The 144,179-nt window shown below is 37.2% G+C and overlaps 2 protein-coding genes across 4 annotated transcripts; both read left to right on the top strand.

Annotated features, from left to right (window-relative positions):
- The first annotated feature begins 28,992 nt into the window (after positions 1-28,992).
- Sbf (SET domain binding factor) lies at positions 28,993-111,070 on the top strand. 3 transcript variants are annotated; one of them, XM_071597022.1, is made up of 38 exons: positions 28,993-29,258; positions 29,684-29,769; positions 29,859-30,014; positions 34,791-34,940; positions 36,276-36,495; positions 38,080-38,321; positions 41,331-41,705; positions 45,421-45,621; positions 49,029-49,210; positions 51,677-51,697; positions 51,958-52,066; positions 52,282-52,488; positions 54,204-54,317; positions 55,095-55,325; positions 56,358-56,469; positions 56,581-56,749; positions 58,290-58,533; positions 59,501-59,690; positions 63,781-63,914; positions 64,349-64,524; positions 64,801-64,991; positions 69,854-70,130; positions 73,305-73,501; positions 80,823-80,888; positions 82,774-83,077; positions 85,864-86,173; positions 88,824-88,972; positions 91,470-91,605; positions 92,737-92,925; positions 95,926-96,142; positions 96,678-96,805; positions 102,780-102,961; positions 104,556-104,703; positions 106,305-106,535; positions 108,352-108,514; positions 109,118-109,324; positions 110,278-110,360; positions 110,499-111,070. In XM_071597022.1, exons 1-38 carry the CDS (start codon positions 29,204-29,206, stop codon positions 110,589-110,591), a joined length of 6,645 nt encoding a protein of 2,214 aa, XP_071453123.1. In that variant the 5' UTR covers positions 28,993-29,203; the 3' UTR covers positions 110,592-111,070. The 3 variants fall into 3 exon arrangements, with proteins under 3 accessions (XP_071453123.1, XP_071453124.1, XP_071453125.1); XM_071597023.1 differs by lacking the exon at positions 51,677-51,697; XM_071597024.1 differs by lacking the exon at positions 80,823-80,888.
- Positions 111,071-117,934: 6,864 nt separating this feature from the next.
- LOC139697754 (adenylate cyclase CyaB) lies at positions 117,935-121,816 on the top strand. Its single transcript, XM_071596581.1, has 3 exons — positions 117,935-118,116; positions 118,303-118,536; positions 120,745-121,816. The coding sequence occupies exons 1-3, from the start codon at positions 117,961-117,963 to the stop codon at positions 120,871-120,873; spliced, it is 519 nt and encodes a 172-aa protein (XP_071452682.1). The 5' UTR covers positions 117,935-117,960; the 3' UTR covers positions 120,874-121,816.
- The last annotated feature ends 22,363 nt before the right edge of the window (positions 121,817-144,179 follow it).

The raw sequence follows: 144,179 nt of genomic DNA, 5'->3' as shown, positions 1-144,179 counted from the left end.
CGACTACAACGGCGGCGAAACTGTCGTCCTAGAATATGGATGTATTCCATTCGGAAGGAATCCCAGAAGATTCGGATCTTCAATCGCTACACTCCTCGGAAGCCTTCACAGTGGACAAGGACAGGTAATACAACGCCGATATTTTTTAATGTCACCCCGCCACTAAACAAGACATTCCTGGACCTCCATCAAATTAAAAAACACATTAACTATCAGAATATCACCCCAAGCGTTTTCTCTCTCTTCTCCTGCCCGAGTGAATCGTCATTGAGTGACCCTAGACTGCGCTCCAAAAGCACTCGGAAGAAAACCCGAGTAAACGGTCAAACAAAAGCGGAGGGTGAAACTCATTAAGGACACCTTTTTAACAATAGCCCAGCGGCCTCTTAAGACTGAAATTCTAGAACAAAAGGCAGAAAACTTGATGGCATGTCTAGTGAGGAGACCGTGGGCGCGTCGCGATGGTAACGAAAGACAAGGGCCGAACAAGGTGAGATGGTGCACGTGTGAGGTGGCGCGTAAAGTTCCGCGTTGGGTGGCATAAACCCCGCCATCTACCCCCTCCCGCCAGCTCCCTACCCGTTCCTTCTCCCTCCCTCTCTCTCCAAACATAACCCCCCCCTCTTTCCAATCGCCGTCAACAAACCCTGCCTACAATTACCGCGCAATGGTGCTCGTCTTATCGCGCGCACTTCACACCAGCACAAACGGAGGTGTGCGCCCGCCCATGCCGGCGACTGCTTTGGTTTGACCGATGTGTGCAATTACTTAAAGCGTCGCGTGGACGAAGGGAAGAAACAGATAAGCGACAGGAGGGAAGGGTTTTTTCTTGTTATCCTTACAAATGCACACAAGCCCATTCGCTGGGCTGCCATGGATACGAGCCCATAAATGGACTGGGATCAAAAAATAAAGACGATTTCTTTTTCCAAGCGAATGCTGAGGACTTGGGATCGGATTGGGAAAAAAAATCAGTAAAAAACAGATCGGTTGCTATAGCTACCAAACTTGCTGCGGACGTGAGTTTGATGCAACATTACACGTTTTTAATCACATAAAGAGAGAACAATCATGCGTGAATAAATTCTTTTTCGACATAGATTTCTCAAGACTTAGAGCTTCCTAGGAATGTTTTACATTAATATTTAAGGAATCAAAGATTTTAATGATGATTATACGCAATCGTCATATTCAGGGCTATTTATTTATGGCGCGCGATAGAGAAAGGAGAATACATTAAAGTATATCGGTAAAGTATAACGCACTTGCACTATATCATAAATCTATCAAGTAAAGTCAACGTGCGAACAGATTTAAGTGGAAACAAGCTTAGGAAACGGGACTATGCAGTCTCTTAAGTGAAACGACTTAATGCAAGATTGCACACCAATATTCATGGGTTTAAAACAGATTGAAGGGAGATTGAATCGCGACATATATATTGAAGGGAGATTTGAATGCTTCACGTCGCAAAAACAGCATTTTCCATTTTTCATAAATGCCGCGAAGCTATTTGGACCTTAGCATTACAATTTCACCTACACATACCTACATGTATGTGTGTGTGTGTATATATGTATATATATATATATATATATATATATATATATATATATATATGCTTTCGTAGACGTAACACGGAAGTGCCGAATAGTACACTACACAGTAACACAAAATATAGAAACACAAAAAAAGAAGAACACTCACACGTATTTTCTTGATATTTCGACGGAAACAATCCGTCTTCACCTGAAGATATCTGTGTATTGTACTATATATATATATATATATATATATATATATATATATATATATATATATATATATATATATATATAAATGTTTCCTGCAAAATCGACTTCGATGACAAAGCCGGATGGACCAAAACTTGTTCAAGGTATTTAGTATCACATCATCATATGGTATCAAATATCATATCATCATATCGTAAATGTGTTTAGTCCGTCTATTTCAAACCATGGCTACCCAGCATTTGAAAAATATATCACAAAGATTCACTTCAAATGCCTAGCAGATAAGAGCAGAGATTCATTCCGCTCGTGGCGGCAAATGTTTCCATTCCGGATATTGGATATGACACCTGGGATAAGTGGAAATAGAAATAATGAAGAAATGCGGACAGGATGAAACAAAAGTGTGAAAAAAGTTAGCAGCGGGCGGGAAAAGAAGACGGAAGGGTTTAGCGCGAGGAAAAAAACAGAGCTGTGGAGGACGCGCGAATAAATTCAATCCTAGCGGCAATAAAAATCACCCCCGGTGGCGTGACACATTCCACAAATTATGGCGGCCAACAATTTAGAACTTCAGCAATCCATTTGGGGTCGCCATGGAAACGGCGACTCGGGGAGCAGCTTTCCGCCGGGGACAGAGAGATAGGATGCAAGGGAACGAGAGTGCGGTCATAAAAAATACGGACGAAGCCAAACGTACTATACGCTACAGGAGTGGTGGCAAAAAAAAAAGGCAACGAGCCCTCGAAAAAAATTATGAGGAAAAAGTTTCCAGAGCTCGAAAATTTATACCAGGTTTACCTCGGTTAGAGAAAATTCGGAAGCATATGTCCCGTTATTACCGAAGTACACATCTTTGTAACGAAACCGAATAAATAATTAGGCTTCTCAATACTTTTGAGAAAAAACATTGTGAAAATCCCATCGTCAATATACAAATAAAAGTAAATAAAACCGTACCTATGTTCCTAGAAATACATACAGCGGATCCCAGGCATTTTAAAAATAGCTCATGAATACAATACACATGTTTTGGATAAAAAGTTTCTTTTGCTATTGAATTTTTTCAAAATTATCGATACTAATAATGGCTAAAACGCTTCCTATTTCTATTTTTAGGGTTATTAGGTCATCGGAAAGATCCGGGGGAAGAAAGGCAGACATTGTGTTGGATGGAACCAGAGTATTTTCAGAGTGATACCACTGATGTCGAGTAATCCCCGAGCGAAATGAAACAGCAATTCTTCACCTCCTTTTATATATAATCACCAGATAAGTCTCTTTTTTTCTAATCTCGTTACAGGTAAGAGTATAAGTGATATAAAGTGCGGGGTGTGGGAAGGGGGTGGTTCCATTTGGTGGGGTGGGATCCAATACACAATATACTATATATGCGCCTTCCTAAAACGGGAATCCGACACCTTATGGATTCCAATGACAAAACAGATCGCAGTAAATCCGATAAAAGTGTAAAATTGATAAGATTGGATGCTGAGAAACCATAGGTGAAGGAAAGAAAGGGAAGGTGGAGGAGGTAGACTGCCGAAAGCACGGAAGGACGGGCAGGTAAACGAAGGCAGAAGAGCGCGCCAATAACAAATTATGCACAGCACGTGAACGAAAGACACCGATTCAAAATGAATATTTAAAAATTCACGACGACCAGACTCAGCGGAGCTAGAACATCAATATAAACCGTAATACGTTCCCCTCGAAACGAAATTACAACGGAGAAACTCGAAAACAAATAACGGCGCGAAGGCATACGGGAGGAAAAGAAAAAAACTGCTATTGACGAAATATGGGCGAAATGTCCCCTTCTTGTTCTTTCAATTTATGCGACATCCCCTCTCGGAGAGGAGGAGACAACCAACGGGGGGGAAGGGGGTAGCGGACCCCCGCCCGATACCCTCCCCTCCCCCCCAATACCCATTCTCCATCCCCCGACACACTTACCGCTCCATCCGCCACGGAGACTGCCACTACCACGAGGACGACGTCTTAAGGGCTTTGCCGTGATAAGCCAGAGAGATTGCAGGGGGATGCCCGGAAGGGATTGGGGGAACGGAGGGGGGGCGGTGGGAAGAAGTGGAGTGAGAGTGCGGGTCGGAAAAAAAAGACTTGCTCAACCCGCCATGAGTTCGCTGGGTCGAGAGGAGGAGAGGGAGGGAAGGAGAGAACCGCGAGGAGGAATAAGGAAAAACATTTTAAAAATGGGAATAAATAAACCCCGGGGTGGTGGGGGGGAGAGTGGTGAAAGGGCTACGCTTCCGAAGCACATCTTTCGACTCCGCTCCCCTTTCCCCAGCTTCCAACTCTCTTCCCTCCAACTCTCCCCGACAACGAATCAGCACCCCCGCCCCGCTCCAACGCAATAATAAAAAAAAATAATACTCGCCCAAGCCTCCCCTTCCACTCCATCGTGACACGCTTCCGACAAACTCTCTATCCTCACCCTCCGTAACCATCCCTCCTCCTCGCGCACACACACACATAACCACCCCTCCCCCACCCCAATCCTCACTTCTTCAACATCCTTGCCCCCCTCTCTTCCCACAGCCTTCAACAGGTTGACTACGGGGGTGACGGCTCTTGTGCCAGGGGAGAGGGGCGGACGGGGGAGATGATGGGGAGGGGAGAAGAGCGAAGTCTCCGGGACCCGCTGTCGCGCGGGAAACGTTCGTCGAGTTTTTCTCCTTTTAGTACACTCGCGCAAGTGGTGTTTGTGTGTGTGTGTGTGTGCATGCGTGTGTGTGCGTATATACCACCATCAGTATTTCAATCCTAGGATTGGTTTACTGCAGCTACTACATTCTATTCTAGTTGAATGCAAGGCTGCATATTATAGGAAGAATATTATTGTGGTGGTTCCCATTGCATCCCACATCGCAGTACTGCTTTCGATACCGTGAACTTCAATTCTATTTTTTAAACATTATTTATTACATTATTGTTCATATAATTTTTTTACCGTGACTATACATATTTTTTAAACACAGAAACACAAATAAAGGACACTCGCATATGTGGTTTTGACGTTTCGATGGCACGACCGTCATTATTAGAATCATAGAGGTCGTGCCGTCGAAACGTCAAAACCACAAATGCGCGTGTCCTTTCTTTGTGTTTCTATGTTTAAAAATCTCAATCAATGCTTTTATAAAATGTACGTCGCCGAAGAGCGTTCAGTTTTCAAGATATATATATATATATATATATATATATATATATATATATATATATATACATTCAAACACGAAATCCCGCCAAACGGCGAATAAGTGTATATATGAGTATATATATATATATATATATATATATATATATATACATATACATATATAGATGCATAGAAATACATACATACGTATACATATATATATATATATATATATATACATACGTATACATAGTAGTAGTTTTAAGGGGAGGCGACCGACAGCTAAGGTCATTTGCGCCATAGGGGATGGACAGGAAAGGATGAAGGGTGGAGAGAAACCCGGCGTCGGCATTAGCCTGCTCTTTACGAAAGGCGCCAAAGGGTCCGCAGTTTAACGTCCCATCCGACGGACGGCGTACTCACTCAAAGTGCCCTCCACAAAGCACCTCAAGTAGGGATCGAGATACCTCTGAAAAATATTCAACACCGCCGGGATTTGAACCCGCGCCCTCAGGGTGGGAAGCCAGTACGTTAGCCCCCGCACCATCTCGATCCCACGTATACATATATATATACGTATACATATATATATATATATATATTTATTTATTTATTTATTTATGCATAACAAACTTGGACAGCAACAAACAATATAAGAACACATAAAAAGAACACACACGTTATTTATTTCTTGATCATTTCACGGAATTCAGCTCCGTCCTCATCGGAGGAAATAGAAGTAATCTCATTAAACCTATTTCTTCCGATGAAGACGGAGCTGAATTCCATCGAAATATATATTGTGAACGTGGCCAACCACCCCTTTCCTCACGCGCACCACTGCCCTCATCATTTTCCCCGCCCCCTTTTTTCCCTGGACAAGCTCCTTTCCCTGAAACTCGTCGGAAACTAAAAATTACCGTTCGAGACGACGGCGGAGACATTTGGCGGGGGATGAGGGATGAAAACGTGATGCGGGGGAAGGGGTTAAACTAGATGGCGATGCGAAAATCATTTCTCGGTGAAGAAAGGAGAGAAAGGAGAAAGGGCCGGAATAAGATTGGAACACATCTTGAAACCCGACACGTTCGGCAAAAAATTTAAAAAAAACACGAAAGACTCAAATGATGCCCTTGACACTGTCTCTCGAGTGCGACGTTCTCTCTCGCTCGCATTTAGATGCGCTAAACAGTGAATTAGAAATTAAATTATACATATATATATATATATATATATATATATATATATATATATATATATATATACATACATAACCATATCACAGCCTGAACCGAACATTTAAACATGAACGCAATGAACTATGCCACCATATATTAGACATCACTTCGCGTAGGTCACGCATTGACGAGATAAAATTACTTCTACAACTTTATTGCTTTCGAGGAGCTAGCCGCTCTTTTACACGAAATAAAATGAGCTCGCCAATATTCAAGGGATAAGATGATGCGTAATTTTCGTCGATAATAATAGCCACCGAGGCAAAATTCTGCACCTGTGCCATTCACATCATTTATTATTCCCCTTAAAGCAGTATTTAGTATGAATACGATGGTGTTGAAAAGGAGAAAGACGTACGAAAAGGAACACATTTGATACTACGTGGGGAGGCGAATGCGACCATCAAATTTTCTCCCGGCTGATAAGTTATTTCCGGGTAGATTTTCTTTGAGATATTCCTCCCATCAGGAAATATTACTGCCATCATTAAGATATTCGTGTGGACCTAAAGGAGTTTTTCATTTGCGGCCTCAGACCGACACTGAAATTTCGGTTTCATTACGTAAAAACAAGCGCTTTGAGTCACCCGAATGCCATTCAAACGACTCTTTCCCCTCAAACGAACCTGCTGCGTCAGACGTGTGTTAGTGTATTAGTTAGTCCTTTGATCGTCAACATTTTCCGGCGAGTTAATGGAGAAACATGAGCCAAGTCGTCAGTCGTGTCCACATTCCCACGAGATTAAACTGCAAAAAATACTATGCGTATGAAGGCGATGGAAGAATAAGGACGTCGCGGAAGTTAATTAAATTCGACGCTTGACTTCCTTGAAGAATGCAAAAGAAAAATAATTTATAAATAAACCTTCGCTTTGACTGAATTGAATGGGGAATACCCGAGTAACTGGGCGCAGTGTGATTATCGTATTAAAGTTTCCTTTTGCGATGGATAAAGCTGCAAGATCCTTCAAGTAATACGACATATGTAATAAATAAAAGGAATTAGCTATGGATTAGGTGACATAAAAATTAGAGACACAGATAAAAAATAAACAAAATAACGTCGAAAGCGCACAAAGCACAACACATATGACGACTTTAAGGCTAAAATAACGCTGATTTTTTGCAAAAATAAATTTCAGGAAGCTACAAATTATCATCGGAAATATAAAGAAAACTGCCCAAGAACATATAATATTAAAGCATCAATTACTCTGTCTGGTGTTAAGATCACAAAATTAGTACGCTAATGAATGTAACGAGTAGGTAGGTACTGATATAAAACAAAAACTACCTACAATGGTACGCTAAAGCAATAACTTGTGATGGATTAATTACTCTATAACATATTACATTATCTTCACAAACATAAAACATATACCACTCACTTTCACATTCGCAAATATAACTAAAAAGCCGCCATTGGCATCATAATCGATTCTTTGTTACGAGGACGCGACACCCATTGATAAATCTAGAAAGGGAGACGACCAATAGAACAGTAGCATGTGGAATAATTTCATTGCCTTTAAGAAATGAATTATCAGTTGAATGGGAGGGGTATTAAGAGCATGTTGAATGGAAATCCTATTAAGATACCACTTTGACACACCCGACTCCACCCGAGCGAGTTACTGAACCGTTTTCCACAATAATGAATTTTCGAACAGTCACGATTGGTCGGTTACTCTTGACGCCCATTTAGAATAACGCTCGTCAATGACGCCACTTGTTAAGGTGCATTGGGCACGGATGAGAAAGTTGGCCTGTCTCACTGAACCAAGTCACAAGCAGACAGAGAGAGATGAATCAAAGCGGACAACGTACCCGACCATTTCCCTAATGATTAATGGCTCAGCCGGTGGAGATGAGATCTCCGAGCATAAACGGATATGAGAGGGCGGAATACTTTTTATGCGTGTTTAAGACATACTTCGGCGCAATTAGCCTGGGCGCAATTAAGAGTGAAAGAAAGCGGGAATGAGACAAAGATTTAGATATGTGGTGCAGTGAGCGAGGATGGAGAAGGGGGAAGCAAACGTGACGGTCAAATCACGTGGAATAGAGTTCACCTTCATCCCAAAGGAAGAGCGTCGAGGTTGATTAAAAGTGTCCCGTCGGTTGTGCGTAATCAAAGGTAAATTACGAGAGAGGATTTAAAAAAAAAACTCCCAGGTCAATGAGCGGAGGAATGATTAACGCTCAAAAAGGGTGGGGATTATTTATATATTTGATGTATATAAAACATCCCATGACTATATTTTAGTTTAAATTATAGTTCACCATAATAAATAACAGCGTGCGGTGTGTGACCCAATAATGGATCGAAGAAGCTATTTCTGATACGTCGTCGAGGTGAATTGGAGGTCTAATAATAACCATTTCATTAAATCTTTAATCAAAGAAACATTAATTCATTGATACCAAACCACAGTAATCAAACCGAAGTCTGGTTTGATAATTGAAGGTAGAACTCCTCTCGAACTGTTTCGTGGATTGAGAAATCCATTTATTCATCCACGCGAAGGGGCAAGTAATCTTCATTTGTATCAGCCGCGTTCCCCATTGTATGATCTGTTACTCATACTATCACTCACCTTAGGTTTAAAACTAGGATTTTAAATAAATGAAAGGACTAACTTTGTAGTTCCACACGAAAACGATTTATTCACACTCAACTAGGATTTTAAATAAATTTCAATTCATTTGGGATAACAATTAAATCTCTGAGAATACGACGCGAAGCATTTTATACCCGAAAGCTTACTGATTACATGTTGAATTGTACGGGGATCACCAAGGAATACTTAGATTTAGCAAACAAGGGACTCCCGTACAAACAAAGAATTCTTTCGAGGACAAAACAGCGTTACCTTCGTGGGGACAATTGTAGGAAATATCATTCGGGTAAAATTCAAACTTGCCGAGAGGAGAAAACTGCATGCAAACCGATCACATCCCCAGCCAGACGCCCTGCAGGAAGCCTGCAGGGTCAGATGCAAACGCAGATGATCGCATGGGATGCACAGGCCTATACAATTGCCATTCCTTAGTTTGCAAGTAGCTAACGGTAGAGACAGCACGTAATAAATAGGCATGGTGGCCAGTGTGCCGGACTCGTGTCCAAGAGGGTTGGCGACAGTTATCCTATTGCATCCGTCAGCACCAGTCCATGCGACGCTGCAGGTGTGTGAGCACACCACGCACCATTGAAAATTATCAGAAATACTCCAGAGCCAAGGGAAGATAGTGTTAAGTACCAGCTCTGCTAGGAAGCACACTTGTTCAACCGAACAGGAATGGTGCGCTAAACGACGTGCGCACAGAGCCTAAATGTTTTGACAAGACAGGAAATTAAGTAATGGATGGCCGGGAAACATACAGCTAGATAAATTGTAAATCCTAGAAGATTTATAGAGCACATACCTCACAGCTGCGGGATATTATATTCATGCTGGTGGGAAGCCCTAAAAGGACTCCGTGGCATTAAGCCGATGCAACTGAATGAATGAAATAACGTCGTAAGTTTCACTAAGAAAAAATATTTTTCTGATCATTGCTTGCGTCTTAAATGTATAATAAATCTCTCCACACGAAGCTTCACGGGTTTCATCCTGAATCATCGTATAACGTACTCTAGTGGTAAATGGATCATCAAAATGTCTTCAAAGCGGTGCATTCCACATTCAAAGCAGACAAGGTGATCGACTAGGTGCTGTGAAAAATCACAATGATGACAATTTCTCCGGAACTGAATTCGATTCAAAGGAATTACCCTCAAGTCATTATTTGACAGCTTTGCTTACGGTGAGTTGGAACTCAAGTGTAAACGTGGTGAACCTTGGTGAAATATATGCCGCAAATAATAACTGGCGAGGGGGATAGGGCCATCGATCAAATTAATGTTTCTGAAGGGAGTATACGTGTATATCGGTCGGCTGGATATTAAAGGCGGGTTAATTGGGGCAAAGTTCCAAATTAAAACTGGAAGTAAGCCATGCTTTTATTTATGAATATCGTTTCGCTAATAAGTGAAATCGCCTTCACATGAAATTAAGCGAAAGGAGCGAACGAATGAATGAGCGAGTTATTTATCCATTAATTCAATAATATCGGCTATCCCCGGGTTTTCAGTTTAAAAAAATCTCTGTTGACATGGTTCCATGAGTTATCATCAGATGTTATAAGTTTTCATTTGTGGAATAGGAAATATTGGGAAATTTTATATAAAAGGTTTGTATAGGCTTTAAATGTTTACGGCCTAAACAATCGTTTTCCAAAAAGACATTTTGGATTGAACCGTGTGTCAATAAAACCTCTAGGTAATTACATTTTAAATGGATAAATAAAATATTAGATTTATATAGCGGACATGTGAGATTAATTTAGAATTACTGATGCATTACGACCTCTCAATGCTCAGGTTTTAAGTCTAACACACACGTTCTCGGATCGAAAGGAATATTGACGATTGTTTCACGGTTTACCAGGAGAAATGACAGTTTTTGCGGTTGAGAGGTAAGCCTGAGTAATTCATCGAGGAGAGGGATTCAAATTCTCATGAGAGTGCATATCTTATTCACCTGGAGGAAATTGTAAGGAGAGCATCAACTCAATAAATCATAAACGGCAGTTCCACATCAAGGCATGAACTGATGGCCGTGGGAGCTTAGGAACCGTGTGGCACCAGTGGAAGTGGAAGAGACGTGAGAGGGGGAAATAATTTAAATTCGATGAATTTATTGGGCTCACCCTTGGTCAATGCGGAAAAATGCTCCATTGAGAAGGAAGTTTGGCCCGCGAAAAAAGGGTTCGCGAAGGGGCAGAGGGGATTCTTAGCGACTCAATAAAAGAAACATTCACCAAAGGTGCGAAGGCGAAATGAATTCGTGCACCAAGATGAACACCATGCCAACGGGACCACAATGCGAAACTGAACGAGCTGATTAAATTGCAAGGAGGCAAAATAAAAGCAAAAGAATCCTGATGAGAGAACAAAAAGCCAAAAACGCCAAGCCATTACCCCCCCGCCGCGGGTCTCACTGGATTGGGTAAGCACAGAAGCTTAAAGATCATTAAAAAATATTAAAAAATGCTGAAACTGAGGTAAAAAATGAGGACAAGTGATTGATTAGCTTATATTACATCATTTCAGAAGCTCAACTCCGGATTTACCCCCAAACGGGACACCACCCCGTCCCACATTTTTTTAAAACCGATCTTCGATTCCCTCCACGTCGATGCCATTGCATAAATTATGGCGGGGGGGAGTTATTGCGTGTCTTTCGGTGAAAATTGGAAATTGGTTCCGTCCGGATAGAGAGGAATGACATCGCCGATGACAGAACGTAGCAGGAGGGGGTGGTGGTGCGATTGGGGGAGGGGGGGCAAGAGGAGAAGAACGGGCTGAGGGCGAGGGGATGGCGGCCCCCGTCAGCTGGCTGATCTGTACCGGTGACGCCACACGCGGCGCCTCCGAAACAGGTAAGTGGGACGCCACCCGCCCTCAACAAAGGCAGGGGAGAGACGCTGGACCCGCAATTGGTTGGACACGACCGGCGAGGACAAGAAAGCCTCCGTGTGTCGCGGGCCTTTGTTTCCCACGCCGGAGCGGAATTCGCAACGTGCCCGTGCGGTCGACTGCCATGATGGAAAGGTCCACTGCGGTGTGTGTGGCAGCGGGAAGGAGACTCGTGGTTCGGATGGGTTGGCGACCGGAACTCTATTGATGACCCAACGTCGTCCAGTCCACAAGCGCATTATTCATACAGAAATTGAACCGGATTTCCTTCTTAGTTCGAGTCGAGACCGGCTCTTTTGGCACTTACCTACCAGTTTTATCGAATTTTTGCCTTCACCTCATCGTCCGAGGTGTAATGATTGCCCTTGAGGTCTATCTTGAGTTGAGGAAAAAAAATAAAAATCGCAAGGCGCTAGATAGGGTGAATAAGGAGGGTTTTGTTTGTTCTCGTCCGCGAGACGGCTTGGTACCCATCGTGCACAGATTCCACGGTATCACAATTGTTCAATAATGAAGCCGACACGTTCCTTGGATATTCCAATATGGTTTGCAATACACTTCTGAGTGATTCGCCGGTTATTTTGAATCGAATCTTCGACGGGTTTGCGATGTTTATCGTCTATGGCAGTGATCGGATGTCCGCTGTGTGTTTCATCAACAATTATGGCTTTTCCAGGCTCGCAACCACGAAATTTTACTACCCATCGATTTACAGTAGGCCTATCAACAGCATCGTCACCATAAACAGTCTTTAAACGACGATGAATCTCAGTAGGAGTTACTTTTAACAGCACGCCGTTTAACTCGCGTTTACATGGCACTAGAACACGTCTCAATACTTCCGCTTCTCGAAATACACTGGATGAATGTAACGACCTTAAACCTGCGCATTCGTGTTGAGGTGGAATTTTACTTCCACATGCCATCAGGAGTGCTTATGGAGGTCATTTTGTTTGTGGTCTACTAGCATGTGTGCATTAGTTTTCAGCCTACCCTCCGAGCATGGTTAAATTCTAAACCTGAGACGTGTCTCGACATTCCAAAGTATTTTGTGGAAGTTTTCAGATACTCTCTTTCACACTAATTGGGGCTAATGTAAGTGATTCGCCAATTCCAAACTAACTTTTCTAAGTTAATAATTTTCGCCAAGGTAAAAAATAATAACATACAAATACAATAATAGCAAGCAATGTTATATTAACGCATATATCTCTACACTACCATGGAATGGATGTTGAAACTCTTTAGTTTCAACATCCATTCCACAGCAAATCAAATATTCAAATATACGATTTGAATAAAAGAATAACATTCAATGTTTAATGACTGCATTAATCAATAAACTTCAACCCCTAATTTTCCAAGGCCCATTCAACAGTTGACAACTTTTCTTATAGCGTATTACCTATGCAAACATACAGTCAAAAGTGTGGGAGCGTATTTCCAATTTGACTTTCGATCAAACGAAAATGGTTAACATTGGATTCTGAACAATCATGACACTATCATTTCAATTAATGTCAAATGAAATGATTAGAAACAAACGCGCGATCTTCATGTCTCCGTAAACATCACCAACACACACAGAAAAGCATCTACTCTAAAAAAGTCAAAGGTAGCGGTAAAAAAAATAAACAGGAACCAGTTTTACCGCAGAAGACCATTTTATTGAGCAAAAAATGCCGGAGACAATGCCAAATGACTAATGTTCCTTCTAATCAAAACCCAATCTTCCAATCAACACCCAAAGGATAATGCTTAACTGAATTTCAATAAGGTAGAGATGACATACGCGTAATTGAGTTCGACATGACTTCATGCCCTCTTCCCGCATGCATAACCAATTAAAAGCTGCCTTGTTTTTCACCAATTCTTACAGTCTTCACACCCTTTGCAGTAAACACATTCTTCTTCCACGCCTTCAGTCTTGGGGAAGCATCCGACCCCGAAACCGCGAAGTATTCCCTTCCTCCGACGAGGACTTTACGACGAAGCGGGAAAGCTGAGACCCAGTCTCGTAAAACGATACGACAATCAACGAACCACCAGAATGATGTGGGCCATATTGGCGAAGAGTTAACCTTAAGCCTGACGGTATGGTCCTTCATAAAAGTTTATTCACTGACGGAAAGGGACCGCATTATTTTCTTCCCTAACCAGTCATTCGCAATACACTGATTGACGAATGTTGTCATCAAAACCCTCAATGACTACGACAACTGATCCTTAAGACGCAAACTAAACCAAATAAATTCATACTCTAAGAAATGGATGGGGTTAATGGAACATAGTAATTCATAATGATGTAATAGAACAACATAATATTTTTTTCGTTGACAAATGTCTGGACAAATACATTCCAAAAAAAGAGTACATATCATAAACATTAGTTCACCTAATAATTATTACCCTGTACATTAACAAATAAAACACTGCTGCATCGATACTCCATGTGACAATCTATAAAATATTTCATTTAAGCAGAAAAACTCAAGGTAAACACAGTGCCTTAAGTTAACCTCGTATAATTCGCCAGTGAATAAAGGTAAGCTGCGCAATGCACTAATTGTATCATTAGCGTCACGAAACATCCTTGCTAAAAAAAGAAGGGAATCTAAATGCGCTAAGAGAGCAAAAAATAATCATATTGAAAGAGCCTGCGTTATTCACGGTCGAATATTCATTTTCAATATTCCAATTCACGGTTGAAAATAATTAAAAAAGGAAGGTTGCAGAGAATAAGAGCTTGATACGCTCTCCGAGTTGTCAAGGGTGAGGCAACGAATGACGACAGCTCGTAATCATTGCAAAGACGGGTGGGTTCCATACATTCAAAACTACTTCAAAAGTACAATTTTGTAGCTGAACTTCTTGGACACAAGTGACCAGTTAGTTCATTACAAAGCCAGCCGTACAATAAAAAGAGCACTTTATTTTCTATCTGTTAAATCACTTCAATTACAATCTACCTGAGTAAGCTGGTAGTTTAGAATAGATTTGCGGCTTTCGAAAGCCAGGAGCAGGACTAATCAATAGGACGGAACGATTGCCACCGAATTTATTTTAAAACTAAGGCCTAAAAATGCACACTGCAGGCATTTTTGCAAAATGTGAGCCTTTAAAAAATTCGTCACTGGTCTAGGAATAGAAAAAGCGCCATTCCTGGCGCTCAATAAGATCCCAAGAGGAGCATCTGGCGAAGAAAGAAAAGCAACCACTCAGCAGGTGTAGATGCTAATGTCATTCCGGTCTCCAATCGGTCAAATATTTGCCCAATCCTCTCTTTTGTGGCGAAGAGAGCGGCTTCCGACACCTGCGAGGCAACATTGAACGGCGCAAGACGAAACACTTGACGATGGCCTTCCAACGGAGAAACCCGCGTTATGCGAGCGACATTATACATCTCGTGAAAGCTCGCGATTTTTCCGCGTTTCTATGGTTTTGAAAATGGAACTACTATACGAAGTTGGGGCAACATTTGCTCTCATTGTCGGAACATAATATAATTAAACAGACTGGCACGATGGACTTATCTTAAGCTACAGTGAACGCCCGTGTAAATTATTTGTGCACTAACCACGAGACAATATCATTTCCTCATCAGGCGAACTAAACGAACGGTCTAAGAATAAATAAATAAATAAATAAATAAATATATATATATATATATATATATATATATATCGCGGTAGTCCAGGGGTAGAGCTTTTGACTACTGATCGGAGGGTCCGGGTTCGATTCCCGGGCTAGTCACTCTGGGCACCTGCAGCTCCGCCCAAGCTATGTGATTTTTCGGGCACCAGAACTTTCTGGGAAACCACAACCGGCACAGGGAAAGGAACTGGCCCCCCTACCCTGATGTGTGAATTTCACACACCCTCGGGCTTAGTACTGGGTGAACTCTACCATCACCTACTAAACCGACCTTCGGGTTAATCACTGTTTTATGTATAAATATATAGATATGTATATATATATATATATATATATATATATATATATATATATATATATAAGCGTGGGATGGAGGACCCCCTACAACACCCTCAGATCGTCCGTAGCTTCCCAGTGCGTCACCGCACCCACCATTCAAATTTGGGAAAGCAAGTCCTTGGAGGAGACTGGAAAGAGGACTAAGGGGAAGTAAACGGGGGAGTGGGAGGGAGATGGTGTGGGAAGAAGGGGGAGTGATGGAGTGGGGCCCCGCAAAAGAGAAATGGAAAATAATTATGGGCAGGGATGGTATCGAAACTCACCCCTCGATCCCAACCCCGCAGAAGGGAAGACGGGATCTAAATTAGGATTAGGGGCGAGGGGATGGGGAGAGAACCCTCGGAGACGGGAGGAGGAGGAGGAGGAGGGAATAGGGGAAGGGGGTGGTGGTGGTGGAGAGCGGGATGCTGCGTGAAGATGAGGATTCAAAGCCTCCTCCGGGAGTATTACCCACCCGCCGCCGCGTGCGGCCCAAAATAAACCGGGGGCCCGCTCGGTCCCCCCCTGCTAAAGATAGAGGCGAGACACCGCCTCCGATTCCCCCAGCGGAGAGGGAGGACGACGACGCACCGCCTCAGCCGGTAACCGCTTAAACTCTCTCTCGCGGTGCCGTTTAACCTCGGGGAAATGAAACGCGAGGTCGTAAAAAAAAAGGCGGTCACGTGACGGCACGGGGCGAGTTGCTGTTTTTTTTTTTGGTTGGCGATCAAGAGAACCTCCAAACCATCCCCAACCCACGATTGAGAAGCAAAAATCCACGAAGAGGAAAACTTTGGCCGAAAGTAAACAGCGCTGCCGAGGCGATGGGGTGATTGGTGGCAACTCGGAGAGGGATGTCGATTGACTGTGAATTTGAAATGGGCGAGGAAAGTATTGAGATGAGAATGAGGTATATTACACACCCACGTGCATAGAAAAGGCAGTCTGAACACTCCACGGCCCAAAACTTTGATGCTGATTCTCTTCTCAGTTAAACGTAACTTGAAATTTCACATCATGATTATCTTCTCCCGATCTTTAACAGTAAAATACTTAATTTTACTGTCCCTTTTCATTGTGCACGCATCTATCAACGCAACGAAATATTTAAACACTCTAACGAATCTTTATATTTAGTACAATTTCCCTAATACTCGCAGATATAAGTATCTGTTGTGCGGCCAGTAGGTAGGGTAGTTTTTCGCATCAATTTGGCAGGGACATGATTGAAAAAACACTCTGAATGAGGCAAACTGTAAATGAGATGAGTCACTACACAATATGCCTAAACTTGAAGAACGATTTATCACACAACTTAAAAATTTTCAGTTTATATATAAACATATACTCAAACACTAAAACCCACCAAATGGCGAATACATAAATATTTACATGAATATAGATATAAAGAAAAGGAATACTCATTGGAGACGAACTAAGGAGTGGTGGGCAAGGTTGAATCGTGGGCAACCACAAGCGTAAAAAAAGTTTCCTTGACCGGGATTCGAACCTTCGACTTACCGGGTATAACCCATTGGGCTATCAGAGAGTCGGAAAAAGATGTAATGAATTGTTTTAACTTATCATATGTCAATTTATCATTGGGAAAGGAAAATCCATGCCAAAACTAATAACAGAAACAAAATAAATTACATACCGACTTAATCTGCTACTTAATATTATTATTTTTCAAAAGGGTAGGGTAGCAACATTAAAATTTGTATTCAATAAATACTTGATTTTATTATTAAGTGCGTTATATTATCCGATATACACTTATAGAATTTACCTGATTTGAACATAATTAGGTTATCTGTTTCCCTTTCCGTCTCATCTACCTGGGGACACCCTGATCGTGAAGAAACTTAAAAATTTACTAAGAAAACACACAAAAGCCGATTAGTGTGCCATCATACGCCATCATAACGATTTTAGACTCTAATTTTAACTATCACGTGAGATATTCATGGAAGCTTGCGGTTGCCAGGCTAATAAACAATCATTCCAAGCTAAGTTACTAACCTGATAGCAGTCATTTTCCGAGTAACTTCCGAGGCGGGACACATAACGGAATTCTAGAGCATAAACCATACGGAGTCATAGATGAAAACTAGAGCAAAAATATCGTCGCTAACCCCGAAGCAAATTATGGCAAGAACAATCATAAATGCCGGCATCTCGGAAGAATGGCGAACTTCTTAGCCGCGGACACGGTAATTGAAGAAATAATTCTGTATCGGAGTGCCGCCGAAGACAATAGTGACTCCCTAAAGGGGCTATTTGGACATATTTGTAACAATAATTGATTAACGGTCTTACACGGCCGACAGAACAGCAGCCCGAACGAAATAATGACCACTATCACTCAATGACCTTTCTTTCAAAGTGCGGCATACGTAGAAATAACGACGAACAATTGATCCTACCACCTCTGAAATGCATTCCGGAACAGAAATACCCCAGTTAATCAACTTGAAATGAAACCGCTCGACCGTAAATCGCTTAAGTGATGCAGCCCCAGGGCACCTTTCATATTTTCTCGACCACCATGCAAAACTTGAAGTTATTATGACAAAACAAAAGACGCAAACCAAGTTGCGCTTGAGATGAAACGTGTTTTCGAATCGTATGTGCATTAAAATCATCGAACTCAATGTGATGCCTGCCACGACAATTATCCGCTCCAAAAAACCTTTTCGCGCATTCGTCTTTAACCTCACAAGAATAAGAAATTGCCACGGCCAGATCACAGTGACGGACACAGTGGGGTGGGAGAGCGGAGGCAAAGGTGCCGAGCTCGACGGCATCTTAAGGGTGCAGGTGGACAAGAGACGGAAGAGAGAGAGGAATGCGAGGTAGGTGATATGTTACCTTCGGCATCGAAATAACTCCGCCTTTTAACACACACAGAGTAGCAAATAAATTCTTAATCCGAGCATGGCGACTTCACCATGCGGCCAACTTCAAATTTGAACGCCTGGACCAACAAAACGCTGTGGACACGCAAATCATCATCACCCGCAGCTCTACAGCCTGGCAGGTGGGCCTTGGCTTCCTCTATGATACGCCTCCATTCAGTTCTTGCTTTTTCCTTCCATCTTGTAACTCCCATTGCCTTCAAATCATTCTCCACATCCTGTAGCCATCTCTTCCTTGGTCTACCTCTTCATTTGACCCCTTCCATCTTGCTATTAAGTATCAGTTTGGGCATTCTGTCATTTTCCATCCTTTCTACAAGGCCCAACCATGCCAGCTGCAGTGACTTGGAAAATTTAACTATGTCCTTCCATTCTAGTAGTTCATTTACACCTCTACAAACTAGAAGGAAAGTAAGCAGACTTTGTGGAATGTGCCGCACTCTGAAGGGGGAGAAAGCTTGGGCAGATCTTAGGAAGGAGGCGGGGAACCCAAATTTTATAGGCAGAAATGACCACAAATTTAAGGTAAAATGCTGGGCAAAAAGAAAAGTAACGAATAAAAACATTTTTTTTCTAAATAAAACAATTGTAGATTGGAACACCTTCCATGCAAATATATTCTAGCCCTTTCCTAACAGAGTGCATACTTTTAAGAAAAGATGTTTAGAATATATGTAATAATTTAATTTTTTTGGGTTTCTTCATCCTGACTTGTTAATGCCCATGTCTCAGCTCCATTAGTTACAACGGGTGTAATAAGCCTTTTATAGATCTTCAGTTTTGTATTCCTTGATAGTAACATTGATTTGAGGAGTGTTACATTTGCAAAATATGCCTTTTTACCTTCCATTACCCTTTGGTTGATCTCCTGGGATATCGTATTTTCATTGTCAAGTCTGACTCCTTGATAGGTAAACTCCATGACACCCTCAAACTCATAATTCCCAATTATTATATTTGCAGGTGCCGCTTGTTCTAAGGATATGACATTGTGACAGCGCCTGGACCAATGGACGCTGTGGACACGCAAACAATTACTTCACAAACTCCATAATGTTGTATTGAGTCTAAGCAACTTATCAAGGAAGAAAAGGGAAATGGAACAATTTTCCAAGACGAATTCCAGAAAAGAAAAAACGAATCCGAATGACCCTCACAAATACGACAGGGCGATTTGTATTTCCTTATGAATTAATTAGTGGGCGTAATAAAATTACAGACATAGCATCTCCAAGCCATATTCTTTTCGGGATTGGTCAGCTACTGAAAAAGGAATGGATGCAAATACCACCGATTCCCAAGGTTGACTCCACTCTGAGGAAATTTATTGCTACAAAGGGATGGAGTTGAAGGACAACATTTATAATGACCATTTCTTTCGTATGATGTGCTTTGGAGTTCCCGGATTAACTTCTTGCGAACAAATGCGTGGGACTGCGCCCTAAAATCAAGAGAGACCATCATGTCATGCCCACATTTTAATTGAGAGTGAGCATTACTGCTTTATTCCACAAATAACTTTGAGCTTCCAAGAGTTAGAAACTCTCAAGAAAATTCTCAAAGCTATCTTCATCTTATTTAACGGCGGCCCATTAATAATTTGGCCCTTGTTTAGGCCGGTAAAAACTTATAAAAAAAAGAACAGCCCTTCGTCCTTATAATTCACGACAAAGTTACTCCAACACGCACTTTACATTTTGAAAAGAATTCCCTTTTCACAATGAGGTCACCCACAGAATGGAATTCGAGATAGTTATAAATATTATTATGAGAAATTTTGCTCTTAGTAGCAAATTAAAAATTATACTAATACAGAAAGCACCATTGGAACTAAACGAGATGCTCATTTCTTTAGATTAAGGATAACATCGGGACGCTGCTGAAGATATTTGAACAAGAAAGCGCGCTTACGTATATCTACTTAATTTTTAAGTGCATCCATCACAATTTTTCCTTCAAAGGAGTAAAACTGATGTAATAATCAAGGCGTCGCTTCTCGAAGCTAAGGTATTATGTAACACCAGGAGCCCAAGAGTAAATGCAGGTAATTAAGGCAAACAATCGGTATCAGCGCAACAAACACAAGGATAAAAAAACATATGCGTGACATTAAAGCAGGCCGAAGAGTGAGATGAATGACACCCTTGGATTTTATGGAAGAAAAACGTAATCATGATACTTGAAACTAAGTCTGACATCCGATCAACGTGGTGGAAAACGGTGCTGCGAAAAACATTCGGCGAATACTCCTATAAATGCAACAATTTCAGAGTGTAAAAATCATTCGCCTTGACCGGGATTCGAACCCGGATCCGTTAAAAGTTACTGGTGCGGCATCTCCCGCATTTTCTTGGATTTACTCCAATAATTCAGTGCACATTTTGCGTTGCCATGATACTTTAAGGGTGAGGCTTAATTGAAAACATGAACATAAATAAATATTTTTTATGACAAGAGGAGTCGTCGGAGTCGACGCGTGTAGACCACTGGGCCACAGACGGGAGGGCCCGGGTTCGGTTCCGGGCGACGTCTTCGGACACAAGTCTTCCAAGAAGTGTAATTTTTCGAGTATCAGATCTCTCTGAACCACCACATTCGTACGATATCGGGAAAATGGATTTCGTGGCCAGAATTGCACGCACGAAATCGGAGTCGATCATTTTTATGCTTCACACATTCATCTACATGGCGCTCTGCAGGTCACAGCAGGGGAGTATGGTAGGGGGTGCTTCACGACACCAGCCCAACCGTGTAATATTTCCTACCTCCCACCGTGCCGCCCAAAGTGCCAATTCTCTCTCATCTTTCCTCTACCCCTTTCACCTCTCCATTTCTCCCCTCCAACACGGCCTTCAACATCCCACCCTGGCTCTCAACATCTCCTCCACCTACCCCCTTCTTCTGCCTTCCAATTTCGCCCAACGTTACGCAGGGCAGGAACCATTAATCACTAATTCCCAGGGCAAGGCTCCACAACCCATCAACCTTTTGAATTAGCAATACAGCACGTTACCCAACAGACTTACACGCCCGGATTCCGCATAATAATTAATTAGGGAATCCAAAACACAAATTAACAAAACACTCATTATTTAAAGCCTAAGTTAATGGGTAGCAGGAATGACCTCAATGATTTTTTCAATGTTAATTTCAGCACCTATAAATGCTAAGAATCAGGCAATAAGGAATATGCCTCTCACGTTTCCGTTAAGGTTTAGGAAAATATGGGAGGAAGAGGCTATACGGACTAATTCGTAGCATTTATGACAGATGAATCTGGCCGGAAGACTTTGCCACATCAGAGTTAATTCCTATTCCAAAAAGGTAAAGGCTACTTCATGTGAGGACTACAGAACACTAAGTTTGATATCCCAAGCAGCTAAAGTTGCTCTCAGGATCATAAACAAAAGGATAGAGAGCAGGGCAAATGATTACTTAGGGGATGTCAGTTTGGGTTTAGGAAGGGGACAGGTACACGTGATGCCACTGCAGTAATGAGATCACTAATCGAGAGGAATATAGAATACAATCAGGAAGTATTTGCCTGTTTCGTATACTTCGAAAAAGGGTTTGATAGAAAGAATTGGGAAAAACTAATGAGTATATTGCAGAAAATAAGAATAGATTGGAGGGATATGAGGCTAATCCTCAACCTGTGAATTTCTCAGACTGCTCAGGTGCGAGTTGGGAACGGAGAGCCCGGTTGGGCAGTGTTAGGAAGAGGTGTGAGGCAGGGTTGTCATTTCTCACCTGGGCTGTTCAACGTATATGTGGAGTAAATGATTAAAGAGGCATAGGAAGACCTGGAGGTAGGAATGAAGGTGGGCGGGGAATCCATAAAACCAGTCAGGGCACCTGATGACAAAACTTCAGTTGGTCAGTCAGGCGAGGAGTTGCAAGCATTTCTGAGTGAATTGTAAATTCATTGCGATAGATATGTGATGACAATAAATATAAACAAAATAAAGGTTATACAGTTATCCAATAACAGAAAGGCTAAGTAAAACGTTAAAATGTGAGGGAAAAAACTAGAGCAGGTAGAACAGTTTACATATCTCGCAAGTGTTTTGGACCAATACGGTCAAAGTAGTAGGGACGTGAGGAGAAGAATTGCGCTAGGCAAAGAGGCTTTCACAAAGAAGAGGGAGTTGATGAGAGGGACGTTGAGTGAGGATGTCAAGAAAAGACTCGTAAAAACTTTGATATGGAGCGTAGCTATGTACGGCGCGGAAACATGGTCATTGAAGCAGAATGATAGGCATAGATTGGAGGTTTTTGAAATGTGGGTGTGGAGAAGAATGGAGAAGGTGAAATGGACCGAGAAGAAAACAAATGAGGAATTGCTGGGTATAGTGGGTGAGCAAAGGGTTTTTTTGGGAAACTCAAAGGAGGTAGGAAAAATAGATGAAGGGCGTATTGGTAGGCAGTGGGATGTTGGAGACTGTGATAGAGGGTAGAATGTTGGGCAAAAGAGGAAAGGGAAGGAACAGGATAGGGATGTTGGACGGGATGAAGAAAGTACTCAAGATGAAGAGGGGCTTGTTGTAGAGTAGGATGTTGGGTTGTGTTTTGATAGGAGAGACAAGATATTTATTTGGTATTTCCGTCTATCCAAACCTACCTTAACCTGTAGATTACCTATAATAATACAGGTAACCTGTATATGTACTAAACCGTACATAGAAACCACGTAAAAGGACACACACATTTAAGATGAAAGGAAGAGAAGTGTCTTCCTACGTGTTTTCTATGTATATTTTTGCGTTTCATTGCGCCGCCAAAGCGTTATATTACTCAAATGAGTAGGATGCTGTGTTGTGTTTTGTTAGGAGAGACAAGAGAGTTATTTGGTAGATGTGTCCATCCAAAACCTACCTTAAACGGTAGACATCCTATGATTATTATGATAAAAGTTACGTCAACCATTTTTCCAAATACTATTTTGATGGCAAAATGGACATTTAGAAATAAAATTAGTAGTGTAACTTACTACACGTGCACATTAAAACTGTACAATTTCGACACGAAGTCTAAGTAAACTGATAACACAACTGAGAAGCACTATTGGATAATGTTGCACGTTGAAAAATTGCCAGGTTGCGGGAGGAATAAGGTCCCCAAAACTATCGCGATGCTCCCGATATCCAGACAAAGGCAAAATAAGTCCAATATTCCACAACAAACCAAGGAAATTCTCACAAAACTCATTCTGATCAAAACATTTCGGCCCAAACGCTACGATTCGCTCCAAACCGTCATAAGGTATCCGAGTCCTGCTCCGTAGCATTCAAGCTTCAATCTTTTATTAATCTAAGGAATTTGCACCTAGAGGATTGCTGACTATTACTCAATGCTACGTGAATAATTGATGGGGGAGAAGTTGGTTGAATTGTTCTCTGGTCGGCATTCCTTTTTATAGAATGTAACCTACAGACACCATATAAGTATAACGTGCGTTTTTATCAGAAGACGGAATATGTAGAGAAAGATATGGGAAACGCACGAAGACTGTTATTTAAACTTTAAGGCTGGACCATTTCTCGCCCACAGGCAATATCAACAACACGTAACTTGGCTGCAGACGACCTTCCTTGAGACTACTAGTCTTATAAAGAGCACATTGCAAACCAAACTCGACTAGTAATTGGACACAAGGTCTGAGAATTCCTCATCATCCACTTCATTTGCACAGTAACGATTCGGTCATGCTCCTCATTCAAATACAGGCAGAACAGGGAGGCCCTCATCCTATAACAGCGGTTGCGTGTATTAGAATAATTTATCATGCCACGTGGTATAGAGTGCCGTCATACCAAATCGACAATGCCGACGGGGCTGTGAACTAGTAAATTTCCTGCTATTTTTGTTCAAGTGAACGAACTAAGGTCCCATTGCAAGAAAGTGTACTCCGTTCGGCACACATCTGTGTGTTAATTACCGACTGAGACATTGGTGCTAAAATCAGCAACTCTACAATCGGACTTAATGAAAAATCAAGATAAACTGCAGAAATACCATGGTGCCAATTGTGGAAATCCTCAACCTGCACCCAAAAGGAAATTCCTGTACAGTAAATTGTATTATAATTCATTCTTTATGATGTACAACATCAGGAGACTTTTATAGTCAGAGATCCAGAAAAATTGGCCACTAAAAACTTTATTGACTACAAGGCAAGGATTAAATGACTGACAAGGTTCCGAGGAGTTTCTAGGAACCGAAACTAAATAAAATAAATAAATGTATTTATGTACATGTACATATTCATATGTTCAACACAAAATAAACTTAAACTGAACACCGGTCAATATCACTTTTTACTCTGATGCTTATAAGTAGATCATTATCGTCGGCAGCATTGAACCGTGGTTTCTGTGAGCGAATGGCCCAGAAGTAACAGAAGGTTCAAAGACAGTTCAAACTAAATTAAAAATCGCATAACCATAATTTTTACCCAAGATATAATCGAGAATGCTTCAGCGAAATATGCTATCTTGGATGAATCGCTAAACCGAAATTCATACGCTACTTCCAAGCAAAATTCTGTGTTCTTTTTAAAATGCATAACTGTTATTATTCATACTTTGGTTCCCACAGTTTTTTATCTCTCTCTTCGCGCAATCCCATTAATCATTTCCACGAACTATTTCACGTGTAACTTTCAAATGATACACAGAGGTTTTTTTCCATAGCACAAGCAACGGGTATCAGTTGATGGCCCGGTACCTGTTACATTGCACATGTGTTATACCAAAGAAATGATAGTCAATAACATGAACAGGGAAATATTAAATCTATGTGACCGCATCAGTATAAGGGAAAGGGAGTTTCTGCGTGCAATATCAAAAAGGAAATTGGTAACTGACGACTCGATTCGGTGCCAATGTTCTAATGATTATAGACACAATTACGGAAAAAAACCAGACTATAATTAATTATTTTTGTTGTAAGAAAAATGCACTGTATTAAATTACTTCCTACTATTACTAACTTCAAAGAAAACTGTCCCTTGCAATATATATTTGCAATAATCGTACCTAAATTTTATTCCCGCAGACGCAAACATCAGTAGCTCCTCATTAGCTGTTGTTCGAATCATAATTTTTATATCCACGGCTAAGATTTCCCAATTTTCCCACGCTTACTATTCCAATTATCCTCGCACCACTAAACTAACTTGAACCGGATATTGTATATTTCACTATTCGTAATGGCTGTCCCATACGTCAAGAGATTGTCCTGATTAAAAAATATCATTCATAATCAGTTTTTCTTTCCTTTCGTGAAACCACACCGAAACGAAAAAGTACGTGAAATTAGGGTGAAATAGTACAAGAGAGCAAGTTACCTGGTTCAGGGAAAATTAATAACTGAGGCAGGAAGTACTATATTAAAATTATACGATAAATATGAATTCTTCTGCTGGAAAATTACTTCAATCCTCGATGTGTCCACCGTGTAAGAGTTCTAAGTTCCATTGGATTTCAAAACGACTAACATTGTCAAGGAATTAAGGCTAAGAGTACGGTTCATTGTCCACATATAAATACGGGAGATGATTACCGCTGGGAACATAATTAATTTTAATATTTATATTCAGCCTAGCATTTGTGTTCAATGTGAAATCAAGGACATATATATATATATATATATATATATATATATATATATATATATAAATAAAATTTAAACAAATTAACAGAAAAGCACACCAATATATACAGAGATAAAAATGCTGATGGTTGTAAACAATTTAAAACTGAATCAAACGATAAAGTTTCCCTGTACAAAGCATTAGAGAAAATAAGCGAAATCCCGAGAAATTTGAGTAGAGTAAATTTTAACAAATGCCGGCCAAATTTGAGTAAACGTAGTGAATTCCTACACTTTTCCTTTGTATTGCATTATATTCGTAGAAGAGAGCCTATTTGAAAATTAATCTCTTCATAAATAACTTACATTTCAGTTTAAGAAACAGGGCCAGGAAAAGGTTTACGGTTAAAGGATGTCAAAACACAAATATTCTGAGAATACAGGAAGGCCATAAGGTTTGGGAAATCCTACATCTGCGTCGAGTATTAGCGAGTGAAGTGGTGATATGTTGGAAGTTCCAATAGCGTCCCATCCCTCAGCCACTCCAATGTCCAGGTGTTGAAATCGTAGGTACGCTCACTTCACGCGAACTAACTGTTCGAGGGGGTTTCGGTAGCAGGGGCCGGCCGGGTGCGACCGCCTACGGCATATAACGAGTTCTAGGCATGGAAGGGCTTTGCAACAGCTGTACGACAATGCACCGAGGTACACTTGAAACAACGCTAATTTAAGAATCATTTCAGAAAACTTTACACAAAAATTATATTGAGCCATTCACAGTTTTAATTATATGAATTCCACTTGCGTTTGGATTGTAAATTTAATGCTATCGATGGAAAAAACGGTTTATTATCAAATGCCCATATCATGTTGAACACCGCCTTGCAGCAATTATTATTAATTACTTAAATGAAATAGCTACATAACAAGGTGGTACAAACACGATGAATTGGCAAAATATCACTTTTTAAATTGTTTAACGATATATATTTAACACCGAAAGGCCAAAAATAACGGCGGCGATTGAATGAATTTGGCATAAATACAATCACAAAGAATATATTATGAAACCATCTCACCAATTCTCTAACTCGCGAAATTCATGTCAATCAGCCCAATAAAAAAGTTTACATACCGACACACATAGATAAACATTGCCATTAAAATCTTAAAACGTTAGTAATAATCACTACTGACACACATTCATAATATATACGTTGCACAGAAATAACTATGTTTGTGCAATAGACCCGGCGATTTCCACTCAAAAACATAAGCGAACGCCATAATTTAACATCCTATGTAAACATCGCGCCTAATCATTTGAGTTGCCGCCATTCCAAATATGCATCATTATTTCAATATCTTAATTTTAATAATACTGATTCACCAACAACATATTCTCACACGCAAATACTTTTAAACGAACTCATAACAACTCTGTTCAAGGATTAAATAATAGTAAACAGTCGTCAGTGACACACCGATCCACCACATTCCACAGAATCGTCTGTTAATTCCAATAGACACACTCATATTTTAAGCATAATACACATAACAACTCGATCAATGGATAACACTGTATCACAAACAATATCTTTGTTCAATTCACACGATAATCTGGCGTTTTGAGCAGCTGCGAAGAGCGTTAATTCAATTCCTCCGTCGCCGGAAGTTCGTAATGGCAAACTTGTCAAGTATGTAAAGTATTAGAGGATCGCGATCACATTGCTAGCATTTCAATGCTTCATACAGCGAGAAAAGCGATATAATTTAATTTTAAAATATAAGCGGCAGATTTGTACTCACCTTACGAAAAGTTGTGCGCCTTCACGGCGAAGTTTGGTGAAAATTAGGACGGTATTTGGTCCGTAAATATGAAGAGTAAGTCTGATTTTGGTATGCCAAGAATGGCACAAAGAATCCAGACAACGCACTGGACGAGTGCGCATCCACCTCGCGCAGGTGGTGACACAAGCCTGAGATGGGAGAAAATGGAATCCGATCACTAAACCGCTTTACCTGCCCGTCACGTACAATATTGCTTACGTTTGAAGCCCAATCTTCGGCGAGAGATTTGTATTTTAGAATACATAAAACAAAATAATCTTTCTTCTTACTTGCCAATAAGAATGCAAACCCAATAGTTAACGTATTGATTTGAAATAAATTTGAGTTTGCATCGATATAGCAGAAAAGAAAAATATTTGAATTTCAATTGATAGAATGGCATTTAAAGTCTCAAATGTTTCGGTAATTTTGTTGCTTAGATCAAGAGATTTTCGTCAATACTTCAAGAATGAAAAACAAATCTCTAAAGATATGAATAAAAGGATAGAAGGACTAAAATTACTTTCATAATCGTCGTTTACCTGCATCTATAGATGCACACCACACGAAAAACAGTAAGTATAACTATGATGAACAAAATATTGGACGTACAAGTGCCTGTACTCGAGTTGGGAATAAATGTTCATTTCCCTATGAATATCCTTATTTGCACGAACATTCACTTTGAAGATAACTATTCGAATTTTGCTGTCAGCATTTGAACTTCGCACACCGCGTTCATAATATGTTTAGTTCTTTCATTTAGCACTAGAGGAACAGCAACTGGATCAAAAATTTATTGGCTGATAGCAGAGATCTCGTGGACAAAACATGCACTATTTCAACACCAACTGACCCTCCTGCCGCTTCTTGTTAGTTCAAAATAAAAACATAAGAAACTCGAAAAAACAGAACATTTGAATAACGTTATTCTTAGAAAACATTTTTGGCCACGTTCCATGGTTGTGCTGCCTACCATTGTCAATTGTTATCGCGTTAAATCGTATCATACTACTAGTTGTAATGGACAAGACGCGTATTCGGTGTTAAAAATATCGTGCAATTGCTGATACCCAATGCGTTCGACGATTCATTTGTTCTATACTTGCTAGAATGATGGGTGTGGTTTCTGCGCGAATGGCTGCGCAAACAGTAAATATGGCTTCCATCTGCAGATAATAGGGAAATAATTAGAAAATTTTGTCGAGATTGAGAATAGGATGTCACGGTTAGCCGATTACTTTGTTGTAGTTGGCTACGATCATGAAAAAGAAAGTAAGTGCTTCGTTTATATTGTCTTACTAATATTAAGCGTATCAATTAGTGTCCAACCTAGCCGTTCCGATTCATTAATGTTACGATTGACATCATATTTGTGGCATATATAAATGAAATTAAGTTTATTTTGGAAATTTTATCGAAGCTGTAATTTTTCTCTTTGTATCTTCTGTATTTAGCGGTAATAACGACATTGTGACAATGTAGTGTGACGTCCCTGTCAAATGATGTTTTTTTTATTATGTTATGTCGGTTCCTGTTAGTATTGAACGAAAATATATAATTATATGGTGTAAAAAGTTTTCGAGTTTGCCTTGTTTGCTAGAGCACTATTGGTTGTAATCGACTATTTTCTCTGTCGTTCAATGTGTAATTAATGGGCTAAATATTTCTGGTCAGTGATGTAACCATCTGCATTCCAGGGAGTGGGGTGAGCAGTGGGACCATCCTGCAAAGGTTCCCAGAGAAAGACTGGAGTGATACTCCATTTATGGAGGGAATAGAATGGGTAAATGAGTATTTTAACGAATTGTCAATTAAATGTTGTTTAGTATTTATATTTTAAAACAATAATATTTCTTGTTTTCTCTGACCAAGTTTTGCCAACCACATGGATGGGCACTATCTACTGAGCGTCAGGAGCCAAAATTTTTCGTGTCTGTTTTGACAGATATTGACGCCAATAGGCATTATTGTGCATGCCTTTGCTTCAATGAAACTGTTTCTATCACACCCAGTAAGCCTGTGGATGAGGTAAGTATATCTTGCAGTTCTAAAAATACCTAAAGCATTCACTAGGTCATAAGATGTATATGCTAATACCACCCGAAAAGGAATTATTAATTTCATGCCCCGGGATGCCATTCTATAGTTAAATCCTGATTTTTAAATACTGGGTCAAATTTTGCTTTTAATATTGTTAAATTTTGTGTCATGAACGTTTTCTTCTTGTCATCTCTTTTAACTTGAAAGTTCCTATCCTCATTTATAACTGATAATGCTTAAATCCTGCTTGCATACACTCAATATATTACTGATTCATCATACACTTAGTAAGTGCATCAGTATTCCATATCAGGAATTCATGATATTTCGAAGGTATCTATGATTGTGTTCTTTAATGTTTAAATAGAAGCTTTTGGATTTTTTTACTCAGTAAATCCATGTTAATTAAATAATTAGGATTGGGTATGAGAGAAATTGTTTCCTGTTTAACAATTAAATTCTTTCATCTCGAAACAATAGCAAAGGAGAATAATACTGCAATTAAACATAGCATTGTATTGAAAATTACTATGATTTCAGTGTAGTGTAGCATCATCAGGTGCACATATCTTGAGAACTAACGATGTATATATAAGTATATGCATGTGTAATTGTTGTTAGGAAGGTTGAAGGGTGGAGGGAAGGATAAGTGGCGAGGGAGTAGCTGCTGGGGGTTGGTTAGGATTCTAGGGAGGGAAAATGGTCAAGCTGCAGATAAGCTAGGATGAGGAAGTCTTGTTTGAGGTGGATAACAGCACTGCAGGAGGGTTGATAAGAGTAGGGGTTGGGACTGGAGGGAGTTCAGGGCAGACAGGGAAGTGAGTCATGGAAATGCAAGAGTGAGGAGTGGAAAGGGCACAAAAGTTTGTGGGCAAGATAACAATTTTTGGAATTCAGTCAACAGAAGATTTCAAGTTTTTCAAAAGTGTCTTAACTGCTGTCTCTTTTGCATGTGAGATATTTGATCTCGTGAAGTCGTTAGTGTGCCTGTCTTCGATTAAATGTTTTGCAAATTGAGAATTTTGGTTGTAATTGATGTATGGCGCTTGATGCTAATAGAGTTGTGTTCATAGCTCACCTACTTTGCCCGTGTATGTTGCCCCACAATTACCAAACAGGCTAATTCATAGATTCCACTATGATCTAGTATGCCTGTCATGTCTTTTTTCAATCTAAGAAGGCCTGATGTGTGTGTTAAAGGAGGTATCCCTTATTTCTTTTTGAGGATAACCGTATAATCTTGAGAGATATGTTCTCTAAGAAGGGAACCCTTTACCCCTTCGGTGCTTCGAAGTGTACCCACTGTGTCATTTAGGTTCAGGTATAAGAATGTTAAATAGTCTGTCTATCATGTTGTGGGAAGCTGATAATTTTTGTAATATGTGGTGTTTTGAGAGGTAATTCATGACTTGGCCTGAGGCACATATTTTCTTACTCAAATGAGCTATTCTTTACTAAGTTGGGTACAGTGCTGGGACTTCCCACCCTTCACTCAGAAAAGGAAACAAAATTTATGCTAATTAAAGAATGTAAATGCCTTTTTTCATTCTTTTACAGTTGTATGCTAACCTAGTGCTAGGGTAAATCATTCATTTAAAGTTCCAAAATGTAAATTCTCTCATTGAATCACAATAATAATTATTATAATTTTATTTCCCCAATTGACTAGTACATAGTATGGTACAGAATATCATACAATTATGTAATCTCCATCTCAGTGTATCATACAATTATGTAATGTAGGCTCCACCCTTAAATTTTTTTATTTAAAGGCTCTCTTAAATCTGATACACTCCATACTATTTAAACAGTATGAGTACATGCCATACACCCACTACAATTGTTGAATCTTTATGTAAGTTATATGATTTTAATGACATTTGCAATGTCAGCATGCCCAGCAGCAACTGTTTGTGATGACTGGGTGAGATTCATGTAGGAAGCTATTTGGATCCTCTTAGACCTTTATTCTCTCATTTAGAGCCCTCGTAACCATGTTGATACTTCAACAGTGCGCTCCAACTATCTTCTTGTTGGCCTCGTTCTTGTTTCATAATTTCTTGTCCATTACTTTCTTTGACTTAATTAGGTTGGTGTTAACCTTCATGAATTTAGATTTTTCTTATTTTCCTGACCTTTGCTGCTTTGTACATGTCATGGCTTGCTTTTAAGTTCATCTCACTGCCCCCCACGTCCAGTGAATTGCTGTCCTTAATGCCCATAAATTATTCCTTGATTGTCTCTTGGTATTCATGTCTTCTTTATCTCTGTTTCCTCATTATTTTATCAATTATTTAAATTGGAATTTCTCGTTATAGTGTGTCGATTTGTTTGCCCATAATTCTTTCTGTGTGATGTAGATATGATTTGAAAATTTTCTGTATTATATCCACATTTGGTGGCCTTGTTGCTCCCCAAATTTCCTACGGCCATTCTCGCTTTTTCTTGTAGCTGTTGCCCACTAGGATTAGTGTTGGCTTTTCCAACTCTCCTCCTTCTTGATGTGATTGCTTGCTCAATAGAAGTGTTTATTACGTGCAGTGCAAGCTCCGCTCTTTGTCTTAATGTTGATTAAGCATTGGATTTTCATAATTACAAAATGAAACAATGTGTCATTGTTGGAGGCTAATGGTTCAATTCGTTTCCCTCTTATGGAAATAGAGACGCAGTTAGAAAGAGGAAGGAATTTTTAGTGTGCATTTCATTTCAAAATTTATAGGAAAATGTAGGAAAACATGTGGAAGGTATTGTTGTAAATTTTGACTGTTGAGGACACTTTTGATGTGTGAATGATTTAGAATGGCGATTGGATGGAAAAGAAAAGCAAGGAGTGAATGGCATTTTACGGGGAAGATAGAAGATTCATGAGAGGGATTTGAAGAAGGCAGGAAAAGCAGCTGATGGAGTTTAAGAGAGAGGCAGGTTGAAGGTTATGATAGGAAAATTTTACAGGCGCAAGGTATTGTGAAAAAAAGAAGAGCCATTTTGGATACCATAAAAGGAAATGTTTGGTACATGAATCTGATGAATAATTCTGTATAATGGAAATGAATCTTACGTTAAATAGTATTGTAAAGTGCTAAGTTTGTCATGAGAGCAGACGGAACATTAAATTTTCAGGGTCCATTTCAAACATACCCGTAACTGGTGAATGCCAATGAAAAATATTAGGGATAAATAGCTTCAGAAATGCCCCAAACGTCTTCAAACCATTGCAGAATTCCTCATTACCGCTTTCACAGTTTGTTGGTCTTATTTATTTTGAAGGTTTGAAATGCTTCCAGAAACTGTTCCTTTGTGAAAAAATTGAAAAAATAGAAAATTAATCGGGGATGCATGTACTACCATAGAAAAATTATTAACTATTATTTATAGGATGCCATTTGAAAGAATGTAGCATGCATACTTCCTTGTGTTGTTTTATTGGTGCTGATATTGTATGAATTAAATGGTAAACTTTTCTTTGAAAGTCAAAAGGGTGATAACAATTATTCCTTAAAGTTTAAGCATAGGAAATGGTGGTAGCATTGATCTAATAATATAAAATCCTGAATATTAAACGAGAGATATTGATCAATCTTGGGAACTATGTTTCTTGTTGGAGAAAGTTGGTGGTAGATCTAAACTTATTGCCTGGGGAAACATAGTTTGTTAGAAAATGAGGCTGATCATGATATTATGAATGAATTATGCCACAGGGTTCAAGGGAATTCATCTTTCAATCAAGTCTTATATCATTCTCAGTGTTAAGCGGATAAAATAATACTTTGTAATTCCACAGATTTATTTCACAAACACACGACCCGGGTTTCGACGTACAACGTCATCTTCACCTGAAGATGAAGATGACGTTGTACGTCGAAACCCGGGTCGTGTGTTTGTGAAATAAATCTGTGGAATTACAAAGTATTATTTTATCCGCTTAAGAATGAACCGATTCCATAAAATAATGCCTGAAACCATCGATTATCATTCTCAGTGACTAACTTATGTGTGATCTATTATTCTCTTGTTGATTAGCTTATGTTATGTGTATCTTCACCCTATGTAATGAAACTTCAGCATTAAAAAAACCAAGTAAGATATCTTCAATTTAATAAAAATTCCATGTGATTTTACTCATAAGTTTTGAATCATTATTTGTTGTTTACAAAGATGAACAAGAAGGGCAAATTTCATTGACAGTATATTAAATGAATAAATGTTCATTCAATAGAATCAGAAATTTATTTTTGGAGTTGTAATGAGTGCTGCCAATTAGTTAATCAATAGTTTCGCATTAATGTATGTATTCACAAACATTAACTCAGACTGGTTCTTTTCATTCCTTCAAATCATAATGGTATTAATAATTGTTTATTTGTCAAAAGATGAAGGAACGTGCATGCGATGCATACAGAATATAGGACCCGTCATCATATATCCCACAAGTTTGCTGGTAATATTCTGAACAAGAAAATTAATGGAAGCTGGCATTCAGGTTATCCGAGTTTCCACATGGTATCAATTATGGTGTCAGTTACATTCAAATTTCGTGAATGAAATGTGGTAAAGAAATGTAACCATTTGGCAGAGGCTTCACTGATTCATTTTATTTAATAATGCCTTTATTGCCTATCTAAATAATAGTTAATTTAAATGAGAAACCATAATCCATTTTGATATACATGGTTATCACTAAGAAAATACTGTGTGGTTAATTCCACTGGTGTCATATATTTGTTGTGAGTAATTCCAGCCCAATCTTTTTCTTGCTTTATTCAGGAGGAAGATAATGTGGATCCTGATAATGCCCATCCAAGTTTAGCCGGGAGCCTGACACGGACATTGCCAGCAATAACCCATCACAGCATCATGTATGCTCCGAAATGTCTCGTCTTGGTTTCTCGTTTGGACTATATCGAGACTTTCAGGGTAAGAAGACTTCTAATTTATTTTCATATAATTTAGAGTTAGAGGAATGACGTATGGCAATGTTATAACTCATTCTGTTTATTTTGTATCTTACCATTCTTTGAATTCATTGAAGCAAAGTGATTTTTTGAAAAATCTAGTACTTGATTTGTATAATCTCTTAAATGAAAGGTCTACTTCTTTAAAACGATTGGCATGCTTTCTTATTTACATTTAAATTTATCCTATTTAAATGTCTTAATTTTCATAAACAATTTGAATCACTTTCTTAGCACTATTTCATCCAATGTATAACGGTGAAATATTAGCTAGTGCAAGTCTATTCAATAAAGGGAGAATCAGTATTTATTTGTATAATTGACAGTGTAAAAATCAACTTTAAAGACATGGTTTACATTGGCACTTTACATTGATCGATGAGGATAATTTTGTGGTGGGTTTCATAGAAACCACCATGAGCAAACATACCTCATATGCAGTTTTTTTTTGTTACTAACGTGTGGATGGCAGTCTGAGAAATTTTCCATATTTGTAAGATTGCTCTCAACATTATTTGATGGACCTCTCTAATTGTTGCAGCAGTGATGTCAATGCAAAACTTTTGATAGAGCTATGACTGCAGTTTTAGGTCCACCTTCATTTGAAATTGATTTCCTCCCCTCTTGGAACCTCTTGAAAACATATTCTAGCATTGCTTCAATGGAAGAATAAGGCCTCAATGAGTCTCAAGTATTATTATATAGACCTTGTTGAATAACTTGTTCAGGCAAAAGCAAAATTTAATGCAGTCACATTCTGCCTCTATCATTGCTATAGGCAAACAGTGTTACAACCTACAACATCTGCCACTTTTTCAATATCAGAGTAAAATAAACCAAATCTGTATTGAATACTCATAACACATTTTGGCTTACATAAAGTTAGTTTTTTGGGCAATATAATGGATATACGCATTTTTGATCACTCTTTATCAAAGTCATATTCATGGTAGTTCTGAGTGTTGCCCATCAGAATTTGATGTGTATTTCATGTGTAAATGTCCTTGCATTAAGTTTCCCATCTGCGTATAACTCTCTAACTCACTACAAACCGATAGCTGAGGGATTATGAGTTATGCCTATAGAAGTTACTGGATAATTGAGGCTCATAATGAGGCATACTCTCCAGTTTTTTTTCCCATTAATTGAACATCTAGGTTAAAAGTTTTGTACCTTGTTTGTGGCACCCCATAAATGCCATAGTGTGAAATAAATGTAAATTTGGAAACGTGCAAGATGAATTCAACTGGTTGAAGTTAGGATCCTTATACTCCAATATCACCTGTTAACTTTCCAGAACTGCCTTGGGATTATGTACACAGTCTATGTTGAGAGCATGCCCATTCCATTGGAAACGTTGGTCGGAAACATCCTGGGTTGCATCCAAGTTCCTCCCCCTGGTGGTCCCCAAGTGCGATTCAGCATTGGTGCCGGCGATCGTCAAGCACTCCAGCCGCCACTCAGCCCCTCCCTCCCAGTCACCAACGCCAATGTCAGCCTCCTGTTCCAGCAGCTGGGTAAGTAAAGTGACCACGCACTGCAAACTGGGTGTTACAATGTACAATACAACATCTTCCACTGTTGCAATTATTGTAATCGGTAATCTACCAGATAAGGTAGGTTTTTGGATGGACACTAGCTACAAGCAATTCTCTTGTCTCTTAAAACAAAACACAACCCAACATCCTACTCTACCATAAGAAGCAATGCTGAGTGCATTTGAAATGCAGTGCAATAGATATGGGATGAGAATCAATATATATAAGACAAAGGTTATGTGGTTATCCAGAAAGAGAAAGGCTAAGTTAAACATAAATATAGGAGTGCAAAAACTAGAGCTGTTGGAACAGTTTACGTATCTTGGAAGTGTTTTGGACCAAAATGGTCAAAGTAGTTGTAGGGACATAAGGAGAAGGATAACACTAGGCAATTGGGCTTTCACGGTGAGGAGAGGATTGATGACAGGGGCATTGAGCAAGGATGTTTAGAGAAGACTTGTGAAAACTTCTCTATGGAGCGTGGTTATGTACAGAATGGAAACATAGTCATTGAAGCAGGATGATAGGCATAGAAATGTGAGTGTGGAGAAGGATGGAGAAGGTGAAATGGACCGAAAGGAAAACAATTGAGGAAGTACTAGGTATGGTGGGCGAAGAGAGGGGTTTTTGAGGGAAATCTTTAGGGGGCATGAAAAATGGATGAAGGGCATATTGATCGGCAGTGGGATGTGGAAGACTGTGATTGAGGGGAGAATGTTAATCAAGCAAGGAAGAGGCTGGAATTGGTACGGATGTTGGATGGGAGGATTGGTTGGATGAAAATAAATCAAATCCATATTAAACAATTATTTAAGGATACCCCTGAGAAAAGAATAAGAGTGATGGGTATGTTTATGGAATTAGGTTGGCGGGCCCTGAAGTCTCAAAAATAGTAAACAAGATATACTATTTGAAAAGTGCAGAGCAGCAAAGTTTACTACTGACAGAAAGGAAATATTCTGGCCCTGAATTGTATTGACAGATTGGCTGGCAATGGATAAGATACGAGTGATAGACACCAAGCTGGTGTGGAGTTTTCGATGAGGATGGGAGGAATCTTGGTCTCCGTGATACTTAGATTTCATTTGCTCCTGAGAATTCAGTTTTGATGTTCATCAATGAATTTTGCAGTGGCTTAATGAAAATGTGATGCACACTAAAATGTTAATTTCACTTAATTGCTGGGGGCTTTAAAAATTAGTGTGCATGATTAAAGTGAAATTCCTGTTCGTCTCTATTTGAATAAACATTTGCTTTATACATATTTTAGTCTTTAAAGAATATTATGGATTATATTACATTTGAAATCCTGCCATAATCCCATGGAATTTCTTTGAAATATGTCATCTCATTGGAGATGAGTTCTAATATTTTTATTTTACCTAAATTCCACACCAGTTTACAGTTATATAAGATGTATTGAATGGGTTTGTGTATGTTTTTTACCTGCCAATACTCTTGCAAACTAGAGTTAAATAAAGTTATTAATTAGTTATGAGTCAGAAGTATCTTCCATTCGTATCTTTCCAACTTTAATTTAATTGGATTTTTTTTGTTTTTCAGGTATCCGGAATGTGCTTTGCTTATTTTGTGCCATCATGACTGAGCATAAGATACTCTTCCACTCAAAGAGCTATTCCCGGCTGACTGAAGGATCTCATGCCCTGACAGCTCTTATGTATCCATTTCGTTACTCCCACGTATACATACCACTACTGCCTGCGGAATTGGTTGAAGTCCTCTCCACTCCCACTCCATTCATCATGGGTGTCCACTCATCACTTCGCTCTGAGATTTCTGAGTTGGTAAGTTGCCAGACAAGTTATAGAATAGAAACTAACGTCTTAATGGGGAGTCTTGGGTTATTTGGCATAACAGTCTTATGCTTCAATTAAAATCAGGGATGTACCTACTGTCCTGTCCAAAATGAACGTGTGGAAGTCAAGTGTTATTCCCTTATGAGAGATACTTTTAATGTTCCTAGTCCCCTCTGTGGTTTACATATGATTGTCCACTGTATGCAACATGTATATCCCTCTTCTCTCTTGGGAAGTTTCCTCTACATTCCAGCCTAAGAATCGTGGTTGATTGCCAACTCTAAGCCAAGGTCGTGTAATATATGCCCTCTTGTGGTGACATTGTGTTCCAGAGTGTTCTCTAAAGTGCTCACCAGCATTTGGATTGCAAATAATTTCTCATGAGCCAGTATGAAGATATCAGTGTGATTTGAGTGAGTGTGAACCATACTAGTGTTATTCATTAATGGCGACCCATGAAGAACCATCCAAAGGTGCTTTGAGCAGGATTCTGTTGCTGCCCTGGTCTCAAAATCACCCATTCTGAAACTATTTTATTATGTTTCAGTGATAAGTTGGTTCTTGGTGTGTGACTTTCCCTTTTGTGGCATAGCAGTGTTAGTCCACTAAGAAGAATGCTGAGAATATCTTCTGTGAGAGGTGCCATAAAAGGTCATATGAATAAGGCTGCGTCGTAGTCCCTGTTGTGGAGTTTAGTTTCCTTCAAGCCCTCAGTCAGTTGTGTGTGTTTTGATGTGGTTTATGTGTGCATATTGCGTGTGTGAGCTGATGTCTGGTGTGAGGTTTATTTCCCAGTGAACCGCCCCATTGGAATCGGATGAATGTTAAGTCCATTGTTTTCATTAGTTTTTAATGTATAATTTATTGAAATATGCTGTTGAGGTGAACATTTGTGTGGCCAAATAAGTTTCTATTCCCTTTTTATTTGAACCTTTCAAGTAATGTCAGCTTGTAGATTCAATGGAATATTTTGCAGCTTGTAGTTGAGGTAACCAACTTCATTGTTATACATTCATCCTAGCTTAATGTAAGTAGTAAGCAATCTGATGTTGTAAACAAATTTCCACCTCCTCCATAATTATAGAATGAGAAAGGGCCCTTGGAAGTTTCTCCTCGTGTTCTTCCTTAGATTCCAGCATAAAATGACCATATCAAGAAAGGAACATCATTAGCAAAGCATTCACATGTTGCTAAGGCTATAATCTTTATAACAATTCCTTTGTCAAATTAACTTCAAATTCCTAGAGATTTTTTTCCTTGAGCCTAGTGCTGTTATTCAAAGAAGTAGTGATTTTAATCTAAATTGCTTAATAAGTAGCATTGAAACATCATATTGCTAATTGAAATTAATAGTGGCTAATGTAATATACTTTTAAAGACACATTTTGCCATGATGGATGCTGAGTGCTTGGAAATGGTCCTGAGAAGGAATTTTTCCAAGTGTAAATTGCAAGTCTAGTATGGGAATGTATGAGATGAACTCAGTTCATCCTTGAAAATTTCTCATCATTAGCCATTCAGTCATTAATGCTACTGTCTTTCTTTTTGGTAGGTGATCAGGGCAATAAATATTGTGGAATTAAATCCTTTATAAATCCATGATTAAATCCTTACATGGTTTTTATAAAAAGTATCAGAAAAAGAGATTTATTTCAGATATTGCTGCAAAACCTCAAAATTCTTCAAATTGCATCCCTTTTGCATTGACACACTTTTGCTAGTGGCTTTTCTATGACTCGTACGCTCCTGGACTGCGGAAGGGCCTTAAGGGTATGCGTGCAAGCTTCTTTGATGGCACTTAGGGTCGGTCCCATGGTAGTGTCTTTTGAGGGAGGATTTCAATTTTGGGAATAGGAAATAGTCTGATGGTGCCAAGTTGAGACTGTTTCCGGTTTGGCGAATCATCGCGATGCTGTTGCAGAAGGTCTTTGCAAGCAGACATTCGACTCTGCTCTTGGGTTGTCAGTCAAGACCTTAAGGATGAGATTAGTGAAGATCTTTCATATTGGCAAATTTTCAGTGATAATGGTGTGCACAGTCATCTTATCAATGAAATACAATAATCTGCAATCATGCATATACTTAACCTATGGTCTGAAATCAGAACTTAACGCACACGTCAGGGAAAATTGTTCCTGATACTTTTTATACAAACCTTGTATTGAAGTTATATTTGTAATTGTACGTTCCCTAAATACGAGGGTCATCCGGAAAGTAGTACCCGTTCGTGAAATAAAGACACAAAAGTAAATATTAACAAACATAAAAAATTTTATTTGAAAGAGGATACTTTAAACTACTTCTCAACATAATCTCCAAGCAAATTAAGGCATTTGTCATAACGTGTGACAAGTTTCTGTATTCCTGCTGCATAGTCCTTCGCCGCCAGCTCATTGAAATACGCGAGGGACCCATCTTGCACAAATTTTTGCGTAATGCAGATGGTGTTTAACAATTTCATGAACAATTGTTCGAGAAACATTGGGAAAATGCTCACAGATGTCATCAATTGTGACGCGCCGATCGTTCCTCACGAATTCGTCAACTGAGCTCACCAGTTGGTCTGTAATGACAGACGGTCTCTCCGAACGCTCATCGTCGTGTGTGTTCCCCCTCCCCATGTTGAAGTTGCGACACCACCGCCGAACAGACGACTCGTCCATTACATTGTCTCCATACACCTCCTTTAATTGGCGATGAATATCACATGGGCGAACGTTTCTTGCATTGAGGAATTTAATCACTGCCCTCACTTCACAACTGGCGGCGTTCTCAATTTTTTTAAACATTGTAAACAATCACAGAAACAACACAGGCAATGCTAGCGTCACGCAACTTGGCTCAGAGAAGGCAGACAAGCCACTGAAGCTATCTGACCTCGTCCAGCGGCTACTCGCGTCGTCAGCACTTCATACGGCACGAACGGGTACTACTTTCCGGATGACCCTCGTATATCAATTGCTAATCCATATTTCTTCTTGTGCTTTAACTCCATAGATGGATGTCATAGTTGCTGATCTGGACGGAGGCTCCATCACTGTGCCTGATGGGGTGTCCTTGCCTCTACTACCTCAACCTCTCTTGTCACACGCCCAAGATTCTCTCACGCTGGTGTTGCAGCCCGAGCTGGCCTGTGCTGATCACGCATTTCCCCCCTCTCACCTCTCATCCTTGAATCGGCCCAACCTGCCTCACGCAAACAATGGGCTCCCCAATCCACCCCAGTGTCAGATCCTTCCAGCTATCCCCAGTTTCCTTGACAAAGAAATCCGTGCAGTCTTCATGAGGATATTTGCTCAACTACTTCAGGGTTATAGGAGCTGCCTCACCATCATTAGAATCCATCCAAGGCCTGTGATAACTTTCCATAAGGTGAGATTTTATATTTGATCATTATTTAGTTATGTAAAAACAACAGTGTCAAATGTCTGTGCATTATATTCTTGGAATGTTTGAGTGGTGAGATAATTTTCTCCTTTTTGTCAGTTTTTTATATTTACGTCAATACCGTTGTGAAGTATAAAATAAAATATATTTGCATGATTGATATTTGATGTTGTCTATGGACCAAGGTGTATTATGTATATTATAGCTGAAATTAGAGGTAACTTGTTATACAGGGATCCTGCCCTGCATTATAGCTGAAGTAAAAAGTAGTTATCGGTAGTCTTAATGTTGGTGTTAGGTAAAATCCAAAATTTGATTTTAATGGAATCCCTTATTTTTATTATATTGGAATCCTACTCTTTTTCTTTGTATTTTTAATCCCTTTTCCATCCTTTTAACTGATAGTTTCATTAAACCAAAATCCTATCGCATAGTGTTAATTTTATTAAGTCATCCGTAATTTTCTCTTCTTTCTTCTGTTCAGATTAAAATTCCAATAAATTAAACTGCCTGGGGTGATTTCCATTTTAAATGACATCTTTATTCAGTCTTGCCCTTTCAAATGGACCTTTTGGTAATGTTTATATGCATTGAAATATGAAGCCTCTTAATGAGCTTAGCATTAATAGGTGGCATATAGATATCCTAGAATTAAGTGCAATTATCCTGGAAGTAGCAGATATCCTCATTTTGATAAAATCTCTCTCATGACCTTAATCCATGTGCTATTACAGTCAACTATCATGCTTTCTGAAGTTGGTTGGGGCCAAATTCATTTCATAAAAGGCAATTTCAAGAATCAATATTTTGCATCGCTAGCATAGCATAAAAGTGATCATTATCATGGTAAAATGCCTATTAAAATTCATTTGCATTAAGGTTTAAGTAGGCTTTTAGTCTCTCGTGATGGTATTAGTTAATAAGATCATGGAATTTAATGATATATTCAGAAGATAACTACAATTTGTATCTATTTAACAAATGAATAAGGATAAACTTAATGACATATTTTGTACATAAATACATTGGAAGCTTGATGTGATAAGAGTTCATTGATCCTGCAAAATTGCTAGCTGTATAGAGTTTTCATTCTTACCAATGGTGGTTAAATAATTACTTATTAGATCATTCAGATGTTTTTTCAGCATATTATAGCTTTCAATTTGGGCCTTTTTATTCCATTATTAAAAGTATATCAACCAAGAAAATATTCATAATAGTTTGTACATTTGAAGTTCTTTTCACAATTTTTATCTTATGCATTACTATATTGTAATAATATATGCATATATAAAGTGTCCAGTGGTCAGTCTCAGTGACTGCACTGGTTTCATAATATGAGCATGGAGCATCATTGTCTAGAGGTTACAAATCCTTCCTTGGAATGCATCAATGTAATGTGGAAATGTAATCTATTAATCTAACATCTTTGAAAATTGCACTAGTTGTCTCTTTTATCTCCAATTCTAGCTTTTAAATGCTCATTTAAATATTTCTTTTGGGAAAATGGAACTCTCATATCTGTTGTCCTATTTCTGATACAAAATTGCCTGTGCAATTTCTATTTGCTAACACAATGTAAAAAATTTGCATGGAAAACTTTTATTAATATAAAAACAAACTGCAAAGCTAATAAGATAGGCAAACAAATTAAAGTACCCACATTGTTTCAATCTGTGAGATGCTAGTCTTTGATCCAGGGAATCCCTTGATATTTTCATCAATTATTTCATCTGGCAAAAATCCTAGTTCCAGAAATGTATTGTTGTGCCATTGTATAACCTGTGCTCATCCAAACCCTCCTTTAACAAGATAATAATAATATTACCCCACCTTTTGGGAACACATTATACAGTAATTGTTTTGTGAAGAAGGGAGTCTTTGAAAGCCCTGTTCATGTCCATAATATAAACAGAATTGATGCTGTTTGTTTAAATTTCCTCTTTGGATTGACGTTAGACTTTGGTAACTAAACTTCTCTTTTCTGGTCCAAGTCATAAAATTGGGTCTGCCATTGATGTACTCACTTTGGCTTCAATTAGTGGCCCCACTCATGCTTTTTATGTCGCTGGTGATTAATAGCTTTTCCAGCTAACTACTGACTTCTTTGGACAAAACAATTGAAATGGCAGATTCTGTGACATCCATAAATGGAATTTGAAAAATTTCATTTATTAGTAGTAATGGTACCATGGACCAACTGCACTGCCACATTTACCTGCAATTATGGATGGGCAGTATTAGATGGTTGAAGGCATGTGCTCTTGGTCATAAAACAAAGATCTGGTTGTACGATTTCCATGTTTACACAGGTAACGAATCGCTTATGTTATCGAAGAGCCTCTATGGATACCATTCATTGGCCTCCCTTATTATGGCTTTATTTTACATGTAAATCATGGGGTAATTAACTCAACTTGGGTATTACTCGTAATAATGAGATTCTCATTTTAATAACATTCATGTTATTTCAGGCTTCCGCTGTAATTTGAGTTGAAGTATCATTGGTATGAGGAAAACAATCATTGGCCACTGCTGGAAGTTGATGATTATTTAGCAAATAAATTTAGATAGTTTCAGATCTTAGATTTTCTCTTTGGGTTTCTTTTAATGTTGCTCAATGAAATTATGAAATTGCAAATTCAAAGAAACTGTGGGAGATGGTGCAGTGGTACTTTTTAGCGTTAATCCCCTGACAAAATCTTGTTACTTTGAATCCCTCAAAATTTCAAATTGTAAAAGGGTGCCTTGGTAGGTTAACTGGCTGAAGCACTCAGGCAAAAATATCTAAGGATCCAGGTTTGAGTCCTGGTCAAGGCAAATTATTTTCACCGTTTGAAAATTTGTTGCATTGTAACGTTTTTTTAATTTTTAGGTTGAACGAGATATTAATTTTTTCTCATTTCCTATGCTACCGATACCATTTTTTTCATTTTTTTTTAAATTTTAGTCGTTAACTGAATGAAAAAATCATATGCAAAACCACTTCAAAAAGCAAATCTTAAAAAACCCATGCATTTAATACAGGGCTCCTACACTAGACGAAGTACTTACGTCTTTGGTCATACTAATTCATGTGCATATAAATACCTGAAAGATTTGAGTTCTTAAATATAGGTGTTTGTTTTACAGAAGTTTTTGAAATCATTATCAGTGTAAATCAATAGACAGTAGAACTAATGTGGGAACCTTTTTAAATCACAGGCTAGAAGTGAGGTAATTTCTTTAAGATGTTAACAATTTAATATTTAAATTAAATCACCCCACCCAGTGTTTTTCTACAATGTAGTCATTGCTGGGTTATTTTTTTTTTTGCTTTTGTGGCATGGATAAAAGTACAGTTCATATTCGATATTAAATACAGGACAGTCTGTCCATATGAATTTGGCGGTTGATGCCGTAAACATTTTGTTTAAGGCATCCACCACCTTTCCTTAACTATTCTTAACTTATGATTTCAATTTGGAAGTAGTGGTGATTTTATTTTCACTCATTTTATGGTGAAAGTTGTTCTCTGTGTAAATATTGGTGGTGCTCTTTTGAGAGCCATTTTAAAAATTCAGCTATTTTTATTTTGTTGGGCATAAGTGGAGTTGACATTGATTTTTGTCAATCCTCAAGGAATTACCCAGAATATATGTGCCAGTGCTGGACTGAGTGTGATGCTGTTCACTGAATGTGAGAGTTTGGTCGATTACAGGCAGCATTCCTGGGAGAGCGTGGACTGACTGATTGTGACTTCACCACCAGAGTCCTCGACTGTATGTTCTTTACCAGCTTTGTGCAGGAGCGTGGGCCTCCATGGAGGCCATGTGATGTATGGGATGAGCTTCATTCAAGTTTATTGGAGTTACTTAGGGTGGAAGGTCAGGATCCAAAGATGCTTCTGCTTCACATTCAGGTAAGGTCTGGTAATCTTAAGATTGAATTTTTTTCCAATTGCCATTGTACAGAAAATGTGAATTGTGAAAAGTAGAGCATATCATGAAAGCCATTATCCATGATAATCAAGGGACTTACACTTGCAGAGTAATTTAAAGTAACAAGTAATGCATTTGAAATTAATATTTTAGACTATATATACCTCATTTTTGGAGGTAAGTTATATAGTAGTCTCCCATGTATCCTTTATTGATGTTCAGTTCTTTCCTTGGTATTTCATGTATCCAATCCATTCATCCTGTTCACTCATCTGCAAGTTTTTGGTAGTCTTCTATTTATGATAAGGTTTTGGAGGGACACAAATTTATTGCACCTACATTTCTTAGGCTTGCCTAAGAAGACACGATCTGACACCTTATCCTGCAATGAATGCATATTTGGCATTCATTTTACCTCCTTGCTTCATGTCCAGTATCCCTATCCTGTTCCTTCCCTTTCCTCTTTTGCCCAACATTCTCCCCTCTATCACAGTCTTCAATATCCCATTGCCAATCAATAGGCTCTGCATCCATTTTTCCCGCCTCCTTTGGATTTCTCCCAACATTCCTCTCTCCTCCCCCACTATGCCTAGAACTTCCCCAATTGTTTTCCTTTCTGGATATTTTACCTTTCCCATCTTTCTACATGCCCATTTCTCAAAAGCATCCAATTTTGACCATTCACTATGCTATGATGACAAAGTTTCCACGCCATACAAAACGATGCTCTGCATCTAGTTTTCACTACCATCCTTATATGAGCCTTTTCTCGTGATTGTTTTATTAATATCCTTACTAAGTATCTACCAAGTATGGCATCAATTACCCTCCCTTGGGAAAGCTTCTTTTTCTGACACAATTCGTCCTCTATGTCAATACTACTTTGACCATCCTGGTCCAAAACACTTGAGTAAAATTTTCTTTTGGCACTGGACTTAACTCTCCAATTTTAACATTTAAGTTAGCCTTTCTCCTTGAAAATCTCATACCTTTGCTCTCTTTACGTTGACTCTTATCCCATGCCTATCACGCTGAATTGCCAATGTGATCAGTGATGATCGTAACCCTTTGGCTAACTACTTGTAGTTAGCCTATTCGTGGTTAACTGAAGCTTAAGTATCTGAAAAATTACACAAAATTAAGATCAGAAAAAAAACTGCAAACAACTGGTGGACATTACGTCAGCAGGAAAAATGCAGCATTATATTATTGCATTCATGTTTTAAGTTGGCTGCTGTCTAAGATGCTGACAGTGATGAAATCAGGGATACTTGGAAGACCTTTATTTGGCAAGTGGCAATGCTTCTCATGTGGATTAAATCTTTTGGAGCAATTGATCTTATAACATTTATAAGCAATGTACTTACTTTGTCACAGTCTTTGAAAATAGGATAACTATGGTATTTCGCATAATATAAACCCCTTTGACCATAGTGCCCGCACCTCAGTTTTGGATTAAAGTTGAAATCCCTGAAGATAACGTTGAACTTTGAAACCCAGGTCGTATCGAAATAAACTTTCTATGGAATCACAAAGTTACTATTTTTTTCATTTCCATTTGAAATCCCTCAACAAATCTTAGCTATTATTTCTTAAAAGATTACCAATTTTCCATTGAAATAGAAAAACTGCAATTGCTGCCATTTCCCTAAGGGGTTAATCTTTACATAAATAAATTAAATGATTTTATTTTTGAATGCATGTGAACTGAACATCCTTAAGCTTTGGAAAAAAATTACCTCTTAAATTAACTTGAATTTTTTGTGAAAATAATTCTTAATCATAATTAAAACCATAATGTTTGGAATAATATCCACATGCATATGCATTTAAGATTATACTAAAATATTTGTATTAACTTACCAAAAGAAATGACTTGAAATTTTAAATGGCTTTGAAAAACTTCGAAATTACGTATAGTGCCTTGATGAGCATAACTGTTAAATACAACATTGATGAAAAATCAGCATTTTCGAACATAAGTTATTAAAATTGAGAATAATAAATTATTGTTTCAACTTAGTAAAATACTGAGTATATAAAAAGTACTGAGTAAAATAATGTCCCAGCATTATTTTGCTTTTTATTCTGCAGACGGAATAAAAATAAACTATTTATTAAATCATGTGTGGCAAATAATTTTCTTAGAAAATTGTAATCAAGTGAGAAAATTAAGTTGTCCCTGTAGTGGTGGAGTTAATATTTTTGAATGTGAATATAGTCCCTCCCTTAGTTTCCCTACCAGTATTTTGAGCAGAAAGTGGAAAGGCTAAATACAGGGATACATTAAAATTTCCTTATTCTTTTCACAATTTCTGTTGTTTCTTGAGCCTTGTTCCTTTGAATAGTTTTTGCAACAATAAAATATTTATTTAGTATGATGTATTTATTTCACTTGTATCATCCAGTGGAATGGTCATAAGTTGATTATTTATTAAAGTTACTTTATAAACGTTATGTGGAAATTAATTGACTGATACCTTGGTGAAATGAGGAAATTATGCCTAAACCAACATAATCACCAATGGTCACAACAAAATGATTTATGATTCAATGAATAATATCTATCATGAATTTATTGTATGAATTCCATCTGCTCTGTGTTTTAGAACCAGGGTGGCTTTTCCCTCACATACACAAGTAACTTTTTGATCACAAATCATGGTTTGGCATTATTATACTTGCATATAGATGGTCTGTCAGTTATAGATATGTCTTAAATATAGAACGAAAACTTTTCATTCCGGTAAACTTAGGGTGGGAATTGTTGAGTTGAAAGACCAGAATCATTTCTAAATCAAATGGACTGAAGCAGTTCTGGACAAGGGTATAGAAAGGAAGAGGATGAAAATCAGAGTGCAGGCTAGTCCTTGGAAGTCCTGGAGTAGATGAGTAGTCTAGGTCCATAGGTCCTAGGTAACTCTCCTTCAGTGAAGAAAAACCCTTGGCTTGCTTTTCACGGGCCCTTATGCATATAACTGGCCTCCACTCATCTGCATTCCACATTCCTGGGGAATTAGATCCTGCAAGCTACTAAACTAAATAATGGTCCCCTCCCCTCCACAGTCACATCTCTCCTTGCTGTGTGAAAAAGAAGTGAATGTATAAAGGCTCATTTGATAGATGTGCTGTCTCTTTTCCTTCTGTCTTCCAAGTTGTCTGCAAGCTTGGGAGTGTCTTGATATTATTGCCCTCTTCAGCTGAAACCTCGATGCCCCTAAGGGGAGTGTTCAATATTCTATCCTATTTTCTGTGCTCCTCTACACCATCATCATAAAGCTATGAAGAACTGAATTCAGCCACCATCCCATGTCCTTCTGATTTGTATTAATAGATTTACGTGTAAATTTTCTATATTGATTCAACAATTACCTATTCTTTTCCCCAGGATCTTGCTCAGCAGCTCTATACAAATGAAAACCCTAATCCTCAGCCGTATGTGCAAAAGATTCTAAAACCACCAGATGGGGCATTTGCGAGGATTCACCAGCCACCGTTGCCCATTATTGATGGCGTTCAAGTGCAAGCTATAATTGATGAGGGTCTTGCCAAGAATAATTTAAAATCTAGGTAAGGTCTGCAAATATATTGGAAGCATGTGTACTCATGTTATAAACATTAATGCTATATATATGTATATATATATATACATACATACATTTGTAGAAGTGCACATTTTGGTGATATTTCGCACCTATCCAATTTTGATCATAACCATGGTTTTATACTTCCACAATTATTGTAGATGTTAACATTTGGTATTGATTCCAGTACTTTTTTCTAATTATGTTTGCCTTGTGTGAATAAATTAAATTTACTAAATTTGTAGTTTAATACATGTGAATAATAAGCATGTTTACATATATCTTAGTGATTTCAAGTGTCATTTGTACAACAGTTTCAAGTGAATTTGAAAACATTATTATGCATAGTTGGTATTGAAATGAGTTGAAATTGTTCTAGAAAATTCCCTCACACAGTTATGTATTGGCTCCATCTCCAGTAGTTCCTTCCCAAAAAGTTGAGGTTTATAACTAATTGTGGGATAGTTTAGTCCAAGATAAATTATTTAATGCAAAAACCATTAAATAGTTTTCTTGGTTATTTTTTAGTGAAGAAAGAATATTGATGTGTGAATAGTTAATATTAATTTTTCATCTCCCTGGCACCCGTCCATATTTCGTAGTTGTTCCTTTCTCTTCCTTCCCAGAAGGCATTTAATATGTTATAGTTTCAGAAAAGGTAATTGGAATTAAATGGAAAAGGTGAATATATTACCTTTATTGGTTTAGTCCTTGCTTTGATGGTATTTTCTGTGTATTAATTAGAATGGCATCACATTTTTTATTAAATTCTCAAACTTTTCAACCTCTTGCCCGAACGTGTGATGGAATGGTTCTTTGTTTTCCATTTTCATCAGTGTTGGAGATAAAAAATGGCAGTATTAGAATTAAAAAAAAAATTGGATTGAGAATTGATATCTATGCATATTTATGTGGTTTTTCAAATTAAGTTGCTCTGAAGAAATGCTATGTAGAAGTTGTCAAACTTCTTCTTATGAATGATAGTTTGCATTTTTAGCAGTTCGTAACACACAGTTTTTAAACTATGATTTATCAAATATCAAAGTTGGAGGAACCCAAATTATTGTGAAACTCATTTTTATCAGTTTTTCAAAGTAGAAAAACAGACACAAAGGGTTTCTCTTCCAAAAATGTTTGTGCTCAAAAAATCTAGAAAGAGCTTGCAATGCATTTAAAAAATTTGGAAAGATACTTTTCATATATTTACTAACTATCACCCGTCAAGAGTGGTATAAATATACTTATAAATTATTTTGTGGAAAATTATCTTGCAGTTCATCTATAAATTTCATAAATCATCATTTTAGTTTTTCGAAAAAATCTTAAAAATTAATGGTAGAACTTATCTATGCTATCATTATTCAATACATATCAATTTACCAGAAATATCAAAGCTGATGAAGCCATGGTCCAAAGATTATAAATCGATTGGCACCGCTACCAAAAGCATTATCTTTGAAAATGAGTATCCGTTGGTGAAAGAAAATGTTACTTTTAGGGGAATGCCATTGCTTTATATGGATGGCTATTTAATGATTTTTGGGAATATTTTATATAATATTCATCGATATGTATTTGAGTTCCTCTGCCTCACCAGAAGATGTTTTTTAATTGATGTGTTATGCTCAAAGAAGTAGAAAAATGCATTTATATGGGCAGTGGCTACAACAACACTGCACTTTACAGAATCACCTTTCCATAATGGGTGAATATAATAATATAGTTTGATTATAGCATTAGCAAAAGTAATTCAAATGGACATGTTCAGTAAAAAATGAAATTAGTATTTTCATAAAGCTTGGGGGATGTTCTGTAAATCTAATGGATGCAATAAGTTAAATCTATTTCATCTTTCATTTATGTAAATTTATGGGCCAATTTCTCAGTACTCTGATCAGAAATTTGAGAATAGAGAATTTTCTTTGACAAACTTAGGTTGCAACTTTTTTTTAGTCATTTAAATAATTGAGAATGATTATTCATCATAAAAGTAGGTTTTTAATGATTGTCAAATGTTTTTTGAATTTTTGTTAATTACAGTGAAATAGTGATTCATGTATATAGTATATTCTTAGTGTGATTTTAACATAAATTTGAGAGGTAGCCTTAAAATAAAAATCTTAAGGACTAATGAAAATAATGAAATGGCATAATTTTTTTCAAATTAACATCTCTTATTTTTAGGATATAAAATGTGAACATTTTTTTTAATTTTTCATAGTCACAAATAATCCCCTCTGTTATTCAGTTGTAAAGTTGACCGTTGTTGTTCCAGTTTTTTGTTATGAATTTAAATTGCATGAGACCCTTGTTCAGTTAGAAGGAACTATTTTTGTATCTTTGGAATGCCTATACATATTTACATAAAGTGTGTGCCCTGAAATGTAATTTGTATATTATTGTGGCTCATAGTCAATGACCCCATTCTTTTTATTCTTGCTGCTTTTGTTAGTGCTGGTGGTGAACTTGGCTGGTAAGGATGTTCTTCCATTATTAATGGATGGCATGGTTGTTGGAACAAAGTGCATTTTGTGGATGCAGTAGCAATGCATGATAAACTAATGTCTGTCATCAGCTTTGCCATACATATGTAGTAGTACTTTTTGTTTTCGATGAAATATTTTGTATATATATTTTTTTTCTTTTTGAAAATTTTACTGCTCTAATTTTTTAAGTTGACATTCGATTGAATACACGTGCAAATTTTTCATTAGTATTCTTCCATGCTAATAGGTTGTCTTCAATGAGGCCTGTTCAGCCAAGAATCGTTCCAATGGGTCCACATATTTCCAGTATTCATGATAGTCGGAATATTGTTAGTAATTCTGCAAGAAGGCTTGAAGTAGGTATTAGTTGGATATTTGTAGCCAATAAGCTGCAAATAAAACTTTACTGAAACATTATTAAGATCATGAAACCCTACTCTATGAAATTTTTTTGCTAGTTTTTTATCTTGATTTTGCAGAGCATCATGATATAAGAATATTTAATAGTGCATTCTAGAATGATAATATTTTGTACTGCTCTATTTTTATATATAATGCTATTCTATTTCAGGTGTTAAGGAACTGCATTAATTGCATATTTGAGAACAAGATCTCGGATGCAAGAAAGACTTTCCCGGCAGTGCTTCGAGCTCTCAAATCAAAGCAGGCCCGACTAGCCCTCTGCTCGGAGTTGGCAGCTCATGTTGTGGGCAATAAAGCAATGCTTGAGCACCAGCAATTTGATTTGGTTGTCAGACTAATGAATTGTGCTCTACAGGTAAATACATCTTAACTGTGCTGAGATTTATTTTCAATGCTCATTGGTGTGTTGCCTATTTTGAATTAAGCATTTTTCTTAAATTAATCATTTGGTAAAGATAAATAAATGGACATCAGTCTCAGTCTTTAATGGCCTATGTATTTCCTTGAACTGATTTAGGTAGTTGTTGCAATCGTGTCTTTGTCCAAGGATATGGAGCTCTCGTCCACAAAATGAATCTTTGTCAAAAGTCAATGGATGTATTTTTTTAAATTTGGAATGCATTCAAATCTTTCTAGCGTCTTAGTTAGACAAAATGAATTTGTTTCGATTATTATTTTACATTTTTATAGTACCTCTTTACGGTACCTACAGCACGAAACATTTTCAAGGTTGCTCATGTATGGTTTTGAATCGAAAATTATCCTTTATAACTCTTATCTCTAGCAATTTGAAGATGAATTTCTAGGTCAGGATGTAACTCCCAAAATTTGGAAATGCAATTCAGATAACTCAATATTCAGGAAAATACTTTCTCTTTTTTAATAAAAGAATATCAGGTTTTACTTTGTGGAATTGTCCATTATGGAAGGAGAGGAAAAGATTGGATATTTCACTTGAAATTTTATTGGAGCAAACCAGGTTTTGTGGGCCAAAGTCATCTTAATATTTTGGACAATTTATTTTGTTATCATGAGATGACATTCGTGGTCAAAACTAGGGTTATGCTTTTTAAATTTACATTGGTATGCATATGTCATTTCTCATGTTTTTCCCCTGTAATTGAATTTAGAAGTAAAGATTAAATGAGGATGATGTTTATTGGTTCCTGAAAGACATGTATGGGACATGTCAAATTGATTGTAAATATTGTAGGCAAACACAATACATTGCAAATAGATTTTGGATACAAATGTACAGTCACAAGTAAAAAAACAGTAAACTGGAGCAGTAACAGCATATATAAGAATAAAATTATTTATCTGCAGAGATAGAGACATGAATTCACCACTGTATAGCATTGATGTTTGCACAGGAACCGATGACGTTCAGACTTAAATGACTTAATAAAAATTTTCTAATTCCCTTAGTTTTATAGATTATGATTTCGGTAATTTCATGCCAATGATTCTTAGCAACAGTAGTCAAGTAATGAGAGTTTCATAAAAGATATGACTCTTGGTTCTTTTGTTGATATCACATGGTGTTATTAGCCCATAGAAAAAAAACACTTTCTTCCACATGACTTTGAAATGGAAAGAATAACGTTTTAAAGTGTTTTGAATAATTTTATGCACCAGGTGAAGATAATGTTGCCTTCAGTGTAACTCGCATTAAGCTTGAGGGCACTTACGTGTGAAATTGAAGTTGGGTATATAAAACAGTTTCTGGCATCACTTGGTGGAAAGCAAAGTGTTTTAAATTTAATTTCAATTGAAGTTGGGTAGTTTCAATGTGTTGTATATTTTTTGGTTAAATCAATATTTAACACAAAAATATCATATTTTATGATGCAGTTTTGTGAAAAAGATAATTTCATTTGCCCTGCTATTGGAAAATGATTTGAAAACTTCCAGTTACTCTCAAGGATATTTTCTCATAGTTAGATATTCTTACAAGAACTGAAAATGATGCTAGAGTTCTATCAATTTGATGTTCTAGTTATAAATTAAACCTAAGATAATGTGAACTTAGTAGCTCTTGGTTAAGCTAGTTTATGTTATTTCCAAAAGGATGATTCTGCAATGGATGAAAATGGAGTTGCAGCTGCCCTTCTTCCACTGGCTACAGCATTCTGCAGGAAGCTCTGCACAGGAGTTATACAGTTTGCATATACTTGCATACAGGTACATTATTAGTATTCAGTTCACCTACTCCTAAAAATTATTTACAAGTTCTTAACTGTTAAATAAATAGTAGTTTCCCTGCCTAATTACTGTTTTTGATACAAATTTATTTCTCTTGACATGCTTCTGAAAATGTGTGCACAATGTCTTCATATTTAATGCTAGAAGCCCTATGAGGCCTAGATGTCTGAGTATGGAGCCCTTTGAATTGTCTTTAAATGATATTTGTGAATAGAATAAAATAGCATTTAATGCTTTCATAGGCTAGGCATGTTTCTTTCTCTTCATTGAGTTAATCCCTATTCATGTGTTCATTTCATAGTAGTTATTTATCCACTTACTCTGCTGTTGCAGCTGGTATTCTCTGCTGGCAAAATCATTGAAACATATTGATTCCCATTTTCAAAATTTTTATCCGTAACATATTATCAGCAATGAAGGTACTATAGTGTGATTGCAATTTTTTGGAGTTCCATAGAAAATGATACAAAAAGCCCATGCATCAGAAAATTATGAGTTGTGAGGTGGAATGTTTGGTAGGCCAAAAAGTGTGTGGACAAATTTTGCATAATTTCTTCGAATTCAAACGTTGACTGACCTATAATATTAAGCATATATGTAGACTATGTAGATCTTGCTATTATCAATTTATTTAGCATACAGATCATGCTACCATAAACTGTACATATGCCAATGTATTAAGATTTGTGTTGCACTTGCAGGTTATCAGCATTTCACTGCGCACATTTAATTATTGTTAATATCTTGTCTTTCCAGGATCACCCTGTGTGGCAGAACCAACAGTTTTGGGAAGCAGCGTTTTACCTAGATGTTCAGAAAGATATTAAAGCCCTCTACTTGCCCCGTCCCTCTGAAATGGCCACGAGCCCCACTGGGCGCCTGGGAGCTGGTTTCCCTCGCTCAGATCTGCCCTACTCGCACCACCATCACCCTCACCACCACTATCCCTTCCAACCACCCTCGTTGAGCCCAGTTAGTCCCCGAGAGGTAAGTAAGCAAAGTAAAACTATTTCAGCTCTCCCTCTCTCGAAAAGTGAAAATTGGGGCTGATATACACAAGGCACATACAGAAATGGGTAGCTTTATATCATCTTGCAATTCTGCTTAATAAAGGTTGAAATTTTTAACAAAATCTGCATCAACAATACCTGTTTAACACAGAAGTAATACATGAAAATCATAAGAAGTATTCTGAAACCAAAATTCTTTTCACAGATAATACTTGTTTCCACGTAGTACTATTCAAACTATCTACAAATCCTCATCAAATGAATAGCACAATGTATTTTTCCACTGTCCTTTGTTTTGGTACTACTAGTTTCAATGCATAGGCGTCATCATCAGGTACCTCTAATCTATACCCAAGCATTGAAACTAGAAGTATCAAAATAAATAATAGTGGAAAAATGCATTGTGTTTTTCATTTAATGGACATGAACTTCCACAAAGTTGAACCAGAAACCATCGAATACAGTTTACACCCTCTTTGTTTCAAGAATTTCATGGTTTCAGATGAAAAACGTCCAGTGAATACTTAAAAAGTTAATTTGTTATTTCATCTTGTTATTTAAAAATGGTAAAACAAGAGATATATCATGTTAAAACAAAAACTGTATGCATATGTTTCGCGAAATGGTTATAGTAAAATTACCGCTTGTCATAGCTTGACAAAAAATATTCATTTAGGTCATAACAGCTATTCTTGATAAAAAAATATTTTAACCTAGATTTAAACATCTGATGAGTTGTTCAGTGGCGGTTAATTATAACATTACACTTTTTGGGAATTATTCCCACTAGCATCTACGTAAAATGCAATCATTCAAATGTGTTATCAGTGGTCTTATTGGAACTATTGATATTGATTCAGAAAATGGGGAATTCTTTATATTTTTGATTATATTATGTATCAAGGATATCACTGAACACATTAAGTGAATTGATCATGTTCAATTTTTGACTGGATTTTTTAGTCATTAGTTCTTGTTAAACAAAGTGCATTAAATTTTTCATAAATAGGTAAAAGAATTTCCATGGAAAGATCGCAGATCAGGATATTTAAGGCCACAGGAACCGTCAGCATTAGAAATTGCAGCTGAGCAAATGAGAATATGGCCAAATTTAGACCCAGGCAAGTAATAAATGTGTGCATATATTGGTGAATGTCCAGTTGTTGATTTTGGCTTTACCAATAGGCAATGTTGTAGTGCACAGGGTGACTGGAGGTATTTTTTTATTGCAGAGAAACAAAAGGAGCTTGTGAACAGTGAAGAATCAACCATGTACAGTCAGGCCATCCATTATGCCAATCGAATGGTTTACCTTCTTGTACCTTTGGATGTTGGCTGCAAGACTCATAAACAAGACTCAAACATGGATGAAGAGAGAGCCAGTAATAGCATTACCAACAGGTACCCCATTATATTTATATTTCTCTATATTTTGAATATGCGTGTACCCTTCGCATTATTCCACTTGAGAGTTGATGAAAAAGAACAAGAAAGTCAGGGTTTTAGTTATCTTAGGGGCCGTATTTTATTAATTTCTGTCCTACTTCTATGACCTTGCATACTTCTTATGCCCCTATCATATTCTTGAATTCTTTAATATGTGCTTGTTCATAATATTTGTTTTACTGAGAGTATCATGCACCCATGATTTTCTCAGTCTAACCAAGTTCTCAAAAGACTCTACCTATGCCTATCAAGTTTCGGGTCCGGTCATTACTATGCCTTGAGTCAATATGTTCACTAATCTTTATCTAACATCCTTACTCAATGTCCCTGTCATCAACGCTCTCCTGTTTTAAAAGCCTTATTACTCAATGCAATTCTTTCTGCTCCGCTTTGACTATCGTGACCTATTAATGAAAAATATATACCGTATTTCCTGGACCATAAGACGCACTTTTGTTACTTCAAAGTGTGCTCTAAATTCAAATCGCATCTTATGGGGTGGGGGTACATGGGTGCAACTTTAGCACAAGCCGATTCGCTGGAAAAATGCTAACTATCAAGTATTTTTCCTGCATCAGGCATAGAAAATGATAGCCTCAATTTTCAGTAGCATCTCTGTTCCGAGTTTTTTAAAGGAACAGGTTTTAATATATTGTTGAAAATAATTCCTAAAAAAATTCCCAAATTGTAAATTTATACCAATACAAGTATAGTATGTTCAGTTTCATCTCTCATGTGATGCTGCTGCTAAACTTAATGTGCATGTGTCCCCTCTGCTATTTCCTTCATGCATCTCTCTATTGGTGGATCGGGATGGTGTGGCAGTTTGCGTACAGGCATACTCCCACCTCAGGGGGGCTAGGGTTTGAGTCCTGGGGGTGGGGTATCCCAATCCCTACTTGATGTGCTTTGTGGAGGGCAGTTTGAGTGAGTATGCAGTCCGTCGGATGGGGCACTAAGCTGTGGTGCCCATGGCACCTTTTGTCAAGAGAAGGCTAACGTTGATGCTGGGTTTCTCTCCACCCTTCATCCCACTCCTGTCCATCCCTAATGGTGGAAATGACCTCAGCTGTCGGTCGCCTCCCCTATAAACTACCTTGTACCTCTCCCAATAAATTCAAATTCTACAGCTATTCAACCATAAGTTGTATGAGAGATTCTTAAAGGCATAGAAAATGGTTGCTTTTAGTACAACTTTTGATGGTATCAATATAATAACAGAAGCTAGGTGTCGCATTAAAAGTTGAAATGATAATAACCTCATGGTATCTTGAGAGAAAACTTGTCATATGTACAGTATTGCATTTAAACTTTATTTAGATGATTTAAAAACTCTTCAAAATACAGAAATGAGGCAACTGAAAGGCGGATAGGCCCAGTGATGATGAATTTCTGGGATTCTATAATGAATATATGTGGCATTTTACTCCTTTCTTTGCAAGTAATAGTTTTTTTGGTCGATTTCCACTCTCATTGAGCTTTTTTTCATCTCCAGTGTTGCCGAGAGCGACAGTGCAGCTGATGCTGAGTCTGGCTTTGAGGAGCAGGATCCCGGCGAGGCGGGCTCAGCTGTAATAAGAATGGTATCAAGATTTGTTGACAAAGTGTGTACAGAAGGCGGAGTTAGTGCAGAACATGTTCGATGCCTCCACCAAATGGTTCCTGGTGTTGTTCACATGCACATTGAAACACTCGAGGCTGTTCACAGGGAATCAAAGAGACTGCCTCCCATTCAAAAGGTAAGAATGAAAATAAGGTTCCAGTTATTAGGAAAACCAGGTTACCTTGCCCAATGCAATTCTTGTCCTTTCCTCTCGACTCATTTGACCATTTTGATCAAATATACTTCATAGGTAGGTAAACTTTTCCACCTGCTCTAGTTTATGAACTCTTATTTTAATATTTAAATTTACTTCCCTATATCAGGTAAACTTCATAACCTTTGTATTGTTCACAGTGATTCTCATTCCATGCTTATCGCATTGGTTTTCTAATGCACTCAGAAATACTTTGCAACCCCTTAGCAGATTGGCTGATTAAAGTTTTATCATCAGCAAACCTGACTGATTTTTTAAATTTTCTGCAGACTTTCATTGCTATCTCCATTTCTTCCCATGCCTCTTTGATCATTGCCTCCAATTATACGTTGAACAGCTCAGGGATAATTGATGTCCCTTCCTCCAATCTACTTCTTTTGTTTTGCAATATAGTCAATAACTCTTCTCAATTTACTCATATTAAATGCCTTCTCAAAATCTACAAAACAGACAAATGCATTGTAATTGTATTCCATGTTCCTTTCTATCAGTGATATCATCACTACTATGGCATCACTTGAGCCTCTCCCCTTTCTGAACCCTAATTTCAGGTATTGCAAACTTGTATTTTTTTAAACAATTCTTTTTCCTGAAACTCGTTGTTAATCATCCCGGTAACTTTGGAAAAGTATCATACTATTCCCAAATGTACTTCATTTCCAGCATTTATTTTGGGAACATTGACACATTATCAGGATAGTATTTAATGGATTTATCATTCTCTTTTGCCTGTGGATGGTAAAATAAATAGAACTAATGTTACTTCTTACCTAAACTAAGAGGTTATTTTATTTCACCTTTTGTGGTTGTTGAATTTGAAAAATTTTAGTTTATGTTTAAGGTTAATGTTAAAAAATGGAGAATTTGACTCGAAAAGTTTTCTTTTCAGCCAAAGATATTGACACCCAACATGCTTCCTGGTGAGGAGTTGGTGATGGAGGGACTGAGGGTGTACTTGCTTCCTGATGGAAGGGAAGAATGGACAGGTGGAGCAGTTGGAGCATTGCTTCCTGCCGAAGGAGCGTTATTCCTTAGCAACTATAGAATCATCTTCAAGGGAACTCCTTGTGATCCATTTGGTAAGAAACCAATTGAACTCCTTCATGTTGCAGACATTCTTTATCTTATCCATTATTGAAATAGAAAGAAAGACTCGTACTTTTCCACAGATTTTATTATACGGCACGACGCGTTTCACCGACTTGCGGCATCATCAGGTACAAATTTGCAAAACAGACAGAGCAAGCATATATACCCTCAGGACAGAGTGGGGGCGGGGAGGGTTGGAAGGATTTGAGGGGGGTGGGGGCTCGCAGGTGCGTTGATGGATTGTTTTGACCATTTCCAGGCTAATTTCTCGGAGAGGAGTGGGGAGGGGTATGGGAATAATTGCTCATTACATAGTGTCGTGTTGGGGTTCACCAAGTGCCTTCTAATCTCTAATTGCTCGAGAGCGTCCATTTTTAATCCTTTTGGGAGTGTGTGTAATATCTCTGGGACAAAGTCACTGCTGTGGTTGAATTCTAGTAAATGCTTGGCGAAGAGAGAGTTGTTATTCTGATTTTTGTGACACCTAGCGTGTTCCTTGACTCGTAACTTGATCCCTTCCGTAACTTCCCTCAAATCCTTCCAACCCTCCCCGCCCCCACTCTGTCCTGAGGGTATATATGCTTGCTCTGTCTGTTTTGCAAATTTGTACCTGATGATGCCGCAAGTCGGTGAAACGCGTCGTGCCGTATAATAAAATCTGTGGAAAAGTACGAGTCTTTCTTTCTATTTCAATAATGGATATCAATTACTTCCACGAAGTGAAGCCTGAAACAATAGAATAAATTCTTTATCTTGTTTTTTTTCCATTCATATGTTCATAGAAAAGAAGCCATCTAGTTTCTCAGAAAATCACACCCACAGTTTGTCTTTAAAAGAGGTGGTGTCACCCAGACTTCAATCTACAATCCACCTGCCTTAAGCTTCAAATAAAAATACTCTGGCTACCATGTTGAACAACTTTAACTGCATATTGTTTATTTAAATCGCTTTGTAACCAGTTGGTTATTCAATGATCTCTATTATTTGCATCATCCCTTGAATATTTTAGCTTTGAACAATCAATGAACCCAGAAACTCTGATCAAATTTTAATATGATGAAAGACTTGTACTTTTCCACAGATTTTATTATACGGCACGACGCGTTTCACCGACTTGCGGCATCATCAGGTACAAATTTGCAAAACAGACAGAGCAAGCATATATACCCTCAGGACAGAGTGGGGGCGGGGAGGGTTGGAAGGATTTGAGGGGGGTGGGGGCTCGCAGGTGCGTTGATGGATTGTTTTGACCATTTCCAGGCTAATTTCTCGGAGAGGAGTGGGGAGGGGTATGGGAATAATTGCTCATTACATAGTGTCGTGTTGGGGTTCACCAAGTGCCTTCTAATCTCTAATTGCTCGAGAGCGTCCATTTTTAATCCTTTTGGGAGTGTGTGTAATATCTCTGGGACAAAGTCACTGCTGTGGTTGAATTCTAGTAAATGCTTGGCGAAGAGAGAGTTGTTATTCTGATTTTTGTGACACCTAGCGTGTTCCTTGACTCGTAACTTGAAATTCCTGCCGGTCTGACCGGCATAAACCCTGTTGCAATCCTCGCATTTCAGTTTATAAATGCCTGATTTGAGAAGGCTATCCTGGGTGTCTTTTCCATTGGCTAGAAGTTTGGAGAGGGTTACGGGTGGGTAGAAGGCTGCTTTGAGTGAGGTGGGTAGGCAGTTGGAAATCCTTTATGAAAGATCTCCCAGAAATGGGATCGAGCACCACTTAAAATCTTTAGATACTGCGGGCTGTGATGCGAAAATTCTTCTTATGGCCATTGATTTTTGTTTTTTCCGTAGCAATGTGTCAACTAGTTTGGGGTTGAAACCATTGTTGGTAGCTATATTAGTGATATTCACGAGTTCAATGTTGAAGTTTTTGGGGGAAAGAGGGATGTGTAGGAGGCGGTGGATCATGGAGTGGAGGGCTGCGTGTTTGTGAGAAAAGTGGTGTGCGGAATCATTAGAAATTATGCGGTCTGTATAAGTGGGTTTCCTATAAATTGCAAATTCGTGTCTATTATACCTAATTGTGATTGTCAAGTCGAGGAAGTTGATGGTGCCGTTGACGTCTTTTTCCATTGAGAAGGAGATATTCCAATGAAGTGTGCTTAGAAAATTAAGGAAGGAGTCTGTCGGTTGGTTCCGGGCCATAGGCATAGTATATCGAAACCAATAGCCCACTTATTTGTTATGCTGATTGTCAGCATTGAAAAGATGTTCTTCTACAGAATTGAGGAAGACTTCAGCTTAGAAGGGGGACAGTGGGGAACCCATAGCTAACCCATCTGTTTGGCTGTAAAGAGTGTGGTTGAAACTAAAATGATTCTGGTTAACGGTCATTTTGATGAGGGAGACCAATTCGTCAGAGATATTTTGGGCAATGGTGGAATCCTTGAGTAGTTCTTCCACCCTAAGCAAAGTTTCCAATATTGGTACACAAGTAAATAAATTGTTAATGTCAAAGGTGACTAGTCTCCCTTTTCCTGGAACATTAATATCTTTTAATTTTCGGGCTAGCTCTATTGAGTTTTTAACTCCGTATTACACGGAAAAAGGTATTTCCCAGAAACACGTATTACACGGAAAACGTATAATGCGTATTATACGGTAAAGTACAAGTCTTTCCTTTTAGTATGGATATTAAATACTTCCACGAAGTGAAGCCTGAAACAATAGAATATATTAATATGATGATGCTGGATTTGTGCACTGGCTATCTTACTGACTTCCTGGACTAAAGCCTGGGTTTAATTCTGGTAGTGATGGATACTACAAGAGTATTCTAATTCAGAGTCTCGTCCACTCGGAAAGCAGAATTTTCAATGCAGTTGTTTGATTTCCACGCTTGTATGAATTTTGAGTATGCCATCATACCAAGCAACTGTTGTGATTACAATATGTCGTTCTTTTATTTCTCGATTTATTTTACTGAAATATAACTCAGTCATTCATTGGTAATAAATACCTGGTGCATTATTTGCCGTATTTAGGTTCTTGATAAGTTACGCTCATTATATCAGGAATCCATGGTATTATGTCTCCTGCAGTGAAGACCCAGAGGAGGGCATTGAAATTAGAAGCCAAATGGTTAATGGGTTCAAAATTCTTTTTATCCCAATGCCATAGGTTACCTTCATTGTTGTCAAGGCTGGATTAACCAATTAGAGTGTTTAATGTACCAGGGAACATTACTATCAATACGGCTGGATGTCACCTGTTCATTTTTCTGTTTGGAAAAAAGTACTTAAAGTAAAAAATGTTTGTGCCTAGGATGAGGGTAGCATTAATTTTTTTACTAATGGGTCCCAGTTTCATCCCCAGTGAAACCGAAATTATAAGAATTTTTTGGTATGACGGGGGTACAGTAAAAGAAACAGGGCCTTCTTTGAAGCAGTGAAGTCCACCTGCCCCAGGGCTTAGGAGTAGATGAGCTCTTTTCTCATGTGAAGAGCCAATTACCCAATTAACTGTCATGGCAGATGTCAAAGAGTTATGAGAACCCTTAATTAATTCATCAAGTTAAAACTCAGTCGAAACTGTAACTTTTTGGCATATCTTTGAACTGATAATTTTTAAATTCTCATGGATAATAGAGGTGAAAATATTTAAGGGAGACTATGGAAGCATCTGGTCTAGGAATAATGGAAAAATCAGATACTTCAATGATCAGGATTAATGGTGAACCCTGCAGTTGTTAGGGTGCTGAACAAATAGCACCTCCAGTGGTTTATTCTTAGGCATGGTAGAATGTGGAAACCATGGTGTCTGATAATAAATTCAAGGAGACTAGCCACTCTATCAAACTTTTGTCTGCCCTATGAAATGTCATCTGCTAACTAATTATTTGCCTGATCCTTAATTCTTTGGCCCCTGCTTCAAAAAATCAGCACTTTCCCTTTCCAAAGAGGAAAGCTCTATGACCACTACTTTGGGTGAAACTAGTAGTCTCTTTTTCTCTCTCTTTAGAGAGCATTAGAGTCATGTTAGTTGGAGCCAGAAAGTTAGAGTTTTGAAGTTATTGTAAAAATTTAAGCTGATTTTTGCTGCCTAATTTTTAAAACATGCATTTATTTTACAGCTTGTGAGCAGGTAGTTGTGAGGGCATTCCCTGTCTCATCTTTGACCAAGGAAAAGCGAATACCAATCCAGTACTTGTCTCATCTGGACCAGTATTTACAGGAAGGATTGCAATTACGGTCATGTACATTCCAGGTAATTGAATAAGAATAGTTATTACTTAAACCTATTGTTTGCATGCTTGGATCATACCAGAGAAACTGTACCACTGGGATTTCTACGTGAAGCAAATACATGTACAACATGTAATGTCCATGTTTCTGAAGCAGCCTTCCTCATATGAATGACTTTAAGAAATGTATGCCCTTATTTAAAAGTGGGACTATGCAAACCTCAAGCATTGTGTTCACAGTCTGTTCTATAAGTTGGAACTATTCTACCGTGTCCTACCAAACAGATCTTCAGGTTGATTACTGTGTTTATGATTTTTAATGGCAATTCTCTTTAATATTATCCTTTAATAGCAATAAAAACTGTCAAAAATATAATGACATGTTTGGAAATGATTTATTTGACTAACAGAAATGTTTACATTAGATATAATATATATTTTTCTCAATTTGTCACAGCTGGTGAAGCTGGCATTTGATGAAGAAGTGACATCTGAAAACATAGAGTTATTACGTAAAATGATCCACAGGTTAAGGCACCCGCCTCATGTTTATCATCATTTTGCATTCACTGGCCAAGTTGTTGTTCCTCAAACTCCCCTCCACAAAGGGAAGGAGAAGAATGCCACGCTCAAGTAAGTTTCTTACCTAATGAAACCAAGTTTTTATATTTTGTTTATTTGTGATGGTATTTTTGTTGTAAAATTAATGTACCGCGTAATGGTTATAGGTTCCATTAACTTATCCAGCGCAAAAAGTTTACTTTTTCTATTTATCGTTATTATATTATAGTTTTATTTTCTATTTTTCTATCTTTTCTGCCACTTTGTTCATTTTGCATGTTGATTATTTTAGTGAAAGGGAGATGAGTAATTTTAAACCACACCTCTTCATATCCACGTTAATTACAGGGGTTTTGCCAAGAAAACTTTGCTCAAAACTGCCAGGAAGGCAGGATTCAAACAGAAAGCAACATCCAAGAGGCAGAAGTATGTTTTACCTAATATGTCAAGTAATAGCAATAAATACTTGACATCCCCTGGAAGGATGAGCCTACCCCCGACAGATCCAGTGGACTATGGGAATGAGGATGATGTTTCGAGTAAGTTCTTTGTTATTGTTTTCTCTGCTTCATGTTTGCTTCTCATGCTTGATGAGTTAATTAATATTGATCATTTTAACTCCAGAGTAAAAATTTTCCCCTACTTATTTGAAAATTTAGTCATTTAATTTCTACACTAGAATATTAAAATCAATTAGTCCTTGAAGAGCCTATTCGTATTGGTCTATTTTATACCAGCTGAAGATGTATCATATCCTGATCAAAAGATTCTAGAAATGTGATTCCCTTCTTGGAATAAATTTGAGATAAGTAAATAGTCTAAGAATCAAAATACCTGATGAATATTTCTCCGGGGATCACCGAGGGATTTTATATATATGTAAAGCAGTTTTACAGTGCTCAGCATTTAAATGTTTATATGTTAGTTTTACAGTGAGCAGGAAAATTCTGCAAGAGGTTGACATAAATGTAATAAGCTTGCTAATAAGTTAAAGAATCTTCACATTTTGAAACCTGAGGATAATTGTGAAGAACTTTTTCCACCTTTAAACTTCAACTGCTTTTTGCATTCTGATTATATTTTCTCAGACTTGAACAAAATTTTAATCATAAACAATAACTTTGATCCACATAATATGCTACCATGAAGCTGGCTATGACAAAGTGGTATATTTTCATTCTTTCATTGACTTAGGGTCTGTAATTATTTGTACATTGTCAGTGATGATGAAAAGTGGAAAAAGCTAAACGGGAAAAGCTAAAAAGAACGACATTGACATGGTACCAAAATGTAATTGATCTCCTATTCCCATATAAGGTGTGGAATCTCTAAATTCTCATCATTACATCTTCTTTATTTACATGTGTTGCACATTATATTAACAAATTTATGGTCATTATATTATTTTTTATAGTCTTAAAATATCAAAATTGTGAAACATATGAACACACTGAAAATATATTTTTCTCCCAGTCCCAATTTTACTTATCCACTTCCAGTGTCCCTTCAAAAATGTAAATTTTAGGTTTACTCTAGTAAATAAATGGCAGAAACATTTACATAATCAGATTGGGATTGGGTAATTTAATGGGAAGAATTAGTTGTTAACTTTAGATGGTGCATTTCTATGAAAACTTCTTGTTTTTTTTATGAGCTCTCGTCTGTAGTAAAACCTTGATTTAACAAACCTCTCAGGGGTTGTGTCATTGATTTGTCATGTGAAGGTTTCATTGTAATAAGTTTGGATGTGGCTTTAAATAAATACCCCATTTATTTGGAAAAATTGCACGTAATGTGTTTTAACATAAGTTTGAGTATGTGTGGTACTACGTCCTGACAGAGATACAAGTCCACCAGTAACTGTCACTTCTTCAAATTATTCTTGTCTTAGGCAATTCAGTTCAGACTTCTAATTTAGTTACATAATTTTCCACTGATTATCACACAAAAGGATTGGTAAGGTATATAAAATAGCTCACATTCAAAAGAAAAATATTCATGTTCTCATCAGGTTTATTTATTGTTCAAGATTGATTCATTGTTGATAAAAATGTAACCTGTAATGAATCTTGAGTCTTGAAGAGCAAAGTGAGTATAATATAATATAATATAATATTCCACTCCATTTAGATTGAGTGCATTTTTCAAATCAGCAAAAAAATCTTGATTTCATCATACCTATGTATTGCAATGTGACTACTTGGAATTTAATAAAATAAGTTAATATACATAACAAATAAATTTCAACTAAATCTCTCAGAAACATGCCCAAGCTATATTGAAATGCAATGTTTCACAGCTCTGCATTCCTACGTTTTTCCTCTACTTTTCAATAAAAAAGCATTCACTTGAGATTCTCTTGACAGGCATTCTTGTAAATTGTCCAGTATTTTACTGACCAGAGACATCCTGCACCAATGGTTGCCATAAGTTGAAATTTACTTCTTTTATTTGCGTTGTAACTGCCAAAACTCCTGTTAATAATCTGCATATGTGGCAGCTATTGCTTTACAGAAAATTGATGCATTTTGAGAGAATTAGCTCCTTGTAGTAAATGTTTTGATTGTTTAACACTTATGTGTATAATTTATGTTCATTAATGATAGAAGTGGGTCGCAGTAGTCCAGGGGTAGAGCATTGGACTATGGACATTGGACATGATGTTGGGCTTAGTACTAGGTGAACTCTACCATCACTTACCAACTGATCTTAGGTTGATTACTGTGTTTATCTTTATAGTGATATAAATGCAGCCATTGCTTTCCACAATTGTAATGAATTTATTATGAAAATACTAACCAACACCATCATTGTGGTATTTTTCCATAATTAAAACCAATACTTACTCTTTAACTTCCATGATTTATTAATCGAATGATAGTAGTAGCTTCAGCCACTGGGCTATCGTCAGCCTCACTGATGATTGCTCAGTGGTCTACTTAGGGGGTGACCTGACATAAAAAAGTAGGAAATATTCATTCCTAACCCATCATCCCTTAGGATTGCTATTATTCCTGGGTCAAATATTGATTTTTTTATGCATAACATTAAGGATTCCAAGTGACAAAGTATTTCTCCATGTGAATTTCTGTCACTCTAACAAGAGATTTAATTCATTTTTACAAATAAATCATTAGAAAGGGGTTCATCATATCAAAGTTTTTCTGGATGTCCCTCCTTTTGAAGAAAACTGAAATATTGTTTACACCAGTGTTGTACATGATGAAATGTGGAGTGGTATATTATTATGACTTAACTTTTCTTTTTGTTTTTAGTGCACACAATAATTGGCTGTTAGAGGGACTAATTATTATGCTTACCTTTTTGATGAAATAGTTATTTTGCTTGTTCCAATTATACTTTTTGCATATCCCTTTGCCACAAAGATTCTGGGTCAGAATCTCCTGGTGCTTTAGTGTGTGCTTGTATTTGGTAAAAATTGTGGCTTGTTATTGGTAATAGCAAGCCTATCATGGTCTTTTCTTTCATATCCACTATCCACTCTAATGTCATAACCTGACTCTTTGACTTAGTGTCGTCATCAGTTGTGCATCTTTCTCTTAGAAATTTATTGCCAGGTATTTTTTTCAGTTTATGTAGTTTTGCCATTTTAAGATTTAAGTTATTAATCCAGGGTGTGCTGATACCAAAATTCAATTTATCGGTGTTTAATTGCACATTGATTAGTATGACTGGAAACTTTTTATATTTCATTTTCAACATATATCTTAAAAATTTTACACACCATTTCATGTGACCCAAAATTCAATGTTTAAGCCTTATCATGTCACTTTTGTCAGGATTTTAAGAAATAAATATGAAAATTTAAACATTATTAATGATTTGTATTAAAATTGGGTATCATAGCTCTATAGTATTGACCGAAATGGACATTGAGAACATTTTATGGCACATAAATTGCTTAATATTCCAAATTTAGCGATGTCATTCCATTTAGAATTTTCTATTTTGGAACTGCACCCATTTCCGACCCCTGTACTTGTTTGCCCCTGTATACTTGATGCATTTCAGATGATAATCTGAAGATGCATCAAGATCTACATCTGATTCTTTTAAAACTCCAAAAGGTTACCCTGGAATTTATAATATATGGCAGTGTAGTGAGTGGTCTGTGCATTCATGTGATAAATGGTGAAAGATATGTAGTTAGTATACCCTGTTCATGTGAGATATTTACTACTGACATAAGCGTGCATTTTACAGCCATTTTGCTCTATGCTTGCGTACAGATATTAATGGCTCATCCTTAGTGTTATTGTCGAAAAATCACATCAGAACTAATTTTTTTTATTTAATGCAACAGTAGATTTATATGGAGCGAAATTGCACTGCTTTTAAAATTTTCTGCATATACTCATTTACTATCTATTTCTTTCTGCTGCTTCAGGAGAAAATCGTAAGTTGTGTGCACACTGTAAAAAATGAACTTGGAGACTTCCATGAAAATTAAATAATGCTATAGATTCTGTCCAATGAGCATGCCAGTTTAAATCACAGCAATGCACTACATGCTTGTGTTGCTTAATACAAGCTTGCACAAGCTACAAGCTTGTGTAGCCGGAGGCCTATAAAAGAGCATGTATGTCATGTAAAAACACCTGGCATATGTTCAAAAGCTTTGCAGATTTCATCAACATAATTCATGCTACTTAGAAAAGTGATTTTTTTATAAAAAAAAATAGTCATCTTGCTTTTATGTGCATACTGAGACATGTGATTTATTCTTTGTTTATTCAAGTTCATTCTAGTTAAACATTTTGTAATGAAAAAGATATGTTAAAATGTTACTAACATAAGAATTTTAAAACAATTTTATAGTGAACCATTTCAAATATATCTCAGATTCATTCAAGTGATTACTAACTGCAGTAATTTATTTATCATTGCAGTTGTATAATATTATTTGCAATATATTAGTTGATGTAGTTAAATTATATTGATCCTGTTTTGTGGTTCCAAGGCTTTTTCACACGTGTAATCATGTGTTTTTCTCTTTTAAAAAATGTGTTACAGACATTTTTTCATAATTTGCATGCAACTCATAGAGTTATTGCTGTGCGTTGGCTATAGTCATAAAACAGAAAAATCAGTCATTTAGTTATATTTGTCATGAGTAGGCATTTCAGTAATTTGCTGCTCAATAGGAGTGGCATGAAAAAAAACTTCTTAAGTCACTGATATCATTCGCAAAAAGCTTTTGCCTCAAAACATATATTTTAATCCTCACTACTGTGCGTTTATCCTCAAGTATTCTTATGATACATTGTATTACCACATTAAAAATCTTTGTTACATCAGGAGTTCATTTTTGTACCCCTATAGTATTATTTAATGCTTTTTCTCCTGCCCAATGATTGTCATTTCCTATGTTCCTCTCCAGTGCTGGATGAGTTTGAAATGACTGGTCCAACTCTGGCAGCAACTCCGGCTCCAGCTGATGCAAAGACGTTGGAGCGTCTTTCCGAAAGAAGCTACGTGAGGGACTGGCGTCGCTTAGGTCTTTGTTCATCCACGCCCGTCTCCACCCCCACCTCTCTTCCCCTCTCAGCTCTCCCCACCTCCGCCTCCAACTCCTCCTCCCTGGGCCCTGGCTGCAGGCAGCACAGCGACCCATTCCGCATTACCACCATCAACAGTAGCTACATTATGTGTCGGAAGTAAGTCACTTTCATTACTTTCTTCGAATCAGTCATAGTTGTTATGTATGTATTACATTCAAAGCACTTTGTTTCATGTGAAATTGCTCAAGCCCACCATTAGATAGAATCGTGAATTGTTTTTTTGCTCCAAACTTTTTTTTTCCTCACTTGTGTCATATTTTTTTTTTTACATTCTGTTTTTTGATCATACTAGAATACCCAACCGAAATTGAAACCATTATTGTTAATCAATCAGAATGTTTATTTTGGTTACTTTGACCACTTATTGATTGAAACTCACCTCGGAATGAAATCCAATCGCAATGAAGTTTTGGATAATATTGAGAAATCATGTTTCTAATCCAGGTTCAGAGTCACAGGGTTATGTTAATCCTATATCAGAATGCTGTTAATGGTCCAATTCTAACATAGTGAGAGTCATCCCTTGGCTAATTACATTCTACATGTGCAATACTTTTGTGGCAGATATATTCGTTTAGTCATTCATGAAATCATGACACCTCAATCCATGATGTAGTTAATAATTAACCGGCTCATATTGGAGATGTTGGAAACCAATCTGAAGGAAAGAATTTCATGCGTTCACTCAGGCAATATAAATCCTCAGGTAGATGAGATGCTCTGAAATATAGACATTATTGACATTCATGAATTATGAAATTAAGTTTTTTGCCAGATTGATAAAGGAATTGCATAATGCAGTGATCGAAAATGTATAGTGCTGCTGGAAGTAACTTTTGAAGTGAAATGAAGGAACATTGTATAAAATGAAAGCAAAGGTCGAAGCCAAGAGGAAAGTGTATTTGCATAAACCAAAGGCGTAAACTTATGCTAAACCAGGCTAAAGCCATGCTCATTACGCTGTCTCAGATATGCAGAGTTGCAACCGGAGAGAAGACTGTACTATCACATTAAATGCACTTGTGAAATAGTCATAAATAAAATTAATTCATTTGTGATGCAACATCAGTTACAATGTGCGGCAGGCCTTAATGAATTAAATAAGTCAAATTGGTGTGTATGAGTTTTCGCCATTATTGCATTGAGTGATGAATGTTAATTTTAACAGATCTCATTACTAAGGTTTTGTGGTAAGTAAAGTGTTTGCCTGACAAAACTTGATGTCATGACTTAAACCAATCCACAGAACCAAGTTTGTGACACATTTAGCTGGTGGACTCTCTTTTGCAGTAAAGAAACGCTGGGACATATTCTCCTGGTGTGAGTCTTGACTTTATTGCTAGTAATGTCATATTGCATAGCTTAATGCCCTTTTCAACTGTAACCTAACATACTTAGGTTTGATTGATTAACTTAGGAATGAAGACTTAGGCATTTCCATGTACAGTGCAAGGGTAGTTTCTACAGTCTACAAATACAGTGAGGTGGCATCACCGGTACATATTGAATTTATTTTCAGTATGTGCCATGTCTTCAAGGAACACTTGCCAAGTTTCAGCTAGATCAATCTATTACTCTGTATGTACAATTCATTTGAATCAAATGATTTACGAAAAATAGACAAAAAAGAAAGTTTTGTGTTGATCAAGAATTATTTTATGAGAGGCAAATTGCCTCAGGAGACTCAAGAAAAACATGATTAACATTATGGTTAATTCATAACTTCAATTAGAATGGTCTACAACTACTATCAAAATTTTTGGATTGAACTCTGGATGCCCTTGGAAGTTCACAACTCCAGATATCATTGACCAAGTCATAATTTGGGGATGGTTGATATAAGATAAAGATGAGTGAGATTGTTAATGCTCTAGACATCTTGGGGAAATGGGTAAATAATATTTTGCGTTAAAGCCTGGGCAAGGAAAGCTATCTGCAAGATGAGTGTTGTGATTGCTCACAGGTGGCCAAGGATGTGTGACATATTCCTAGGTCGATTTGCAGCAGTTTCAGAAAATTCCGGAAGGATCTAGGCATTGTTTCATCCCTGGACAAAACATGGATGCTAAAATCACTAAATGCCTGAAACTGATGAGCCGTCCAAAAAATGTGTTGCCTACAAAGGAGTCTGCACCAAAGAAGATTAGACTGGTCCTTCAGCTGAGGAGGTTATGGTGACTAGTGTTTATTAGGATTCATTTGGAATGATCTTCATTGACTGGTTAGAAAGTAGGCGGGCTATTACAGATACGTGATATGCATCATAATTAGACCGTTTGATAACCAAGCTGCCAGGAAAATGTCCACGAATGACCCACAAGAAAAAATCCTTTTCCGCCCAAGAACTTACCTGCTCACTCCTCGACAGTTGTGGTCACCAAATTGATTGAGAGACTAGGGGGAAGGGGATTGAGTTGTGATTCCCAACTCAATCCCCTTCCCCCTAGTCTCTCGATGTGCCCCCCTAGGCATACTACCTGTTATCCAATATGAAGATGTGGATAGCAGGAAGGAAACTTAATTCAAACTTCAACAATTTGAGTTGATTGTGGGAAGAAATGCCCATTTTGCAAAGTTAGAACTGTGCATTATTTAGATATGGTCAACAAAAAGGAGCATTGTTGATTGAAATGTGCGAGATAAAAATGATCTCAAAAGATGAAATGGGTGTCATAATTTTTGCATGGAATTTTCCAACTAACCTTGTATGAAGAGATATTAATACCTACAGTTCTTCCATCAATATCAGCTTCTATAAAGCATTGGCCTGAACTATCAACTTCATCAAGGTTTGGTTGCATGGTTGTGTTCAGGTTGTCTTATGGGGTGTGCTTCTTCTTTCTCCTTCAATTCTCATTTCAATATATACGAAAGCTTTCCCAATGTGGGCCTTAAGTAAGCATATAACTTGACTTTAATCACAATAAGTGAGGATGCAGAAATGATTCAAAGCAAGAATGCAGATGATGATGATTGATGCACTGGCCCTTGAAAGGACTTGAAGCAAGAATCAGCTAGATAAACAGATGCTAAACCATCATAATAGCTATGTCCCTGGATTTTGACCTTTGGGAAATGGTTACCATTGTGATTTGTCCTTGTAATCACTTAAATGTCAACAGAAAGGTGTATTTCAGTTGAGCATTAGTGACATATTCGTGAGCATTAGCATGATGGTAACCAAAACAGGAAGATTTTCACTATGGTATTGTTTATGTAAATCCAGATCTACTCATGGGAAATAACAAGATGTTTTCATTTTTGTCTCAGCTATCCAGCTCTTTTGGTAGTCCCATCTGCAGTGACAGATGAAAGTGTCAGACGGCTGTGCCGTTGTCACCGAGGCTGTCGGTTTCCTGCTATTACATGGCGTCACCCTAGAACCGGAGCACTCCTAGTGCGAGGGGCTAGTTTCCACCCAAAAGGAGTTATTGGAATTTTGAAGGGACACCCATCATCATCCAACCGTAAGTTGTGAAGCATACATCGATTTAATGGTACAGCAAAATGTTTAGAAACATTCTGCACTCATGAAATTAGTTGCAGTACACGGTAGAACCTTGAATTGTTATCAAATTTTATTTTACATTTTCGGTTATGTGGTCTTGGCCATTTTCTGCTGTGTGCTAATTTGAAACTAAAATTTGGAGTAAAATTATTTCCAAAAAGGGAATGCTTGATAAGTCTTTTTTGGGCCCTAGGGGTAATATCAGTTTGTTTTTATGCCACTAAATATCCGTAGTTTTGAAAGTCTTGGTAGAACTAGAGTGATTTATACCTACATGAAATGGTAGAATCATATTTATGGTCCCCAGTAGTTAAATTAAAAATCAAGGGTTTACTGAAGTTGAATAATTTTATGTTTGAACAATTGAACTGATTTAATTTTTTTAATTACATAACATAGGAATTATGAAAATAAATGTGCATTTAATATAATTTGAGCGCAATAGATTATTTATAATTAAAAATAAATGGTGTTGGTGATTCATGGTATGTGCTATTTATGGTAGTATAGATTTCTTTAAAAAACTGATAACGCTGTAAAATTTATCACCCTTTACTTTGTGTGGTTTGAAGTACCGTGAGCTCTTGATTATCCTTGACCAAATTATCAGCTTATGGGGTTTTCCATGAATAAATAATTTTATTCTCTGTCATTATTTTGTTTAGTTAATTTTTAACAATCAAGAAAATGCACGTTGTGTTAAATTTTTAATGAAATTTGGAGTTGTGTAATACATTTGTTGGCCTTTGATATTACAATTATAAAAAGTCATATTTTCATCGACAAGTAAACATAAATTTCATATCCTCAACCAGTGGTATAAATAATATGTCCTGGTATGTATGAGGGTAACATGAAATTTATTGTGTTGGCAATGTTACAGTGTGCCTTTTTTAAGAATGGTATTGAATAACATGCCAGTCCAACCTCAAATATGAGCACAAGCCATAGACTTCTTCTTATCATATGTTATAATTATTATGTTATCATAGTGCCACTGTCACTTGACGGCAAACATTTATTCATGCTTGCTTCACATTCACTTCTCTTAAACTGAGTTAATTACTATTGTTTGATTTTTAGAATTTTTATAATAGGGTAAAATAATGTCCAGGTAAACTAAGGAAAATCTTTCAAAGAAGTGGTGCATGATATTTTAAGGCAAACTGACACCGTGAATTAAATTCATTTGGAAAGTCTTCTTAGTGCTGTCAACTCAAGAGATTTTCATTGGGTAATATCTTTGCGCATGAAGGGAAAGAATGGTCTGGCCACGCACTTGATCAGTCATACTTGAAATATTCCAGATTATTTAGTAAATGGTGAGGCTGAAGAATCATTGGAAAATGTGCATTTACTTTCACATCCACCTGATTGTATAAGGATTATCTACTTAAGTTGTGTGCTGAAACTTGATAGTGTCAGTTTGTGATGCTTAATAAATTAGCCAAGAAAAACTTAGTGTAGACCACAAAAAACTTAGTAGCATTCTTACACAGATTCCATCCTAAAATATTCATTTTAAAGGTTGCCATAGTCAAGAAGGCAGAGTAAATGTATAGGTGAAGGTTGTGAGAGGGAGCAGGTAGGCATATGGAAGCAAGAGGGGGTTGTGGATGTGTTTGGCATCATCAAGGGCCTAAATTATTCTCCCCGTGAGGGTGATTGAACTCTTATGCGTTATTACAAGTTAGAAATCCCTGGTTTCTGTACAAAATTTATGCATGTATTTTTTATCAGGAACACTTGTAATTAATTAAACATTAACAAAGTCATCAGCTGTTTATTCAGTTGTTGATTCAACCGCACACTAATGTGATTTCCACAAAAATATGAGGCATAGTGTAGAAAAAGCTTAACTATTCATTGTAATGGTTGATGTATACACTGGTTTCTGGCTTAACTTTGTGGAAGTTCATGTTAATTAAATGAAGAACACAATGTATTTTTCATTTGTTCAAGAACAGTGGAAAAATACATTATGTTCTTCATTTAATTTAGAGGTTGATGATGATGGGCCATTTGGAGGAAGCAAATATATGAAACTGTTTATTTAAACTAATTATTATGATCCACCTAATGAATTAAGCAAATTATGTTTTACAATTATTCATATTTCTCTCCTCCTTTGATGGGCTTGGATAGTTGAGAGTTCACTTTACTTGACTATGACAGTTGTATTGTGCTATCTGTTTTGAAAATGAATGCACTGCATGGAATGGATGTATACAAAACAATAGAAGATCACAATGTAAAAGAGAGCACCAGCATTTTTCAGTGGATGCAAATTTTTAAGCTGTCACTATCTAGGTTATAGTTTTTATGTATTCTTGCTGTTGATGCTGAAGGCATGGTTCTCTTTGTAGTGTTCTATTAAAGTAGAGCAGGACATGTTCCTGCCCTATGGAAGTAGACAGAGGGAACATCTCTCCTAACTTCATAGCAGAAGTGTGAAAGAGCAAAATTATTTAGTATCTCCATTTTCATATTTTTTATGTTTTATTATGTTTGGTGTATAAAATGAAAGCAGAATGTCAATTTATTGGTTTATACTTATATTTATACTATAATGAGGTAAAATAACATTTTTCTATTACAAATGTTGAACTTGATTAATACAGGTATATCCTGCCATGAGCATTATGTAACTAAGGTGTACAATTTGTTCTCTGTAATCATCATATAAATTAAAATGTTTGGTTTTGTTATGTACACTAGGTGTGTATCATATATGCAATATACGAGGGTCATCCGGAAAGTAGTACCCGTTCGTGAAATAAAGACACAAAAGTAAATATTAACAAACATAAAAAATTTTATTTGAAAGAGGATACTTTAAACTACTTCTCAACATAATCTCCAAGCAAATTAAGGCATTTGTCATAACGTGTGACAAGTTTCTGTATTCCTGCTGCATAGTCCTTCGCCGCCAGCTCATTGAGATACGCGAGGGACCCATCTTGCACAAATTTTTGCATAATGCAGATGGTGTTTAACAATTTCATGAACAATTGTTCGAGAAACATTGGGAAAATGCTCACAGATGTCATCAATTGTGACGCGCCGATCGTTCCTCACGAATTCGTCAACTGAGCTCACCAGTTGGTCTGTAATGACAGACGGTCTCCCCGAACGCTCATCGTCGTGTGTGTTCCCCCTCCCCATGTTGAAGTTGCGACACCACCGCCAAACAGACGACTCGTCCATTGGCGATGAATATCACATGGGCGAACGTTTCTTGCATTGAGGAATTTAATCACTGCCCTCACTTCACAACTGGCGGCGTTCTCAATTTTTTTAAACATTGTAAACAATCACAGAAACAACACAGGCAATGCTAGCGTCACGCAACTTGGCTCAGAGAAGGCAGACAAGCCACTGAAGCTATCTGACCTCGTCCAGCGGCTACTCGCGTCGTCAGCACTTCATGCGGCACGAACGGGTACTACTTTCCGGATGACCCTCGTACATATACCAGTGTCTCAAAATTCAGTTCATCGTAATATTTTTAACGACGTGCTCAAAAATGACAATCTACGAGGGTCATCCGGAAAGTAGTACCCGTTCGTGAAATAAAGACACAAAAGTAAATATTAACAAACATAAAAAATTTTATTTGAAAGAGGATACTTTAAACTACTTCTCAACATAATCTCCAAGCAAATTAAGGCATTTGTCATAACGTGTGACAAGTTTCTGTATTCCTGCTGCATAGTCCTTCGCCACCAGCTCATTGAGATACGCGAGGGACCCATCTTGCACAAATTTTTGCATAATGCAGATGGTGTTTAACAATTTCATGAACAATTGTTCGAGAAACATTGGGAAAATGCTCACAGATGTCATCAATTGTGACGCGCCGATCGTTCCTCACGAATTCGTCAACTGAGCTCACCAGTTGGTCTGAAATGACAGACGGTCTCCCCGAACGCTCATCGTCGTGTGTGTTCCCCCTCCCCATGTTGAAGTTGCGACACCACCGCCGAACAGACGACTCGTCCATTACATTGTCTCCATACACCTCCTTTAATTGGCGATGAATATCACATGGGCGAACGTTTCTTGCATTGAGGAATTTAATCACTGCCCTCACTTCACAACTGGCGGCGTTCTCAATTTTTTTAAACATTGTAAACAATCACAGAAACAACACAGGCAATGCTAGCGTCACGCAACTTGGCTCAGAGAAGGCAGACAAGCCACTGAAGCTATCTGACCTCGTCCAGCGGCTACTCGCGTCGTCAGCACTTCATGCGGCACGAACGGGTACTACTTTCCGGATGACCCTCGTATTTAAATGTTTGAAGTATCATTCGAAACAAGGCAGTGGATGATAACTTAAGTGAAAAAGTGAGTGAGTGATCCTGTCAATCTTGTCAAAGTTTTTTCAATGATTTCATTGATTGTTGGCAATGAGTATTTCCATAAAATATTTTCTAATTAATGGCATCAGTAGCCTCACATCTAAGTATGGATAGCTTCTAGGGTTGTGCAAAGCAGGCTTTTGTCCAGTTTATCGAATAATGAATCTTAATATTAACTGATTTTAGGAATAACTAATGACTTTATTCAAATACTTTCCATTTAAGCACATTCTTAAATAGCTATTAATAATCAAATTCTTGGAGTAAACTGTTTTTATTATAAATTAGCACTGTACAATGACTAGTATGCCCATTTTTTTCCAAAGCAACATTTTAATTTATTGTTTGTTGACAGTCACAGACAGTTTTTCAAAGATGGAAATGGAATCATAGTTCTCATTGGCTATACAATTCATAGTGTGGTATAATTTGCTAAAATATGATGCCTATATAATTTCATCTAACAATCTATTTACCTGTGAATGCTTCTAATAATATAAAGTCAAGCACAAATCAATTAGGCAAAGCTTTGCATGTTCCTAACAGTTAATTTTACGTATTTATTACCCAAAATCGCATTTGTTATAAAATGGTTCAAGATTGCACAAGACTCTTCGTAAAGGCTTCATGGTTTGTATAAAATGTGTCGGGAAAATTTTCAGTAGATTTATTTCAAAGATTGCTTGATGCACATAATATTGGAATAAAAATACAATGGGCTCTCTGTTTCTTGATTGGATAAGTCAATGTTCTGTATAGTTATATACCCATTTGGTAGAAATAGAATCCCCCACATTCATGCACAACAAATGCCTCATGAAGGTTAGCCTTTTTGACAACTTTCTGACCTTGACCAGTCATTGTTGTTTTCTTTATTTCAAATGGAGTAATGGGTCACAATAACAGCATGAAGATTAAGCCTAGCCGTAATAATTTATTTCTCTTTCTCCTAATCATCTAAAACCCGTTTATTAATTTTTACAGGGCAGAGGCACTCAATCTTATCTTAAGGTGTTTCATTACCAGTCCATGCTTTCGCAAGCATGTTAAAGTCTGCTGGAGTATATGATGGAGTGATAAAAAGTGCTCTTCATAACCTAATTTATTAATGAGCTAGTAAAATTACAGGTCCTAATTACTTTCTGAGACCATTTCTTGCAGACCTGAAGCTCTTGAATAGTTTCTGAAGTTGACCTGTGATATATAGTTGAAAGAAACCTTGAGTTTCTCACCATGCCAATGGCTGATACACATTAAAGCTTCATCATTGGGTAATCAGTCTAACTCATGCTGCAGTAAATCCCCACTGATTCATGCTATATTGATGTAATCCACCTGCCAAGCCTAGTACTAAATGGGTTGAGAGATAGACAGGATTTGACAACAGATGTATTTTATGGGTTTAAGTCAGGCTAATCCCGTGGAGTTTCATTCATTAAAATACCCTTCTTTCATCATCCATCGAAAAAGAGAAATAGTTAGTTCATCTTTTTAGTAGGATTTGCTGTATTGAATTCACATATGCAATGTAATGAGATAATATAATAAGGTATTGATTCACACCGCTTAGTTAATTTATACTTTTGAGACTTAAGGTTATAGTTTTTTTGTATCTCAGAAGCGCATTGGAAATGGTCAAATTAGGAGGCACATAAGGGGAAGAATTGCATTGGGCAAAGAAGCTTTTGGAAGGAGGAGGTAATTGATAACAGGGGCATTGAGTAAGGATTTTAAGAAATGGCTCGTCAAAACTTTTGTATGGAGCATAGTTCTTTATGGCATGGAAACATGGTTATTGAAGCAGAATGATATGTTTAGATTGGAGGCTTTTGAAATATTGGTGTGGAGAAGGTAAAATGGACCAAAAGGAAAACACATGAGGGTGTGCTAGTAATGGTGTGGGAGGAGAGGGGATTGTTGGGAGAAATCATAAGGATGCAGGGAAAGTGAATGCAAAGCATATTGATTGGCTATGGGATGTTAAAGATTGATAGAGAAGAGACTGTTGGGCAAGCGAGGAAGGAGCAAGTGTGGGATAGGGATGTTAGACCAAACAAAGGGAGGAAGGAAGTATGGGGAGTTGAAGAGGGACTTATTGTAGATTGGATGTGAAGTTCTGTTTTTTTAGAAGCGACAAGAGAGTTATAGCTGTACTGATTGGTAGCTTGTGTTCATCCAAAACCTACCTTAATTGGTAGATTGCCTGTGATAATAAAGTAAAAGCAATGTACATTGGCTCAGCATGTAAACCTACCATCTTTGAGTTTGAACACTTTATCACTCTGCTTTGAATATGTTTCATGGGTTGAACGCTAAATAACATTGCATACTTGCTCTTATGTAATGTTTACATTCTAATTTAATCTTTTGATTGTTTGTATAACAGTTTTTTTAGAAGTGTAGTCACTACCTCTTAACTACTGAAGTCTTGATTTAAGGAATTGATGTCTCATCATTTTGTTTCCAATGGTTTTCATTGGTGGTGGCTGAAGGAAGTGGGCCCTTTGAATGGCCAAAGGGGTCTTTTAAGTTGTAAGTTCTGATATATATACTTTTTTCCACAAAGGGTCTCTGATATGGTGACTTATAACTTTAAAACCCTCGTTGTGCTAAGCTTGAATTCCAGATCTTATGACCTTCTCATTGAATTTTCCCAGGTGTTGGTGGCTTCTGACTTCTGCATTTCTTGATTCTCATAATTTTACCCTACTAATTTAGGATCCTTCAACACTGCTAATGATGCTTTTTAAAACAAATTTGCCTTAAGTGACATTGTTTGGATGTTGTTGTCATCCCTTTTTGCTTTACTGGAATTACTCCAGGGAAATTTGCAGAAGAAATTCTGAGAGTAATAAAGGGTGAGCATTGTCCATTTTTTCCCTTTCCATTAGCATGTTTTCTTTCTGTTTTTCCCAGAAGCAGAATCACACAGCAATCGGCATGGGGAGCGCCCACAACGCATGGTCATACCTCATCAAATTGGTAACAAACAACACTATACTTTGTTGTACTGACTGTAAATTCTCTCAAATAGCCTAACAGCATCAGTTTTTTTTTATGTATCACTTAATGTTAGCTCGTGGATGCCATTTTGTCATTGCCAAATTTCAGCATCCAAAGAATGTTTCACATTGCTTAATAGATAGCCACAAAAAATAATAGAAAGCCAAACAGTATGATTCCTTAAAGCAACTTCGTTCTTTACCAACTTATTGTATTCATTGAATTACACTCGTGACTCATTTCACTGAGATGTAAATTTGAAACTTACGTCCTTTGTAAGATAAGATGCCACCATTTGTAATAGTCTGTAGGTAGTATCGAGTGCCCTCATAATTTAGAAAAGATGAAAAAATTCGATATGTTGGCATTCACCAGCTGGCAGGCACTCTGGCCTCTTAGTTGGATGCAAAATTATCTCCGCCCAAGTACCCGCTAGCCATTAGATGGCAGCCTAATGAACATTTTCTCCATTCCCGAATTACTTATGTACATGATGATCACGCACTAGAAGTTGAATATAGACCAAAAGTCATGTGCAATAATTAGATTATCAATGTAACTTGCCGTTGTCATTTTGATTTCATTATTTCCACTTTGCCAATCTCATGCAAAGTCTAGCAATAAGCACTCAGTCAATTGTGAATGATTTAATTATTAGACCTGAATGTTCTAAAAGATTAACTATGACCTAAGGCTTATTAGAAATACAGCTTAAAATGTGATCCATATAAATTGTTGTAATGTTAATGTAAATCACTTCAATGGGTTCCCTTTAACACAATTTATTTAATATTCTGCTGTTTGGAATTTAACAAGCTTAAGCTGTGTTAAATTTAAACAATGAAAAGCAGCAATTCATAGTCTTTAATTGCAAATAATTATTGATGGTTTTCACTTCATTCTTCAAAACTCATTTTAGAGATCATTTTCAGGACTAGCTTTAGATACATATTTTAGATGCAGTTATTTTAATATTCATTTCTAATTTCCTTTTTTCAAGCTGCTACATATTTGTTATTGCTTAATAAAGATAGATTTTATTATTTCCTAAGCATATGCAAATATGGTGGTGGTTCCTTTACAAATTAAGGGAATACTTATCTCATTAACTGCTAGAGAATATAATATGTCTCTCATTTATCAGATTGTTCTCAATTCTCGAAGGCGGGATGTGTCTCAGCTATTAGAAATATAATTACTGCACTATCTTTTTAGTCATAGTGATTAGTGCTTCATTTGATTGTATCAGATTATGTTGAAAAAGGAGGGAAAAGGATGTGATTTTGTCCTGTAATGGAATCTCTTGTGTGAGGTTTGCAATGCGATCCTACTTGTTTGAGTATAGTAAAAAATGTTTGATTATTTTACCATTTTAAAAATTTCATCAACGTATGAGTACATATATTTTATTTATTTCCTTATCATTATCTCCGTACCGGAAATATTTGCACCATGCAAGTGAATTAATGAGCAGTTGATGATAATGCACTACATCTCATCATTCTTATGCATCTCCATGAGCATTGATTGATTTTCTTTTTTCTTCTTTCTTTCTTGCCTTTTATATTTTAATTTATTTCAAACCTGTATTTTTAATATCTTTCAACCCTGAACCACTGTTAAGAATGGTGATTGATTCTTGAGCATGATCCTGCCACCCTTAATCAATGCTGGAATGTCTCTATACTCTTTGTATTAAGAAAGTTTTTTTCTTAACAGTTCAGAATGTCAGTAGCTTCTTATACTTATTTTTTTAGCTGCTTGCTTTTAAATACTTCACCATTCTCATCATATCAAATCATCACATCGTTGTTCTCTGCAATGTGTAAAAGTTTTGACTTGTGATTTCTTTGTAACCCTGCAGCTTCGGGTGTGGATATTAGCCATTCATCTACACATCCATCGGCAACGACAGCTAGCACAGAACAGGAGAAGTATCTCTCTGCCCTTGTGGCAAGCACGCCAATTGCCATGATGCGACTGCAAGGGGCAGGTGGAGCCATAGTAATGACAGCTGGAGGAGGTTGGGGGATGTCCGATAGCAGCCTTAGCATAGACTCATTATTGCTGGCAGCCGAAGATCACCTTCACAGTGTTGCTGGTAACACCCTAACCCCAGAATCATCGCGCCGTACCAATCCGTTCAACAAGGCCATGGGGACTCTGAGGTTAGAGGACACTTTAAGTGTGCTCATTGTTTGTGGTTGTTTTGAATGGGAAGTGGAGTTTGCGATGAAAATAATGGAAGCAATGGCTGTCTTACGGCCAATTGGACAGTCGTTAAACCTGCTCACTAAGTAAATTGGAAGCCCATTTCTTGCCCGTTGTTATTTTCTATATTTCTCCCCTATGTCTCCTACTTATTATGGATTTAGTGCTATGCCCAGACTCTTCTGTAAAGGCTGTTGCTTTTATAGAGGTCAGCCTTATGTGACAATGGAAACTTGATATTAGTAGTGATTGGTAAAAATATGGGAATTTCAGATGTCATTGGGTGTAGTTCAAGGTGAGCTCTACCCAGTAAATCAACCTCAGGTTAATTCCAAGAAACTGCAGGAGATGCCACGACGGTAACTTTCAATGGAGTCATCCGCTAAGTGTGCATTGTAATGCATCCGTTTCAGAGTGTGAAAATCATTCACCTTGACCGGGGTGAAATCTTTTAAAGCCCCCCAAATGTCAGGAGTGTAAGAGGATGCCTTGGTAGCTTAACTGGCTAAAGCACTCGGCCGAAATTTGAGGGATCCGGGTGTGAATACCGGTCAAGGAAAACGATTTTACACTCTGAAGTTGTTGCATTGTAATGTGCATTTAGTGGATGACTCCATTAATAGTTACTGTCATGGCATCTCCTCCAGTTTCTTGGAATTTGTCAAAGGTAAAACTCGCCTAGTGTTTAAAGTTGGCTAAAACGTCTTGAACTGTGGTGCATCACGCATAACTACGAATGCCTGTGACATTATATGTGTGGTATTTTGTCAAAACCTCTTTTTCCTTAAAAGCCCCCAAAATTGTGAAGCAGAAAAGGACACCTCAGTAGCTTAACTGATTAAAGCACTCTGCCGTACATCAAGGCATCCAGGTTTGAATCCTGCTCTGGTTGATAACTGTGATATGTCAAAATAATGCAATTTCATAAAAATGCAGGAGAAAAGGGGCAAAGAAGTTCAAAAATGCTATCCAGTCCTGAGGTGATTAGAATGTAAATGTGCCTTAACATTTTGGTAGAATCTTGGGAAATAACTGATTGTTCTAAGGAAAGTAGATATTTTATTAATTCAGCTCTATTTGCTACAGTGCAAAACATTTTTGAGGTGGCAAATTGTGTTTGTCTTGTAGAAACATTGCGTAGACTTTTTTATTGTCATCTTCCTCAAATCTCCTTAAGATAAATTCCAGGAATGGGCATGCTATAGTAAGCCATAGAAAAAGAATAAGCCTCTGTGAAAAGGGTTCAAAGATGAAAGGCACATTGGAGATACATAGGGGATATAATTTATACACATTAAGTAATTACTATTACTTTTAATGACTGATGAAAACATTTATGTTTGTTAAAATTAAAAAAAATACATAACAAAGCATAAATGTTGTGCAGTCGTTGTTAGATGTGAGATGAGGTGGAAACACAGCAGGGATCATTAGAGAGATGGCTTAAGGGCATTTCACAGTGGCGAGAGGGTAGAGTTAATGCAGAGTAGCCACAGTGCTAACTAGGAAACTGTGGAGAAGGATAGTGAATATAGAGCAGGGGAGTTGCAGGATTTTCGGTAAAGGTAAAAGCAAACCTGACTAATCAAGTGGTGATACAGGTGTGCATGCTGACAAGGAGTCACCTGCTGGAAGAAGTTACATTTTGTATGATCAATTAGAAAATATAATTACGAAAATGCCCTGAAGAAAAAATGTACTTGATAGAGATGGGCGATTAGAATTCAGTGTTTAGTTAAGGCAGAAAATCTTCAGAAGAAACTCTTTCTTCAATAATTAGAGAAAAAATGTGGAGAAGGTCTGAATTTGCTTAAAAATATGAAGTTTGATGTGCAAATTGGGAATTTAATGTGAGGATATGGAATTAATAATGAGAGTGGCGTTTCTTTTGTTATACTAGTTTGAGTTTGTCAAGGCATCAACCGTTAAGTTCCTTCCATAAGCACATCTGCAACCAAATCAACATTAGTTGTATCAGTGGCACATAAAGCAATAAGGGATGGTCCATTAAATAATTCATAATCAGATCCCAAATGCTCAGGGGAAAGGGTGATATATTCGACTGTAAAATCAGGAAAAGATCATGAATGAAAGTATGTAAAAGGAGTGTCCTCCACGGAATGATTGAAGAGAAAAATCATATTAGTTTTGTATATGGAAAATGCCTGGGGAAACAGATAGGTGCACCAATTAGATTAAATTATGTTTGGAAGTAGGTTTAGTGGCAGTCAATATCTCATTTGGCTTCATGTGTGGATTTGGACCATCCTTTAGTAATGAAATGCTTATATTTAATATTCACAAAGATTAATTAGGGTGTGTGGAGATGAAATGGAGCATTGGCAGAAGTGAAAAGAAAAGCACCAAGAATTGCATAACAAAAAACTAATAAGGATAAGGAGGAGGAAATTAATCATCATTAATCCCTACAGGGGTTGGGACTGGTGCCTGTTAATTTGTAATTATGATTTATGGTACATGTACCACTTTCATCTAAATTGGTGATATGAGTGGATGATATTTGTTGAAAGAATTAAAGTTCATAATGACCAAATTGATTAATTTCAAGTAATTTCAAATGCCCTGCATGTTAGTCTTCCTTGTATGTGTACATGGCAGAATATTTTAGGTTGTGTTTTCTAATTGATATTATCATTACTGTGACTGTTGCTAACAATAAGAGAGTTTTGTATTCTCCATGGCAATAAAATAATGGAAAAAATGGTGGTCTCCCTTTGAACAGCAGGTCCAGCGGTGGCAAGGGTCCAAGGAGTGCATTTGGGCGATGGGGATCCCTCAAGGACAGGCGGCATAACTCCCAGAGTTCCCTCTCCCACCTTCCCCCCACACACTCCTCTGGGGGTGGCCCCTCCCCCTCCTCCGGCATGGGTCACATGGGCCCCCCTCCTGCCCCCAGCTCCAATGCGAATGGGATGGGCCCCAGCCGGCACGCCAACCCCAGACTCTCGTCAGATTCCGATTCTGGCACAGAGTGCGTCCAAACGTTCCAAAGGGCAGCAATGTACATATTTGGAGAGAAAGCCCAAATGAAGGTAGGTGCATTGAGGTTTTTGTATCCCTTGGGTCATCCAGTACCCGAAATCTTGCCATAGTGGATTGAATCCATCTCAATCACACACTTTAACCATTTTTATAAAAGGTGGGTGGGAAATCTTTAACCCTTGCTGCATGTTCTTTTGGCTGTTCCATGTTAGTTAATAGTCTGAGGTGTTACTTATTGGGAAACAAAATATTTATATGGTTTTCCACGCAAAATATACTTGATGAAATGCTGGTGTTTCCATGTATTGAGGCAGAGCAGTCAAAATTAAAATCCTTACATAATGGTGAAGTGGAATGAAAAGAAAACAAACGAGGAAGTGCTAAGCATGTTGAAATGGGCGAAGAGGGAATTTTTGGTAGTAGTCAAAAGGATGCAGGAAATATGGATGCAAAGCATATTGATTGGCAGTGGGATATTGAAGACTAATTAAAGGGAGGATATTGGATGAGTGAGGAAGGAGCAGGAATAGGATGGGCTTATTGGACAGAATGAAGGGAGGGAAGAATAATATACAGAATTGAAGAGGGTGTTATCATAATGCCCAATTCAAGGTTGTGTTATTTGTTAGGAGAGGCAAGTATACAGTATATAATGTTGTACAATTGTATAGGCTTTGTCCGTCCAAAACCTACCTTAACTGGTAGAATAATAATAATAATTGATAGGAAGGAAAATAGGGGGAGAAGAGGGTTTGAGATATGTGACGATGGAGAACCGGAAATGGATGGTGACAAAAATGGAATGGGGCAAAATAGGCTGACAGTGATTGGCTGGGCAAAGAGGCATTCAGGGGATTCACCCCTTTCTAACATGATACAGTAAAGCATGGAAAGAGGAGTAGAGAGGCAGAAGGGTTGGAAATATGGTGACTACATGTAGGAGGGTAGAGCAGTAAGGTGATGCACAATATTATAAAACCAAGAAAATATTTTTTTTAATTTTTTACTATTTACTCTAGTCAATAGTTGTTATCATTTCCTCATGTAGCTTATAGTGCTCTAATCTCCTGTTCAAATTCCATTATATTTTTCGAAATAGTTGATAACAGTGAAGAGAATGCAGAGTACTTCTTTGGAGATTCTAATTCAGATCTCCCATTCCCAATCTCATTATTGCTGTCTTTTAAAAAGTTAAAAATCTCCTTATAGGGGGAATTATTTCTTCTGGAAGCCACAACAAGAGGAAAATATTGAAAAAGTCATAGTACACATCTTTATTGCTCCAAAATAGCACCTTTTGTGTTTAGTGAGGTGACTCAAAGGCACATGTCCCCGGTGATGCGGCCATTTGAGTGGTGATGTCAAATTAAAAACACTGTTTAGGAAAGCAGTGGGAAAACAGCAATTAACTATCACACAAAACAATGATGAACATAGATTAGAGTATGATTCCTGGCAAATGTGGGACTCCATCCACTGGGCCACAATTTGTGCCTGGCAGTGGGAGAATCAAGGGTTCTGCATCCATATCATGAAATCTTTGCAAATTGAAGTGAAGAGCAGCAGCATAGAAGAATGCAGAACAGGGACTTGAAATTTTAGGGTAATGTTTAGTACGGGAAAATTCATAAATATAATTGGAGAGAACAAAGATATTTTATGACTGTAAGAGATGGGATGGAAGGATAGATTTGGTTATTGGAGAAATGATAATAGACTAGTATAGAGCAGAGGAGAAGAGTAAAGTATAGATAAGGTAAATTATAATAGATTAACTGTAATTGAGTTAACCCAGATGTGGACTGACCAGAATGCCTTAAAGTAAGATTACCTTGTAAACTGGGAAAATAGTTTAAAATTAGGTTGAAGGAGGCTACTGAAAAATACTGAGAATCGGCCAATTGTGTATGAATAATTTCATCTACAATGTGTGTGAGTAGATACATGAAAGAAACATATTCAAGTTAATACCGTTATCGAAACATCTGGAAAAGGTGGCACTGGTGGGAGATGTAATGATCTTGTTTATTGGTTTCTAAAAGACATTTTTGAGACTTGTGTAGAACACGTCATATTGATTTCAAATATTGCAGATAAACAACAATACATTCCAAGCTGAGTTTTAATACAAATGTACAGTCACAAGTAAAAAAACAGGAGCAGTAACAGCATAAATATAAGAATAAAATTATGTATCTACCGAGAGAGACATGAAGTCATGCACTGTGATGGTCACACAGGAAGTGATAAAATTTAGATTTTAATGACAAAAAATTTTCCATTTCCTCTAGTTTTCTGAGTAATGATTTCAGGGATTTCGTGCCAGCATGACAAGGGTTCATATGCAAACATATCTGATTTATGGGCAATTATCCTCAAGTTATTACAACCTCTTGTGCTGTGCCCATGGACATCAGCATTGGTTATCAGATTGAACATGGCTTTGTTTTGCTGGACAATAATAATAACGTGGAATATGTACAAAGGAATGGTTAAGATTTTGAATTTTTTTTTAAAGTAAGGTCTACAGCTGTTGTCCTTGGTCTAATGTAAAATTAAATTTCCTGAAAGTCACCCAATTTTTTTATTTCCAACCTGTCAATTATTACAATGGTCGTAAAACATGTGGCATGCAAATGTTTATGTATAACTTCAAGCAGATATCAGTTTTATAATATTAATAATAATTTTCTGACTCAGGGCATGAAGTCTGAGTCACCGGCCAAAGCCGATTTTATACCAGTGGAGTACTTTGACGTGAGGCACACTAAAACGTCCTTCAAGAAACTAATGCGGGCATGCATACCCAGCTCATCTTCCAGTGCAGAGCCAGAGCAGAGTTTTCACAAGTGAGTTGAATGAAAATTTAATTTGCATCTTTGTCCAATCTTCCCTTCTACAATCCAATTATGATATTCAAACGGTAATGTGCATGTATTATCACTGTTAAACCCATGTGAAATAAATTCATAGTAAACAAATTACTGTTTATTCCCCGTGTACCACCAGCAAGAAAATAAGTGGCCTTGAGCTCTCAATGCCATCATTTAAACTTATTGTGTGATACATCGGTCGTTTAGTTAGACCTTAGGAAAAATTATTTTGGATAGATTTTTGTATTTTTCAATACTCTCCTTTTAGCTTGTAAAATTTTTCCCAATATTTCTCGTACTTTTTTAAACCATCCTAAAAGTAAGTTTTCAGAAGATCCTCAAAATAGGCAACTGTGTTGGCGATAGCATCCTCATTCGACATGAATCCTTTTTTTGCCAAGCCATTTTTTCAAGTTGGATATAAAAAAAACCACTGGGAGCCAATTCTAGTGAATACGGTAGATGTTGTAATAATTCAAACTGTAATTCCATAATTTTCACTGTTAAACTACACAGGTGGGCATCCGTGCATTGTCTTGATTGAAGTGATTTTTTTTCTTTGCCAAACGAGGATTATTTTCTTGATTTCTTCGCTCAAATGTTGTGATAACGCTACTTTTTAAAAAAACTTTCCTTGTGATATGCCTGTGGCCTCAACTATTATGAAACACAACCATATCGTGGATTTTGTCTATCATTTCAGGGAAAGTCCCTGCCATTGTATGCTCTAAATGATGTAAATCATTTGTAGATGTGCGTCCATGTTTGATCTTATTTCCCGAACTTTAAACAGTGGCAGTCCCAGAAGTAGATGTACCATGAACTTCATCCAAGTTGGTTTTGACCTTCAGTGTAAGGTCTTAAATCTCATTTTTTCCATTTATCTAAATAAACAAAAATTTGTCGCTTCAAATGACTATGGAAATGAAACCATGTGATCAATATAAATGAACCTCCAACAGCAGTTTAGTGAGAGATGAGGCTCACTAAAAGCAAACCTTTTTTGATACTGCAAGCTTCATCCCTTGGATTTTATAAGGAATTATTGAACATTCCTACTCATATGGGATCCTGTATTTGTTGGTGAAGATCCCCCAAGGTTTGCTCGGATAACTCATAGGTCTTAAGAGCAGCAGTGAATGTAATTTATAAGTAATCCTCAAGGAATTTGCTTGGCATGCATTCTTGGCATGGTTATTCTTACTAGGTTGTTACTTTTCATTCTGCTGTTCAGTTTTCCAAGACTTCATTCATGTGAGCCTATAGGCCACAAGGCAAATTGAGAGTTCACGTTGACTGATACTTAGTACAAACAATGGTATTCAATGCATGTTGAAAGTTAAAGGATGTTGTATGGAATTGTGTTAGAGAAGAATTAGAAATAAGGAAAGAGTATGAAGAGTTACTTTTTACACTTGTCATGTAGACTTAGCTGCTTCATATTTAGCATTTTGGGATAGACGGTGTGTGTATAAAGTAACTCCTCTTTAAAATCAATAGTGATTGTTGGTTTTCCTCTGTTGTAATATATTGAAGTGTAAAACTTAATTACTTCACTCATTTTTTGTCAATGGAATAATGACAATGAGTAGGAGCCTTTATGATGTATAGGCTTATAGAAGAGACCCTTTGCAAAAGTTGTGAATTCCTGCGTTATAAAATTTCTGGATTAGGATGGTCATTTAACGTGTTAAGCATATTTATACAATTTTTAGTCCACTAATTTTGAATTGCAGCAGAAATGCAATATTATTTTTGATAGCATTTATGATTATCTCCTTGGTTTTATACCTAGGAGTTGATCATCATTATAAATTATTGTGATCAGTGGGTGATCATTTCCCAATGTTTTTATCCCATCATAAACTTATTAATATTTGCCATTTATATAATACAATTATGATGCATTTAAATGTATCTTGTGTGTTTAGAGTATTTCAGTGTAAAATAACCTCTATGCTTCAAATTTTCTTGTGGACATTCTCTATTTTTATTGCCTCATACTGTTAGCTTTTTTGAAATGCTATCTCCAATCATCTTTATTTCTTGAAAAAATTTTGGATTATTTGTTATTTTTCATTTCTTAGAAAGTGGAAATCTTTTCTTCCAGATATCTGTCTGGTTTCATTGAATATCTCACTTCTTGTGCAAACTATGTGTTCAGGCCTTCCTCTTTCTCTGTCAAATTTTGTGTTAACCTAACCCCAAGATACCAAGTGGAAAATAAATTTATGGAGTAAGTTGATTTTTCAAACATGAAACCAAGTATAAATTTTCCTGCATATTTTAGAGTTTAATCTTGAATTCTTTGAATTTCGTATTTTGTTGGGGAAAGGTAACATTTAACTTTGATTACTCTCTCTTCTTTTGGGCTTTACTGCCTGAATGATTTTGTTTTGTTATCTAGCATATATTGTGTTAAATTTTATGTACTGCCACTCATATTGTTTTGCATATGATTTTTTTTACTCAGGCTTATTGAAAGTTCGGAATGGCTTCAGCAGTTGCAGAACATAATGCAGTTGGCTGGTGCAGCTGTTGATTTACTTGATGTCCAGGGTTCGTCTGTGATGATATGCCTTGAGGAAGGGTCTGACATTACGTGCCAGGTGAAATATTTTTATAATTGAAAGAGTGTTGTGATCTAAATGAAAAAGATGTGTGTGTTGAATGTGAGTTATTGCACATATTGAGATGCACTTTGATATTTGATCAAAATGTTTTAATTTATTCAGTTTATTTAGATGAGTACTATCTCTCATTAATTTAAAGCATCTTAATTTTTTTAATCCAAGGAAAATTTATTTTGTGCAACACAAAAAATATAATGTAAACCAAAAATCACTCGCACCAAAGAGGAAAACAAAAACATGGAATACCAAGACCCTTTATTGTCTACATTGAAGCACTTCTCCATTTTATTAGTAATTAAATATGAATATTGTGTACCTATATACTTCTTTTAGCCCTGTTCATACAGCCAAAATATACTCTTCTCAAATCTCATTTTGGAACTCGGAATAATGATGAGAGTTGTGGCAGTATCACTCATTGCTTACATTATTATTATTAGTTAGCTTTTAATTCCCAAAAATGTTGTGCTGCTTACAAAAGTGCAATGACAGCAGTGTATATGAGGTGGCCAATCACTTAAGGGATTTCAATTCCTGACTTTGTTTCCTTATTCCATAAAAATATGCTGTGGTCTTCCTGAAGGATCATTCAAATTCTGCAGCTATATAAAATTAATTAGAATAATGAATATTGCAGTTTAATACATGTTTTTAAAAGCCTGACTGCTTTGAATTATTAACATCGGTCAAGCAGCTTTCAATGAGCTATTCTTCAAATAAGTATATTCTCTATGGCCTGCATTCCATCAAACAAGACTTTATCTTTTTCTCCCCCCACATTAATTGCACAGCATTTGTCTTCCTGTTCGCCAAAGTCTTCAGCATTCTCCTATCACTCAATTTTGCCATGAATCCACTTCTCCCGCATACGGATTTCTCCCCAAGACCATCATTTGAAAACTAGCTCGCGAGAGCACTAAAAAGGGAAAAATTTGGGTGATGTTTGGTAATTTAAAAAAATGTTGAATAAAATGACAAAAGAACATTGAAAGAAGCACGTGATTTGTGTAAAACATCTAAATGTGTGTGGAAAATTTGTTTTCACATTTGCTACATGTACGTCCTCACTTGTGCCCTGGTACTTAATGTCTATTCTCTTATTTTCAGGTCTCCTCAGTGGCTCAGCTGTGTCTAGATCCGCACTACCGCACCGTAGAGGGCTTCAGAGTCCTCGTGGAAAAAGAATGGTTGGCGTTTGGTCATCGATTCTCACGTCGTAGCAACCTAACGGCACCTTCCTCCCAAACAAGTGCATTTGCTCCCACTTTCCTTCAGTTCCTAGATGTTGTCCATCAGGTAATTGGTGTTAGATAACACCTTATTTTTCATAGCATGCATGATAAGTAGCTAACCTTGACTTACCAACAGCTTTTTATTTATTATTTATGTACCCTGCAAGCTGCCGCTATGGTGTGTGGGAGGGGGTGAATACACCACCAGAATAATTTTTACCGGAACATGACCCTACCGTGGTTGGATAGTGTTATTATGATCCCTTCTCGTTTGGGGAAAAATGACATCTTAAATCTACCTGTTCTATACTTAATCTCTAATTTTGTTGACGTGATATCTATTACTGTAGTATAATAGGGTTAATAGTATATTGTCAACATCTCTGCTAAAGAGACTCTCAATTTATGCAAGAGCTTCAATATGTAATTTAACCTTCGTTCTATTGATAGATTCCCAGCCTAGCAGCTCTACTATTTTGGATACACTAAATGTATCATAACAACGTTTTACAAATTTGCTCCTCTACACTGCTTGCGATCCAAGTCTGCAATTAATCCAACTTCGTGAGGATCCCATATCTTCACAGTATATTCTAAATGAGGCCTAACAAGCAACAGATAACATTTCTTTTTGACCTTTTCATCACATGTACCCAGTACTCTTCTAATTAAGCACAGTGTTTTGTTAACTTGTCCACGTATTCCCCATGTGTTTCACCCAGAAGAGATCGTGAGTGAGGGTAGCGCCTAGGTATTTAATTGAGCTACACATCCCATTTGGTATTCACAATGTGGTGGGCGTTCAACAGGGAATTGCTCTTTTTCCAAAAATTTATGGCTGTGCACTTTTTTACGTTTAATTCTAATTGCAAAGTGTCAAGCCAGCGTTGTATAGCATTAAGGTCATCTGATAAAGCTGCTGTGTCCTCAGGATAACGGATTTCATGGTAAACCACTGCATCGTCAGCAAATAAACGCATCTAACTAGTGGCTACGGAGTCATGTCGTTAATGTAAAGTAGGAATAAAAGAGGTCCGATAACACTTAACAGGGGAAAACCTGTAGTAACTTCTACTGTATTTGAGCCAACTCCATCTACCACTACTCTTTGTACCCAACCATTCAAAGTTTTCAATCCAACCCCTGATATTTTTATCAATGCCATGTGCTTTTAGCTTTGCGAGTAGTTTACTCTGAGGTGCCTTTTTGAAGGCTTTCTTAAGATCTAGAAAAATTGCATCCACCGGAACATTGCTCTCTCTCAAAGGAAGAATATCATGAACAAAAAGTGTAAGTTGTATCTCGCAGGAGATACGTTTTCAGATGCCGTTTTGCTATTTCATTGATAACCCCTGATTATCAAGGTATCTCAAGATCAAACTGGCAACTAGATGTTCCATAACCTTGCACACAATGGATGTAAGGGAAATAGGTCTGTAATTACTCAGTTCCTCCTTGGCTTCGTTTTTGAAATTGTTGTTATGTTTGCCAATCTCTGGTTACCTTGTGATCTACCAGCAACTTCTTAAATATTATTTCTAGAAACTGTGTAATTTCCAAAGCTAGATCCTTAAATATAAGAGCGGATATTTCATCGTGCCCAGACAATGTATTAGGCTTAATATTTTTCATTTAATCCCTATTTTTTTAGGATGAACTGCCCAGATGTTCAAGTTTAAGTAATTTCTTTTCAAAGAAAGAGTGTGAAAATAGGTACTTGAACTGGATTGACATTTGAACGTACGTGTAGACAGTGATGGGTATTAAATGGTCCCACTTACACTAAGATAACTTTTTGTTTCAAAAAGTAAATGGATACCCATTTTTGTGATTTAATGGTCTACAACATTAGAATAATTTTTTTAAAGTTTTTGATATTCTAATATTGATACTCTATGAATCTGGATATTTAGTCTATCCCAATAATTATGCAGTTTTATAGAGCTCCTTACATTTTGATTTCCCATTGAGTGGCTAAATTTTCCTGATAACTCATAATTCTAGATAAATTCATAAAAATTCTTTCTTTGCTATTTCTATTCTAAAATTAAGTTTTTACGTAAAGGATTCATGTTTGAAATGCAAAAGATTAGTTTTTAATATTTTGCAAAGGGACCTTGGACCAATTGGTGGAGTATGAAATGATAAAAATTTTGCTAAAATAATTATACCAGTAACCATATACTAACATACATGCATAAGAAAATGATTTAAGTCATATATCTATAGCCATATACTAACATACATGCATAAGAAAATGATTTAAGTCATATATCTAATGGAAACATGTGAAAAAAATGTGATACTCCCTTAATACAACATGAAACTCCTGGAAGTGAATTGCAATTGAAAGAAGAATTCCCCTTGAACTCGTTTCAAAGTAGGGTCATGGCATTGGAACATGATAATTACTTGATGGATTTAGAAACAGTGAATGAAGACAAAAAAAAATCTTCTGCAAACTCTGAAACTGGTCTCAGGATTGACATGTATTTAAAATTTTTTGAACTCATACTCTATCAAATTAATTAATTTTTTTGGCTTCTCAAGATTTTTATTGTTTTCCTCTAGTTTCATGTAAATGCTAAGTTATTAATTTTCAATGTTAAACTGTGAAGCTAACTAACTCAATCATATTTGCCATATAACATCATGTTTTTAATTTTTCACCATGCCATGGGCTACACTTTGATGATTAGCAACGTTTAATAAGCAGTATTTGTGAAATCAAGATCTTGATTAAAGTCTATTACTTGATCTGTAACTTCTGATGCCATTGGTTCCATGAGGAATACTTAGGTAGTCAGATATGGCAATTATTACTGCAGCAATCAATATTACAACAGTAAAATACCAAGCAATGCTTAGAAGTATGCACAAGCATAGCAAAGGTAGCGAGTGGTTCAAAGTTTAATATCCTTTTTAATTGGGGACACTTCTCTCCACAACTGCCTCTCAAGCAGAATCCTCTTAAAAGTCTTCCCAACACCAGTAAGACAACCTGGGGCTGTATGCTAGCATTCACTATTATATTGTAAATCCTCCGTGTGTGTCTCTTTGACAGATCCATAAGCAGTTTCCTCTGGCATTTGAATTCAATGATACTTACCTTCGGTTCCTGGCATACCATTATGTGTCCTGTCGCTTTCGAACCTTTCTACTGGACTCAGAGCTGGAGAGGGTCGAGAGTGGAATTGCTGCCATTGATGACAAAAAGGGTTCCTTATCTTCTCATCACAAAGGAGTTGAGACTGGCTCTGATGATGAAGGTGTCTATCCAGGTTGGTATTCATTTTTGTAAACAGTGCATTGATTCATAATTATATTTCATGGTCATCCAAGCCTGCAATTGAATGAAAATTAAATTTTCAAATAAGAAGTAATGTCAATATACAAAATTCTATTTGAAATGCATGGAAAAATTAACCATACTGATCAGTTTTTTATCCAACTATGAAGAACTTTCTTCTGTGCACATTTATTCATAACTAGCAAATCAGGTTATGTAAAAATCAATCTTAAAATTTGAAATTCCATTTAAATGGCCAATAGTAATAGCAGTAAAGATCTTGCTTCAAAACTTTGCTGTGGAATCCATTTAAGGCTTGTGAAGAATGTAATTGCAGAAATTTCAACCAAAATATTCTTTGAAAGGATGCCTGTTTGGTTTATTTTGACAGTTTCCTTCGTGCAATTAGTTCAGCAGGGAAAAATTATGTTAAGAAAAATGTGTAGCTTTGAAAATTTCAGTACAAACTGATATGTGATAGATAAAACTCAAATGGCTTTATTTCTAACTTATTATTATTTTTTCAGGTGGCCGGCTAGCTGGTACCAGTATGGGCCAACACCTTGGTCAGTCAGTCTTTGACTACATTGAAAAGCAGAATGCACGATCGCCTGTGTTTTACAATTTCATGTATACACCCGACAATGAGCATCCTGTAAGTTTATTGTGTAACTGGTATTCTCTTATAAAGTATTGCCATTGAATCCCATTTGAACATCTTTGATCAGCAAATTGAGTAGCTTCAAGCATGATGTGGTGGACGTCGAACATAATGAATAATTGATCGTAGCACTTTTCCTATTGATAGTGGAAATATCAAGTGTAGAGTACAGTGTAATATCAAGTAGAAAAGTGTTATGGTCATTTATTCATTACCTTTGATCAGGTATTATACACTCATTAAAATGAAATGCCGTTTTAACATATTCAAAATCCAGGTGGTATCCAAGTGAATCCCGACAATTGCAGAGTACAAGGGTAATTTAAAAAGTTCTCGAGTGGAATAGAAATGAACGACTAACTTCAGTGAAACTTTTTTTATTTTTCAATGTAGTCTCCCTGTTATCTAATGCGCTTGGTCCGGCTATGTTCCAATGTCGTAATCCCATCTCAAAAATTAGATTCCTTCAGGCCTGCAAAATGTGTCTACTTTGGCTTTTCTTTGTTTGAATAGAATCTCCGTTCACCGGGTAAAATTTTGAGCTTGGGGAAGAGATGGAAATCTAGAGCCAAATCAGGCAAATAAGTTAGATGTGGCTACAATTTGTATCTTAATTCATGCATTTTTGCCATGACAACGACACTTGTGTGGGTGTGCATTTTCTCGATGAAAGATGACTTTCTTCCTTGCCTAACCGTGCTTATTTTCATGTATCTTTTGCTGTAGTTGGTTCAAGAATTTTCTGTAGTATTCTACTGTAATTGTTTGACCAGTGGGGAGATAATCTATCAGTAGAATCCCTTTTGGATCCCAGAAAACTGAAGCCATCACCTTTCTGGCCGACCATAGTGCCTTTGGTGGTGGTGAATTAACATGCTTCCAATGCTTCAATTGCTGTTTTGTCTCTGGGATATAAAATTGGACCCAAGTTTAACCTATGGTCACAAACTGGTGCAGAAACTCCCATTGGTTGCTCTTAAAACGGGTCAAGTGTTGTTCAGAAATTTCCACTCTGATGCAATTGTGATCCTGTGTCAAGATTCATGGCACCCATCTAGCGGACAATGTTCTCATATGCAATTCCACTGTTAAAATGTAATATGCCTGTTCAAAAGACATCACTACAGCTTCAGTGATTTCTTGCACTTTCAGTCTGCGATCCTCCATGACCATTTCATGCACTTTTGCAATAATTCCTGGAGTAGTGGCCAGACATCTTGGCCAACCACTACGCGGATCATTGTCTAAGCTCTCTCAACCAAACTTAAACTTGTTTCTTCACTTGGCAACGGTTGAATATGAAGGATCAGAGTCCTCCAGAGTGTTCTGAAAGTCAAAATGAATTTCCTTGCTTTCACACCTTTCTTTACGAAGTATTTAATCACTGCTCGATTCTCAATTTTTTCCATCTTCAAAAATCACTACACGAAAAGAAGAACAGAGGCATTTGCATCATAGATCTCTTCCCAGAGCACTGATGCATTACGTGTTAATTCATAAAGGAATGCCTATTACTACACGGGAAACTCAATGTGCTAGCGCTAAGGTCTGGTGGTGATTACAAGAATCTTTCAAACTACCTTCGTAATTCCCATATGAGTGTTATGTAGTGGCAGTTAAAATATTTGAATTAAATCCAGATATAGTTCTATATTTTTTACAACCTTAAACATTCATCAGTTAAGAGAAAAAAAGTGATGAAAAATGCACTTTCGACGTCCCTGGAAAGTGATAAAGGTGATTTTTCACTCCACTTCAAATAACCCTGAGCAAACATGGCTGAAACCTGGGCCATTAAATTTAGAAGATAGATTTGTAGCCTAACATTCAATCATTTCAATAGTGATGGCATACAGATCCCCCAGCAGCATTATTTATGCAATATATTGTTTGTTGGTGAGAAGTTGATGCTGATTAATATCAAAATATTTATTTTGTTTTCCTATCTTTGTACAATAATTTCTGTGACTTTGTATGCAAAACTTCCATCATAATGTAAGTTGCTAAAATTTTAGACCTAATTGGTTGCTTATTTTTCATTAAATTTATAGAATTATATAGAAATTACATTCCCAATAGCAATTACTGTGTGTTATCACATTACATCTTACCTTGTAATGTTTTTTAAACAAATCAGGGACATTATTGTCAAGACCCACAAAACAAGTTTCTCATTGTGCTGTTTTCACATGCCCTAGTAATGTTAGGTAGGACAAAATGGAAAACATTAAACATGTTTTTAATCCGTTAAAATAGTTTCAAGGGAAAATTTTCCTTCATAATGAGAGACATGTATAATGATTACATGTGCATACATGTTATACTTTCGTCAATTTGAAGATGGTGGGTTGTAGTAACCTAACTCAATATGTTATATTGCAATAAAATGTATGTTTTACGAAAATCCTTAAATACCAAAAAAGTATTTACTCTCTTTAATTAACTGAGATTTTACAAGTCACAGCTTTATTTAATCAGTAGTGACCTACAAAGGGGAAAAATAATTTGACGCCCTGACTGAGATGAAGAGTTATAAAACAAAAACTATTTAAATCACCCAAAGGTGTTGTTTACATCTCATCATTTTCTTGTCACGTCTTGTTCTTGGTGAATAATGACTGCTGTAACCCTGTTATTTCAAGTGAAGAAATGGAGGTAAATCATTTTTTAAATGATTCAGAAGCACTCATGGTGGCATGTATGTATAATTGAGGTCGTTACATTCATCCAGCATATTTTGAGAAGCGGAAGTATGGAGACGTGTTCTAGTGCTATGTCAACGCGAGTTAAACAGCGTGTCGTTATCGAATTTTTAACTTCACCTCATTTTTTGAGGTATAATAATTACCCTTTCTTTAAGGTGTCTCTTGAGTTGAGGACAAAAATAAAAATTGTAGGGCACAAGATCGGGGGAATAAGGAGGGTTTTAGTTCAATAGTTTCAGCCTCAACTTTGTGGAAGTTCATTTTAATAAATGAAAAAGAAACACTTTGTTCCAATCCACCACTTTATTACAGGTACGACTAGTTTCGACGCTACGGCGTCATCCTCAGGTACAAAGTTTAAAGTCACAATCATTGTATATACACCCTCTTCTGGAAAGGGTGGGGGAGTTGTGGGAAGAGGGGGCGGGGAGGGGAGTACGGGGGTAGGTACGAAACAATGTGAGAGAGGGTAGGAAACACCAGGAAAAACGTTAGTGAGTGGGGGGGATTGGAAGGTGGGTTAAGAAAGGGGAAAATTTCATTGGTCGGTATAATTTGAGTCAATGGCTAATGGGGATAAAGGTACGGGTTAGGAGTCAATGGGAGTTAGGGGGAAGGGGTTAGAGGTTCTGTTTTTCTGTTATTGCTAGGGAGGCTTCCAGGAGAGGTGATACGTTTTCAAACAGAATGTCATTGAGTAAAGGATGTTTCTTCATTGTTCTCCGGATCTCCAACTATTCCTTCTTGTCCATCCTCCTCCCTTTTTCTTCACGATGTAGAATTTTGGGGATGAAATCACTGGTGTGATTTTCCTCCCACAGGTGTTTGGCAAAGTGGGATTGGGCTAGGTTACACTTCTTGTAGCACCTCGTGTTCCTCCGCTCTTGTCCGCACCGCTCGACCACTCTGTCCGATGTACCTCGCACTGCAATCCCCGCAAACCATTTCATATACCCCACTATTTTCCAGTGGCTCAACTTTATCTTTAGTTTTATTTATGAACACTTTTAGATTTTGTTTGTTATAGAAAGCAATTCTGAATTTGTCTTTCGGGAACAATTTGCTAATTTTTTCGGACGGGACACCATAATAGGGCAATTTTACCCACTTAAGTTTTCCCTTAATAGTTATCCCTGAATTGTAAAGTAGCCGTTGGGCTCTAATGGAGGGTTTCTTGCCGAGCATTTTGTCCACCATTTTTTCACTGTAGCCATTTGTAGTTGCTATAGATTTCATTGTCACCAATTCCTCGTTAAATTTTCCTATCGAGAGGGGAATATTAAGTAGTCTATTCAGTAGGAAGTGAAATGTGGATAACTTTTGGGATATATGATGGCTGGACTTCAGAAAAGTTATAAGATAGGAAAATTTAACGAGGAATTGGTGACAATCAAATCTATAGCAACTACAAATGGCTACAGTGAAAAAATGGTGGACAAAATGCTCGGCAAGAAACGCTCCATAAGAGCCCAACGGCTACTTTACAATTCAGGGATAACTATTAAGGGAAAACTTAAGTGGGTAAAATTGCCCTATTATGGTGTCCCGTCCGAAAAAATTAGCAAATTGTTCCTGAAAGACAAATTCAGAATTGCTTTCTATAACAAACAAAATCTAAAAGTGTTCATAAATAAAACTAAAGATAAAGTTGAGCCACTGGAAAATAGTGGGGTATATGAAATGGTTTGCGGGGATTGCAGTGCGAGGTACATCGGACAGAGTGGTCGAGCGGTGCGGACAAGAGCGGAGGAACACGAGGTGCTACAAGAAGTGTAACCTAGCCCAATCCCACTTTGCCAAACACCTGTGGGAGGAAAATCACACCAGTGATTTCATCCCCAAAATTCTACATCGTGAAGAAAAAGGGAGGAGGATGGACAAGAAGGAATAGTTGGAGATCCGGAGAACAATGAAGAAACATCCTTTACTCAATGACATTCTGTTTGAAAACGTATCACCTCTCCTGGAAGCCTCCCTAGCAATAACAGAAAAACAGAACCTCTAACCCCTTCCCCCTAACTCCCATTGACTCCTAACCCGTACCTTTATCCCCATTAGCCATTGACTCAAATTATACCGACCAATGAAATTTTCCCCTTTCTTAACCCACCTTCCAATCCCCCCCACTCACTAACGTTTTTCCTGGTGTTTCCTACCCTCTCTCACATTGTTTCGTACCTACCCCCGTACTCCCCTCCCCGCCCCCTCTTCCCACAACTCCCCCACCCTTTCCAGAAGAGGGTATATATACAATGATTGTGACTTTAAACTTTGTACCTAAGGATGACGCCGTAGCGTCGAAACTAGTCGTACCTGTAATAAAGTGGTGGATTGGAACAAAGTGTTTCTTTTTCATTTATTAAGGAGGGTTTTGTTTCTTCTTGTCTGTTGAGGCAGGGTGGTACCCATCGTGCATGGTTTTTTCGGTATTCCAATGGTTCAATATTGATGCGGACATGTTCCCTGGATATTCCAATGTTGTTTGGATTACACTTTTGAGCCATTCGCCAGTCATTTTGAATCAAATCTTCAATGAGTTTGCGATGTTTATCGTCTGTGGCAGTGATCAGATATCCGCTGCATGTTTCATCAACAATTATGGCTTCTCCCGGTTCGCAACCACAAAATTCGTAGGAGTCACTTTTTCAGCAGTTAATTGGATAACAGCACGTGGTTTAACTCGCGTTGGTACAGCACTAGAACACGTCTCCATACTTCCGCTTCTCAAAATACACCGGATGAATGTAACGACTTCAAACCTGCGCATGCGTGTTGAGGGGGAATGTTACTTCCACATGTCAACCAGAGTGGTTCTGAAGATCTTTTTTTTTGTGGTCTACAAGTATGTGTGCATTAGTTTTCAGCCTATCCTCAGTAATTATTGCGGCATCATTGTCAGTTCAGAGATAAACGCATAGGTTAATAACTAAGTACAAAATGAGCTATACTGCTAAAACTTGATACAATTATAATTGAAGTCCAAAATGAGGTTTGAGAAGCATCTGTATAGGTTGCTTGAACAGAGGTATAGAAGTGATATTGGTCCCCAATTGTCATGTTCAGTCTCTAGTAAAATTGAGATTGACTTTCAATGTGCATCTCATTTGTATTCCCATCTGCTACATTAATCTTTAATGATAGTGATTTTTGGTTTGTATTGCTTTTGTGTTAAAATAAGTTTTCCTTCGATTTATCTGTCAGATCTTATTCCATTTATTTATTTTAGTGCAGTAATTTTTTCATTTGTATTGATTATTTCTTAGGTTTTGCGACCTCAGTCTCACCTGTCCAACTTGGAGGTGTGGGAGTACTACTTAGGGGAGGAGATGTCACATGGACCAAATTATGATTTTGAGGTAATTCAGATGGACACACAGCAGGAAGAAGAGGCAGAGGCAGCTGATGGTGTGACAAGAAAAACTGCGAGGAGAGTTGTTACGTTGGGGTGAGTACTATCCTCTCATATTTGTCAGCTATTGACGGTGCAGTAATTTGGGATTCAGAAGTAAGTAGCTCGATTTGCTGAAAGCACATATTAGACTTTGAATTTGACTTATGTAAACTTTACATTTCAATGTGACTTTTCTGATTGACTCTTTTTGGTTTAATTTTAGTTACTATGCTTCTTCCTTCCTTTGGTTGAGAGCATTCATAATATATAGAATGAAGTATATCCATTTAGATTTTATAAACTGAAGCCTATGCATTCAATATGTACTTGCACCATGTACAGCCACCTAAGACTTGCCTCATTCCATTTTTCAGCATCAGAGTTAAGGAGAAATTTGAAAATGTTGCTGGAATCCAATATAATTAACTTTTACGACAACTAAAAGGTGTCATTCACTTAATGAAGCCTTGTAATCTCTGATAATGATTATGTGCTATAATCACTCCAAATTCCAATGATTTTCAGGATAGTATAGCCATTGAAGGTGACATTTTATGTGATTGATTCATAATTTATTCTGAGAAACCCCAGCGATCCTTTGTCAATATTTGTCCTTCTCCAGTTTCTCTCATTTGATTTTTCCTGGCTACGTAATTTGTTTAGCTTTCTGAGGAAATTACATTGTGCGCTTCACTTGATCATGGTTGTGTCTTCTTGTCAAGCTATAATTTCACCCTTGTATAAATGACTGAAAACTGAATAAAATGTACTTTCCATTGCTAAAAAAATGTAAAATAATGGCAAAGAATGAAAAAAGAGAGTCGCCATGTACATATATCCGTTTAAATCACCACCAATTTGTTATTTTGGTTATCTGTGTTTCTCAATTATCTGTGCATCATCATGCAATGTCCAATGGCATGGATATTTGAGAGTTAACTGCTCTCTTTTCATATAACAACACCCTGTTGCATTTTGCTATGTAAACTCATCTTGATATATTTACAATTAGTTTTGTGATGGTTAGGAAAGTTTAAAACTCATAATTCTGTTGCCTCAAGACAATTAGACAAATTTTATTCATCCCAAGAGGGTCCACTATTTGGAGGTTGAACTGTATTATTTTAAATTTACCGTGAGAAGAGAGGAAGTTGCTAGTTGAAATCCAAAGAAGGCAGAAAAATTGGGTGGACAAAATATTGTTCGGTAGCGGGATGTTGAAGATTGTTATAGAAAGGAGAATATTATGTAAATTGGGTAAAGGAAGGAAGAGAATAGACTTATTAGATGGAATGGAGAAATGTAGATGGCATGAAAAACTGAATAAAGAAGTGACATAGGGCAAATAAGAGGAAGTTGAAATGGCGCATTGCACATTATAGTCATTAAGGACTCTCTAAAACCTACTTTCAATTGGTAGGTTACTTTTGATGGTTGATTAAATTATGTGTATGAAACAGTTATTTTTCCATTCATAAGCATTAGATGAATTGATGCTTGAGTGTCATTAATGTATGTATAATGTGCCAATGAAAGCAAACGTGAGAGCATAATGTCTGTGAATATCAAATTTTCACCCAATTGAAAATGCTTATATTTGTAATTTTCTTCTACGTATGAATGCGATGGGTTTCTTTCTGTATTGCAGTTACGATGGAGTGTCTCAGTCTATTCCTGATGCATTTACTCACCTCCTTGAAGAAATACACAGGCTGGAGACGGACCTTGGCCACCTCCCCCAGAAGTGGAACGTGCTTTGGGACAAATTAGAACTGCCAACCACCGATTCCCTCACGGTATGCTTGCTCCTTCAGGCGTGTTTTGTGAAGCATGAATATTTCTCAACAGCATGTGCCAACATGTATGGAAACTCAAATTCAAGTAGAAATCAATTACCCAAGTGTCTTCCCAGCTCATACACAAAACCATTATCCATTTTGTAAGATATCTAATGAAGAGTTAATGAATGCCACAGTATGTATTACTCCCTCAAGAAGAAATATTTTTGGAGGGCATTATATCAGTTGTGGAATATATTTAGGTTATAATCGATTGTGGTATGGTGGTTGAATAATAGTAATAATCTTTAGAACAATTTAATTTTTTGATTGCTTCATTGGTGTAATGTTATCAGGTAAGACATGATACCTTAAGGTGATCAGTGCACAAGAGTTTCAGAAAAAAATGTTCTTTTGTGAAGAATAGCTGTTTGAAATTTTTCTGGGAAAATCCAGAATTTAAGTCTAGGAGGAGTATATAATCACAGGCGAACATTTAAGACATACATAGTGCTGAATTGCATGAAGCATGTATCTTTTTATAGCACTTGCCGCTGTATGTTTTGTTGTAGTGTGTGTTACATTCGTGTGTATGCCTGTCGTTTTGATTTTGAAGCCTTACATTTCTTGTTGCATGTTTACCATGTTGGAGTAGTGTTTCAAGATATTTGTTGATTATTTTAGAAGTGTTGTTATTGTTTGCTGGTAGTTTGATTTGCTCGGGTGTTTTTTAATGTTTTTTCTCTCTAAAACGTTTTTGCATACCATACATGTATGATTATTTTGTCAGAAAATTTCACAATATGAGCCTATGAGCCCACTCAATTTCCCTCTCTGTTATTTGTTGTACTTGAAAATGTGTATATGTTGAATTTCATCTCTCTCATCCATTTCTACAAGACATTATATTTTGTACCAAATATTACCTTTTCTTGCTGTATTGTAAAAACTATGTTAGTCCATATCCCCTGGAGCATTGCTTCTAGTCTCTTGCAGCTGTCGACCCCTTGCTGCATTTTTAGTCAATTTATTTTGGAGTTTGAAAATTTGTTAGCTATATTAATTCATTTTTTAAAACCAGTGTTGCTGGCATATGTAATTCAATTGAAAAGTAAAATACTAAGTTGAAATTTCATGCAAAAAGTTTCCATTTAAATTACCAGTTATTCAGTTAAAACTGAATTTATTTTTGGGCTCATAAAACCATGCAATATTTCTCAGTAATTTTGTGGTGTATTTTTTGGGCAGAAAAGTGGTATAGATTGGTGTTCTTATGTTCAGGGACATTGAAATTCACTTTCCAAATGCATTTAGATGTTCAATCTGAACCATTCATTTACCTTGAAGATTCAGAACCTCATAGATTCGAAAGTACCCAAAAAATGTTTATGCATCTTGTAATTCAACTGAATTCTCAAAGATCAAACCGTGCATGAATCAAAAAAACTTCCCACCACTTATTTTAGTGTAATCAAAATTTAAAGCTCGGGAGTTTCAAATTGAAAGGCTCATGGGAATGGCCGAGTGTGTGCATACCCCAGGGGAAGTCAAACGCCACAAGTCGAAGAAACACCACCCCTTAGAACCAGCTTTATAAACGTTTTTGCTTTGCTTGCCAGCGCCATTCCTCTTTCACCACGCAACTCGTCCGTTGGCATGGTCGACTGCTGCACAAGCGATCCACATTAGAGATATTGATGCGTGGGAAGATGGTTGGTGCAGCGGAGGCTGCATCATCAGCTGCTGCCACAGCTCACGTGTTGTCCCACCCTCACCGCTTCGAGCGCTACAACTACACAACACCCACGTACTGTGACTTGTGTACCAGCCTTCTCTGGGGGCCAGTCAAGGTACGTCTTGACCCCTTGCTCCTCCCCCCCTTTTCCCCATCTTGTGTCGTAATCAGCGCCCCCCCCCCCCCCCGCGATTGCTTGCTGCATAGAACATCACCTATACAGCTGTGTGTGTTACTGTTCTCACATGGGCACTTGCCGGGGATATTTTTTTTTCTTAAGGACCAGCATGGCCATATTTTGTGCACAGGATGCCTCATGAATAACATTTGTGTTGGTCAAAACAGGTTTGGAATTTATATCATTTGGATAAATTGTTGAGTGTCAGAGTGATTTTTGTTTCCCCAGTATTCTACCAGTAGTTTTATCATGTAGCGGGGAGAGTGAAGGCTAGACTTGCCGTGCCAAACCCATGAAAGTATCTCGTTTTCATCTACTTTGACCTGTAATTCTACTATCTGCATTGTCAGGCAGAAAAGTGGCCTGTTGTGTTTACTTCAGGATATTTTTAATTTGAACATGGTCACCTAGAAATTAAAACCACAGTCAGTTTATTAAAAGAGAAGTTGATTCATCTCAAAGTTACTGTAGTGTGAGCTGTAAAGTTCTGCATCATATATTTGGTATGTCATAATAACATTTGGTGATATTCTTTTCCACCCACTCTCCCCTATATGGATGATAATGTCAATGCTTTGTGTACCCCTGTACTCTAAAGTAATCGTTATTCATACTTTTTGACTTGCAGTAATAATTTCATGTACCATTATTTTATTTTATTAGGCTTAAAAATGATGCAGTATTTATAATTTTCAAAAGACCCCTCAGTACACCTTTCAACCTTCTTAAAGATGTGTTTGTGAATTAATTTTATGTGATACATGTGCATATCACCTTATTTTGGTGGTTGTGCTCGTGTGAATAAATGGGTGCAAAGATGGGTTTTTACTCAAAAGTTAAATAAATTCAAAGAACCAAAACTGGAAGTCAATTTAAGCATTCATCAACGCTCATCGTGGTGCTTGGAACTTTATTCGCAAATGGGCATTCTTGTATTATGCAGTATGTTTATATTCTATAACCTAGTTTATTATATAATTTGTCTTGTATTTTTTAAATTACTTTTGTCATTAATGTAACATTTGAGATGCTACTGCTATTGTCTTTTTGCCATTTAAACCTTTAAAATATTTGAACCTAAATAATGCTGTACTCATAATTTGCTTTGGGGATAGAAAATAGTACAAATGGGCTGCTACTCAAATTCCTCGCTGTAAAGTTGAGCTCAAAGGTTTAAAGTTATAAATTGTTGGGGCAGCCAAGGTGTGGATTTTTGGCATAAATTGGCCATTTGTTGTCAGCATTTGCGATAAATGGTATTTATATTCTCATATCATATCTGAGAAATAACCAAAAAAGGAAGTATGTCACAGTTATGAAAAGACTCGAGCCATTTTGGTTTTTATTTCTGCTGTGCGTGCGTTCAAAATTTTAGAAAAACTTTTGTTAAATATGGGTTGCCAGTAATGGTTAAAAATAAATTAAATAATTTTTATGTGTTGGGAAAATGTGAGCTTTTTTTAACTTGGCTGGAAAGGTCTCTTAATAAAAAATTGGGTTCATTGTGTTGGGGGATTAGTGTGTCAATTTAATTTGTTCAAGTGTGCTGTTTGCATTATATGCATCTGTCATCCACTGGATCTATGTACGCAGACGTGGCTTTTGCACTAACGTTTTCTCTGTTTGCCTGCTCAATTCAATTATTTCAAAAGAAATGTTCATTGTGGTATCCCAAATACTTCTCCAATTAAATAATGAGTGACGTGTTGGAATTTTTTCTGCTGTGGAACTAATATTTGACTACTTATTTCAGACTGGTATGAGATGTATGGATTGTGGGTATAGTTGCCATGAGAAGTGCATGGAGAGTGTTCCCAAGAATTGCACCAAATACAAAGCAGTTTCAGGCGATGGAACACTCACAGCCCAAACAATGACTGGCAGAACAGCTGTAGATTCAGGATCTGTTGGCTCAGGTGATAATTTTGCATATTATGCGGTTAGTTACGGCTACAAAGTTATTTGATAGTTCCAGACATTAACTATCATATATGCTGGTGTCATTGAGAAATATTAAAAAAATAATATTAAATCTATAATTGGTAATTCTTCAAAAAGTTTCAATTTTGATTAGATAATTATTATGTAATTTAAATGTATATTTATGCCATTTAAGATGTAACTTCTAAGATAAAATAATTATTGTATTGTAAAGATTATCAACTATAAGGTTTTATTATATAATAAAATGATTATATAAATATGTAGGTTATCAATTGAAAATTAGTTTAAAAAATGCTTTTCATTTGATTATATGATTGTTATATTTAATATGTGTTTGTTAATTTTGGCAGAATTAAAATAAAATAAAAGGTTCAGTGTTATTATGAACTAATAGAAACATTTTTGCCTGCAGGCAAACCTTAATACATTTAAAATTTCATATGCATGATGTATAATATTGGCCGCTTCTAATGGTACCTCTAATATAAGGAATATTAGTATGTAGAAATATTGATTATGTTTGATATTGTTACCTGAATTCAGTCACTTATGCTATATGATTATTTTGTCTTTAGGGGTCACTACAATGCAAACCTCCAGCCAGCAGTATTACGATCAGTTTTCTTCTAATGTTGCTGAGAACAGAACACATGAAGGGTACTTGTATAAGAGAGGCGCCTTACTCAAAGGATGGAAGCAAAGGTGGTTTGTCCTTGATTCCATCAAGCATCAACTGCGATATTATGATGCAATGGAGGATTCACATTGTAAAGGCTTTATTGGTTAGTAAACCATTTCATTTCATTTAAAGTTACTTAACATTTACTTGTCTGTGATGAAATAAATAGCATGCAGTAATGCTCATTTTGAGTATTTATTAAATATATAGTGAACACTTCGATGCTTGATGATGCTTGTGTATTAGGTGTTAACACATTGCAAAAAGCTAAAAATTGTTTACATAGTAATACAATGCATTGTGCATTCCATTAATACTTCAAGTGGGCAGCACTAAATACTATTAATTTGATCAAAATGCTTTTCACTTGAAATTGAAACTAGAAATAAATCTAACCTTTTCTTGTTATAATTCTTGCTTTTACTAAAGATAATCATTTCATGTTTTTAAATGGAGATGGTTTCTTGTAGTTCTCATTAATTTCTCTCTTCCTTTCCCATGATTAGCTCTATTTCTTCCATATTTTTCAAGGTCTCATACTTTCCCCATCTCTCGCCTTTGTAAAAAAAATCATAATAGTAGATTACTTTTACTTTTACTAATAATCTTGCTGATATCTTAAGCTTACATCTTTACACCTCCATTTTCCCATATCATAATTATATAAGTACCCACTTCCGTGGTATCCTGAATTTCACATGAAAAGTAGATAAAACCACCCTTGAAAATTGTATTTTTGAGCAAAATGGTGATGGTTATCTTTTCCTTTTGCTTAATAAACTTTTCACTGCTAAATACTGAACTGAATATTTTGTGATTAATGAGGCATATGCACCTTGTCAGTGAAAGAAATATATTTTCATGAGTCTTGTCTAATTGAATGCAATCTAAGTTTGTTTATAACTCTTAAAATTGTAACAAGGCTCAGAATTGGTTAGAGTAGTATTTCCTTGTGATTTAAGAAAATGTCTCTTTATAGCTATCATTTTATGGCACACCCTCAAGTATCTGTTTCCATCTTCAAATTATCATGGTGTGATGTAATTTATTTTATAGAACTTGCAGAAGTTATGTCAGTAATGCCTGCCCCGCCAACTCCTGGACCACCGAAGAAAACTGACGATAAGTCATTTTTTGATGTAAGTCGTGTCAAGTATTCTGGATAAGATTTTGATACTTATATTTTTCCCTCTTTTTAAGTTTTCATTGTTGATGCATGTTTCTCGGCTCATGTTTTTATGGACAAATCTTGATGAATCTTTTTTATTACTTTCCAGTTGAGGACCAATAGAAGGACTTATAACTTTTGTGCAAGTGATGCGACTTCTGCACAGGAGTGGATAGAAAAGATACAAGCATGTCTTCAGTGAATTGTATATTTTAATCTGTGTGCACCTCAAAGCAGCGTTGACTGAAAAGAAATTGATAGTTTCTCATCATTTCATAATTCCTATTGATTCTTATTTTGTGGCAAGGTTTTGCTGCAACAAGTTTTCTTGCCTGTGGTAGTGATTTGTTACCAAGTATAATTTATTGATGGGTTACGGCAGTAATGTAAAAAAAAGAGACAAAGTTGGACTTAAAGAGAAAGAATTAGGGATATCTATGAAAATGTTGACAGGTGTAATGTTGGTCTGTAATAATGGGTTGCCTTACCCCTCCCTTTGTAAGTATGCTAGTGTGCCTATTAAGTGCTATATATTTTTTCTCCCTGGGTGGATAAAAAAAAATGGATGTGAATGAGCCGCAAGAGTGAGTATAAATAGTAGTATGTATGTTTGTGTTTGTATAAATTTGAGTGTGGGTAAAAAAAACGTAGCCGTGTATAAAAAGAATGAGTTCCGTATAATCCCTTGTTATTATTTTTTAAAAGACGCATTGAGATTTAAGGGGGATGAGTTGGAGGTGGCAAATGGAATAAAAAGCTCTCTACACTTTAAGCACATATCACCTGGAAAGAAGCAACTCACAAGTTTTTTTTTTTTTTTTTTTTTTTTTTTTTTAACCTTTCTCATGTAATTTCATGAGCCATGGGACTGCCTAGTTCAAATTGTGGCCAGGAATTGAACAAAAGTGCAAGTAATTGGATGTGACATCACTTCAGTGGAGAGGAAGTCCTGCAATAATGGTACAAATAATTGCTGCAAGTTAATGCATTTTAACTTGGCTTGCTTAGTTTTGCTGCAACAGGTAATTAACACGGGAGTTAAAAAAACAATAACACCAGCAGGTAGAAAATTGATCTCTTTTATACAGAATGATGTCTTCATTTTTTAATGTTGACTTTCATTGTTGATGAGTTTTTGTTATTTATATATTTCCTCATGCCATGTATAATTGTTTCGTATATGCATATATATATATCTATATAAATTTTATAGGCCTGATGTTTATTTTATCAATTTCTGCTTTTAAGTTGGGAAATGTAAACAAGTTACGTCTAGGAGCCATGAAACCTGTGAGAGGCATAATGTAATACACCTATTAGCTTTCTGCCACTGTGTAAAAAATATAAGAAAACAAGATGCAGGCCTCATCTCGTGGGTCTGACTCTATCTAATGGCATTTCTGTGGTGATAAACGATATTTTGAAATTGTTTGATGTGCCAGTTCTTGGCTGCAATATGTGCCATTGTGCATTAGCAAAAAAATGCGCTCCCTCTGCTGTGCTGTGTGTGTGGTTTATTAAAGTGAAAACACCGATGTTTTAGTTGAAAAATTTTCACCTATTCTTGTTGATGCTCTCGGCAGAAACAATGCAAAAGTGTAGTCAAATTATTATTTTATATTATCATATCTTGTGTTTGCTCATGATGGTAGCATTTGGAAATGCTTTCATTCTGTCAGTATCAAATATTTCATTTCATATTTCATGGTTGAAATTATAAAAAAAAAATTTATTTGAAATATTTTTCAAAAAGTGTGGAATTATTAAAAAGTTACTATTCATTTACCAATGTTACTTTGTTTGATTGTCTTGGTTGAAAATGGTACTGTTTTTAACTTACTATGTGATAAGTATCAGAATTTGTTATCAACATTTGTGAAAATGCAAAACAATAATTGTATTGTGCTTCCAAAACTTTTTAAAGCATTTCAGTGTTTTTTAAATAATAATATGTTTTTGAGGATTCATTGGTGAGCCTTGTTAAGAGCGGTAACAAATGTACCTTAACTGGTGCTGCCGGTGTTCCTGCAATATGGACCCTTCGCACACCCAAGGTCCAAATTATGTTGGATGCAATTAAAGATTTTAAAACTTAAGTACATAGGATTTTTGGCATCTCTAGAATGAAACTGATATTGGCAAATTAAAATTTTCTGCTATGACTTTGGTAACCAGAGACACTCTTTTTGTGAATTTTCGGTAGAACTAATTTGACTATATATTACATAATCACAAAAGTTGATTACGATGAGTTATGGTTGTACTACATGTGAGTGGTTGAGCTTATTATAACTGCTTGCATTTACAGCGACAAGAGGAAAAAAAGGCCATTATTAGTCAAAGCTGGTGCTTTGGGATTATGCCACCTTGTGGAAAGATACTTTTGTTGGCCCCTTGCAATAAATTCCCCTCTCCACTAAGATGCTTTACTTCGTAAACATTTGCCAGAGCCAGGGAGAACAATCATTTACATTATCTCAAGATGATGTGGGAATTTCCTTTCCCTTACTGGAAGATTCTTCTAGAAGAAAATATATAGCAATTGGAAATTAATAAATAGAAAATATGTTGGCAAACTATTTCATGACTACTGTGTCAGAACACCCCGTGAAAATAATGTTCCATGCTTCCAACAAGCATGTCATTTTTCATATTACTTCTTCCATTGAATCATTGCCCCATCAGTCAAATTGCTCAAAGAGTCATAATCACTCAAAACATCGCGTAGAAGTATGAGGAACTAATTATTTTTTCCTGGGGTGTAGACCATATTTCACTCTTCATCAAATCCAGTAGTGTAATTAAGGAAGAGTATTTTCACATGTTGTTTAAAGCATGTCGTCTCTCTATAAACAAACTCCTACATTTGTTTTCCTTATATCCATTCCAGCTGTTCAGTGAACTAAATTGTTTAGCATGTCACCTGTATGCCTTGGATCAATATTTGAAGTGCTTATTTCCAGAGCTATTCGTACACTTGTGTGTAATCTGATTGCCTGTTTTCAGTTGAAGATATTTAAATACTTTTGTGTTATGGTAATTTAGAGGTAAATATATTTATAGTTCTTTTTGTTGTCATTGATTCTTGCAGTGACAAAATAAGGCTTTGGAAAACAACCACGGGACTTGTTTACTGTTAATTTTCTAACACCTGACTGAGCAAACCAGAATCAGCTTAAATGTGGAAATGTAAAACAAAAAAAAGTATTTATTAGCATGTAAGACTATGATGACGTGATTTGACTAAATTCATATTTTAAATTTTTAAAAATACCAATACAGAATTTTTCCCTGATTAAATGTCACTATGAAGGGCCAAGGATTTATTAGTTGTGTAGTCAATGGTGAAGTATGGAGTCAAAGAAGTGAGCCAAGGAAAAATGAGTTTTGAAAAGGTGTGATAACTCACAGGTCTCTCACCCTCTGAAGAATCTTCTGATAATGGGGTTTTTCTTACTGGACCAATTTTGTTATGTTATCACTTCACTTGTTTTTGAATGGCACAAGTTAATTGGTTGTCACCAGGGTAGGGGTGGAAGATAAGGGCTGGGGTAAAGAAGTGTAAGGGTAAGGTGATAAAGAAGTTTTGACACTCTTCAAGGGGAAGAAAACCTCCTTTTTATTCAAGCTGTCCATTATTTGAAACCACTATCAAATCATCCTCCCAACTATGTTGCTTATATCTGATTCTTTGATGAAATTTAAATATCTTTCATCATTCCCTAACCGGCAACTGCGCCATCTACGGGGAAGTTTGCAAAACATTTAGTCACATTTGCTTGTATCTCAAATGAAAAATATCACGATCTAAGGATTGTACATTAACACTTAAATTGTCAATACATGAATAGTAATGGAGTGATGAGGGAGGAATGAAGGTAGTTATGGAAAGCATTAAATCAGAGAGGGGTGCAGATGATGACTGTAAGTAGTAAAATTATTTTTGAGCTCATCAATGAACCAGATTAATTGGCATTGACTGGCAGTCATATAGGAAGAAGGCTAAGTTAAACGTTGGGAAGCCATAAATTTGAACAGGTAAGAGTGCATCACTTATTTGGGGAGTATTTTCATTCATGGTCAAAGTTGTAAGAGTTATTATAAGGTAATGTATCGGTTAAGGTAGGTTTTTGGATGGACACAACTACCAAATAAATATTTTGTGAATCCTAACAGAACACAATCCAGCAATACAGTCTACATCAGGTCCCTCTTCATCTCTAAGTACTTCCTTCATTCCCTTCAGCATCCCTATCCTGTTCCTGCCCTTTCCTCGTTTGCCTAACATTCTCCCCTCTATTACAGTCTTCAACATCCCACTACTGATCAATACACCCTTCATCCATGTTTCCTGCCTCCATAGAATTTCTCCCAACAAACCCCTTTCTTCGTCCATCATACCAAGTACTTCCTCATTTGTTTTCCTTTTAGTCCATTTCACCTTCTCAATTCTCCTCCACACCGACATTTCAAAAGCCTCCAATCTACATCTATCCTCCTGCTTCAATGACCACGTTTCCACTCTACATAGCTACGCTCCATATCAAAGTTTTTACGAGTCTTAATATCCAAACTCAACATCCCTATCATCAACTCCTTCCTTGTGAAAGCCTCTTTGCCTAGTGCAATTCTTCTCCTTTCGTCCCTACTACTTTGACCATGTTAGTCCGAAACACTTCTGAGATACGTAAGCTGTTTTATCTGCTCTATTTTTTGCCCACCTATTTTAATGTTTAGCTTAGCCTTTTTCTTTCTGGAAAATGGCATAACCTTGGTCTTATTAATATTGATTCTCATCGCACTGAATTTCCAATTTATTCAGCAATGCTTGCAATCCCTTGGCTGACTGACAATCTGAAGCTTGGTCATCAGCGAACCTAACTGATCTTAAGAATGCCCCGCCAACTTTCATTCCTACCTCCACTTCTTCCCATGCCTCTTCAATCATTTTCTCCACATAAAGGTTGAACAGCAATGGTGATAATGGGCAACCCTGCCTTACGCCTCTTCCTAACACTACCCATCCGGACTCCCCATTCCCCACTTGCAACTGAGCAGTCCAAGACATGTACAGGTTTCGGATTAGCCTCCTTTCCCTCCAATCTATTCCTGTTTTCTGCAATATACTCCTTAGTTTTTCCCAATTTACTCTATCAAATGCTTTTTTGCAATCTACAAAACAGGCAAATATGTCCTGATTGTATTCTATATTCCTCTCGATTAGTGATCTCATTACTGCAATGGCATCATGCATACCTCTCCCCTACCTAAAGCCAAAATGATCATCCCCTAAGTAATCATTTGCCCTACTCTCTATCCTATTGTTGATGATCCTGAGAACAGCTTTAGCTGCGTGGGATATCAAACTTATTGTCCTGTAGTCCTTACATGATGTAGCCTTTACCTTTAATGGAATAGGAACTAACACTGATCTCAAAGTCTTCTGGCCAAATCCCTTCCTCATAGATACTAGGAATCAGTCCATATAGCCTCTTCCTCCCACATTTTCCTAAACATTTCAATAGTTCCGTGGGAATGTGATTCAGTTTCATCTCCCTTAAAGCCCTTTCTATCTCATCATCGAGTATGCCTGAACCTAAGCTATCTTCCTCTATGTCATGTTCCTTTTCTATGTCTTACTTTGTTGGTCTAACTTCTTTACTATACAGTTCTAAATATTCCTTCCATCTCTCTTGGATCTCTTCTGTGTCAATCATTATCTTACCTGCCTTATCTCTAACTTTTAGCATTGATCTTCCCTTCTTACTTCGTGGTAGTCATTTAACCTTGCTGTATAGCGCATGAATTTCACCCTACCTCTACAAACTTTCCATATCCTTGCACTGCATCTTCCACAATGCTTCTTTTGCTTTATTTGTTGCCTGCCTCAATTTATGGTTTAACTCTTTGTACTTCATTTTGCCTATCTCTCTTTATATTCTTCCATTTTCTCCTCTCCTCCATCTTTGTAATCATCTCATCTGTGATCCATGGTTTCCTAGTCCTTTTCTCGTTACAGGTTCCAATAGTGTCTTTTGTTGCTTTTGATAGCCCTTTCTTGATACATTCCCATTTTTCTTCGATAATACTCAGCTCTTTACTGTCCTTCATGACTTTCTCCACAGCCTGCTGGTTCTCCTTCCTAGTCAATCAATTTAATGCTCCTACATTCCATTTCCTAACCCACCACCCCTGCCTTATCTTTTTGAGAAGAGTACGGAGAAGTATTATTGCATTCAATGAGAAAGCTTTTATTAAGAATAGTGAGTCAACAACATTTAGTAATGATGTAAAGGAAAGATAATTGTAAACTCTGAAACATTTTTATGAGTATGAAACTTGATAATAAGGACCAGTGGTTCTGCATAAAAAGCAGTCTTTATGATATGATTGTATGAAAGGAAAATTAAGAAGTGTCCGGTATGGAGGGAAGTTTGTTGGAAAGCAGGCAGGGCACATTAAGTGGCAATGGAATGTGACCATGATTTAGAAGGAAGTCTTGGGTGGGTATGGTGAGTAGATTTAGATTAGTATATGATTCTTGTTGGTTTGAATAAAAGAGGTAGTAAATACAACGAATAGTGGATTGTAATGTGTAGGTTTTTGGTAGGTGTTTATCTACCAGTTTATCATTATGTTAGATGGTTTTTACGAGTAGCAGTCCTTTGTCTCTAAAAGCACAAGAATGCTGTCACACCAGTCAATAGACTAATAATAAAGTACTTACATATTCCTATTTTTTGTTAATACAATTGAACTTGCCAACCAAGAATTCACGTTCATATGTTAAAAGAAAAATCCTATAAGAGGAGGGAAGGTAATGTTATGACTAATGCTGCCATGTATTGGTCTTTGGCCACTCTCCTTTTAAATGTCTGTCTTACTGCGAGGCACCCATGAATTAATGCTCTTCCACAAGAATAATAATCCTTCCACAAAAATGCCCAATTAATTCAATCATCATTAACGATAGAATGAAGTACACTTCTTAATGCACAATTGATGGTGTTGGTGTATTTAAAAAAAATATTACTATAAACAACTTTGAGATTTAAGAAATATATATATTATTCCAGATTTAATTAATATGGACGTAATACACGTTATCAAATATTTTAGTAACCTATGATTGAAAAGAAATTGTACGATAGTTGTGGAAGTAGAGGTGCTGGTATTTCTTTTAAGAACTGGGATGACTTTTGATTCTTTAACGGACATAAAAATTAAATCAGTCATTGTGATTCATTGATTCAATGAAAAAAGAAATGGATTCAAAATAAGAGGACAAAAACTGGCTGAGATTTTATCGTACCAGCTAGAAGTTTTGAATTCAGACAGATAGTTATTGTTCTGCATTGTGGGCGTACATTGAGTGAAAAATAAAGATTTGGAATGAAAAATGAAGATAAAGTGTTGTTTAAAATGGGTTAATCTTCATCATACTTTGATTAACCAATTACTGTATATATTGTCTTAAGAAATTTCAAATTTGCTTTCCCCTTCGCCGGAGATACATTCACATGTTTGTGGCGGCGTAAACGACATTATTATGAGCGGCAAAAAGCCGAAAAATGGCAAGGAACGTGGAAATTAAAGCCAAAGTGAGAGACTTGGGAAGTCTAATAGAAAAAGCTACGGGCCTTAGTTCAAGTGAATCTGTTTTCCTTGAGCAAGAAGATGTATTCTACCAGATATCCACAGGACGGCTGAAATTGAGGAGTGAAAAAGTTAGACTTGTGTTTTACTCATATTAATGACTGACTGATTAATCATATTTACTAGCGAATGGTTTGTTTAACCTTATAGGTAGTTTTGCATATTCAGATTGATGAATTTCTCTGCAACTTGTTATCCAGTTTTGATGAATTGTCTTGTGTAAATTTTACCTACCAATTGAAATTCTCGCTTTTCAGGGACTCGATTCAACTTTGATATTTTATGACCGGCCTGATGTAGAGGGTCCTAAATTGTCTAATTATGAAAAATGTCCAATTAGTGAAAGCGAAGTCCCTGGTATTAAACGGGTGTTGGCCAAAGCCTTAGGAGAGCGGGGTGTTGTGAGAAAGAAGAGACAGCTCATCATGGTCGGGCAAACTCGTGTTCATGTTGATTCTGTGGAAGGACTTGGGGATTTCATGGAGCTAGAGGTAACAGTTGAAAATTAAATTTTGCTTAACCAAAGTGAATATAAAATGGCTCTGAAACGCCTAACTTTCTACAAGCATTGCATTACAAAATGGAATCGAGTTACTCAGAAATTCGGGAATTTCTTGTTGCAGCTACTCTGATAATCTATCCATTCCCTCTATTCTTCTTTAATAATGCCACCAATAAGTTTTCTTCGTGTACTCTTTAATGCTTACCAATTAGTTCTCGTATGGTCCATTCTTACAATGTATACCATTGGTGCATATGTACCGAAAAATTCCCCATTTTCAGAAGGCACATCTAGTTTCGGTTTCTCAGGTTTTTTTGGATATCCTCTAAAGAAAGTCGTTTCTGTTCTTTAAAAAAATTGGATGCCAAAATTGCTCTAGATCATTAGCAATGAATATCTACTTACTTTTTTACTAGATGTAAACTGAAAACTTGGGTTTGCCTAATTTATTCTTCCTTGAATATTCAAATCTACGGACATGATTAAGGATGTTAGAATTCTTAGTAATAAGTTGCATAAACAATGGGAAATTTGCTAAGTAGCCCATATGAAGAGTTTTCTCTGTGTACATTTATATTTACCACCTACCATCTATTTTGTGCAATTTATAATGTTGCATGTTTACTTCCGATTCTGAAACGCTGCAAAAGTTAATGTGGGCTAAGATTTAAAAAAGTTGTTTTTCAAATGTACCACATTGGTTTAAGACAAGTTTTTTTAAATGTGCTTTCCGCCCAAAGTGGTGAATTCAACAAGACGAGAGAATGAGAAATTCACAATGTGTGGGCAATGGAAATGAAACAAGATTCTTGAGAACAATAAATAGTTATATGAATAAAATGTAAGTAGTTTTAAAATTTAAAAAAATCATTTAGCACACTTCTTCATGTCTGCTTATCAATGCTACTTTATGAGTTTCATAACCATAAGTTTTTATGTGAAAATATGAAAATTTACTGTTTGTCTGCTTTACATTTGACAGATCCTGAAAAGGGCATCTTATTTTGTGGAATTATTTCCAAATCCCAGACAGTCTTTCATTAGGTGCAATAAGTAAGATATTTATTGACTTAAAATTAAACATTCAAGCATAGTACTGCGAAGAGAATGGACAATGTGGTTCTCCAGCGTGTGGACAATTAGGCTGCTGTCCAGAGGTTTCTGTTGTCAAATCTTTGTGATTTTCTAGCTACTATATAATTTCATGGTCAACTAAATAATTCCACAGGGAAAAGAGCTGGTTCCTTTATCCTGAATTTGTTAAATTCGGATCCTAGATATTTTGATTTATTTGCATGTTTAATAAATCAAAGTCAAGTTGACAAATTTATCCCTTCTGTCTAGAGTTGGTAGTGGTGACAGTTGTTACCTTCTTGAATAGAACAGTGCATTGGAATAAAATCAAACAATGAAAAAATAATCTAGCAAAGTAATCTAAAGAAGCGATAATATACCACAATTCAACACTTAATGCTCATGTATCAAGGGTATGGCTCAGTTGAATTTGAGTTCTACTCTCCCTTATCAAAACAAGACTTAAGGTTGATAACCGGAAGTGTTCAGGTTGTCTGCCATTGCATGGCTCATCTGACATTGAAGAAGAGGGTTAAGAAAAAGCCATAATCATTACTAATAAGTTCAATTAAGGAAACTAAATTTTCAAAAATGGTCGACCATAGGCTTTGTGAATCATCTCTGACATTGGGATTTTCCAGACAATGTAATGACATTTTCTGTGCTAATTGCTAATAAATATTTAAAGTCTAATCAAGCTAAGGGTTGGTCTCATTTCTTGTTTTTCACATACTCCCAAAAGGTAATTTCCTTTAAAGGAATTTTAATTAGATTATTTCATGAATTTTGTTTGTTATGAATAAATAATATCGCTTGGATTTATCAATGTGCTAATCATCATGCATAACTACAGGTCCTATTTTGAGGAATATTAGCTTAAGATATGTAAAAGTGTAATAAATTTTTTTTCCTGAGCTCAGTACACTTATTTTCCGAATGAACCCTGTATTTTAGAATAACTATGTCTGATGCGGTTTTACTGCGAACAGATTGTGACTTTGACAGTTTTTACTGTATTGTGTTATTCTATCTTGTTAACATTCTGTCTATTGAAATATTATTATATGATGCTACAATGGTTGAATTTCTATGTTGTATTATTCATTGCTGGGCTCTTCTTCAGGTTATGTTAGAAGAACATCAATCTCCTGAGGAAGGACAAGAGATTGCCGAATCACTTATGGAAAAACTTGGAATTCACAAAGAGGACTTATTGTCAGGAGCCTATTTTGACATGCTACCTAATAAATAGGAGCTGGATTTCCAAAGTCTGTCTATGTTCATGATTAAAAATAAAAAAATTAATACCCAAACATGAATGTGGACAGGCAGGGAAAAATGTGAATAACCTTTTTGAAGGAAACTTATGTGCTTTTTAGATTTTGCATTAAAATCATATTTACGGGTAGTTTTTGTGTAGTCAATGTTTTTTATTGCATGCCAATTAAGTGAGTGCAGAGTGTTCTAAATTCCAAAATGATGGCTTCTTGTAGAAAAATTGTATTTGAATTTTTAGCATGTTTTTTGAAAGGTTTGATGTGCACTGTACATAATATTTGGAGTCTGTTTGACATTATTTGATGTTATGCATTTTTTTTGGGATGTTGTTACTCTGAATTAAGTTTTGCTTAGAGAGAGGTTTGTTAATTAGATTGTGGTATTTGATATAATTGTACTCATTGACATTCTGCAAACTATGCTGATAAATGACCCACAGAATGATACACTACTCATAGTTATAAGTATTTTAGCTGCCTTTACTGCTAATGTCATGAATTCCCAGCTATTACCTCACCTTGAAGATGTTAACACTTTGATGTCTTAAGTGATCTTCTCTCCGGGGAAAAGATTCAAAAAAGTTTGATTTTTTTGTTCATTATTTTATAAGATTTATAGAAAAAAGGTGGATCAATCAGTTAATGTTCACACATCCACACTAAATTCTACTGCTACTCACTCTTTGGGTTCCATTTAAAGGTAATGAGTGGGTGATATCATCAGTAATAATATTTATTGTTACTAATAGTAGTCCCGCCGCAAAAGGTAGGTTAGTGATCAACCCAAGGATTATGTGCTACATATCATGTTTAACTTAGCCATCCTATTTATTGAGACTCTCATTTCCTTTATTTTTTATGATTGATTGCTATCTGATACCAATGGCACTATGGAAATAGACAAATTTGATGAATTTATTGTAAGCGTGTTTTATTTTTAATGCATCCTGTTGTCTGTGTTTCATGAAATATGAGCTTTCTCTAGGAGGAGCTGGTATAAAATCATACCTCATCACATAATAATGGCCTAGATTAGGTAGTTATTCATGATATTGTTGGAATGTCACTGTGACCCCTTAGAGTGTTGATTGAAGTACCTATTTTCTAAGTGTAGGCAAGAATGTAGTTTTGTGGGTTTATGTATTGATCAATATCTGTTTACATTCTTAACTACTCCTTGTATTAGTTATGGTTTTGTCTATGAAGTTTCCATCAGTCCTTAAGTTTTTGTTTAGCCCATTGATATGCTTTTATAATGTATTAGCACACCCTAACTTTCCTTCCTGCTGAGTTAGGCTGTGTTTAACCTTTTATTTTGATGACATTTGCTGAATTTTGTACACAATATATGACTTATTTCTTACTTCAGTAGCATCTCTGAAAATATTGAGAAAAAAAACAAATCATTGTTTGGAAATAATGGGTATATTAAAAGTGAGAGATAAAATAAAATCTTGTTTGAGCATGGCATGAACTGAAGACACATGGGAATTGCTGTGCCAGAGAACATACAATGCGTATTAGTGGCACAATATGCCAGGTTTGGTTACTCTACAGCATAGGTTCTTTTGTTAAGTCTCTTGCAATTGTGTTGTTTCTGCACGGAAGACTAAATACCCAAAAAAGATATTTTTTGCAGATATTAAACGTAGATCAAATTAACAAACACTAAAAGTTACTTCAGTTGCATTTTCATTACTTATTAGTTTTCTAGTAAATAGAAAATGTGACCAAAACTAAAGTGATTTGCAAATTAATATTTTCCTCGGTCAACAAAGTGGAAGATGACATAGATATGCATGATTGGGTGATTGTTGGGTAATATCTTCAGAAGTAAAATTTTTTCAGTCGAATTATTGTAGGTAGGTTCTCGATAGGCAGAGACTGTTCTCTACTTCATTTCGTAGACTCGCCTATTTACTCAAAGGGTCACTTAACTCCATAATTACCGTATTTCGTCCCATCGATAACGCGCACCCAAAACTCAGTAGTTATCATGAAACTACAGATACTGCGTGTCCAGGATTTCATAGTTATCTTGAACGTGAATAGATACCGCGCATTGTGTGTGTTTGAATATATATATATCTGTTTGAAAAAATACGTTATATCCATGTACTAATAGATGGTAACAACTGATGAATACATGGAATCATAATAGCCTCTGGCTATTTTTTCCGTAAATGCACCGGTGATTGAAATGAATTCCAAAGAACGGAAGGATCAAAAAATAAACAATATTTACAAGCCAACACAATATGCCGCCTTATTGCTTTTATGGTCAAAACGAGACAAAGGTTTGTGCGCCCTTTTATTTGCTATAAAAATTAACTTTCAGTAAATCGAATACAAAAAATAAGAGCAATGAAAAAAATAGAATTTTCTTGTTTTGTATGCTTTACTTCGATTTGTTAGTATTGGCGCTCAGTTGTTCTAGACACCCTGCTAGTGCTATAAAAGTACAGCCTACATTTTAATAGTTTCAAACCTGCGTTAAGTAAAGTTTTTAGAATTTTCTCTAGAAAATTACCCATTGGAGAAGAAAATGATATACGACGTTGTTTAACCTGGAAGTCCTCAAAATCGCGAGGCTGCCAGGATTTATCCATTAATAAATATTTGAAATCAAAGTAACGTTCTAATTGGGAAAATTGGATGATGCGTGGAATGAAATACTACCTAGCATCGGGAAGGTTTAAAATAATGTCTTATGAAGAAATAAACCAGTGGATCCTGTAAAGTTGGCAGGGTGTCCGAGGGACTTAAAGAGGTAAAAAATGGATTTGAGAAAGCTTTAAGCGATATTTCAACACCAGTGCTAGAAGACGAGGAAGAGTGAACTCGGTGATGTGCCTGAAGGGATAATAAATTCATTTAATTGTGATTATGGTAACAACTTTCTTGGATTCGAGCGATCTACCTATCCAATCATATATTTATACGTACGAATGTATAACACGACGAACTCTACGTATACGTGAAGTACAACGTTTTAGAATAAACGGAAGCATAGAAATTATATGTTTCTTCTTATCCTCGTGGATTTATGAGATGAAATAATTGTAACAGCAGCAGATCTGTATAAAATAGAATACAATTAGAAAGGCCGGCATCCAGACTAATTTATTTCTGCGAGACTCTTCTCTAAATTATTGTGTACATAGTTATATAAATGTTTGGGTATTTTCAATTTTCATTACATAATGCGCATCGTCATTTTTTCAATCATCTGAACATTTTTGTATACATAACGCGCGCGTTATGGATGGGAAAATACGGTATATGTTCTTCAATTCCGCGTGCATTTCATCTGCCTCATTCTGACCAATGTATATCTATTATTATCTTCCCCTAACTCACATGCCTCCTCCTATCAGAGTTTTCAGCATTCCATTGCCATTTAAAATACTCTGCGGGCACCTTTCTTGGGACATCATATTGAGAAAATATTTTGATTTGCTGACTCATAAGTGTATGCCTACAGCAAAAGTAGTGTGATGTCTTTCATCAAAAAAGTCAGGCTTGGGATTTTAGCAATGAATGAAATAAATGACAAATATATTAAGATGTATCAAGGTTAAACTTTTACCTGAGGAGATAGCATTTTTATAGAAATATTTTTCATTGGCTCGAGGTACATCCGTTTTTGATATTTGTGTTCTAATATGTTTTTATTTACATACATTCATTTTTAGCCACAGACATATCAACATTTTCCTTTGTTAAATCTTCTATTGAATATTTTTACTACTATAATATGCTAATTTGTAACTGCGTGTGCAATTTCAGAATTGCATATTTTAGTAATCTTTATATTATGTAGCCATTTACTATAGTATATGAATTTGGAAAGTGAAGTTCAATAAAAAACTGAATGATTTATAATCATGACCAGTGAAGAATTAGATCACTTTCACTATTAAAACTTAATATTTATTCTTGACACATATTTCAACCATTTCTTAGTGAATATTAAATCCCATGTAGAAAAACTCTAACACATCCATGTGAAATAAAACAACATTGATTTGCCATTAAGGGGATATGCTGGTCCAATGAGCTGAGTGATGGGCTACGTCCTGAGGGATCCAGTTTTGATTCCAGGTGTTGCCTCTGGACACCCAAGCCATGTCTTCTTTTGGATATCAGATCTTTATGAGAAAACCTTAGGTGCCACGAGAAAAGGATCTGCCCCTCTCTCTGTGTTACCTTTCTAAAGCTTAAAAGGTCACCTTGGCTCTAATCTCACCTTTCAAAAAAACCTTTGGGTTGCTCTTTGTGGTTTGCCTTGAGGAATTTCTAGAAAATGTGTAAAAAGTTAATGACTTGGTTATCATAATACAAAAAATTGATCCTATGATTCATGACAGTGCCACTTTGATAATTACTTGATTTGTGGATTTTGTATATTTCTTATTGAAGTAAAATTTCTTATTGTAGATAATGTTGTTTGTGATGGAGTGAGCAGGCTAAAAATTAACATCAAGTAAAGAGTGTGGTACTCAATCAATGGCATCCACAACCCTGAGCTCACACTTTAATCACCATTTGGAGTTATCTTTTGAAGCAACTAATGTAGACTATTACATTGTAACAATAAACTTAACTTTGACATCACCACACTAATACAATATATGATATATACTGTTATCAATGTAACATCCTAATAAAATATATAATCTTCTGTTGAAGATGGATTTTTGGTTGGACACTCAGCTAAATATTTAAGGCCCTATTTCAATGACCCATGTTTCTGCACCATACAATACTGCACTCTGTATTAAAGATTTCACTTCTATTCACTTAAAATATTTGCTTCTGGCTGACTGTCATCAACTACCTCTTCTTTGTAAAACCTTATTCACCCAATGCAATTCTTATTTTAGTGTTGTAAAAACTTTTTCTGTTCTAGTCCATGCCCCACTAATTTAATATTTTTTTGGAACTTATTGTTTCCTGAGAGTCTTATTACTTTTGTTTTCTTTCATTAATTCTCATAATATATCATACTGATTCATTTATATTCTCAGTAAGAACTGCAATTCAAACAATACGTATACTGCATACACCCATGGGAAACTTCCCTATGTTTTTGGATAAATTTGTCAGTCTTTTAGAATTTATAGTTGCTAAGTATTGCATTGCTATGATAATTATTACTGGTGTTCTTAACATGGACATGTTGGCTAACATAACTGATAAAACTGAATTTTTGAATAATCTTCAATTTTATAACTTGTGTGTACATAATAATGGAAAAATATGGTGAACAATCTAGGTACAAAGCAAAGCACTGGTTTTGATGGAATTCCCAGTTACATTATTAAGTAATCTATTGACTCCACTATGCAGCCTCTTCATTTCTCATAAATGAATCTTTTCCATTAGGAGTTTCTATCCCCTCTGAAGCTGATGAAAGTCATTCTACTTTATTAAAAACAAGGGTGATAGACATGGCATTAACTCCTACCATCCAATTTATCTGCAGATGCAATTCAGCAAAATATTTGAGGAGGCATGTTAGGTTAATTTCTAGCCAAGAGGTTTCCGATCTCCTTTCACCATCTCAGTATGGTTTTAGGGTGCATAAATCTACATCTTCTGCTAACTATCAGTTAATAACCCAGACTTTAAATGCTCCAGAAAAACAAAGGGAAGTTGTTGCAAAGTTTTTTGATTTCTCAAAAGATTTCAGCTGTGTTGATCACCAATTATTTCTCAAGAAAGTCCACAGGATGGGTATTCATGGCATACCTAATAATTGAATTAAATCCTACCTATTTGATAGAATGCAAGAACGCTAGGTTATTCATAAAAATTGTTCTTCTTTTGTTTCCACAAGTAAGGTTTTTAATTGAGGTGTTCCTCAAGGCTCTGTTCTTGGGCCTGTCATGTTTCTTTCTTATATAAATGACCTTGTGGATAATTTTCAATACATTAACGATGCTACCCCCTTGTTGCTGATGACACCAATATTCCTTAGGTCGCCTACTTTTGATGAATTGACGGTTAAGTGTAAACAGTGCAGTCACACCTTACTTTCCTGGTGTCATAATAATTTCCTAGATTTGAATGTAAAAAAGTCATACGTAATATACTTTGCAAATAAAAATAAAGCTAGTAAAGTACTTTCTATTGAAGCTGTTGGGAAGGTGATCCCACAGGTACAAAATACCAAATTTTTGGGTTTCCACATAAATTCTCAAATCTCTTGGGATGAACAAATAAGTACAAAAACCAGTAAGTCAAGCTCGGCCTGCTTTTTAATAATGTCTATTTGATCCACAGTTTCAGTGGCTGTTCTCTGTGCACTATACTATGGTGAATTTTATTCTCACATAGCCTATGGTATCCTTTACTGGGGTTCATCATCTAAGGCCTTGGCTACTTTCAGGGTTCAAAAAAGAGCCATTTGGCTAATGACTTTTGCTAAACACAATGCCCCTTGCCATCCCCTGTTTAAAAAATTGGATGTATTGCCAGTGCCAAGTATTTATATTTTCCATGTAGTAGCACATACAAAAAGGAAATCTATCTGAACATGTGAAAAATTGTGATATCCACAAATATTCTACAAGGCAGAATGAGCATTTGTACGTTCGATATGTACATGCAGAAAATGCAGGTGCTGATCCAAATTTTAATGGGCCGTTAACTTTATAATGAACTCCCAGCTGAGATTAAGACCCAAAAAAGTGTAGCTGAATTTAAGCTGCAAAGGTTCTTAAAAGAAAAAAAGGTTTATTCAATTGCTGAATTTCTTAATAATGCCTTTTATGTGTCATGTATCCATTGTATTTATTTTGTTACTTTACCCTGACGTGTCCTCTATTAAGTTTAACAGTCGTAACTGCTTGATCTCTGGACAAATGCATTATTATTATTATTACTATGAAAATAGGGGCTGGCTTGCAGTGAAACACATTGGAAAATTAGTGCAAATTATTCGTAAATTTTCCATTTTAGATGAAGTGATTGGAGAAAGGGGTAATTTAAATCCCAACCAAGTAAAAAATTCCCATAAGGAAAAAACTGCTAAATATATATTATAACAGAATGATAACTAAACTTTGTAGCTTTGTCAACATTATAAAAAACTACTGGGCAAAGAAAGGTGATTTCAAATTAAACAAAATTGGGATATTAGTGCCAAATGAACTGTGAGCAAATCTAAAAATATTGGATCCAAGTTCCGAGAGCAGATTTCATTAGGGTGTTATTGAAAGATGAATATGTGGAAAGAGAATCAATATAGAATTTTAAGGAATTTTATTATAATCTTAAAATGATGGCTACCTAGTAAGTCACTGTAATAAATATTTTATTAATTTTAAGAATTTCCTTGTAATACAAGGTCAAGATCTTAGGTCTGGTGAATGTATACAATTGAGCAAAAAATCCAGTTTCAGAACTATTGGAGTCAAAATAAGAAGCTGGACTGAGCAAGGGCGACAGCATTGCATTCTCCCAAAGTTAGACTATAGTTATTTTAAATTTCAAGAAACTATGGGAGATGCCACAACAGTAACTTTTAACGAAGTATTCCATTAATATGCATTTTAATGCAACAATTTCAGAGTGCAAAAAAATCATTTGCCTTGACCGGGATTCGAACCCGGATCCCTCGATGTCCGCCCGAGTACTTTAGCCAGTTTAGCAGTCAAGAAGTCCACAATTTAAGTTTGGAGGATGCCTCGATAGCTTAACTGACTAAAGCACTCGGGAGGACATCGAGGGATCCGGGTTCGAATCCCAGTCAAGGCGAATTAATAGTATACTCTGAAATTGTTGCATGGTTATTTTAGTTTAGTATAAAATATCATTAGAGTGATCATCCACAGTTTTGAGTTGCATGGACTTGCACGTTATGCACTGACTTCAGCTATGGCAGTTAGGTATTGAGCACTTCAACTTTTGAAAATTTATGGAAAATGAGTTTTCATTTGGTAAGAATGTTATTCTTTTGTATAGGTATAGCACTTAAGCGCCTTGCCGCGGTTCCAGGAGAAGGCCAGGTCTAATCTAGACATGCCATCTGTAAGATGCCATTTCTTTTATTTGGTTGCAATAAAATGTTGAACATAACATAGCTCTCCAAAAGTGGAAAATTGTTATTGGATATACGGATTTCACTTTTGATGAAGTCTCCTCACCACAACCCACGCTGTATTCTGAAGAGCCCCCTCATCAACTCACCAGATTCATCCTACTAAATGTCACTGCCTAAATCCCATTAAGTCTCTCTTCACCGATCTGTGCGCATTTAATACTCGAACAGTTGGGCTTTCCGTAGGATGACAGGTAGCCACGAGCTCAAGATAGAGCGGGCCCATTGGGTCTTGGATCCGTGACGTATTTTTCCTTTTTAAGGCGCGAGTAATGACGTCAAACTCCGTTTCGAATTTACATTGCAAATCCCCTCGAGTGTTTGTGTGACCCCGCAGGAATGTCTGCCGTCGACAAACAGACCGCTGCGTGACGCCTGCACTGATTGTGCATAGCAAAATCTGATTTGACCGATAACACAAAGCCGTTAGTGGTGGTTGGGTCGACAGAGTAGTATATACAATGACGTGGCATCACAAGATGCGATAATCGGGTGATTTCCCGTTTTGTTTGCAAACTTAAGGTGCGAGGGATTATATTACGTTTTGATACATTTTTCTAAAATTATTCCCGACGAAGGGTTGGAATGATTTTACTTGGGTAAAACACTCGGGGATAATTATGGTATTTGTGTATGGGTACGTTGCTATGGGGGAAAATTCTAGTCGATTACGTGTATTCGTGTACGCCTGATGCGCAGCAACCTTTGTTCACACCAGGGTGCTGTGTATAAAGTTGTGTGAGGCACACGATTTAATATGATAATGATATTTACACGGGAAAAATCTCAACTGAACGACAAGCAATCTAGGATTTCGCGCCACACTGCTATGCAATTACTAACTCAGCGGAGGCCAACCATTCGGACTACAAAACTCGCAATTCTGAATTCTGCGTTCTTGCTAATATTTTTTTTTGTTCAAAGATACGAAGATCTATGGTAAACTGGGTAGTCCAGTGGGTAAAGTGCCGGGCTACCGGATTCGGGTGACACCTCTGGGTTTATTCACCCAAGCTGTGTACTTTTCGGGCTACCAGATCTTCCTGATAAATCATACGTGGCACAGAGAGAGGAACTGGCCCCTCCTACCCTGATGAGTTGATTTCACACGCTGTTAGGATTAATACTAGGTGAGCTTTACCCTCACCTACCAAACCAACCTACGGTTTGATTTCTTTGATTTGCAAACATCTATAGAATAGTGGTCGTGAAAGTTCCAATTTTATCAATTATTTTAAGGTAGCTCCCTTTCTAAGTTAAGTGTTTGGTGGACCCAAACTAAATGCGACTGCCTTTTTACACTTTGCTTAAAAATACGCATCCAAACATACTACACCACACAAAAAATCCTTCTTCATTTCCGCATACTTTCTATCTGCCTTAATTCCGTCCAAAATTCCTATCATATTCCTCCTCCTATTTCTAATTCCTATCAAACTCACTTCTATCTTCAGCCTTTAACACTCCATCCCCAATCAAAGTGCAATGGATCCACACTTCTTGTGTCCCTTGGACTGCTAACAATCCTCTCTAATACATTACCTAGCCGTCTTCCTTTTCTTTCCTGTCCATTTTGATTTCTCATTCGTTCTCCTCAAAAGCCTTCAAACTGTGCCTGTCATCTTGCCCACACGACCAAGTTTCCACGTCGTGCAAAACTGTGCCCAAAGTAGTTTTCGTTTATCTTTTCTTAACATCCTTCATCAGTGTTCTTATCATTTTTCTCCTCCTGAAAGATTATTTGCCAAGCGGAATTCAAATTAAGTAGTGATTAAAATTTCTAAATTATACAAACAATCTATTCAAGACTATTTAATTGCAACAAAGTTATTAGTGTGGTATTTGTTACTGTTTGAAAATTCCGAGCGGATCCCTAAAATTTTCCCGAAAACTATCATTTGGCGACCGCTCTGCTGTACCATAAAATAATGGGCGATTAAAAATATAGAATCTCTCGTAGACGTGAATTTCGTAAATCATGGGAATATCTTTGACTTTTTCCATTTAGAAGCCAAATTAGACGCAAATGGCCTCAACTGTCAGTCGCCTACCCTACTACAGCCTACCTTCTAAAAATCAAAATTTCACAGGTGGAAACATTACGGCCATTCGGCAATTTTAATTTATGCAACACTTCAGGGAAAGCAATGTTTTTTTAGAAAAAGTCGTAGAAATGGTTTATGAGATAACTCGTGGCTTTATTTTCTTCAGACTGCGGGTATCCTGCTATGTACTCAACGCCGCAAAACATTAAAAAAAAGAACGCTGATGCGGGAAAATTGGTTCTGGAAATCTTGGCAATAGAGTGTTTGCAACGATTCTTTCAAAGATGTCATTTTATTTGCGAAATGGAAGCGCGAGGGAAATTCGCAAGGGAAAATCTTTGATCATGACCCGGATGCTCCAGTTTCCGGGCAAGTGCTTCATCCAGTGATTCTATCAAAACCGAATTACTTTCAATCCATAATCTGTATTCCTCCGCGCTTCGGATTCCCGGCAGCGGGCGTGAGTTGGAGCGGAAGAGCGTGCAAGTCTTCATTGCCCATCCTCCCATTTGAGTGCTCATGGGCTCGCGTCCCCACTCAATTTATCCTCGCCAAATTTTCTGTCGTTTTCTTCGAAATGGATGAAAAGCAGATAATATTTTTTCCGTCTTCATCCGTCAAACGACGACATGAAGACACAACATAATATTGCTGTTGTCAATGAAAAGAGAAATTTGGGGCAGTTGAAAGAAGAATACCTTTGTTTTGATTTCAGCAGAGAATTCCCGGCTTCACTATCTGTCTCAGACTGCTCAGGTGTGAGTGGGGAACGGGGATTCGGGATTGGCAGTGTTAGGAAGAAGTGTAAGGCAGGGTTGCCCCTTATCACCGTTGCTGTTCAACCTGTATGCAGAGGAAATGATTAAAGAGGCATGGGGAGAACTGGAGGTAGGAATGAAGGTAGGCAGGGAATTCGTAAAATCAGTTAGGTTAATTAAAAATAGCAATTTTCCACAAAAATAAAATTTAATTCGACCGGTTTCAATGTTACTACATCATCATCACCTGATGATGATGTAGTAACATTGAAACCGGTCGCATTAAATTTTATTTTTGTGGAAAATTGCTATTATTAATTAATCATGATATTCCACCATATCACGCCTGAAACGTCTCTTTTTATCAGTTAGGTTGGCTGATGACCAAGCTTTTGTTTGTCAGTCAGCCAAGGGGCTGCAAGCATTGCTGAGTTAATTGGAAATTCAGTCCGACAGGTATGGGATGAGAATCAATATTAATAAAACAAAGGTTATGCGATTTTCTAGAAAGAAAAAGGCCAAGCTTAACATTAAAATAGGAGGGCAAAAACTAGAGCAGGTAGAACAGTTTACGTATCTCGGTAGTGTTTTCGACCAACATGATCAAAGCAGCAGAATCTTTCACGAGAAGGAGGGAGTTGATGACGGGGACGTTAAGTAAGGATGTTAAGAAAAGGCTTGTTAAAACTTTGATATGGAGCGTGGTTATGTACAGCACGGAAACGCGGTCACTGAAGTAGGATGATAAAAGTAGATTGGAGGCTTTTGAAATGTGGGCGTGGAGAAGGACGGAGAAGATAAAATGGACCAAAAGGAAAATGAATGAGGAAGTTCTAGTATGGTGGGCGAGGACAGGTGTTTTTGGGAGAAATCATGTGGAGGGAGGAAAAATGGATGAAGGGTGTATTGATCGGCAGTGGGATATTAAAGACTGTAATTGAGGGGAGAATGTTAGGCAACCGAGGAAAAGGCAGGAACAGGATAAGGATGTTGGACGGGATGAAGTGAGGACGAAGACAACAAAAGTAAAAGAAGTTAAACAGCGTGCGGTTATCGAATTTTTAACTGCTGAAAAAGTGACTCCTACTGAGATTCATCGTCGTTTAAAGGCTGTTTATGGTGACGATGCTGTTTATAGGTCTACTGTGGACCGATGGGTAGTAAAATTTCGTGGTTGTGAGCCTGGAAAAGCCATAATTGTTGACGAGACACGCAGTGGACGTCCAATCACTGCCACTGACGATAAACATCGCCAACTCGTTGAAGATTTGATTCAAAATGACCGGTGAATCACTCAAAACCGTTTCGCAAACTATATTGGAATATTTAAGGAACGTGTCGGCTTCAATACTGAACAATTGGAATACCATAAAATCTGTGTTCAGCCTCCCCTTGTACTTACGATGTCCAGGATGATTTCTGGTTCTGTGTGTTAATTGACGTAATTGTAATGATTCGTCACTGCTATGGTCCATTATAGTGTTAGCGAAGAGCAATTGAAGTGGCTCTTTATTTTCTTCCGTAATTACTTTTTTAACATAACAACATTAAGACTGCTTACTCCTCTGGGGTCAGGAGTCTTTGCAGTCACTTCGCTGAGGGATGCCGTGTAGAATATATTTTGAATGGATCCAATTCCAAGATCTATATCAATTGATTCGGTGACCTTAAAAGGAGCAAAGTACATCTCTAGGGCTCATCGGAACGTGCTCGTCCTACCACATTATTATCCTGCCCACGAAACATTATATCAGTGTCATAATTTGGAGACTTCATGCATATATACGACACGAAGTCTACAACTTTATGTTTATAGTTGTGTAATGTGTCGTCATCAACTTCACCTTCCAATTTAATTACTTTCTTGAGATTTCTATCTGTCATTGTCATTAATCCTACATCAAACCCAATCATATTTACTGAATCTCTCATAAAACCACAATTCCGAACAACGTTTTACCCTGAACTGGCTTGTATACATCTACATGACAACCGGAAATCCATCTGTTGGCTGTGTGGTGATTCAACACCAGACAAGGGCTATTCGTCTGAAATATTGCTCAAAGATTAGGAATTAACCGAGAAGTTGTATAGATCAAGCAATGAAATTTTCTTGAATAGAAATTAAAAATAGTTTTACATGTACTGTATCACCAAGTTTCAACTGTTAAACTGCCAGCAGTCCCTTCATGTGCAATTTAAAAGAACTTGTAAATTGATTTGCAGTTTGGAGAGATGGACCCTAGTTGAGACGATTCTCTTGAAGAATGGGCTTGCTGCGCTCGTACTCGGTGGTGTCTACTTTCGGAAGCAATACTTTTCCAGTTTGAATAACTGGCAATGTTTTAAAAATTTCCTTTTAAGTTTCAAATATAAACAATCTCCCCACACTTTTGATTACGAGAACAGTGGCACTGTCTCCACGAGAAAATAGAAGTAACTGAAACTTCTAAATGTTCTAAAAATCGATACCTTTTCCTAGTTATCTTAGAGTGTGCCCACTTTGAATTACCACTACTCCTGCGAGCACCTGCGAGAAGAACTGCTACTTTATTAGTTATGGTACCTAAGAGTGCAATAGCATAAGGACTATAAGGTAATCTCTCTAGCAAATTAACTTCTGGGCGAATCCAGTTACGATTATGATGATATTAGTCCGTTCTCGGATGAAAGTACGTGTATTTGAAATCTCTCAGCCGTGCGATTTAGCCCTCTAATCATAGATTGATGATCTAACCTATCTTTGTTGATGCGATTGTGCTTCTAGCGTAATGCCAGAGGAGACACTCTGTCACCCACCAGAAACAGAATCACCTAACCAATTACGATTGCTAAGGGTATTCCCACCTTCGTCTTCCAAGGGGTTGGCCACATTTGCGTCATCTTATTCGCTGGATAAGGTGGAGGAAACCGACGTCAATCCCCGAGCGCGTCAGCAGGGGGGTGATGCGCTCGTGTCTGGGGAGTGCTATTTATAATAACAAGCACTCCGAAGTGCTTCGGAATGTGTCGCATCACGCCGTCTTTCACTTCTCCGCGCAGTTTCCCCAATCGTACGCGGTGGTCGATGGCGGTCGTGGGACAGCGCAGTTCTCACTACGATAGTGAGGGAGGAATACAATCCCTGCGGCAACTGCGTCATCCTCTCGCCCGCGTCCCCTATCCGGGCCGTCGAAATTAACGCTTTGACGTCATCCCGCCACCTCTTTTGCCCCTCCCGTGGTGCTTGCCACAGCGTCTGCGTGACCCTCTCCCGGTCTCTCCGACCCCCCGCTCTCACCTGCCGTGACGCCAATCGACCGCTGCCCGCCCTCCCCCTACGGCCGCCGCTTCTGGAAACTTCAACGGGCGATCTTGTTGGGGGCAGCCTTCGAACTGCGTAGATACCGGGGCATTTTGGGAGGAACTTGTGTGGATAGAAATTACCGTTCCTTAAAAAAGACTTCTTGTATGTTTGGAATTTATACCGGGTGAAATTGCTGCTATCGATATAACTGGAAGCCATTATAACCAAGTAAAAATATTTAATTAATAGAAAAATATCTATAATTCCATAAACGAAAAAGCAACTCTACCAGGTCAAAACCATTTATTGTGACATTACTAACGCCTTTAATAGGATGAGTCAAACCCAATTACCACATAAATTAGATGCCTATGGTATCTCTGGGCATCTTTTATCTTGGTTTAGAAGTTATTTCTCCGAGAGAAAAAAATATCGTAAAAATCAATGACTCATACCCCTCTTATCTATTTAGTAATATCGGATGTCATACAAATATCACAACTTGGCCATATCCTTTTTCTTTTCCTTATTGACGATGCTGGCTTTGTTCTTCTGCCAGCACATCTCCTGCGCTAACGTTTCACTACGGGGGATTGCGGTGGGAGTGTTCAGTGGCAATGTGACGTATGATACGAGATATCGAGATATCGTATATCGATATCCTAGTTTAACCATTGTTTATGAAGATGGCATTTTACATTATACTAAGTATATCCCTATCACATTTCTAAGACTAACCTAACACGAAGCAGCGTGATATCGTACTCTGCAATAAACTTTTCTATAACTCTGCATAATTTGTGCCTTTCTTCTTTCCGTCTAACGCGACTATTCTTTTCTTTCTCTAATCTAGATTGCCTGAATTTATCCCCTCTATTGCAGCCGTTCTGAAAGCATTGAATATGTATATTATTTCGATGCAGTATACTTCTCAGTTCAGCAACCTTCCACAAAAGTCAACAACTGATCAATAATCAGAGTTAACAATCATCGTTATCAACTTCTTAAGTCAATGCCCTGTCACAATAGACCTGTCTCTTTTTATTGCTACTGCAAGATAGCGTACGGCGTCAAATACATTTCTTGCTCTTGGGCGCCCTCTTTTATTCTTCCCGACCACGTTAACTTCGAATTCTGTTTGCAATGGCTGATTATGCCTTAATGCATGACCAGTTAGTCCAGCCCTACTTTTTCCTTTTGTTTTATAAAGCAAATCTATTTTCTTCCAATCCTTCTAAAACTTCGCGCAACATCTTCAGGTAACAGCGTAGCATTTGACCTGAAGATGTTAAGTTGTAATTAAACCTAGGTTGCAATCAAAATACTCTTTTTGGAAAAGCAAAATGTCTTCTTTCATCCACTTTGTCATTTTTGAACAATTCTATTTCCATTTTTGTCTTTAATCACACTTGTTCTGGTTCTACGCTTTAGCTGCTGTGATCTGATTGTCCATTGTGTTTTTACCGATATTTTCCTCTCCAAGTCCTCTTCTATTTCCTCAGTTCTTTGTTTCATCCAGTTTTCTCTTCAGTCTCGGTTTTGAGTGATCAGGTCGTTTATCTTTTTTTAATTCTCTTCTCCTTTATACAGTGAGATCTAATAATTTGGTGGTCACACGTGATTTCATCCATGGATGTTAGCGATAATCAGGTAAAAAGGGGTGGGTTCTACATCTACATCTACTTAATACCCCGCAAGCCGCCGCAAGGGCGTGTGGCGGGGGGTGTTAGGACACCACCCGTAATTTAGAAAAGAAAAAGAAAAAAAAAACCGCATGCAATAACCACAAAATCATATATCCACAAAAAAAACATGGCATACATTCATGCATGAACACTTACACCCCACACACATGCAAACACTCAATCTACATCTTACATACACATGCACCTGAAAGTATACCTAACAGCTTTGCAGTGTTTAACTTTGCTCCGCTTTGGTTCATGTGTCGCAGGACCTTATAAAAAGAATGGTGAAATAAGGCTAAAATGGACAAGCCTATTAGAAAGGCGGACCCTGGTGGACATCGCCCCTCTTCGCCCGCAGTTTGACGTCGCATATCTTGATCGCCTTCTTAAGAGAGAGAGAGAAAGGCAACCCTTCCCATTCGCCCATTCAAGTTTCCCACTCGGAAAAGTGGGGCTGGCCTATCGCCTTCCTTCCCCGCGCCCTGCTGCTCACTTTGCGGCGGATGAGGGGCGCCTTCCTGCCCCAAAGCAATCCTCCCTATTCCATTTCCCCGAAGAGGAAAAGTCACCGGAAAGACTCAGGGACCTACGTGAACCAATCGTGGTGCGAGCTCAAAATCTCTCTCTCTCGAAGAACGTGCTGCCCCAGCGTGCGTCACCCGAGCCGATGGACCACCTGGTAAAAAATAAGAAAAACGCTCTGCGCCTCACCGCGAGATGGATGACTTCGTTTCGGACGGGGAAAGAGGGACGGGAGTTCCCGCTGTCGTCCGGAGGACCGGTTTCTGGGCGAAACGGTCCTCTTTTCTGCGTGCCCACGTGTGACCCTCCCCGGCCCCTCTCGTTTGATTTCGCGCATCCCCGACCAGTGGGGAGCGGGCGTACGTGGGCTTCGTCATTCATTCGCGTCCTCGAACATCTGACGCATGATGCATTACACCTGTGCCTCCCCACTGGGGAAGGATTGATCGAGCCTATGTGGACTCCTTTGAGTCTTGGCCGTGCCATTCTTTGGTACATCTACATCTATTTAATACTCCGCTTGGCGCCACAAGGGCGTGTGGCGGGGGGTGTTAGGACAACACCCGTAATTGAGAAAGAAAAAAACCGCATGCAAAAGCCACAATTTTCTGCTATCCTCAAACAAAACATTGCATACACACATACACCCCACACACTTTCAAACACACAAACTACCAACTAATATACACATGCACCTACAAATACACCTAATATCTTCTTTGCAATGTCTAATTTTGTTCCAACTTACAAATTCAATGTTTTCAATGTTTCTGAAGGGACTTCGGAGTCTTACTATTATGATTTCTGATTGTTCGGGGGAAAGAATGAGTATTTGTATCTATCTGTACTGGAATCTATCTCCCTGGTAATCTTGATATTCAATTTTGAATCTAAAGGGTTTTCCAGCAATCCATCGCATGGTGTGGGGGTGATTACCCAATAGGTATGCAGCAACTAGCAAAAGTTTAAACTGCTATTTTTCATACTAGGCGAGTCATGATTACATGTATAATAAGATGGGAATAGAAAACTTTTGACTACCAAGTCCAATGATTAAGGCAATTCCAAGGCGATTTTTTTACAATGTTTCTCTTACCTTATCGTTTGCCGGAAGTATTGCATTTCAATCCTGTCACTTCTCTAGCTCACCTTTCTCCTCTTATGGTCATGGTCCCTCCTGCCGTGGTACGGGGTACTACGTTTTGTCACCGATGAGACTTTTTCGAAATTACTACATTTACTTCAGTTTTTTGCTCAACATCTACTCAATACCCCGCAAGCCGCCGCAAGGGCGTGTGGGGGAGGGGTTGTTAGGACACCACCCGTAATTAAGAAAGAAAGAAAAAAAAAAATCGCACGCAAAAGCCACAAATTTATACTATCCACAAACAAAACATGGTATACCTTCATGCAAGAACACTTATACCGAACACACGTGCAATCTAGTGTACTTAAACCCTCTGTTTGTGAGGGTGATCCATTCTAGTTATTCCGACTGTGTGATCATGCTAGGTAGATCATCTTAACATCAATATTTGCATCTATGTAATTTTCTGCGAGCTACCACAAGCATCGATGCTGGGGTATATTAAGGCGCCAGTGCCTATGATGTTAATGCGGGCAATTGCGAAGTTTTTTTATTGGAATTGAGGAATAAATTAGGTTTACAGATTGGATTTGTTGTGGTTGGTACATAACCTTGGTTTTGTTGTGTTCGGGAAGCACGAGAAGGAAGAATCAATATTTCAATCTGTGTGTAATGGAGTTCAATCATTTTACGTTAATCTGGGTGGTATCAATCAATGGGAAGAGTGTTGGGTCCTGTTACAGGGTTGGAAACATGTAAAACCACCTCAAAATGTCCTGGAAATAAAAGAAATGACCTGCAATTTTTGGACTATTGCGGGGAGGATGTGATTTTTGCTTATTTATCTGCAAATTAACTTCGGATGCAGTACTACGAGTGCCGCCCCTTAATAACCTAAAACCATTTCCAACCCCTCCCCCATCTTACAAATTTATCGACACTATCATTATAATATTAAACAAGTATCTTTTTCAAAGAAAAGAACACATTTGGGTTTGACGAAATCTATTTTCACTACCACTATCTACTTATATCTTCAATTGCGCGTTTGTAGAGGAAAAAGTACATTGACATGAACGGCGGTGTACTTTTATTTCAGTTGAATCGAAATATGTGTATCGAAATTAAATAAACGATACAAAACCTTTTTAACTGTTTGATAAATGCTTAAATAATTCCGAAGCGACAGTTTCATCTGTGAGCATTTGCACAATGTGCAAATTTGGTTTGGTGCTCAAGGATAATTAAAAGTCTTTTTTATATAAAAATGTCTGAAATTATGCAAAAATAAACCTTAACATAAGATTCCTTCTGAATCCTCCCTCCCGCTTAGAAACCCCGCGAGGAAACATAATGAAATGGCACACTTCCCGTTACTACGAGAAGCTCTGCGTAATTCATGAACGGCCCCGTCTCTTCCCTCCCACACGCCCTTTGCATTCCCCGCATCCATAATACCTGCCGGCGTTGATCAAAGCTTCAGTTAAAGCACTTGGCCCACCTTCACTTATGTTTATTTAACATACAGATGTCTTTTACCATATAAATAAACTTTTTTCCATTTAAACTGAGTACATATTTAATTTATTTTGATGAATAATTGGTTCTCATTAGAATCTGGACTACATTTTATATGAGGCAGAGTTTTTATTATGGTTTCATGAGTTCTTCGGTTATCTGCATTATAAGTTCGGGAAACACAACTTGAAAAAATTGCCAATCCTGGTCTGGGAAACGAGGAATTGTGTCCTTGAATATTTGTAGATACCTCGTACATTAATCCCCTCATGGTCACCGGTAAACTCGTGAGCACCGTGCTTTTCAAAAGTGCTCCGTGCCTTTTTCATGGTCTCGCCTGCCCTATTTGTGTGACAAGGGCCTTCCATCCTAATTTCATCGATAAATAGCCACATCTATTTACACACCATGACGATTTTTTTAGCAATCCATAAATCACTAATTGTACCTCGACATAATGTATGTAGAATGCGTTTAGTGAGTACACCGTCCCATCTCAAAATGCGGTGCTAAGCTAGAAGTACGTATAGCATTTGATGTTCCAGTCATATTCATCGCCTTGACAATTTTACTGTCGATTTTTAAGACTACAGTTTTTTTAACTTATCATCTTGCCAATCCATTTATCTTTGCGATACCTTGCGATTGCTTTCCTAATATTTCACATCCTTTTTCACCTGCTTAGAATTTGTGCACTCCATGCTAGACGCCCTTTAGATGGGTCTGGGGATAGAATGTAGATGTTTTCCAGTGGAAAGTTCATGCTTGTAAAAACAATGTGACAATGGCGCAATAGTAATGCTGACAAAACGAAATGTCCCACAAATTTCGGTACTCTTATTATGCTGAGGCGTATCTTTGTAAATGCATTCAAGTGTCGGCACATCGGGATTTGATCAGCAACGCAATACAGCCAAAGGAAATTTCCAAACATTACGTCACGTTTGTTTTCCTTTCCGAATCCTCTTTACCTAATATCACATCTAGTTTCAAATTTTGATTTCCCCCCTTCCCCTACCAACATTGTGTCACCCTTAACCCTAACGTAAACTTTTCCAAGGTTGAATATATATTATCAATATGCATATGTATCACTCTTTAACTTACCTATTTATTGAGTTTTTTAAGTGTTTGCCGTGCAAAGTTTGGGGGCCTTGCCTCATGACGTCACTTTGCCTGGCTCCATCCGTTGCCACGCGTCGACCTCTACCCGATCCGCCTATTCGGGCATGACATAATTTATGGGCAGCTTCTGGGTCCGCAATCTAATTTTCGTTTGAATCTCAGTGCAAACTAGGCTCCGCAAACATCAATGAATTGTGTCGAGGTTTTTCAGAGCGATAAGACTTCCTCGCCTTGGTTTCAAGGAACCGGGGATATCCCTTTTGGTCTTGTTCTGCGATCTTCGCGCATGGAAATTGCTCTCATGTGCAACTATTAACTGATTCTAAATATATTATTTAACATGAAAGAAGTAACTTTCTGTTATATGATGAAACTATTCTAAATGAAAGAAGTAATTTCACGCGAACTTTATTAAAATATGGACCTAGATTTCGACGTTGGATGTAATCATTAGGTAGTTTCTACAGAATGCAACCTATTATATATACCTTCATATTATTATTACCTTTTTATTATTATTTATAGTTTACAGTTTAAGGTAGAATTTGGTTAACACACTGATCCCTCCAAAAAGAGTTCCCTCCAGAAAGACACAAAACCTCGCACTAAATTAAACTGTTCTTCAATTATGAATACATTCTATCTTCCTTCATTTTGTCCAACATCCTTATCCTATTCCTGTCCCTTCATAACTTGCCTTACGTTCTCCCCTCTATCACAGTCTTCAGCATCCCGTCGTCAATCAAAACACACTGCATCCGTCTTTCCTGCCTCCTTTGGATTTCTCCCAACAAACCTTTCTCCTCCCCTTTCATCACGTTTAGTACTTATTCTTTGGTTTTCTTTTTCGTTCATTCCGCCTTCTACATACCCACATTCCAAAAGTCCCCAATCCACGCTTATCATCTTGATTCAACGACCGCGTTTCTGCACCGTAGAAATTACGCTTCCAAACAAAATTTGCACTAGTCATTTCTTAACATCTTTACTCAACGTTCCTGTCATAAAGTCCCTTCTCCTTGCGAAAACTTCTTTGCCTTACGCAATTCTTCTTCTAATGCACGCACTGCATAGACACAATCTTGGTCCAAAATACTTTCGAGATCCGTAAACTATTCCACCTGCTATAGTTTTTGCCATCCTATTTTAACGTTTAACTAAGCCTTTCTCATTCTCAGAAAATTTATTAGCCTTTGTTTTGTTTCCCTTAATTTTCATCCCATACCTGTCGTACTGATTTTCTAATGCGCTCAGAAATGATTGTTATCCCTTGGCTGACTGAATAATTAAAGCTTGATCCTCCTCAAACCGAACAGATATTATGAATTCCCCGCCAAATTTCATTCCTTTCTCCAACTCTTCCCTTGCCTCTTCTACCATTTCCTCCTCGCACAATTATAAAAGCACAGGTCATAACGGCCACCCCTGTCTTACCCCTCTTGCTATCACTGCCCATTTCGGTCTCTTGATCCGCTACAAGAACCGGAGCTCTCCGAGAACTGTACAGGTTGCGGATAACTCACCCATATTTCCAATCAACACGTATGTTTTCTATTGTGGTCATTTATTTTATCCAATTCACTCTATCCAATGCCTTCTCGAAATCTGCGAAACAAACAAATATATCCTGATTGTACTCAATGATCCTTTGTATAAGTGACCTCATTACTGCTATGACATCACACGTACCTCAGCCTCTTGCATCCAACCCCTCAATTACCCAAACAGATCGTCCCCGAAGTAATCATTTGCCCTCCTCTCCATCAACTTATTGATGATCCACAGTACCACTTTAACTGCGTGAGAAATCAAACTTATTGTAAAATTGCCGGGAACGTGGCAGTCGAGTGGGTAGAGCGTTGGACAGCTGACCGGAGGGTCCGGGTTCGATTCGTGGGGACGCCTCTGGGACCCTCAGCTCCACTCTCAGCTGAGGTGCAAGCAAGTGGTGTGCATTAGAAATGTCGACGGGATTACTCCTGGTTTTTTTTGTGATCAAGAGACGACTCGGATCAACCCCTTCGCTTTCAGATGTAAAGGTTATTTTCCTGGACCCTTGCATGGCTCTATCAGGGGAATCTATTGCAGTGTAGTAGTTGCTGTTAGTTTTACGTAAAATGCACCATAGGAGCATACAAATACAGGGATAATAAAGGGTTATGTGGCACTAGAAAGTGAGAAAATATTGATATTTAACACGAAAGGTCTCGTCCAGCGCTATTCCGTCGAGGGACGAGTGGTTCATTTTGTTACAATTTGCACTAAGGATCCAGAGACTATGAAATGAAGTACGGGCGGGATTGATATGAGTGACCGATTATGAGAAAACGTCACGCAATCGGGAATCAATAGGGATTAAGTATATATTAGAAGAACATGTGGGTCTGCCTCAAAGTGAATTCATTTTTCGAAACGTGTATTGACTTTAGGTACTTAGGCGAAAGAGTGTTGTAATTTATCACTTCTTATGCCATAATTGGCGGAATGTGCAGCAAGTCCCTGGGGCTCTTTGGAGAAAGTTTTCTTTGAGGAGCTACTAGGCTCAAAATTAATGCACACGTGCTTGTAGACCACAAACAAAATGACCTTCAGAATCACTCCTGGTGGCATGTGGAAGTAACATTCCCCCTCAACACGCATGCACAGGTGTTTGAGGTCGTTACATCCATCTAGTGTATTTTGAGAAAAGGAAGTATGGAGACGTGTTCTAGTGCTATGTCAACGCGAGTTAAACAACGTGCTGTTATCGAATTTATAACTGCTGAAAAAGTGAATCCTACTGAGATTCATCGTCGTTTAAAGACTGTCTATGGCGACAATGCTATTGATAGGTGTTCTGTGAATCGATCGTAGATAAACTCAAAAGAAGATCCTCTTGCTTTAAAAAAGTTGACATGAAATTAAGTAATCGTTTTATATGAATTTAGATGCAATAAAAAATATTTTAATATAAAAGCCATAGTTACAGACCGGCAATATCTCGGAAGTCAGAAAACAACCAAAAGTGTTACTTAGGTATGAGGAAAGTTGAATGGATGGAATGGAAGTCAATCCACTCATGAAGAGAGGAAGCCGGGGACTAAGTAAGACTGTACGAAATAAAGAGGGCATTCGGGGTTATTGATGACACTGAGAAAATGATTAA

This window comes from Hetaerina americana, unplaced genomic scaffold (genome assembly GCF_022747635.1).
Source record: "Hetaerina americana unplaced genomic scaffold, ioHetAmer1.1.p SCAF_8, whole genome shotgun sequence".
Lineage (NCBI taxonomy): Eukaryota > Metazoa > Arthropoda > Insecta > Odonata > Calopterygidae > Hetaerina > Hetaerina americana.
Note: the sequence above shows the minus strand (reverse complement) of the source record. Positions and strands in the feature narration are given on the sequence as shown.

Coding starts and splice junctions, on each gene's coding strand:
- LOC139697754 (XM_071596581.1), top strand. CDS start 117,961: ATGGCAAGGAACGTGGAAATTAAAGCCAAAGTGAGAGACTTGGGAAGT. Junction 118,117..118,302: donor TGAAATTGAGGAGTGAAAAA/GTTAGACTTGTG, acceptor CTCGCTTTTCAG/GGACTCGATTCAACTTTGAT. Junction 118,537..120,744: donor GGGATTTCATGGAGCTAGAG/GTAACAGTTGAA, acceptor GCTCTTCTTCAG/GTTATGTTAGAAGAACATCA.
- Sbf (XM_071597022.1), top strand. CDS start 29,204: ATGTCACGGTTAGCCGATTACTTTGTTGTAGTTGGCTACGATCATGAA. Junction 34,941..36,275: donor ACTATATCGAGACTTTCAGG/GTAAGAAGACTT, acceptor TTAACTTTCCAG/AACTGCCTTGGGATTATGTA. Junction 38,322..41,330: donor GCTCTGAGATTTCTGAGTTG/GTAAGTTGCCAG, acceptor TTAACTCCATAG/ATGGATGTCATAGTTGCTGA.